Source organism: Sinohyriopsis cumingii, chromosome 5, assembly GCF_028554795.1.
Source record: "Sinohyriopsis cumingii isolate HCF-2022 chromosome 5, ASM2855479v2, whole genome shotgun sequence".
Taxonomy (NCBI): Eukaryota; Metazoa; Mollusca; class Bivalvia; order Unionida; family Unionidae; genus Sinohyriopsis; species Sinohyriopsis cumingii.
In genome coordinates this window covers 22,156,167-22,272,231 of record NC_142965.1, presented here as the reverse complement: position 1 = coordinate 22,272,231, position 116,065 = coordinate 22,156,167, and the positions used below count along the sequence as shown (strand labels likewise).

General features: G+C 37.2%; 1 protein-coding gene across 1 annotated transcript; it reads left to right on the top strand.

Annotated features, from left to right (window-relative positions):
- Nucleotides 1–32,223: 32,223 nt before the first annotated feature.
- On the top strand, nucleotides 32,224–96,449 carry LOC149798769 (apicoplast pyruvate carrier 1-like). The gene is made up of 7 exons (XM_089957291.1): nucleotides 32,224–32,346; nucleotides 35,876–36,015; nucleotides 37,459–37,587; nucleotides 83,591–83,882; nucleotides 85,934–86,056; nucleotides 86,322–86,531; nucleotides 96,378–96,449. The coding sequence occupies exons 1-7, from the start codon at nucleotides 32,224–32,226 to the stop codon at nucleotides 96,447–96,449; spliced, it is 1,089 nt and encodes a 362-aa protein (XP_089813417.1).
- The last annotated feature ends 19,616 nt before the right edge of the window (nucleotides 96,450–116,065 follow it).

Sequence of the window (116,065 nt, the reverse complement as noted above, 5' to 3'; positions counted from 1 at the left end):
GAACACTTTAGACATACCTAATCAGGTAGCAATATAGACCACTTTAGACATACCTACTCAGGTAGCAGTATAGAACACTTTAGACATACATACTCAGGTAGCAATATAGAGCACAATAGACATATCTACTCAGGTAGCAAAATAGAACACATTAGACGTACCTACTCACGTAGCAGTATAGAACACTTACGACATACCAACTCAGGTAGCAATATAGAACAATTTATATATACCTACCTCTGGTAGCAATATAGATTGACATACCTACTCAGGTAGCATTATAGAATACATTAGATATACTTACTCAGGTAGCAATATAGAACACTTTAGATATAACTACTCAGGTATCAATATAGAACACAATATACATATCTACTCAGGTAGCAATATAGAACACATTAGACATACCTACACACGTAGTAGTATAGAACACTTAAGACATACCTACTCAGGTAGCAATATAAAACACTTTATACATACATACTCAGGTAGCAATATATATTGACCTACTCAGGTAGCATTATAGAATACATTAGGCATACTTACTCAGGTAGCATTATAGAACATTTTAGACATACCTACTCAGGTAGAAATATAGAAGACATTTGACATACCTACTCAGGTAGCATTATAGAATACATTAGACATACTTACTCAGGTAGCAATATAGAACATTTTAGACATACCTACTCAGGTAGCAATATAGAACACTTTAGACATACATACTCAGGTAACAATAAAGAACACATATGACATGCCTGCTCAGGTAACAATATAGAACACTTTAGATATACCTACTCAGGTAGCAATATAGAACACAATAGACATATCTACTCAGGTAGCAATATAGAACACATTAGACATACCTACACACGTAGTAGTATAGAACACTTAAGACATATCTACTCAGGTAGCAATATAAAATACTTCAGACATACCTACTTAGGTAGCAATATAGAACACATTTGACATACCTACTCAGGTAACAATATAGAACACTTTAGACATACCTACTCAGGTAGCAATATAGAACACTTTAAACATGCCTCCTCAGGTAACAATATAGAACACATTAGACATGCCTACACACGTAGTAGTATAGAACACTTAAGACATACCTACTCAGGTAGCAATATAAAATACTTTAGACATACATACTCAGGTAGCAATATAGAACACATTTGACATGCCTACTCAGGTAACAATATAGAACACTGTTGACATACCTACTCAGGTAGCAATATAGAACACTTTAAACATGCCTCCTCAGGTAACAATATAGAACACATTAGACATAACTACACACGTAGTAGTATAGAACACATCTGACATACCTACTCAGGTAGCATTATATAATACATGAGACATAATTAGTCAGGTAGCAATATAGAACATTTTAGACATACCATCTCAGGTAGCAATATAAAACACTTTAGACATACCTACTCAGGTAGCAATATAGAACACTTTAGACATACCTACTCAGGTAGCAATATAGAACATTTTAGCCATACCTACTCAGGTAGCAATATAGAACACATTTGACATACCTACTCAGGTAGCATTATATAATACATTAGACATTTACTCAGGTAGCAATATAGAACATTTTAGACATGCCTACTCAGGTGGCAATATAGAACACATTTGACATACCTACTCAGGTAGCAATATAGAACACATTAGACATACCTACTCTGGTAGCATTACATAATACATTATACATACCTGCTCAGGTAGCCATATAGAACACTTCAGACATACCTACTCAGGTAGCAATATAGATTACTTTAGACATACTCAGGTAGCAATATAGAAAACTTTAGACATACCTACTCAGGTTGCAATATGGAACCCTTTAGACATACCTAATCAGGTAGCAATATAGACCACTTTAGACACACCTACTCAGGTAGCAATATAGAACACATTAGACATACCTACTCAGGTATCATTCTATAATACATTAGACATACCTACTCAGGTAGCAATATAGATCACTTTAGACATACATACTCAGGTAGCAATTTAGAACATTTTAGACATACCTACTCAGGTAGCAATATAGAACATTTTATATATACCTACTCAGGTAGCATTATATAATACATTAGACATACCTACTCAGGTAGCAATATAGAAAACTTTAGACATACCTACTCATGTTGTAATATAGAACACTTTAGATGTACCTACTCAGGTAGCAATATAGAACACTTTAGACACTAATGATAATACTTCGCCTACTTTTTAAGGTGTCGTGTGCAAAGGCTAGCATTCAGTCAATTAATGAACACACAGGATAATAAAAATAAATTTGCATATAATGTTTCTATGATACCTGTTATAAACCAAGTTAAAATTTCACCCTCTTGCAGAATGTTCCAAACCCTCTATTTTGGTCACAAAAAAATTAAAGTGCTATTTTTTAAATACTTTTGCGCTGTAATCTTTGGGCACGTTTCAAAGTTACTTTCTCAGATACAAACGTATGCGTAGTTGGAAGATTTGACAGGGCTCTAAAGATTAGAATGTAGAAGTATCTCACACAACATTACAACAGAAAATTGGCTGACGATTTACCAAAACTATATCGTAGAGTCAATAAATTTGTCATCGATTTGAAGTCATCAATGAGGAAAATATGGTAGAAGGTCCTGTGTAATCTATTCAGTTACCTGAGAATGGATGTATGTAATGCCTATTTCTAAAATGTGTCAACAGTCACAATTCAAAGAATAAAAGGTAATATTTTCAAGTGCCTAACCTTTAACGAGAAAATATTTAAAGTGATACAAATAATTGTAGGAAATACAGTCGTCTACAAACTGAAAGACTTGAAGGGAAATATGTAGAGGCTAGGAGTGAATAAAGACAGAAATATTACATATATATAGTTGATAATAGATACTGAAAAACAGAAGAATTAGGGTTGAAACTATGTGCTCATGAAACAGAAAGGATGTGATAATTTTTAACAGTTTGGAACTAAATGAAAATGGCATACCAATAATAGATGACAAAGAAAAACAAATTCATGGTAAACACACTCAAGGAACATACGTCCTTGGCATTTAAACAGATGTGAAGACGAAAAAACCAACCATACAAAAGGAAATAAATGAACTAAAGCTCATTCGATGTGTTAAATGCATGAATGGAAGAAAGAAAGTACATACCAAAACAGATTTCCACTAACATGCGGAACGCATGATACGGCGACTGCAATGTGCACACTGTCTCATGTTAATAGGTGATGAATGCAATATTCAATATTAATAATAAATAAAAGGCACTGAAATTCAAAATGAGACAATTATAAGGTCTGATAAACTTATCAACTCGAAGAAGATACAATAACCATTCTAAACGACACAATCAATTGCTCATTTTTCCTCAGATAAAACATCCAATGACAAACAATTGTCACACAATGAGTCAGAATTATTAATATAGCCGGTGTTTTACGCCACAAGGACAGAGCAAAATCCAGTAAACCGTTCAGAGTGAGCACATATACAGATTTTGAAGATACAATATTTTGTTCAGAATTTTCATTTGACATCCACAGTTTTAGACAAAACATCTGGCAGCATGTACCTCTGGGTTGAAGACTGTCTAGCATATAAAATACAGATGGTATGTGGTGTTACTACTCCTTGGTCACAAACTTAAGTAACAGAAAGGAAGCAAACGAACCTATTTTAAAAAGTAACAAACAATTTGATTATCAAAGCTGTTAGCGAAAACATGAGAGAAACTTACAGTGTTGTGAAGTGGATCCAAACTAGTCCTTATCAAGGCCTATGAAAGTCATAAAAGAATGAAAAGTTCCTTGCAAATTTCAAAACCGGAACTGTACTGGTCCTCCAGGAACCATGACGGTGTCAAGATGGCGTTGTCCAGAATTCCTTCGAATATTATAACCGTTCCAGAATAATATTATAGTCCAAGCAATGAACACTTTCTATTTCCACTGAACAGTCCAAACAAATGTTTTTCCTCTCAAATTATATCTTAGTACAACATAAACACGTCTGCAGACCTACAACAGAAACACATTTAGTGTTAATGACTCCAAATCTCGGAATGAATCGGAATGCCTGATTTTCTTCTTATATACAACATATATTGCGACTGTACTTCGCTTAAGATCCCACGTGACAGCATACATTACTCATTTTGCATTGAATCGGGCCTATTCACATGACCTAGCGCAACCCATGGGAATTTACAGAATTATTCTCGAAACGTCGAAATCCCATCAGTCACTGATAAATTATGCCATAGGCGCCATTTAAGCCTTATTATCAATATTAATATTAATAATTGTCAACATATACGTATGCATCTATTTATCTACCCTATGCAATATTATTTTCTTAACAGATTCAAGTCACGTAGGCCATCCTTATCTAAAGATATTTTGTACACACTGCAGCCACGAATAAGAATGAAAAAAATAGATAAAATCATGTACCAGGAATTAAAAAAATAGAGATATGCATAACTGTGGAGTGGAGTGGGGAGTAGGTAAATACATCCCAAAAATTACATTTAAACAAGAAAATGGTACACATGAAAAACATGACAACGCAAATACAAATTAGGCAGTGTCCTGAAGGGTAACATATACAAAATACAAGGTCCATTCCATTAACATCTACAAAAGGTTAAAAAGCAGATACAATGCAATTGACGAAAACCACGTTTATGAGATTTTAAACAAATTAATATTTACAAAAATTCCATTGACATCAATGCACTTATAAAGACATTTAAATTTCTTTCAAATGTTATACAAATGAGATGCAACAAACATGCAATCAACAAAGCATTTTCCCTGGATAATTGGTTTTCCATGTGCACCATGAACATAGTTTTAAATATTTTATTCACAAGTAATTAGCGCAACATTAAACATAACTGAATAACTTGCATTAACCAAATTGGCAATGCAGTTTAGCGAGATAGAAATGTAAGAAATGAAAATATCAGCAGGTGCTATTACTCATGCTAGCGAATACCTGTGCAGATATCTCACATGTTAGCAAGACCGTGGTAACTATTGAGAGAATTTCTGCTAATCAAGCAGGGGGATACCTAAACGGTAGATACACCCTTAATTTAGTCATCTCAATGTTTACAACTCATCTCCACTCTCCATTTGCTTTTCCAATAATCATCTACATGTCGCAAACTACATGAAATAATATCATTTAGACCTAGTCTTCCAAAGGCTAAAAAATTCGTTAAAATGACAGAGCATGCCAACAAAAGCTTGGTCAAAAGCAGTGGAAGGAACAGCCACAGACTTAACAGTAGTAACAAAAGCCCCAAGTGAAAACATCAGCAACAGCAACATCACACCGCAAGACTAATGCAGACACTAGTGGGCCACTTTCTAACGAGCCCTACTATTAGGGAAATTATTATTCGCCCGTTATGCTTGAATGCCAACATTCCACCATCGTTCCAATTGATGCCATCTTCCCCAGCCACCGGCGACCCGCACATCTCCTTTCTTGACCACACGAAAATACATGAATGTAAGGTTTAAGAAGAAACTATCAAAATCTCACACAGTATGATGGTGTCGCACGATGAAGGAAATATCTAATCCATAAATGGTTTTAAAGGAGACACTTCCACAGAAAAACAGGAGTACGAGACAACTAAAAATACCATTCATCACTACAGTATAGAACCAGACGAGGACAGTAGTCAGACAACGCCATCACCTAAGAAGAAGGGAAAGCAGACAACAATTGCAAATAAAGAAATAAATTTTCTTACCTCAACGGTTGCAAGGGAAACAAAGTTAATAGACAGCTTCAGACCAGCAATATTCAATCAAAGGGGCTCTTCTGAGGAAGACGATTCACAAAACACAAGTCCCCCGAAGGAACCAAACCAATACGAGAAGAATCACTGACATCCTGAAAGACGTTTCCCCCAACCCTGCCAGACCAAGACCTATCGGAATTAGTAACGAAGGAGGATGCAGACATTATACAAACCATAAAGAACACCAGAGACAGACCAACTGAAGGAAACACAATCATCGTAACCACCACAAGGAAGGCTACATCACTGAGTTATTCATTTGCAGCTGTCATAACATCAAGGAAAACACTCTAGACAACAACGGGTGTAACAATGACGTCATGTGTGTGCAAATTACGTCAGCTATACCAAATACGCCAACAATAGCAACGCCGTGAACAAGAACACCATTGACAACAGGACCACCTCAGAAAACCAAAGTAAACAACAACTAACACAAACAGTATCAAAATCGAAACCACAGAGGAAACATTGCAGCCAAAATACCAAGACCCTCCAAAACCACCTGTGTTAAAGTCGATGAATAACAGAAGGAAATACTCTAAATCCTTGAAAGACTGAGGCTCCCTATTGGAAATCCAACATACCACCACCAACGAATACACCCATTGAAGAATGTGTTGACAATGATAAGAAACCAATGAAAGGAGAACTCAAAATCAAATCCACGATAACAGCCACCAAACTGAATACTACTAACCCAACAACCAATACTACTAATAACCAGAAAAAGAAATACCATGGAAACATCAGTCATGTAAGAGCCAAACAGGGCGATCAAATCATAAGGAGAAACGAGGAACACAACAAAAGATACAGCTTGCACTAGACCAGGACAAACGTCAAGGAAATATGGAATATCCACATGCCAAAACATACCATCCAATAGAACATACCGTAGACATCACCAGTAAGAATCCCAAATAGCAAAACATTAGCAATCTCATTCTGGCATCAATACTTACGAAACAGCACGGAGAAGAATTTAAAAAAATTCGACCCAAATCAGGCTACTTCATAATTTGGTACAGGAGATCTAAAGAAGTAACCAAATAGATGGAAATATACAAAATTGGAGTTATGGCAGTAACGACATCAGTATATAAATCGTTTACCAATAACAATCGAGAAGACTCCCCCTTACTTTCATCGGCAAGATGAAAAACAAAAATATTGACATCAGGCACATCAAAGGAAAAGACAGTTTAAGAGCAGATGCACTTTCACGTGTATAAAAATATAGTTTCATGTATACTTTGTGTCATTCATCATATTTCATCGTATGTAAAAAATTTCCACATGTAAATTTAATTTTTAATAAAAAGAAAGCTTTATTGTGTACATCTTTCTTATTCTTTATGTGGGAATGTGTTATGCATATTTAATTTGCTTTGTTTGTTACTTAGTTTTATTTTTTTTAAATTTCATTACATGATACTTTAATGTAACATTGTATGTTGTACCTGACCTTGTCCAAAATTGAGTTCATTTCCGCTTGACCCAAATTGGCTCTTTTAATTTTATTCATTGTGAAACAACTAATACATAGCTAAATTATTCGCTATTTGTATGTGTTTAAAAATCATTATTTTGATTACTAGAAGAAGTAAATATGTTTGTTTGGGTCTAGGTTTTAGAATTTCCTATGTGAATTATACATAATCCAGGTTGTTTGTTAAACATCAGGATCATTATAGAAGGTTATATTCCATTAGGTAATGTGTAAAAAAAAATGCTAATTGTGACCTGAGGTCACGTAGAGAATTATATACAGTGTAACGGAGAGGGTTTTATAGGTTGCTTTAAGATCTAGCACCTTGAAATTGTATACTATATTGTGTTCAGTTGAATTTTATTTCTTCAAATTATTGAATTCAAGTGATTATTTTCTCTGGAAATACAAAAGTGCTCTGATAAAATTCTTGGATAATGACATTCACTGGAATTTATAGTGAATTCACTGTGATTCAACAAAAAGACTGTTGGCACATTAACACTCTAGGATCTATAACAGACACGTCCTCGCCTTCAGTGTTTGGATTTGTTCTGGATTTTTACTGAATTTTATTCAGGTCGTTAAATTATTAGGACTTGTGTCTGTAATTCTTGGATTATTTTGGGATTTAATTCGCAATACCGTAAGTTATTCTTTCTCATTTTCACTTTGTATTCAGGTGAAATAAATTATTTTTTAAATTTTGCAAATCCTGTTGTCTTTCACTCTTTTCTGAAAAGCATGTATGTATTTCGCTATTCGCTATGTATGATGGCTGATAACGAGATAAATATTAAGATGAATAATGACAGTGCGTGATAAATAACTTGAAAATGAACCATGTACCTGTTCTACAGATAAGTAAACTTTGTCACAGTGAAAGAACCTGACATCCGTAATGAGACCAACTATTGATTAGCAACAGAAGAACCATTGGTGGAGACAGGAAAATATGGCGTCCACATACAACATGAGAGAAGATAAAGCCCGCAAAATAGCTCCATGGATGAAGTTAAGAGCAGTTCTAACTACTGTTGGCGGTTTGTTAATTCATCTCGCCCTTGGTGGACAATATACATTCGGTAAGTTTTTCTTATTTACATATTGGAGATCAAAATCTCAAAATCATATCAAGGACTTTTTTTCTGTTATCAAGATAATACGTTATCAAAGAATTCAAACCTATTTTAAACAAGCTCCATCGTGATCAGAATTAAACATCCGTTTCACTTTAAAATGTTTCAGTTTAATTATAATGCAAACATTATAATCACCTCATTTGTAAAATTGTTGAACAATCTTTTTAGAAATCTTGATGAAAATTTTAAAGACGATATAGCTTTTCCTCAAAACGTTTAGGTACCTTTACGTTGGATAATACAAACATAACACTTGCCCAGCTTTTAAACCTAGAATGGTTTTTAATCCAATCTTTAGAGCTCCTGAGCCAATTTTTGCTGGTGAAACGGAAGGGAAGGTGTACCCTTCGTAGTCATCATTGAGATAAGAGCACTTATATTTATCTTCGTCACTACACATTGAAATAATAAGATAATTAGGTAGCTTGTGCAAAAAAAAAAAAAAAAAAAAAAAAGCAAAACTGCCTGCAAGAAAGGTACAAACCATACGACTTACACTTTAATATGTCGAATGATATTTAATGTAAACTTGGTTGGAATGACGTGTAACGATTTTAAATCTCATACAATTTGAAAAACAGAGTTTGTAATGTGTTTAAATGGATTTAATGCATTACAGGCAAGAAAATTGCTAAAAGCAAGGTAACGATATTGATAACTACAAAGTAGTTTAAAACTATTCATTTTGGCTAAAAAATATAGTTCAGAAGAAAAAAAGTATACACGTTTGACACACACAAGATGTACAAATAGTGCATTAATTGGTCTTTGAAAATAACCAGGCTTACTGAATGCCACGAATTCTTAGATAATATTTAAATCGTAAACATTCATCAAGAAATGAAGCCTCTAGAAAATAACTATTCAAAAACACCTCCTTTAGTGATTGCCTGTTTTTTTTATTATGACTGTAGCTATTCAGAAAACACCCCCTTTAATGAATGGCTGTTTTTTTATTATCGCTTCAGGCGGACAGAGAATGCCAAGGTTGCGAAACCTTTGACTCTTTACTTTACAAAAAAGTAATTTTTCATATTCTACAATGAAGAACACATACACACATTTTCAAAACTATAAGCTTCAACAATGTTCTGGACACATAGGAAGAACTTTTAACTGAATAGATTGCAACGACATATTCACAATACAGAAAGAGAACATTTAACTGAATACAATGGTAACGACATATTGTGGATACATCAAAAGAAAGCACCTACATGAATATATTAGTAACAATATATTCTGCAGCTGAGCGAAAGGTTTAAGCAGAAAGTTAGATGTACGATGAAAAATACGATAGGATCATTATGAAAAAGGTCGATGCAAAATACGATAGGATCTTTATGAAAAAGGCCGCAGAAAGAGACATGCTAGTTGAAAGAAAGTTGATATAACAGAAGTACTGTCTGACAAATACTGTACGACAACAGCATTCTATGGCATATAATATACAGCAACAGTATTATATGGCATGTAATATACAACAGCAGTAATCTATGGCATATAATATACAACAGCATTATTCTATGGCATATACTATATAACAGTAGTACTCTATGGCATATAATATACAACAGTAGTACTCAATGACATTTACTATACAACAGCAGTATTCTATGGCATATGCTACACAACAGCATCACTCTATGGCATATACTATACAAAAGCAGTAATCTATGGCATATACCATACAACAGCAGTACCCTATGGCATATACTATACAAAAGTAGTACTCTGTTGCATATATTAAATAACAGTAGTACTCTATGGCATATGCTATACAACAATAGTACTATATGGCATATATTAAATAACAGTAGCACTCTATGGCATATACTATACATCAGTAGTACTCAGAATCATATATGGCATATACTGCATAAAAGCAGTACTCTGTGACATATAATATACAATATCAGTACGCAATGACATATACTATACAACAGTAATACTCTATTGCATATATTAAAAACAGTAGTGCTCTATGGCATATACTATATAACAGTTGTATTATATGACACATACTATACAAAAACAGTACCCTAACAAATCTACTACATAACAGTAGTATTCTATGGCATATACTATACAAAAATAGTACTCTAAGACACATATTAAACAAAAGTAGTACTCTATGGTATATAATATATAACAGTACTACTCTATGTCATAAAATACCTAGCAATAGTACTATATGGCATATACTATACAACAGTAATACTCTATGGCATATACTACATAACAGTAGTATGCTATGGCATATAATGCAAAACAGTAGTAGTCTATGGCATATACTATACAACATTAATACCCTATGGAATATGCTATACAACAGTAGTACTCTATGACATATAATATACAACAGTAGTACTCTATGGAATATGCTATACAACAGTAGCATTCTATGATATACACTATACAACAGTAGTGCTCTATGGCATATACTACATAACAGTAGTACGCTATGGCATATACTATACAACAGTAATACCCTATTGAATATGCTATACAACAGTAGTACTCTATGACATATACTATACAACAATACCCTATTGAATATGCTATACAACAGTAGTACTCTATGACATATACTATACAACAGTAGTACTATATGGCATATACTATATAACAATAGTACTTTATGGCATATACTATAGAACAATAATTCTCTATGACTTATACTATACAACAGCAGTACTCTATGGCTTATACCATATAGAAGTAATTTACTTTGGCTTATATTATACAACATTAGTACTCTATGGCATATGCTACAAAATGGCAGTACTCTGTGGTATGAACTATACAACAGTAGTATTTTATGGCATATACTATATAACAGTAGTACTCTATGGCATTTAATATAGAATAGTAATTCTCTGTGGCATATACTATTCAACAGTAGTACTCTATAGCATATACTATACAACAGCTGTACTCTATGGTATATACTGTACAACAGTAGTACACTATGGAATATAAAATATAACAGTATTATTCTATTACATATATAGTATAAAAAAGTAGTACTCTATGGCATATATTATATAGCAGTAGTACTCTATGGCAGATACTATATAACAGCAGTACTCTATGAAATATGCTACATAACATTAGTACTCTATGGCATATACTATGCAACAGTAGTACTGTATGGCATCTCTTACATAACAGTAGTACCTTATATCATATACTACATAGCAGTAGTACTCTATGGTATATACTATACAACAGCAATACTCTATGGCACATACTATACAACACTAGTACTCAATGAAATATACTATTCAACAGTAGTACTCCATGGCATATACTATACAACAATACTACTCAATGACATATGCTATACAACAGTAGTAGTCTATGGTGTATACTATACAATAGCAGTACTCTATGGTACATACTATACAACAGTAGTACTCCATTGCATATATTAAATGACAGTAGTACTCTATGGCACATAATATATCACATTAGTACTGTATGGCATATACTAGACAACAGTAGTACTCTATGGTAAATACTATACAACATTAGTACTCCATTGTATATATAAAATAACAGCAGTACTCTATGGCATATATTATACAACAGAAATACTCAATGACACATACTATACAAACAGTAGCACTCTATGGCATATACCATATAACAGTAGTACTCTATGGCATATACTATATAACTGTAGTACTCTATGGCATATACAATACAACAGCAATACCCTATGGCATATAATATGCAACAGCAGTACTCAATGGCATATACTATACAACAGTAGTACCCTATTGCATATGTTAAAAAACAGGAATACTCTATGGCATATACTATGAAACAGTAGTATTTTATGGCATATACTATACAAAAGCATTGCCATAATGCATCTAATACATGAGATTAGTACTTTATGGCATATACTATACAACAGTAGTACTCTATGCCACAAACTATACAACAATAGTACTCTATTATATATACTATATAACAGTACTACTCTATGTCATACAATTATTCTATGGCATGTACTATAAAACAGCAACACTCTATGGCATCTACTGTAAAACAGCAGTACTCTATGACATATACTATACAACAATAGTACTGTATGGCATATCCTACATAACAGTAGTACCTTATAGCATATACTACATAGCAGTAGTACTCTATGGCATGTACTATAAAACAGCAATACTCTATGGCATCTACTGTAAAACAGTAGTACTCTATGACATATACTATACAACAGTAGGAGTGTATGACATATAATACACAATAGTATTATTCTATTGCATATATTAAATAACAGTAGTACCCCATGGCATATAGTATGCAAGAGTAGTAATCGATGGCATATACTACATAACAGTTGTATTCTGTGGTATATATTATACAACAGCAATACTCTATGGCATATACTATACAATAGTAGTATTCTATGACATATACTATACAACAGTAGTACTCTATCGCATGTACTATACAGCACCAGTTCTATATAGCATATACTATACAACAGTATTCCTCTATTGCATATATTAAATAACAGTATTACTCTATGGCATATACTATACAACAGCAGTACTCTATGGTATATACTACATAACAGTAATACTCTATGGCATATACTATATAGCAGTAGTACTCCATGGCATATACTATACAACAGTAATACCCTATGGCATATGCTATACAACAGTTAAGACTGGTCGGCCTAGTGTCATGATAATGTGACTGGGTGGGATATCATGCTGCATGTCTGCAGCATGATGCCCCAGTGCTAGACATCACTATAAACTGCCACACTGCAGACATCGTAGTGATATGACTGAAAAATTATTAAAAGCTACGTTAAAAATCCAAATCACACACACACACACACACTATGTCATATACTATAAAAAGTAGTAGTCTGAGGCATATACTATAGAACAGTAGTACTCTTTGGCATATACATTACAGCAGAAGTAACCTATACTATAAAACAACACCTCTCTATGGCATGTAATATACAACAGTAGAAGTCGATGCCATATACTATACAAAAGCAGTACTCTATGGCATATACTATACAACAGTAGTACTATCTGGCATATACTATCCAACAGCACTACCCTATGGTATATACCATACGAAAGCAGTACTTTATGGCATATAGTATAAAACAATAGTACTCTATGGCATATACTATTCAACAGTAATACTCTATGGTATGTACCATATAACAACAATACTCTGTGGCATATAATATACAACAGTAGTATTGTACGACATATACTGTACAACAGTAGTACTATATGGCCTGTACTACACAGCAGCACTCAATGGCATATTGTATACAACAGTAGTCCTCTATTGCACATATTAAATAACAGTAGCACTCTATGGCATATACTATACAACAGTACTACTCTATGGCATATACTACATAACAGTAATACTCTATGATTTGACTTTTTTAGTACTTTATGGCATATATTATAAAAGAGTAGTACTCTATGGCATATACTATTTAAATGTAGTACTCTATGGCATATACCATATAACAATAATACTCTATGGCATATAATGTACAACAGTAGTACTCTATGGCATATACTATACAACAGTAGTACTCTATTTTATATGCTATATAACATTAGTACTCTATGGCATATTCTATATATTAATCGTACTCTATGGCATATGCTATACAACAGTAGCACTCTATGGCATATGCTATACAAAAGCAGTACTCTATGACATATAGTATACAACAATAGTACTCTATTATATATACTATATTACATTAGTAGTCTATGGCATATACTATACAACAGCAGTACTCTATAGCTTATAAACAAATAAAGTAATTTACTTTTGCTTATGCTATACAACATTAGTACTCTATGACATGAACTATACAGCAGTACTATTTTATGGCATATACTATATAACAGTAGTACTCTGTGGCATATAATATTGAACATTAATTCTCTGTGGCTTATGCTATACAAGTAGTACTCTATGGCATATGGTACACAACATCAGTACTCTGTGGCATATACTAGATAACAGTAGTTCTATATGGCATATACTATGCAACAGCAGTACTCTATGGTATATGCTAAAGAACAGTAATTCACTGTGGCTTATACTATATAACAGTTGTACTCTATGGCATAAACTACACAACAGTAGTATTGTATGGCATCTACTATACAACAGTAGTATTCTATGGCATATACTATACAGCAGTAGTACTATATGGCATATACTATGCAACAGCAGTACTCTGTGGTATATGCTATAGAACAGTAATTCACTGTGGCTTATGCTATATAACAGTAGTACTCTATGGCATAAACTACACAACAGTAGTATTTTATGGCATCTACTATACAACAGTAGTACTCTATGGCATATACTATATAATAGTAGTACTATATGGCATATACTATACAACAACATTGCTCTATGGCCTATACTATTTTACAGTAGTACTCTATGGCATATACAAAACAACAGTCTTACTCTATGGCATATACTATACACCAGTAATAATCTATGGCATATACAATCGAAGACTAGTATTATATGGCAAATACTATAAAAGAGTAGTACTCTGTGGCATATACTATATAACAGTAGTACTCTATGGCATATAATATATAACAGTATTATTCTATGGCATATATAATAGAATAGTATTATATGGCATATGCAATAGAAGAGTAGCACTCTATGGCATATACTACAGAACAGTGGTAGTCTATGGGATATGCTATAGAACAGCAATACTATGTAATAAATGGAACAGTAAAGGTATTTGGGATAGAGTATATAACAGCAGGACTATTTGGAATATAATATGGAACAACAATACTATTTGACATCTGAGATAGAACAGCAGTACTATCTCACATATGATATCAAACAGCAGTACTGACATATAATATAAAACCTCATTACTATTTGGTATTTGATATAGAAAAGAAATACTATCTGAAATACAATATAGAACAACACTAATATTTGACATAAGTTGAATTTAATTACTCTTACCTAAAATTTCTTTAATAAAATTTTTTCTTACGTCTAAAACCATGATGGACAAAGCAAAGTCATTAACTTCTTTCAAAACTTGCCTTACTCTTTGTCATTCTTGACATTCTTTAACTTATTTTAAAGAAAGAATTGATTGTTAGAATTATATATGTAATTGATTGTTAGAATTATATATGTAGTTGATTGTTATAACTATATAAGTAATTGATTGTTAGAATTATATGTGTAATTGATTGTTAGAATTATATGTGTAATTGATTGTTAGAATTATATATGTAATTGATTGTTGTAATTATATATGTAATTGATTGTTAGAATTTTATGTCTAATTGATTGTTAGAATTATATATGTAATTGATTGTTAGAATTATATGTGTCATTGTTTGAATTATATGTGTAATTCTAAAAATAAACCAGTGGTGTCCAGTATATTTTAGAACGTCATAAAATGCTTGTGTTAATTATCTGCTATTCATTTGGATTTATATCTAACCCCTGTATATTTTTCTTTGGTATCACTTTTAGGCTTTTTTGTTTGATTTTGTTGACATATTATAAAGTTCCCTATATTTTCTCTTAGCCATAATCATATTTTTTAAATTTGCATAGTCTGTATCTTCTTGTAATTGCCCTCAATATAGCCTAATACATTAAATAACCATGAAATACAACTCTAATTGGTCTAATTGCCTATACCCTAATACATTAAATAACCATGAAGTGCAACTCTAATTGGTCTAATTGCCTATACCATAATACATTAAAAAACCATGAAGTACAACTCTAATTGGTTTAATTGCCTATACCCTAATACATTAAATAGCCATGAAGTACAACTCTAATTGGTCTAATTGCCTATACCCTAATACATTAAATAGCCATGAAGTACAACTTTAATTGGTATAATTGCCTATACCCTAATACAGTAAATAACCATGAAGTACAACTCTAAATGGTCAAATTGCCTATTCACTAATACATTAAAAAACCATGAAGTACAACTCTAATTGGTCTAATTGCATATCCCCATATACATTAAATAACCATGAAGTACGACTCTAATTGGTATAATTGCCTATATCCTAATACATGAAATAACCATAAAGTACAACTTTCATTGGTCTAATTGCCTGTACACTAATATATTAAATAACCATTAAGTGCAACTCTGATTGGTCTAATTGCCTATACCCTAATACATTAAAAAATCATCAAATGCAAGTGCCAGGCTGGTAACACATTCTTATATACATGCGGATAAATATTATGTGAAATCGAATAGCAACAAATGTTGATTTAAGTATGTGTCTATGATCCAATTAGACAAGTAATGCAGTTATAACAAGACTTATATTTTCATATGTCGAAACTCTGTTCACTAACCAGTACGCCCCTTATCATGAATCACGCTGAGAACGTTTAATGTTTTTGTTCCAGTGTGAAACGAAACGGATGTTCAAACACCCTTGTTTACATTGCCTGAATATATAGTGACATGATTATTATGTTTATCTCTAACCTGAGGGCAAAAGGGCTTAACATTTTTGTATTAACTGGGGTACTATCATACTCAAATACACTACAAGTGCCATTGTATCGCGGAGACACAAGATTAGGTTTTCGGAAGACGTACTGTTGGGAGTTTATCTATAAAGGGTCACACTGTGTCCCTGTTAGTACAACTATGTTAGGTCAACATATTCTGTAAGTACAACCATGTTAGGTCAACATATTCTATGTCTATCATAATCTAAAAGTCGCGTACTCTTACAAAACAACGACTTTTTTGTCATTTAATTCAATATTAGTGATGTGGCATCATCAACTAATCTACTAAACACTGCATCTTGCTATACCTCCCAATTTCCGCTTCCACTGTAAACACTGTTAGCAGGCATGTCATTGTCTGGTATTCAGGTTTTGATTGACATAACTCATCGGGTATAAGTTGTCCGTGTGTTGCGTTGTTACAACATATACTCTTATAAGCTTTTCGATTCAGAGGGACCCCAAGTGTCTCATGTGCCTTTTTGATTCAGAGGGACCCCAAGTGTCTCATGTGCCTTTTTGATTCAGAGCGACCCCAATTGTCTCGTGTGTCTTTTTGATTCAGAGGGACCCCAAGTGTCTCATGTACCTTTTTGATTCAGAGGAACTCCAAGTGTCTCGTGTGCCTTTTTGACTCAGAGGGACCCCAAGTGTCTCATATGCCTTTTTGATTCAGAGAGACCCCAAGTGTCTCGTGTGCCTTTTTGATTCAGAGGGACCCCAAGTGTCTCGTGTGCCTTTTGGATAATTTCTGATAGCTATAAAAGCTGATTATCCAACATAAAACTCCTTTTCTGCATAAGTTTAGCTTGAAAAAGCCACATTTTTGAAATATAATAAATGTATAGTCTTTTGCGTATGAAAGATAACGACACAAGGTCATCAAAAGGTTTAGTCGCATATTCCCTTTCTCTCTGTCTTTGACGGTTGTTCTGATACCATTGTCATCAGAACCTTATAGTATTTGCGCATTAATACATGAGTATGATATTAATACATGAGTATGACACAAATACATGAGTATGACACTAATACATGAGTATAACATTAATACATGAGTATGATATTAATACATGAGTACGACATTAATACATGAGTATGATATTAATACATGAGTATGACATGATACATGAGTATGACATTAATACATGAGTATAACATTAATACATGAGTATGATATTAATACATAAGTATGACATTAATACATGAGTATAATATGAAAGCATGACTATGACATTAATACATGAGTATGATATTAATACATGTGTATAACATTAATACATGAGTATGACATTAATACATGAGTATGACACTAATACATGGGTATAACATTAATACATGAGTATGACATTAATACATGAGTATGACATTAATACATGAGCATGACATTAATACATGAGTATGATATTAATACATGAGTTTGATATGAAAACATGAGCATGACATTAATACATGAGTATGTATTAATACATCAGTATGTCATTAATACATGAGTATGACATTAATACATGAGTATGACATTAATAGATGAGTATGACATTCATAGATGAGTATGACATTAAAACATGAGTATGACACTAATACATGAGTATGACACTAATATATGAGTATGACATTAAAACATCAGTATGACATTAATACATGGGTATGCCACTAATGCATGAGCATGACACTGATACATGAGCATGATATTAATACATGAGTATAACATTAATACATGGGTATGCCACTAATGCATGAGCATGACACTGATACATGAGTATGATATTAATACATGAGTATAACATTAATACATTAGTATGACATTAATACATGAGTATGACATTAATACATGAGTATGACATTAATAAATGAGTACGCTGACTGGTTCGTGTGTTTGGAGGCTTAGAGGTTCTTTCTTCATTGCGACGTCATTTTGTACAATGTGACATAAGCCGCATTATACATTATAACGTCATCAGCTTGATGTTCTATTACTGCAAGAATTCCTGGCATTATCCTCCAACACATTCTGTACTAAGGCTACTGTAGAGAAAGTATTGCACCAAAATGGAAACTAAATTTAGTGGGATGAAATTATCAAAGTGTACGGTTTTCTTCACGTGTCATTTTGTATCATCAGATCGGCAGTGGAATTATATTACCCAGGGAGGGAATCGACAGTGAGACGCATGTTCATAAATCTACTGAGACTCTTAACAAAAAAAAGGGGAAGCTACAGCACATTGTTTAATATTTACACAAAGCGGAAGACCATTCGTTTAGGTTTTTTGGAAAACTGACCCCTAGCATTGAGATGTTCAGAATGAATGCATGTCAACCAAGAGGGTAACAAGAAATAAGATTACTTAATCTGTCAGATTACATGCTTCTAAATTAGAACATTTAAAAACTGTCAGATTACATGCTTCTAAAACAGTTCAAAAACTGTCAGAGATTACTTACACTGCACAATTATGTCTCTGAAATATTTCGAGAATGCCTGATTACTTGGACAGTCAGATTATACACCTGAAATACTGTAATAACTCCGATGACTTAAACTGACAGATTACGTAAGCTGTCAGACTGTATGCCTCTGAAACATTTCAATAACTCTGCCTGTGTGCAGAAGTATCAACACAGCGATATGTCAACACAACTCTAAAGTCAATGAAGCAAGAAAAGTTTCTTTTGTTTTGCTTTCAAATGATTTTGTTCTCTCGCGCTCTTAGATAAAGTTTGAATATATTTGTAATTAAAATAGTGCCCAATATGTGACAACAAAAACTGATTATTACACTAGGCATAGAGTAAACAGCTGGCCACAGCGACAAAGTTCCATAGTGTGTGGACCTCTAGATGTATCCACGTTTCGGGTTTATCAGAATGGTGGCTTTAATGATACAAAGAGGATTAATCAGCCGTACACGGTTTTAAAAGTAATTTTAGCTAATTACTCTGATGCGAATTTCGCGATGAAAGATTATACACTTCAGTTCCAGACTGGCAGTCAAAATAAGTAAAATCTTCAGTAAGAAAACGTGTCATGTTTTTGATAGAGTATTAGATACAAATTAAATGTCCTCTTTTCCTATATATTTCCTCCAACCCAATTCGCGAAATTTATCGCTAAATCCAATGAATAGTCAGACGGTGCAAAATTACAGGCTGCACTCCCTCCCTTGATTTAAGATTGTCTTTCAGTCATTTTTTTGACGCAGTTCTAAATCAAGCCGATCATCCATTACGATCCAGCTTGCGAAACTACCGCAACCACACCTATCCAGCTAATTGTACGGCGGACTGACGCAATAATTTAGGAGCCAGTTGGATTTTTAGGTATATCGAGTACATTTTTATCTACAAATGGTATGTTTTATTACAATAAATTATTGAAGGGAAAGTGACAAATAAAATAACGGGAATTTTTTATGGTGAGCACTCGTGAATCTGGGGAGATGAATAACATGCATGTAGTCTGCATTCCATAAACGCTTTTGTCAATGCTGTTAAAATTATAAACAGAAAAGATTGAAAAACAGCAAGCTTTGTAAGATTCAATAAATAATTTATTTCCCTAGAACACAAAATGAAAATGTAAAAAGAACTTACGTTATTGCGAATTTAATCCCAAAATAATCCTAGATTTACCGACACAAGTCCTAATAATATAAGTTCTGAAAAATAAACATTAGTGGAAATCCAAATTAAGTCCAACGTTGAAGGTGTTGATGTGTCTGTGGTGGCCTGTATCGAGCTGCTGTAACAACAGTCTATAGTTGAAACACATTATAATATTTCCAGGTTTGAATTCATTATAAATCCCAGTGAATGTCACTTTCTTAGAATGTTAAATAGCAACAGAATTTAATAGAACAAATATTTAAGCAAACCATCTAACAATCAATGCAAATTAAATATACAAAACACTTCTCATAACGAAAAAGAAAGATTTATTCAATATATGAATGATACAGAACCCTTCGACATGAATTGTTCATATTTCTCCATTATAAAATCAGATCGGGGTTTGTTTAACCCAATAAATATATTGCTTTCAGTACACGACCATGACCTTGACCTCTTAGCAATATCAGGAATAAGGCCACAATTAATAGTTCCGCTTCAGTACTCACGAAAGTAGTCTAGTCTTTTTAGAACATTTCTTCCTCTCTCATTTTGGTGGTAATAGAAAAGTTAGATTTATGCATTTTTGGTAGGGATTTAAAGGTAATTGTTTATTCTTGAGAATATGAGCTCAGGGTGTGGCTGTCCTTGTGTATTTCGGCGACAGTGCTCAGTGAGTAATAATGCCTAGGTGATGATCCGGAAGTGAAATATGTGTTTTGTTACATGCTGCTCTGTTTACAGTGCAGCCTGTCAAAATAAATGTAGGTCAACCTTTGACAAGAACTTCACCCTGAAGTCATCTTTGAAGGTATTTTAGATTAGCATATGATTTGCATTGACTGTCACACAGTGGAAAGGTCAGTACTGAGAAACAAACGTAGTGAATATGTAGTAAAATTGATTGTGTTCTATATCCAGTAAGAGCATGTGCAATATGTATGTCTTAATTCTGTTGTTTATTTTTCAATTTGTAGCAATCAGAAATAATGTCCAAGAATATTATTATTTATTGTGCACTCTTTATATCAAGACTAACACTCATTGTATTGAATAATTTGAAGAAATAAATTCCAGCCCAAATGAAATTCTGGACACAATATTAATACGAAATTGTTTCTGCTTGATCATAAAGCTCGAATGAATTTTTTTTCCAATGACAAGATTATATAGTCCTCTACTTGACCTCAAGTCACAGTTTGCATTTTCTAAACAAAACTATTACCTAATAGAAAATAACCTTCTAGAAACTTCTTAATGTTAACAAAAAATGTAAAATAAAATTAGAAAGTCTGTTACTAAAATTATGATATATAACCAGAACTATGTCAGGTACTCCAGGGAAATCCCAAGAACCTAGACCCAGATCAAAATAAATACTTCTATTATTAATGATAATAATTTTAAACCCATACATATAGATAATATTTTAGCTATATATTAGTTGTGTACAGAATAAACACTCATTAATTCAGGTTAAGTATAAAATGAACTTTATTCTGGACAAGGTTAAGTCCATCATACAATGTTATATTACAATAGCACGTACTGTAATAATTTAAAAAAACAACCTTACAAACAATACAAATTAAATATACATACCACTTTATGCTCCAGTTAACTCCTTTGCTTCTATGTGATGTCTAAGGACACGTGCTACTTCCGATTCCAGGTAGCAGTAATTAAATTTATCTATGCTGCCAGAGGCGAGAACCAAACACAAGGAAGGATAACAGTAATATTCAAAAGGAAAATCCGATAAACCTAATAGATAGTTTTGTTATAGAATGTGCTTGGATTATAGAAATAGGGTGCACGTTTAAAACCATGATAATGCTGCTAACTGTTTAGCTGCAATCTGTTGATGTGGATACATTTGATCCAGTTCCAACAATCCACTGATGGAACTCCTCTTTCCACAAGCAGAATTGGATTGACGTCTGTACTTTGGATAACACAGACTGGTACTAATTCTGTCGCTAATGTAAAGTATGTTAAATCAAATCAGTGGATAAGAATCTTGATTCTGTTTAAGACTATGATTCAGACTGGCCGTCCATGGCGGTAACATATTCTGAGGAAAGGTCTTTACTTGAGTTTTGTTTGAATCTGGATCAGCTGGTCTGTAAGCATCCTTTTCCCATCCTGTAACCATGTTAGGCTTCATTTAATCAATCTGACAATTGATGTAATTTATTTTATTTTGTGCTATTCTTTATTTTCCATATTCCGTTATCTAAATTATCGCGCTACAGACTGTCGTTCATATCAGGCTACTTTTACCACTAAGTAACCGACTACATTTTGTCTTATTGCATGATGACATGTAGGACCGGTTGGTTATGGACAGAACCAGTAACATTTACAGGTTACTGATCCTGTGGATTTGCAAGATTTTTGACGAGTTTCATAAGCTCATTCCGCTAGAGGTATATTGATCAAAGGGTCATTTAAAATAAAAATAACTCCGTTTTTGTGTTATTACTTTAGATCAGAAACAGAAGAAGGGTTTTCTTCTTTATTTTTTTTTGGTGTTTGGTAGGGTTGGGGTGGGGTGCTCCCAATATATTATTAACATTACTATGGAAGTCCCACCCAGGCTCGATTTTGTAGGAAGTGAAATTAGTGATAGAGAGAGGTAAAGCTCCGAGCCCCCAGTCAGCAATGCCGACAGTTAAATTATTGAGAACACAAAGGTGAAATTCAAAGGAATAACAATTTAATACAATTCAATATTCAAATGATAATAATTTCCCAATCACTCTTCTTCCTCTCGACCAAGTGATAGCCTATTGCATCATCTGATTTATAGTTTGAGATCGCTTTTCCACCTGTCCTTGTTTTCTACTCATTTGTATCTCTCCTATCCCGCCAATTCCTTTTCTCCTTCCGACTTCTCTCCTAACTCCTTCTCCTTGACTGCTCTTTCTCCAATTTCTCCTCCTCGACTCCTTTTCCTCCTCCTCCTTGACTCTGCTCTCCGACTAGCATTCGATTCACAATCGACTTCTCCCCTAGTCTCTATTCCGGCTCTCTCCAAGAGACTCGGGACTAAACCACACCAGAAGTCTGTCCCCTAAAAACTTCCTTTACGAAGCTTTGTCTTTCCTTAGAATTTCCTAAGTTTTCCCGCCAATTCATAAGTGGCTTCCCGGAGTTATTGCTACAGTTTCTCAGCACGATGTTTCACAATGACTGGTGTTTCTAGTCTAAAGTACTCAGTTAAATTAGGGTTGAAATGGTGACCACACCCTCTCTCAATTCCGATTGGATATCGATTCTACCCGTTCTATTCAACTTAGCAGAAAATGCTCGGGCCCTGTCAACGTGGTGAGATTTACGACGCCAATAAGGGTCCTTTGTTCTTGAGCAAAGCTTTCAACGTCCACATGTGATTTTTGACACCTAACAAAGCGGGGCTCTCGTAACAACTACGAACAGGACCACTATAGCCGCGGGGTCTAACATATATACATGGCTACTAAACAATTCCTTTGTTCTTGACTTATGTAATCGCGGGCAGGCAACATGACAATTTTCTAAGTGAAAAATGGCGCGAAAATGTGGATCTACTCATTATAACACGCCCAATAAAAAAGTATCATAACAACTTCGCTAATTTGTATTTTTCTTCACATCACAAATTCTTATAAACATGGAGAAATAATTCGACATTCAATGATGGACATCATCGTTCAAAGAGAGAGAGAGAGAGAGAGAGAGAGAGACAGAGAGAGACAGAGAGACAGAGAGAGACAGAGACAGAGACAGAGACTGAGAGAGATTTAGGTTTTTCGTTTTGGCTTATATAATGTATTATTTGGTAGCCTCCCATCAGATGCATACCCTCACAATTCAACCCAACTCAAGAAAATAAGAAAAGTAAAGAAAAACAGAGATTGCTCAATTGCATTGAAATGCTCCGTATTGTGGTCATTAATTTCAACAATTAGAAGCCCGTATGGTTTTCTTGTTATCTCTTGCTCTATCCTTGACCATATTTACTGTAGATATTACGTTAAACGTTTCAAATAGATCACTGTTCATTTCATTTTCTAATTCAATTCCTTACATTGTAAGATCTGCTTTGTTTAAAAGACACATCACATACTCATACATATCTATTACATCACATCCTCATAAATATATATTACGTCACATCCTCATACATATCTATTAAGAATACTATACACGAAAACTCCTTGTTAAAAAATGAATTCGGGAACTAGGCATTGCACGTTTATACGAGCAGCCAAAAGGAAGATTTTAGGTCTGGAGGATTAAAACTAAGAACAGCCCAATTGAGGATCTCAGGTATAAATGATTAAAAACTAAATGACATAATCTTCGGTGTTTGTCATTTAATATGCAAAAGAATCTGTCAAACTGATCTACGAATATAAGTTTTTAACAATCGATATTGTATGAAACAAGTTCTACGTGATTAATTTGTCTTTACACTTAAAATGAATGCATACATCAATATTTAAAATCTTCGTGATTTTAACGTAATCAGATGCCATTGAAGCCATTGTCTCAAAACTGGCAAAAATCAACTAAAATATAAATAAATTCATTGAGCAGTCTAATAACAAGCTGATTCTCCAAATAGTCAAGTCATTATACTTAACTAAAAATAATCAAACGTAACGGTACATGCCACTATGATCTTAACAGAAGCCATTGCTAGACACGTTAACCCACAACCAGTCCCAAGCGGTCATGAGACTGGAGGATATCGCACCTCGCTGAGATGGTTATTACAACTATATATCAATTCACTAAAGAAAGAAAAGAAGCCTGCAGACCAATCAGAATGCATTCACATCGATGGTATAAAGCAAAAGCATGATAAGCTTCAACAGTTGCATAAAGAAAAGATTTTCAAAGCAGGTCATGTAACAGTATAGTCACAACCACAAACAATACAACATTTTGTTTTTACTATCAATAGTCGTATAAGAATTAATCTGGACAAGAGAAACAAAACCAGATGTTTCTGGTGAAATCTTGGTCAGATTATAAATATCAATAATCTAACTAGACGATCAGTGATAATTTCATATTTCAAAGAAAAGGGGCTGCATCAGACGGTGATTCGTATTTCTCATAGTAGAAATTGACGAAACATAATAATACTTGTAAATATATGGCATGACAGCTTCGACGTACACATCTCACGAAAACATACAGAGAGTTGTTATCCGCTTTTAATTATTGTATGTGTTTTGCTTACTGTATATAACATATATTTGTTTAGATATCACTGATAACTATTGCAAAATATATTTGCTTTTTGACCAATTCATAAAATTAGTCTCGACATCTTTACCATGACATTCAAAGGAATTGTATCCTCTGCATTACGTCAATTAGGATTTGATGTCACCATATGTAAATGCAAACTGACAAAATTGAAACTCAGTACGCTACATATACTATTGTTATGTATATTTAATTTGTATTGTGTTTGGCTTTGGTCCCTGATAATAGATTGTAGGGGCATTATGTAAACATCGTATTAAATTGCTGATTTTGTCCTCTGATTGTAGATTTTTTGTAGGATATGCACTACTTATAGGTAAGCATGTTTACCTAGATCCGAGTTTAGGACATTCGTTTTCCACTTGGGAATTCATAGTCTACCTGATGTTTGCCATGTTATTTACTCAGTTATTTGCACACAAAAAAACTGAACATGTTTACAACTTAAAATGTTCTTGAAATGAACTTTAGACCCTGTCCTAGACCTCATGTTGTGTATTAGTTTTTTATATTAAGGTTGGTTATAATATAATTATTAATTCATATCTTAACATCTGTAGTCTAATCAGTCTTAAAGTCCTGTTCGGTTAATATTGAGAAGATTTATTTATTTAAATAATTAATTAGAATTACAAAGTGCTCATTGGACCAAGTCAATTCTGTTGGTGTAATTGTGAATACGTTTGAGGACAGTATGGATTATATCATTGTCATATATCAAGATACATTCCAGGCTTTTGGTAGATCAGCACATTCAAGATTTGAATTCATTCGGAATATCACAATAATTAATTCGGAATACTCTTTGCTTTTGGACTTGTGATATAACTTGTGGGACTATTTGGGATTTAATTCACAATATTATACGTTCCTTTTAAGATTTCACTTTCTATTGTATTTTAAACTGTATTGTTTCTATGGATGTATACAATTATGAAATGCTGCAACGATACTACATGAAATCAGCCAACTGAATGTATGTAAGATCAAGAAGAAAAATAAATTATGTGACAAATATATTGCTGGCATAATGAAACTAAACGTGAGCTCAGTTTTGTTCTGTCGACTTTAGAAAGATTTCGAAGATCACCTGCATATAATTTGTAAAAGGAAGATATATTGGTGAAAATACAATGGCAGGAGATGTTACTAAAACAAGTCTATAGATGCACTTCCTTATGAGGGTGTTCAAGGTAGTAATTTTCTGTCTAAAACGGGTTGAATAAAACATAACCTATTTTTGACACGATTACAGATCAAAGAACTATAATTAATAGATTTAAAGCTCAATATTGTCTCAGCATGAATTATGAAGGTATAAATCAGTGTGTAAAGTTACTTACGTCAAAAGTGAGAGGTAGACATATTGACACCGGTCAGACATGTATCCCTTTCCTTTTAAATATTGTATTTTATAACAACGAAGGATGTAGAGAATATTACAAATAATTTTTGACAAAGGACGATACAAGTACTTATAAATGGAATTGAATTTTCAGTTTGAAGATAAAAGTACCTATAAATGGAATTGAATTTTCAATTTGAAGATAAAAGTGCCTATAAATGGAATTGAATTTTCAATTTGAATATGGATATAATCGTTGTTTAATACCATAATGTTGCAGTGTATAATGTGTTTGCAATATAAGTTAAAAGTAAAAATAGATTATATTTGGGTCTGATTTGATGATAAACAGGAACAAAAAAGGTCTATGTCATCAAGACGCTGCATATTTTCAGTTGTCGACCTATACTGTGCATCGAAAAGAAACTGAGTACTGTATGCACGTGTGCATGTATGCTTGTTTTAGTGTATGTTTTTTCTTCCTATACTAAATGTTTTATCTCAAAATTATGTTTGATTGTAAGATGACCTTGTGATGTTTTCTTGATCCAATGGTCAAGTTATTACGTGGTCAAAAGAAAAAGTATACATTTGGAACAAAATGGATTATGTTCTTTTGTAATTATGTTATCTTTTGATCTTGATTAAGGTAAAAGCGACTACTGAGATTTCCGTTGCTTGCACTTCTGCTCTAAAATTAAAAGTCTGTAACTCCATTATGGATGAGACTCCGCCAGGTGGGGCGATCCTGTGTGTGATCTTCCCAAGTTCAGGTCAGTCTGACGTGTTTCGCGTGTTATGTATATTTAGGTTGTATTGGGTGACTGCCATTTGACCATGATTGAGGGTAGGAGTTTGGGCATATGTGCCTAATATCAGGTAGTGTAAACATGTTTACCTGGTTTCCTAGTTCTAGATACAGCGTTGATTCTGACCCAAGAAGATTCCATCTACGAATTTTGTATACAGTTTGATGGAAATTACAATCAAGATGATTCTCATCCAGGTCCACCTATTGTGACTTTAGATTGTATGTCAGGGTTGTTTATATTAGACTTATTCACTCCTGTCTTAACATCCAACGTACAATCAGTATTATAGTTGATTCATATATAGTTTAAGAGGATTTAGTTATTTAAATTATTCATTGGATTACAAAGTGTTCTTTCACTTCAGGTCTAAATCCAGATTTTGAGATTATTATGAATTCATTGAGAGACATTTAGGATTATTTCAATTTGATACATCAAGAGTGTTAGTACATTACACTATTCCTGGCTATAGGTACAACAGAACATTCAAGCTTGGAATTCATATGAAACTCCACTCGAATTAATTTGGAATACTCTATACTTTTGGACATGTGATAGAATTTTTAAGGGTAATAGAAATTTAATTCACAATGATGTAAGCTCTTTTAAATTGTCACTTTGCATTCTAGGCAATTAAATTATTATTACACTTGTTGGTCTTCGCTCTTCCCTGTTACTTAGTTGAAGACGTTATAGTTATAACACAAGTATGATTTGAGGGAATATTTGAAGGGCTTTTTTTTGGATCACCCTGAGGTCGAGAATAGCGTGAATGCTTCAAAGGCCTGCCCGTGTGAGAACCACAGTGTCTCGGTCAATGTCTTGCCATTTTATCCTCATCAGTTTCCTCAAGCAGCCGATGTAAAAATGATTCAGCGTCGTGGCAACTCCACACTGCCCAGGTTGTGCATGCATACAGAAAGGTCAGTAACACACTGGGTTTTTGGACCTCAAGTTTTGTTTGTAGACTCATGCCTCTGCGCTCCCACACATTGCAACATAGTCTGCCAAAGGTCACATATGCTTTTGTAATTCTCGTGTTGGTTTCATCTTCGATGTGGGTTCCACGGGAACGTGTGTTGCTGAGGTATGTGAACTTGTCCTCTGAAGGATGGTTCCATTTCATGTGATGGTAGGCTTTAAGAAAGGCCCTCTGACTGCAGGTTGGTTCTTTATCTCTGTCCCCGTGATACTCTTATGACTCTAAATCTGTTTCAAGCTGAGAAGACATAGTCCATACTGTTTTGAATTTCAGACTCAGATTTGACACCCAGTCTTCAGGAAATAGAAAATCACGAATAATTAATAAATGTAATTTCTTCTTAGCCGGTAGTGTCCTCCTAATGATGAGCAGCTGGCCATCAGTCACGTATCTAATGTGAAACTGTTGAACCGTCATATTGAATTTCCCTCGGCAACCAAATTTGACCATGATTTTCCAAAGGCCTCCACGGCTGACTGTAAAAGGTTTGAGTCAGATCGATGAGTGTAATGCACAATTTGTTGTTCCGTACCTGGCATTTCTTCTGAAGCTGACGAGTTGCAAATAACATGTCTGTGGTTCCTCGTGCTTTCCTGAGGCCACACGTACTGTCTGGCAGGTGCCCTTGGTTATTTCGATGCATAAGAAAAATTCGGTCAAGCATTTCGCCTGTTATTGGCAGCAAGGAGGTGGCCCGATTTTTGTATTATTGTATATTGCCTTTCCGCTTGAACATGGGAACAATAGATATATCCTTGCACTCCTGGGGTATAATTTCCTAATCAACATTGACTGGTAGAGTTCAGTAAGTTTCTGTACCATGACCGAACCTCGAGCTTTGTAAACTTCTGCAAATAGAGGATCTGCTCCACGTGCTTTGCCAGCAGGTCAAATTATTTCACAGTTTCAGTCGGCGCTAGAGGATTAGAAAGTATTGATTTACACTTGTGGCCGTCGATCAATAGCAACTTTCCTGATACATTACTGTTGATTGGGGACGCTGTTGAAGTTTTATGCCCTTATTTAAAGCATCTTTTCTTTGTCAGCGAGCAGCGTGGAGCTACCAGAACTCAGTATTGATGGCGTTCCTGATGTGTGTGGTTGTATTTAAAGCATTAAAGAAGTTATTATCTCATTCTAGTCTGCATAGAAGTGATTGTCATCTGACTTATTGATCAGCCGCTAATCTTGCAATTCTCTGAGTTTGCACTTTATGTTGCTCAAAGCTGTCTTCTTAGATGATGAAGTGCTGTCTTCTAAACATGCCTTTTATAGCAGATGTTTCTCGTTCAGACGTCTCTTAGTATAGTAATGTATAGTAGAATCGTTCTCATCAAACGATCATGATGTTTACGTGTGGTGGGACTGCGTATTTTTGATGCATTTGAGCACACAGTCTCAGGTCGATGTCTAGTTTGCCTCGACATTCTCGTAGCTTTTATCAACTGTATTAAGTTGGCCGCAGAGTTCTTTGACAAATGCTTGTTTCCTATTCTCCAATTTCAATTTGGAGACATTATGCTTTGTGGAGACAATTTAGCCTGTGGTCGTCTGCTAGGCTGAATCCAGATGCCGCTCTTGAAGATTACGAGTCTGTGGTGCGCTTTGCAGTTATAATTGCCATCATCGCTCTGACTTATTGTCTCTTCCCCTGACGAAGGCATACAAGACGTCCTTGTTGCGGTTTGGCAGGCGGAAGACTGTGTTGGTGTTTAGAAATTCGTGTCATGTGCATTTCATCATTAGGTACAGTCCGTTGTTGTCGCATTTGCCAACACCACTTTGCTAATGACACAACTAAGTTTTCGTTAGCACCTATAGTGTTAGAAGAGGGAAAATATTCACGATATGTATGAGTTAAACCGATTTTGTTTCCCAAAAGCAAGACTTTATTACTATTATTATTATTATTATTATTATTATTATTATTATTATTATTAGCAGTAGTAGTATTAGTGTTAGTAGTAGTAGCAGTGGTAGTAGTAGCGGCAACCGCATTAGTAGTAGTAGTAGTAGAGTCAGCATTAGGAAAGTCGTTTCTAACTAATTCTATCATATTTTAGCAATCTTGGAGCAAAGTAAATGAGGCCACACAATTTTATTGACCACTAACTTGTTATTATGACCACTAAAAACACTACGAAAAACCTTGCTCATGCGATTATCCATAGCATTTTAAGGTACATTTCAAATTCAGAAAAGTACATGTTGTACGCAGCTGATAGTTTTTATTAAACTGATCAATACTACAGTCCTATAATGAAAAGATAAATCATTATTTTCAATTCTACCATACTTTTTTCATAATATTGATATCAGCAAAATACAAAATGGAAAAGAATAGAGTGACCAAAAACAAATATTTGTTTCACTTGCTAAAAATCAGGTATACGTTTGAACACCAAAGGTATCCCTGATTTTTGACAAGAGATGCATGTTTTATTAGTTATGTCCCGTTTTCTGTGGACAGCCTAAAAATTCTAACAAATTCAAGTCCTCTAACAAACTTCGATTCTCTAGTTGTACGTTTGCAATAATTCAGACGGCAGCTTACAAAAATGATGCATATAACAACAGGACAGAGATGGAAATAATGCAATGTAGATATTTAATCAACCAAATCATTAACATAACAATAATAAGAAATTGAATTAAGACTACTTACGGAGTAAATCTTATTACGAATGGTATAAAATGAATGCCAGTGAAAAAGGCGGGTAGCACCCATCTGATACGAGTTAAAAAAACTCAAATCAAAACAAATGTCGGCAACAGTTGTGATACTTGGCTATATCATGAATGCAACGTAACGTAACAAGGTGGTTTCTCTGTGTTGTATTCGATTTAGAGTGGGGGGCCTATGTAGGTCTGAAACACTTTGCAAATTTTAGAGAAAAATATATATGAAATCAATTTGTGCTGAATGGAGCCGTGAGGGAATTATATTTTATATGCAATTATTTACCATGAATTACGTCAAATATTACACGAACAGGAAAATAAGATTTAGAGAAGGATGTATGTGTGTATGCATGCATATATATATATATATATATATATATATATATATATATATATATATATATATATATATATATATATATATATATATATAATCACATTGTCTTCCAGGAAACATTATGCCCTATCTAATATCTTATCTGAAATACCGGGCCGGAGAGACAAATATCAGAAACGTGGATAGCCTTTGGAATACTGCCGCCACACCGTTATTAGATGTATTAGGGGAATTAGGGTTCCTGGTAGGCGGATTATGGTATTGCAGGTTTGGACCACGTATTACAGCCACCATAGGCGCTGTAATTTATAGGTATGCACCTTTTCATGTGAAAGGATATTCATTTGAAGCACTTTCTGTGACGTTAATCTGTGTTTTGTGCTTTTGGAAATGTTTTGTTCTAGTGTTTCATTTCGAGGCCGCCAGGTACTTGAATGCACACGCCTTTACAGATTCCACTCACACATCTCACCTGATCGTGTCAGTTTGAGTCTCGGCTCAACCAGCGTGGGTAAGAAAGAAAATATTTCATTAGCATTCCTTGGTCTGATGGTTCTTCCTGAGTTGAAAATGCATTTGAACTCATAAAACCGAATACAAAAATGTGTATTGGTATGCAGCAGTTTCACCATGAAAGATAACTTAGATTTTTTTAGTGATACCATTCTCATTAAAAAGATTTCTTTGCGCAGAAAAACAGGAAATTTGCATATCTGGAGAAGAAGTAATATCATATAAGTATATGACAAAAACACATTTAAATAGAAATGTCCACTGAAAAGACTAACAGTATGAAGGATTATCGGTAGTCCTTTATCATTTTGATAAAAATTGATACAGTTTAAGTTAATTGATGTATCTAAGATGTTGTAGAAATCGGTTTCTATTTTACAGCGACATCCTCGTGCTAAACCTGGTTTATCTTTTTTCAGCGCCTCTATATTCCTGACATATTTTGCTGTTTAGAAATCGTTTATTGCCCTGGCATTCAGGCAGTCCGTCGTGAATATTTTTGGAGCCACAGTTGCATATGGAGCGCGCATCGCAGTAGCAATGCAGGTTGGTACTTTTGTGTGTGTATGTATGGGCGTGTGTGTATATGTGTATCCGGTAGCTGCGTACGGTGTGAAGCTACAGTCAACAAACTGAAATTTAAAGAATCAAAAACTGATAGTTTACAGAGAAATGGGCAATATCGAAGTATTTTACGAAGCGATGAATAACATTATCAAACAAAAGTATGAATGTAGGATCGTGAGGACATAGAGGAAAGTGAGGAACATTTTAAATCAACACACATATATAATATCTGCAAGGGTAATGATTTCAGGTAGGACATCTTCTTTCTGATAGAAATTAGAATATGAGATGGATCTAACATGATGGCAGAGTGGATAAAACAGTGGTGGAACAATACGTGAAATTGGCATGATATCAGAATGGAATAAGAGGGCGGAATAGCATGATGGCATATATATATATATATATATATATATATATATATATATATATATATATATATATATATATATATATATATATCGTGAAGCAAATCTTTGCATTATACCTGGAATAAAGAGGGTATTACAATAAATAATGGCAAGTACGAAATGCCAGGTCATTCGTGATTAAAGTATGTAACGAAAACATTTTTGGGTGAAGCATGAGCCCCAAACTTCAAGGAACAATACAAGATGAGCGTCCAATTAACAAAATAGAGGGTGACGGAACCAGTTCAATGCATCATCTGAGAAAATATGTCGGAAATATCAGACGTATATGACCCTGTATTTTGTTTGCACATAGATTTGGTGTTTCCATTACACTTAAATGACAATTTCGGAGACTATATTTAATATCCAAAGAAACTAATTTCAGATTAAAATGATTAATTTCTTTTGTAAAGAAAAATGATTAATGATTCCAACTGTATAACACCGCCCATACCAAAACAATTATATACATTTAAAACTAAAGAGAAATGTGCTACAGTTCGGTTTAAAGGGGACAAATAAGCATACATTTTGTTTGATCAACGCTAATGGCTTCTATCTAACAAGTAACTAAATAAACATTTTGACAAAAATAAAAGCAGGGTTTGAAAAAAAAAACTTTTTCAAAATTGAAGGATAGTTCTGCAATTGGTAAATGTATGGAAAACAAAAAGATGCACACAAATTAAGATACGTGCAGATGAAAATGAATTTTCAAATATCACAAAGGAGAAAACTTATTGAAGTTGGTTTAGTGCAAGTACGTTTGAAAAGGAAGAAATTCAGCTTACCCAGTCCAGCTGATGGTTGTTTTACAATGGTAGAGACATTTAAACGGTTCATGTATGAGTTCCGATAGAAACCCTAATACTGGAATAGGCTGATGTAATGAAACTATTCATTACTGGTACGGATTCACTGAGTATCCATGTTGACACGTGAAACTACAGCAACATGAAAGATAAAAATCAATCTTCTACAGCAACTTGAAGGATAAATTAAAGTAAATCTTGACTGAGTATGCATGCTTGGGCAGAAACCTACAGTAACACAAAGGATACAATTCAGTCATGGTGACTATATGGACTGTCGCAAGGACAATGTATTTGGGTTACCATTGGTGAACAAGAAAGTTGTTGGATTAAAGATAGCATGTACGGTATTCGTATTCAAGTGTTTTTCTTGTGTTCATATACATAAGTTGATCATTTATAACAGTTATAGGCGAGAATAACGTAAAAAGGGAATAAAAATGTAAGACTACAGATATTTAAAATTCAAAATGTACAAATATGTACTATTTACTGGCAATGTATTTTACCAGGAAAATAATTTACCCGGATCACACTATCAGGAGATGTACTGCATCAAAATTAAATTTCCATGTAAGGCGACAAGATGTTTACAGTGTTTGATTTGTACTTATTCAAATTATTTCTGCTCCGGAAATGAGAAGGTGCTCTGATAATATTCTTGGAAATAGAGACTTGGATTTATAGTGAAATACAAACAAAAGGATATATTCGCGGTTTGTATTATTGTGATACAGCAAAACATTGTTGGCAAGCCAGCATTATACGGGTCATCGCAGACACATCAACACTTTTAGAATTGAACTAAATTTGAATTTCTATTAAACTTTATTCAGAATTATGTGTCTGTAATTCTAGGATTATATGGGGATTTAATTCAAAATATCGTAAGTTATTTTCTTGTTCATTTCTGCTTTGTATTCAAAGAAATAAATTATTTATTGAATTTTACGAAGCTTGTTACTTTTCACTCTTTACTATTAATGTTAAGAGCATAGACTCGTAACAATATATATATATATATATATATATATATATATATATATATATATATATATATATATATATATATATATATATATATATATATATATATATATTTGAAATAATTAGCGAGATCAGTTGAGGATAAGGTGATATGGTTCACTAATGAAGAAAATGGCCTAGATTGAATCGTATCCCTCCCTGGAAATTGAATATACATATACCAAATGGGTAAGCTGGAACAAAACTCGGAAATATTCATAATTCAGTGATGTTCTTCTTTTAAGACGCGTTGCTGACTTTTCCTTGATGTTGTTGAGAAAAGTAAATAGCTGTACTATATTAGCTGCCTTGTTATGATTATACACGTAAAAATAGATTTATTATAAATTGTGTACCGGTAATGTGCACAAAACCACAAGTGGAATCTGCAAAATGAGTCATCGACTGCAAGAGTCAAGTGTCCTTTACAATATGCTTACAGTGGTTTCCAGAACGTTCCGGACTGGCTGGCGGAATCATTCTTGCGGGTTCTGGGGCCTCAGCCTCTATTTTCAACCAGATCATAACGTTCTATATTAACCCGGATAACCTATCACCGAATGTTAAGGAAGGATCGGAAAGGTGAATATAATGAAATATATTGATGAACTAGATTGCTGTTTAAAAAAGCGATCTAAATACACAATGGGAAATTAAATTAAATTTGGGATTGAAATGTTTACATTAAGGTCAGAAAAACAAAAATAACAATACACATAATTTCCGTTCGTCTAATCATTGGTTATACAGCTTTGTCGATACGTTGTTGTAATCTCATCATTAAATAGCTAAACCGTTCAACTTGTGAATCTTGAATTTGTTAAGACATCCATTGATGTTGGTCATTGTTTTGAACACCTTTCAGAGACAAATTCAGCTCAAACTTTTTATTAGATTAACAGTGCCAGATAAATTCTCTTTTTCAAATCTTCCTCACTGGATATGGGCAGCCACCTGTCCAAAACAACAATTTTCTTAGGTCCCATTAAATAAGTTACTGAAGTGATGACCTGCTGTTGCAAACCCATTTCCCTTCATAGTCAAATATTCTAACTACCCGTAAGAGGCCGCTTGAGGCAAATGTGTAGAAGTCCAACAACGGAATGACCGAGACCTTCGTTAATTTCAATGCTCATTTCTGCGACTAAAGAACGCATATGGCCGACTTTGGAAGCTACTAAGGAACACCAATGGCCGGTATTGCAAGCAACTAAAGAATGCAAATTGTTGGCTTTGCAGGGAATTTGAATGGAGGCAACTGTTGTTTTTACAAGTGACATACATTTTATACTAAAAGACACTGTGCTGATTTTATCGACAACCTCAGGAATGCAATCATCTCTTCTTGTCCCTGTCTTTTTTTTATATCATTGGAACACTTTCCAAAAATATTACGATCACTCACGTGCTGTCTTTATTCACAATCTCAGGAATGGATTTATTTCTTCTTGTCCATGTTTTTTTTTCTTCTTTATATCCTTAAACACTCAATAAAATAATTATGACCACTCATGTGCTGTCTTTATCTACAGTCTCAGGAATGGGGTTATGTTTTCTAGTCCATGTTTCTTTAACCCTAAAACAGTCAGTAAAATAACTGTGTTCACTTATCAGCCCTTCCACTGGCTTCATACTGCAAGATAAGAATGGGTGAAAATCATGGCGCGAATGAAGACACTGACAGAGAAAGCTGTGCTGGCTAAAATCATAATATTGGTAATAAAATGGATCAGTGTGTTAAAGGATAAACAATTGATTGATGTTCATGGAGTAAAATTTGAATTTGTTTTTGTGAATAAATTCATACCTATCACTCACAAAGTTAAAATTAAATGTATACATCAAACGATAGTTTTAATTCTAGAATAAGGTGATTATTATCTTTGCATAAAGTTAAACAAAGGCAAATTTCCTGGACATTCCAGAATCCAAATCAAATATGGTTACAAATTATTAATTTTCAAACAAATTGAGCTCCAATAGTACAACACTTATCTGCAAAATCATAATCTGGTTTTGGATCAGGTACTTTTCAGACGTGGATTTGCTGAACCGTGTACCCAGGTGTTTTCTCATCTTGGGCGGGATTTACTCAGTCATGCAAATATTCGGAATCCTTCTACTCTGTTCCCATCATCGACGGACAAAAAGAAGGTATCAAATTATACTGATTTGTAACACTATGAATATGTTATGATTATGTTACCGAGGGTGATTCAAGTATGGAACTTGAATAATATTTAATCGACAAGTAGTTTATACATACATACATACATACATACATACACACGTATATATACATACATACATACATACATACGTATATATATATATATATATATATATATATATATATATATATATATATATATATATATATACATATATACATACATATACATATACATACATATACATATACATACATATACATATACATATATATAGATATACATATATATAGATATACATATATATATAGATATACATGTATATACATATACATGTATATATATATATATATATATATATATATATATATATATATATATATATATATATATATATATACGTATATATATATGTATATATATATACATATATATATACATGTATATATATATATATATATATATATATATATATATATATATATATATATATATATATATATATATATATATATATATATATATGATTTTCACTCAAGTTGTGATACTGAAGAATTTAACAACGGAACATGTCCAGTTGACTAGCACAGAGTGTCTTCGATCCCTCCGCTCTGTCGAATGCTCAAAAAGCCACCAAGCATGGCCCGTCCTTCCCATTCTGCCGAAGGATTCCTCAACAGCCCCTTATTAGCTGCAAACCCGTTGGTCCCAATGCTTTTGTCGCTCAGCCGAAGAAAACCAGTATCTTCCTCCAATCCAACCCTGAGCTCTATCATTGCATATCCCAAAATATCAGTTCTACGTCCACAATCTCAGCTCAAAAGAACATCTATAATCTTACCTCAATATTCTTCTCTATAGCTGAAGATTGCTCTCGTAAAGTGCACATCTACCTGACCAGATTTTGTGTTCTGTTGTGATATTACTGATCAACATGACTCTATAAGTACCATGCTGAGATGCAATCCACGGCCAGAGAACTGAACGTAATAGATTTTCTCGATGCAAGCACTTTCCTCGTGGAAATCTTTACCATGAATTTCGCAATAGCTCGTGACTGCAGTCGTGAGCTCATATACCACGGATTGACTGTGATCTCGTGCCTTTTTCATCGCTCCAAGGGCGAGTACATTGCCGCGGATGCGGCAGAGAGTGGCTTAAAAATGGATGAGGGTTGTGGTCGTCTCCATGAATTAAGACCTCATATGGATAATAAAGCATCTCTTGAATTTACTCCTGCTCAAGCTTAAGGTACTTTTTGAAAGTGCCGACAGCATCCTTGGCGCCATATAACACCAGTAGTGAATGGGGGCACCCTAGGGACAATGGGACTTACCATTAAAAACAGGGTCCCGGCACTCTGGGGACTATGTAAATTTAACATGGGGAAAACTGGCCCGGCACTCTGGGGACAATGGGAATTAACATGGGAATCTATTTTGGGTCAGTCTAGGGACAAGGGAAATTTAGCATGGGAGAAAAAAAACAATTCTAGGGACAAGGGGAATTTAACATGGGATTATTTTTTTGTTTTTTTAAAAAATATAAAAAATAAAAAAGGGTAGGCAATTGAAAGTCTATCTCTTTTCGAGAGATTGGAGTGGCCCTGAAAAGGGCCTTTGGGTTTCTTCTTCTTCTTCTTCTTCTTCTTCTAACACTTCCACTTCTTCTCACTTTTGTCACTATTCCTGTCTTCTTTTTCTCCTTTTCTGGCATCCAGTCAGGATGGCCTAGAGCTCTAAACTTTTCCTGAACTTTTATCCAATTCTGATTCAGCCTCTCAGACTCTGCCTGTTTCTTTTTGTTTTCCTCATCCTTTCTTTCTTTACTCCATGTCTCCTTTATCTTCTTTACTTTTTCCACCATTACTTTTCTTATTAATTCTTCAGCTTTCTTCAGCTTTTGCAGACCTCTTTTGACAAAGGGCCAATCTAACCATTTCACCATTCCTTCCAAAAGAACCTTACTTCTACAGCATTATCCAAGGCCTCTTTTAACATTCCAATTTTGACATATGCAGGATTAATAAACCCTCTCAACTTCTTCACTTCTTCTTCTATTAACTCCTCTATCTTCTCCCTGGCTACTTTTAGTGTTAGCAAAGTCCAGACTGTTTCTTATCCTCCATTCTCTTTCAATTCTTTCCACTACATATTCACTGTCTATCATCCAATAGTATGTTTCGTTTAAGTTGTTGAACAGGTCAGATACAGCTACCATTTTCTTTCCGTTATTCCGTAGAATGGTGCGAACGACGAACACTGTGGGTTCTTATAGTTAAAGCACGGACGTGATGGAAAACATCCCCTGAAACAAAATTTATATTACCTAGATCATCACTTAAAACGCCCGGACGTGAAGGAAAGCATCCCCTACTTTTCTCGTATTATCTGCTATTCACATACGTGAAGCAACAATAAACAAACCCAAAATCTACCATTTACACATGCAAAGCATTAAAATCAAACCCAAATCTACTATCCACACAAACCAACTTAAGCTCTTACAAAACCCAATAATCTACTATCCACACAAACGTACGTGAGCGCTTACAAACACAAACACATACACTCACACTAGGAAAAAAAGAGTCAGTGTTTATATTCACACTACTCTACATACACACATTGGCAAATAGATTACTATATCTTTTCTAAAGGTTTGGGTAGCTATGAAAAGGGCTTTTTTTAAGAACTCCAGGGCACCTGGTTAATGACGGCACCTTCCAGGCCTGGTACCACACACACATCTCCGACTCCAATCTCCTTTCACTCTTCTTTTGACTGGGAGCGCAGAGGGATGATGATTGGCGTCAGCGCCCCATTCCTCTGTCTCTGGAATATTGTACGACATCCTCTCTCCTATTTTCTTTTCCCCCTCTTCCCTCTGTCTTCTCTCCTCCTCTTCCTTCTTTATTCTTCCCTCTTCTACTATGGCCTCTGCTGCCAGTTCATTTAACAGGCGCCTGGCGTATTTCACATGCATCTGGAGTTCAAGAAGTATGCTTATTCTGCTATTCATTGTCTTGTTAATGAATGAACAGGGTAGCTAGACTGCCAAGCGATTTTCAATTTATACTAAAAGTGCGGACGTGAAGGAAAACATCCCCTAAAACAAAATTTATCTTACCTAGATTATAACCAAACAACGCGCGGACCTAAAAGAAACACTCACTCACTTTTTTATACTACCCATTACTATTCTAAAAAAATTTTATTAAACAAATCGTGAGTGCTTACAATGGCACAAACACACACTCACACACACTTTCTAAGCAAGATAAATAATTCATGTGCTTATACACGCACTTCTATTTTTTAACTTATTATAGGCAATCGATTGTTATTTCTTTTCTAGAGATTAGGGTAGCCCTGAAAAGGGCTGTTTTTTTGTGTGCGAATTTGAAGCTAGGGCGATCTTTTATATTCTAAGAATGCGACGTCCTCTGACGATAGACTTTCTGACGATAGGTCTGCTTCTTCGGAAAGAGAAGAAGAACTCTTTGGTGTCGATACGACAATCGACAAAGCCTCTGTCAGGTTCAGGTTGCTGCTGCTGCTGTTCTTGTTGCTGTTGCTGCTCTCTCTGTTGTTTCTGAAGTCTGTACTTCTCTGTCCATTCTTCTTTCTCCCTGTTCACTTCTTCTCTGAAGAGCTCTTCTATCAGGTCTTTAGTGACTTTTAACATTCTCACATTCTCTATTTCTTCTGGCTTCGGTATCGTCTGACCCTATGCAAATTCACGTAGGCTTCGTTTAGCTTAGCTAGTCTGGAGCACATCTTCGTAGGAGAATGAATTGACAATGGATGGTTAGACTGGAGGCTACCCCCGGCTTTAAAGTCAAAGCGCGGATGTGAAGGAAAACATCCCTCAGCGGTTTTCGAGCCGGAACGTTCAATGAGTGTCATGATAGTAAGAAGTCAAAGAGCATGAATCAAGATTCCTATAGCCAAACAAAAGACAAAGGCATTTCTTTTCTTCAAAACAACATTTTTTAATTCAAAATCACTTAACACTAACAAACAACTCTAACATTTTTAACAATAATCCAACAATATAACATCAAACATTTTTTTTCTTCAAATTACAAACATTTTTTTCAACTAACACATTATTTTGGACAGGGTTGACAACGTTGTGAATGAAATTGTGATTTCCACTGTTGGAAGTCATTAGGCCATTGATGGACACTACGTTTCCCAATTTTGAGACAAAAGATAAGCATAATGGTCACAAAACCATTGATCTACTTTCACATCGTTTCTAGAAGAAGAACCAGGATCAAAATGAGTCACTAAATGTTCTAAGGAATAGCCCAGGCTGCGATGATGCAGAAAATACACACAATATTGTCCACACACCAAGGAATCCGTGCCTTGTAATTTCACATTATTGAATCCGGTGGTCTGAGCATTTCTTCTCATAAAGTCAATGATATCGTCTTCCAAAGGGGGCAATCCATACGAATCGAAATATTCCACACATCCTTCTTGAGGAAAGTAGACGGCTACCCAGTGGGTTCCTGGGAGATGACTGTCGTCCGTGTTGATCACATAAGCTAGATGGTCTTGAGGTTTGCGATGAGGGAGTTCATCTTTAGCACAGACGACAGGATTCCAAGAAGCCGTGTACGAACTGTGGTTCAAAAGGTAATAAAGTTCCCAGGTATCCATTTATTTGTGTGGTTTTTTTCTTCACAGGTAATGATAAGTGATCAATTCGATCCTGACTTTTTGCTTGAAAATGTCTGACAAGTAAAAGGCGTTTAGCTCCGACTTCTTACTCTGGTCCAAGAGAGATTCGATGCGATGGCACTCCAGAAACGTTAATGGAGGAGAAGAATGTTTATCCAGGCCTTTATAAGACACGATCAACACGAATTCTATCTCGATGTGATCCCAAGCTTTGTCCAGATATTCGTCCAATTTTTCTTCTTGACTCAACATCAGACATTTGTCGTGTTGAATTTGACTGGGATGATCGTTTAGACATCCATAGCACTCTTCCTTGATCAGTTCTTTCAGTATATCTGCCAGGACTGTAGCAAAACAGGAGACTAAATGGGCTTCTTGTTCTGGCCATCTTGACTTCATCATGATAACTTCTTCGTCTTGTGATTCTTCTTCTTCTTCTTCTTCCACGGTCTCCTCACATTTCATCTTCAAAGTTTCTCCACTAGGTAAAGAGGGATAACAGTCTTCCATAGCTTCTAATAATCTAGAATGACTTCTCTCAAACTGTTGATTTCTATGGTATTGTCAAATTCTGCATACAGGATGACGTTCACTGTTCTCTGGGGGCAGTGCACTCGCAAACTGAATTTCCACACGAATCTGGCAGGAATTTATAGGGTGGAAATGTCCCTCGTCGCTGCCTTGGTCTGGAGTGAAATCAAAAGCCCACAAAGCGTAGCCTCCTACATAATCCTCGTACGTAATACCGTGACTGGTGTTGGTTCCTAACTGACCGGTAGCTTCGTACAGGGACAAGTACGATCTCAAATAATTCTTCGCGGCACCAAAGTTAGGCTCCAAGGGTCGGGTACACAAGGTCTTGCCATCGCGACTGACTTCAATCTTGGACACATTGTAATGTTGAAACTCAAAAGGATTTTCATGGTAGGCTCCGTTGAAGGCTGAATTCTTGACGATACCAAGGATTAAACATTTGGGTAACTGTCCTTGGAACAGATGATCTTCGATCATGGATCGCTGTCCAGCAGGAATGGTGAACGTTTTCACTTCCACTCTTCGTATCGGATACTTGGCGGTCGTTCTGCTCAACGTCTGACTGACGTCGTTTCCCAGTTTAGGTAACACTTCCACACGACGCACGTAGAGTCTGGCTTCTTCGATTTTGGTTTTGTAAGTGGAACCATCAGCAGCCATCAAATGGAAAGCGGCACTGCTGCGATTCAGTCTCAAGCGGATATCCACCCCGTTCAGAAAATACTTTTCTTGTAACCACATGTCTAGATGGAAGCCATCCATCAGTTCTAAACTACGACTTAGATGAATTTTCGTTCGTCGTTCTACAAATCCCGTTGTATTTTGAGCATCCCCAGCAACTGTAATGCTGTTGAACTTAGTCGCTTTGTCAGGTTTCCATACGACGCAAGCATCCAGATGAGTGTTCTTGGCTTCTTTTCCGTACGTCAAGAGATTTTCCAGGTAGGCACGGTAAGGGTAAGTATCCATGCTGCTGCTGACCAGTTTGTTATTCAAGTGCAAGTCCACTTCGCTAAACAAGGAATGCATGAAATTATTGACGGGAGCTACTACATCATCATTGTCTATGTTAGTGTTGGGTGGTTCGATCACTTTCACTTTCAAATGCAGGTAACTGCTATTCAGATCGATGTAATCTTCGGGTTGTCCTTTGATTTCAAACTCGATGGGAGCGGAATCCGTCAAAGAGGAGACGGGATGAAATTCCACCCACTGGGATTCTTGCATCGTCATCATAGTGGGTGGCATGGCAAACAATTCCAGTTCCGACTTGGAACAAGCGCAAGATTCTCGGTGCATCATTTTTTTTAATTTCTCAATAATCGAAAACGTCCAAGTCTCGAACGGTTCTTCTTTTCTTTGCCTTTCTAGCTTAAGACGTGTGAAGTCTGGTGAAAGGGTGTTTTCTTCGTCGTCTCTTTCTGCCTTGTCCTTGCTGAATGCCTGACTCGGTAGCGTGCAGGGCATTTATAGGTGTTACTCGTCGGCTCAAAAGGTCTTTACCCGTTTGCAGCAAGACATTTTTGCCTGCCCTCATGAAGGCTTCTTTGGGATTTTGTTTGTCGATGATGACATTTTGGAGAAATTCTTTGCCTTGTGTCAGTGCGACATCTTTCAAGGTATGCAATCCGCGTGTAACCATCGGTTTCAAGACTGGGGCCACCGAACGAAAGGCTGATTTTAATATATCTCCTAAACCGTGTCCTCGCTGTCGAGCAACCCCTCGGTACACTGGATACATAACTTACAACTCGTGAGAGAACCGTTTTCGAAAATGACTTTTCCTTTGGTGAATGGAATATTTTGTCCCAGATCTCCTTTTATAGCAATGTTGACCGTGTCCAAATAAGACTTACTGACAGGTAAATAGAGAGGATGTACAAATTCGCGGTGAACGTGGTAAGTGTTTCCACTTTCCTCTTCAGCATTCGTGGCAGAATCCACTTTGAAAGGAATGACACGCAGTAACGGCACAGAGGTGTGTCCCACCACGTTGCACTCAACCACATCAGAGTACACAAATATCAAATTCAGTCCTTGGTTCTGTTCTACCGGGGCACGAAATAACTTGCTAAAAGACTCGTTGTCGTAAATGATTGGTAATTCGTTTTTCTTGATCATGGCCATTCTCATGTCCATGTCTCCGCCCAACATGTCAAACAATTCAGGACAAAATAAAATCGACACGATTTTACTCCCGTCAAATTTCATCAAGAAGCGACGAGCTGCTTTGTGGTATTCCATGGTGACACTTTTTTTGAAATTTTCCAAAGCTTTCATAAACACGACATTAAACCTGGAGGCTATGGTGCTCACCAAATGTTGACCACTAAAATAATAGCCTGGGGGAATGAACAAGTCATAGGTGGTGTACTTTTGACTTTTTGTGCCAGAGGTTTTTATGTCATATTTGCCATGGGTATCCAAGCACTGTTGCATTTGCTCGTCATGAACTTCCACATCAAAAAAGCGTTTGATTTGATGAGGAAACTGAATGATCCCTTGTAGTAATTGACATGCTGTCACCGTGAACCATCGTAAGACTTCTCTGAGACTAGCTTCTAAGACATGAGCTCTTATTTGTGGATTTTTTTCTCGACTGATGCCATACAAGGCACGAATCAATTTGACGGGAAGATGCGACTGAAGAGACGTCATGTACAAACTGTGTGAGACGAAAAGTTTCTGAGGTTTTTATAGATGTTTTTGTTGAGTGAAATTAAGTCGAGGACGGAGACGTGTACACGACAGGCCCTCCGTCTTGGCATCAGTGGTGAAACAAGTGGGTACGAAATCGCAAATCATCGGGGGTTGTAGGTTTCAAATCGACGAGTAAATAAGCGTGTGGAGTTTGAGTGGCATCGTCGTACTCCTGAGTCAGCCAAGGCGTTCCTAAGTGTTTGGCTAAGACTTACACTTGCGATTTATCTCGAGGGCTTTTAAACAAGACCACGTCATGCGCATTGAGACTGATGGTGCGATGGGCTTTACTTTGTTGAAACAAATTTTGGGTGATGTAAACGACACTGGCATTACGGTGATGCCCTTTTCGCGTGAACCACAATTTAATTTCTTCTTCGTCTTCTCCTAACATGTCGTCAAAAATGACCAAATGGGTTTGACGGGAGTCAGAGACGATGCCGTCGTCTTCTTTAGGAATGCCTTCCACAAACACGATGGAATCGCCTTGACTTTCTCGCAAGAGGCTGTACGCCGATTGCCACTCTTTGTAACATCACACGATCCGCTGAGGTGGCCGATCGATCAAATGATGTTTGTGTTCGATCAAACGTTTGACAAATTCGGTTTTGCCTGAACCGCTAGGTCCGGCAATGAGCATGTTAAAGGGATGGCGAAGATACAAAGCCTCCCAACTGGCACGATCTAAGTGTTCGTCGATGACTTTGACAGTGGAGGAAGAGGGAGCAGAGACAGCAGAGGTAGCCATAGTGTTAGGAATGTCACTTGTGACACGAAAACAGACAAGACAAGAGTTTATATACTTTTTTCAGGACACGTTTATTGAATGTTTCAAATATGAACAACACGAAAGACAAAAATACATAAAAGCCAAATAGTTATGTACAGCAATAAAAAACACATCAAAACGATCAAAGTGGAATATAAACAAGTCTCTGTACAACATGTTTTGGGTAACCAAGATGTCCTAGGGACAGTGTGTAATGTTCTTACAGTCTCTACATGAGGTATTGTCACACAAGTGTCCTCCCGGAATGACCTTTCAGGAATGTCCATGACATTCCTGTCCTGAAGCGAGTGGTTGTTCTCGGTGACGGGTTCTTCAGGCACTGTCACTAACACAGGTTGAAAAGTAACTTTTTTCCTTGAACAACTCTTGTGCATACTGGGCCACTTCTTGGGTCCAAGCCTCAAAACCCCCCTTTTTCCAGTCACGAACATCTGTCCAATGGGGGTGTAAGTCACAAGCTACACAGACATCGTCATACACGTCTTCGGTAGCTAAAAGTTGACGAATCATTTCTTCTCGTAGAGGTCGAGAAGTATCCAGATTAAAATATAAGGCTTTGAACAAAAGGAGTCTTTCGTGACCATTTAAGGACATTTGGGTAGTAATTACTGTTCGTAAAGAGTCCACAAGGAATCGGCTGGTAAACGAAATCCCAGAAAACAAGTCACTAAGACACACACTATGCGTCGTCCCAAATTGATTGGATACAGTTCTTGTAATAATTGATGGTAATGATCCACGGTATGAATATGGTCATTGAGTTCCTGCCACGGAATCTGTTCAATCACATGTGATAAAAGTCATGGCATGGCAACCTGTTTTTATACTCTCTTTGTTTCGGAAACAATATACGTACTTTCTAGCCCGAGATCTTCTTTCTCCAGTGGGGAGTCTAAATGCTCCAAACTGCAACCTAAACTTCAAAGTTCGTTTAGAAGTTTCCTCTTCCTCTAAGTAGATTCCACGTAAAATATGTTGGTAATCCTTTAACTTGTCTTCCTCAATGCGTTGCACTATGTGAATCTCGAAGTAACCAAAATTATGAACACGTGGATCATCGGGGGCCTGGAAGTATTGAACAAGGTCTGACCACTTAAACAATTTCTGACGAATCTCTTCTCTTATACCATTCAGGTACCAGTGGTTAAAGATCTGATGACGTAACGGATGCAACTGTTCTTTACGTTTGACTTGTATTTTGACCAGCTCTCGGTAAATGCGTTCTCTCAACTCCACAGGCAAAGTACGAATGTTCTCTTGTAAAGTATCCATGAATAGGTCATACTAAATCCTCTTTCTGACACAAGAAATGTACCGTTTGCACAGAAAAGGTTTTACTTCAGTGTCGAATTTATATCGTTTAATCACTAATTTACACATTACAATTCGTTCAGAAGTTTCCTCTTTCACTAAGTTGACATTGCTTAAAAGATGTTGGTAATTCGTGAACTCTTCCTCTGGAATTCGATGCAGTAAGCTTACAATGTAGTAGATAGAATCATCAATAGCAAACCAATCCTTTTTAAAACCAGGGGATCGTTGATCAATGTCTGTCCAATGGAACACTTTCAACTGAATCAGTCCTTGTATAGCATTCAGGTACCAGTGGTTCAAACACCGGTGAAGTAACGGATGCAATTGTTCTTTACGTTTCACTTGTATTTTGACCAGTTCTCGGTAAATGCGTTCTTTCAACTCCACAGGCAAAGCACGAATGTTCTCTAGCAAAGCATCCATGAATAGGTCAGTCCGTTCAATTCACGATCTTCTCCTAGAGCAAAAGAAATCCACATAGTGAGTAATTTCTGACCACTGCCACTCAGGGTAACGTCCAAGAATCTCACTGAACTCTTTTAATGAAAACTGTCTAGAGTAATATAATAGGATGAATGCACCCTTGACCCAGAGAAATCTAACACACTGATTGACTATTTTCACTTTCCTCTTGTGAATTTCTTGACATAAAAGTTCTACAGTCACCCATTGAGATTTCACTCTGGCAAGCCCCTGCCAAACTTCCTTGTAATCTTCTCTTGCAGTTCTTTAGGTAATGATTCAATATCATTTTTGAAATGGAGTTTAAATACTTGCCTCGGTGATGTCCAACATTTGACTTCTAGCCAATCTGGTTTCATCTTTTTCAACGACATGGTAAGTTACTTTAATGTCTCGGTCCCACTAAGGGTAAGTAAAGACAATTCGGTGACCAACGAGCATGTTCTAGGTGGGCCGAATCTTGTGGTTCCCAGTGGTGGAGTGACACACCGCAACTGAAGCACTTGACTCTATCCCCTTCGCCCAAGTAGAAAAATCCGGCTCTGGCTAATTCTTCAATGGTCGGTCCTCCCAGATACTTAGGCCATTTTCCTTTGAACGATCTTAACGATTTTCAAAGTTGCAGTATTCCGACAAACGCACAGGAAACGAATATTCGTCTTTCACAGGCTCGTTTCGATGAGGGTTGGGTGACATGGACAGGAGTTTGCTCAGGGCTGGATGACATCCGTAGGGAGGTAGACGTGAAGGTGGACATCCACATTTAAAACGAAACCCAGTAAAGTGTACAAGAGGACGAGCGGCATCGCTTTCGCATCCCTCAGGTTTGACACGCACAGCATCACTTTCCATGATAGGGGTAGTGAGAACAAAGTTCCCATGATGCTTTACGGAATCGCTAAGGTCACAACGTACAGCATCGTTCCCATCGCAAGGCTTGCACTCGCATTCCACTTCAGAGACCCCAAACTTGAATTGTGCCCGTCTGAACTTGTTTTGTGTTTCTCTGAAAGTATTCATCTTGTTCGCTTGGTCTTGGTAGTCACAATGAACTATCGATCTTGACCATAGCCCTTTTTATACTAGTCGCAATGCAGTCTCAAGCTTGTACATCGTTCGTTTTTTATGTCTAGTTTTGGAAGGTACCGCCTCTAAGGTACCGTCATAATTGTACCGTAGTGTAATGGGTGGAAAGGCCATATAAAGGTAAGGGCAGTGCGGAGACTATCGAGTATGTTCCAAAATAGCTGAATCTTTATAGATACATAGATCCATTCATAACTTCAGTCCGCAAGCGAAACACTGTACTTCGCATCCCAATCCAGACTCAGGTCCCAAGTAGACAAATCCTGTTCTAGCTAAAACATTCGAAGAAGGTAATCCTTCCCTATCCGTAGGTCATGCTTGAAACGTTTCCAATCAACGGGAACAATCACAATAGTCAGGTAAGAAGACCGGAAAATGGTAGGGTTTGAACTTGGAGTTATCCCTGGATTTCTCACTCGATTCTTGCTGTGGCGAAGTCATACTTCTGGTGGGTGGCTATCCTCTTACAGCCAATGTTTTATACCGACATGTCCATACGGCAAAGTAAAGTGGTTGGGAAGCCGCACTCGCTTCTGGTACACGATTTGATAGACTTTTTCCAAGGGTCGACTGACGATGTGGTGAGTGGGTAAACGTACAATCTTGTTGGGCTGATAGGTGGTCACTTTAAAGTGTTCATCCTCTCTAGACTGCAAGGCTTCTTTCAATACCCCAAAGTTGACCACTCGACTGGTCAGATAATTCAGAGTCAATCCTTTCACTTTACACTTCGTGTGCACTTCTCCTTGTTTGTCCCGATATTCGTAGCCGTAATTTTTAGGACCACCACTGACGAAACTTAAAATGTTGTCGTCGGGGTGCTTGTCTGTCCAGGCTCCTAAACGGTCTCCTTCGATGTCAGGGTGCTGTTGACTCGGGTGATGGATGTAAATGCAACTGTCCGTGTCAAAGTACAGGACACGTTCCCCTAATAGTTCTAAAGCTTCGTACAATTTTAAGCGAGCATAAGCTGTCATGTAAGCCGCAATGATGACATTTCCAAAGGGATTGGCTTCTACAAAGTCCAGATCTTCTTCGTAATTGACTAAGATCAAATTTTCGCGAACGACGTCCACTTGTTTCATGAATTTGGTTTTGTCGTGAATCATCTGGAAGTAGCGGGAAGGTTCTGTCAAATACTCCGTCTTGGGTAAACACGGTCGTTGTGTCATTTTTCCCCACAAGCAATTTAACATCACTTTGGCAAACGATCGCTAGCCTTCGTTTTTCTCGATGTGATCTAAAGAGATGCCTTCTTGTGCCCAGTATTTCTCTTTGAGTTGTATTTGGTCTTCGGGAGTGTGACACCAGGACGGATAGCCGCTGGCTTCTTGCTTTAGTTTCAAAAAGGCATTCACGTAGTCTGCGAAAATGCCTTTCTGCGTGGGGTCACCCTTGTGGTATTGTTCTGTCTTGGGAAAGTGGCAAATTTCGTACACTTCTAACAGTTGGTATCCCATGTCCAGAGCTTTGAACAATTCTACGCACACCCACGTCCCCGTCAAAGCCCGTTCTTCCTGGGTGTGCTGACAATGTTGGTCCTGGTTGCAGGTTTCGGCACAAGTACGGCACAAGGAAACATCAGTTTGTCTTGGCAATGGTGAGCTAAGACGGGATGGTATAGGTTCGTGGGAGGCAAAACTTTGCACTTGATCAAGCCTTCGTATTGTCGAATGTTTTTCAAGTCGATGCTTGGTACAGCAAACAGGTGGCATTGGTCCTTCCTCCGTACAAACTATCCCTCGGGTTCAGCGGGTCCATGAACTGGTAGCTTTCCACGAGACGTTTAAACTCGGGATCGGTTTTCAAACGGTGATCGTACTCGTGTTTTCCACATTTCCACCACTTGGTATCCTTCCTGTTCTAACTTTAGGCGTCGCTGACAAGTGGCCTGGTACAAGTCTTCCATGGTTCGTTGTAAAAGCTGATTTTTAGTGCCACGGTCAGGGTAACAGACGGGGCATCCGTGAAATAAGCAACCGTTAAACTCGTTCACGATCTTGGGGTTTTCTAAGTCCCAGCCACCGACCGAATGCGTTCCGATGGTCTTTTCGCCCCCTCCGTTGCAGGCATGCTGAATCCACTTGTCTTCCTTGTCGCACAAGTAATGTAACCAGCGTAGGGCTTTGACCGAGTATTGACGTTTGACATAGTTGGTCGTTTGAGGACTGATGACAGCCACGATGTTTTCAGGCATGAATCGTTGGCGGTACACTAAGGAACACGCTTTGGCAATGGTGCAAGCTTCTTTCAAAGGATCGACCCCTCCGTGTTCCATGAACAGTTCTCGAAATTTTCCACAGCAACGCCGTAAAATGTCCACGTCGGAACGACAATACTTTAGCATTTCTTCCTGAAAGTCGAAAGGGTCCGAGGCGTGAGCCTGGTACCAAGCGTAGAAAGCTTCTCGTTGTTCGGTACGCATGTTGTCAGGGTCGTAATAGTGAGCCTCAGGCAAATGAGGTAGAACGGTGTGTTGATTGGCTTCCGTATTGAAAAAGTGTGGAAAGTACCCTTTAGCCATTCCTGTCATTTCAAGCGTTTTAGGCATTGGACTCAAAGGCATGGCCAAATTGCTCATCGAATCTTTAAACTGCACTTGTCCCACTTGCATGAAAATGATTTTGGCTCCGTTCAAAATCACTTTAGGACGGTCGGTGCCATGTTCTGTATAGTACCTCAAAAGAAACTGTCCATCGTATCCGGAGAAATTGTGAGCCATCACCGTGGCATGACGATGACAATCTCGGTAACGTTCGATGTCCTCTTGGCTCCACGTCTTGTCGATGGGGTCAAAGACCCATTGTGCGAAATCGGCTAGCGTGTTCGGTCCCCGAAAGATTTTTTCACGTCCTCCGGGAATCTTGCTGCTTCTTCTCCTTCTTGTTTTTTTCTTACCTCTTCTTCTTGCTGTTGTTGCTGTGGTAGAAAAGCTCGTTCCGCTTCCTTTTGCTGTTGTATAAATTTCTCCAATTCTTTCTATCTCTGTCTAAAATTCTCCACGTGCGGTAATGAAGGTGACGAAGGTTCCGGAACAAATTCTTGCGAGGTAAGAAAATCCACAAAATCCCAATTCACCTCTTCTGAAAGTAAGTCCGGGTTCCCTTGGGCGGTCTCCACTGCTGGTGCACCCCAATTGATCGTTTTCTGAGTTTCCGTCATGTTGAAAAACTGTCGCATGAATTGACTGCGCACAGGCGCTAGCGAATCTATATAGACCACGTGACGTCACAGACTGCTCTCTTCGGATTGGATGCGGGCTGACTGACTTATGTAACGCGTGTTTGGATTGGTCAACGAACTCAATCCGTTTCAATCCTTCCTCTTCCTATAAATAAGTGCAGTTCACTGCATTCCTTCACTTGTTCTCGGCGCCTCAACATGTGGACCGATGTGTAATCTTCTACGCTTGTGTCAACGATGTTGTTCAGGACGGACATACCGATGTATGTCCGATCCGAGTGGAAAGTTGTCCATAGGACCGCCACAAGCCTATGGATACGTAGGATTTACGAGGAGAGGCAAGGATGCCTCAAAAGAGTTTTAGTCTATGGACCTACCATTAGACGAAGCCTAAGACGAAGAAGATGTTGCAGATGTCCTTTATGTTAAGACCATATTAACATAAACCCAAAGGCCCTTTTCAGGGCCACTCCAATCTCTCGAAAAGAGATAGACTTTCAGTTGCCTACCCTTCTTTTTTTATTTTAAAAAAAAAACAAAAAAAAAATCCCACGTTAAATTCCCCTTGTCCCTAGAATTGCTTTTTTTCTCCCATGTTATATTTCCCTTGTCCCTAGACTGACCCAAAATAGATTCCCATGTTAATTCCCATTGTCACAAGACTGCCCGGCCAGTTTTCCCCATGTTAAATTTACATAGTCCCCAGAGTGCCGGGACCCTGTTTTTAATGGTAAGTCCCATTGTCCCTAGGGTGCCCCCATTCACTACTAACACCAGTTTACTGGAGACTCTGCCTCAGCTGACGACTTAGTAGCAGAGGCTTCACATGACCTGGCCATCGATTTTCAGCGTGCAACTTTAATCCGGATAGCCCAATTATTCATTCAGCAGCCCCACTGACACGTTATATTCATATAAATCGCCATATATGATATGCGGGACGCGCATCGGTCAGTGCAGATTCTAAAAATTGGATAATCGTTCCTGTCTCCCGTAAGGTTTATCGCCTATACCTACCAGTTATTGGAAAGGTCATCCATTTGGTCGGTCCGTGACACATTGGAAAGGTCTTCCATTTGGTCGGTCCGTGGCACATTGTTCTTTCTGTGAGGTCTGATCATCTGGCTAAGGCTTTTAATCGAGACATGGTGTCTCTTTTCCTAACTTATTATCCGTGTTTCACAAGTGCGCAATAACATACTTACCGAACGTTGCCTTCGTTTTGAGACTCATTAATGCATGGAGGTTAAGGACCATTGTTTTCAGTCAAAGAAAATAACCGCGATTTCCAATTCGTTTCGCTCAGACTTGTTAATGTCACTTATCTTCAAGGGAAAGTTGATACAGGCAAAGTCGGGCTTGGTTATTTTTTGTTGTAACTTTGATGGATGATCAGTTTCCGACCACGGAAAACAGTGGCTGTTCTTTTTCTTCTCATTAATGTTACAGCAATTATGGTATTCATTTTTGTCTTAGAATGCAGCTCCCACTCTCGCATGTAGCCTTCAATGTGACTTAAATGGTGGTATTAACTGGTGCAACGAGCTGCTCAATCTAATCATTACGCATGTAGCTGTGGAAGTATTCTGGAAAAGGCATTCAATTTAATGGTGTCTGGTTTTGTCACATACATTTTCCAGGACTGGTATAGCTTTCTCAGCTGTCTCATCAACACCAGGCTAAACCTCTACCCATCTAGGTAATTAAGTTCCTTATGGACGGTTATTCGTCGCTAGACTCCATAGTTTTAAGAAGTATTGAAGTGTCGGCTTTGATTGTCCGAAAAAACCTGCGCAATCCCCACTCACACTTGGTCAAGAAAAAAATTAAAATACTCCAAGGACCACCCTCTCCCCCCACCGGCAATGTTGTCCTAGGAAATTACCCCCAACCCACCCCGATTAAACCCCAGGAGAATAAATCACAGGATTAAATAGCCCTAGACAGCAATATTCCAGAGGTTATAGCAACTGTTCTAAAATGATATATTGTCTATTCAGTATACAAACAAAACGATATATTCGCACTATGTTAAACAAATGGACAATTATTCCAAAAAAATACAGTCTGCTGACGTTCAATATGAAAAGTTTAAATGTTTAAGGTAATCGAAAGTCTTCAAACATTTTAAATACGTGTGATTTCGTTCCGTACAGACACGATGAATACATTGTCAACATATTTGCTCCGACATAAAACATTTAGTAAGAAATGTGTGCGCTATTCCTGTTAAGTAATATAGAACCTGTTCGTATATTCTTGAACCAAAAAATACAACAACAAGAAAACCCCAACAATAATTGCATTGTAAACAGCAGAATGCTTTTTTCGAAGGCCCCTTTGGTTTCAGTTGTACAACGGAAAACCATTTCCAGAAACTGGAATACAATCATTTCTAAATATAGGAATGAGAGCAACTAACATTAGTTTGGAAATGCCTATGCAAGTCCTAAACAGCGTTATCGGTGCGTGGAAGATCAGAGATAGATCGAACAAGATTCGCTTTCATATAGCAGGAGTATTACTGTGATCATGAAGATATCCATAAATCTTTGACTTTTGATTTTACTTTAAATGCTAAGTATATTTGACAAGGCTGCTGACAGATCTTTTAAAGGAAAACCACGCAACACAATATTTATTCCATCTTTAGTTGATGAACGTCCTCCATGGCTGTATAAAAAGTGACCAGAAAATTTCACTGCTTGGTAATAGCGAGCGTTTCAATGTATCTATGGTAGTAAACCGTGCTCATTCAATTAATTAAATTAAATTCTGGTAAATGAAATGCTTATTTTCTATGAATGACGTCTGCAGTTGCTAGTATGACCAGTTAATCCATATCCCGTAACAGCAATTCATTTCTACTCTGGTAATCGGGTTTGACAAGTTAATTAACATTCTTAAGATATTTTTACATAATGGGGGGGGGGGGGGTGTCCAGGGGGTTATTGATGTAGGGAATTATTAACCTTGGGTATTATTGTTCGGAGAATTAAAGTCCTATGGGTGTATTGTCAGTATGCTTTTGTCGTTGTGAGAGTATTATCCTCTTACCGCTTTTCTGGCAGATTGGCGTGATAGAATAGCTGTGCTAGTGCCTAGGTTCACAAAGGCCGGTAACTCCCTACATTGCTTGGTTTCATGTTCTTTTGTCCAGCTGGATTTAAATTTATTATCTGCACATCATTAAAATGTTTTTCTAACAAATCGCCAAATGTGCCCTGTAGACCAGTATTCTCGACATCACTACTTCAGATGTGCCCTGTAAAACAGGCCTCTCCAGATTACGACTTGAGATGTGCCCTGTAGAACAGGCCTCTCGACATCACGACTTGAGATGTGCCTGTAGAACAGGCCTCTCCAGATTACGACTTGATGTTGGAATAGGCCACGCAGATGGAACTATTTATGGGGCTGATAAACAAAGTGGAGCAAGCCCATTTGCACTCTCTTGAAGTATTTCCTAGCACATCTGCTTCTTCTGACGTCATGTATTGCTATATTTCCCGCACATCGAATGCACAGAAGACCCTGAATAAAATCCCAGAAACACGACACGCTATTGACATAATGCTGACTTTCCTTAAAGGTGTCACATGCTTACTAAAACATTTGCAGCACATGGATGGCAGGACAGGTCTGTACTCAGTATCCAAACACACGTATTTTTCGCAACTAGCCTTTTTTGTACGTGTATGCAGCCCTGGAGCTATCAGATATAACAAAGCATAACTGTATCTCTAAATGAAAGAAATGGATACTTTCATAATTTGCGCTTATAATCTTGTATCAGTTTCATATCTGAGAGATTGGAAGGACTGCATCGTGAAAGACCTATTTGGCACCTGCCTCGAAGTGAGTGGGGTTGAGGGATTCGCCTTACACGCAGGCATTTTCCAATCGCCTTCGGACAAGGCTCTTAGCTAGCGCTAGCGCGGATAACCGATGGTCCAAGAAGCGGCTGACAGTTGGCCATCAAACCGAATCCCTCACAGGGTCACCGGGAGTAAGCAAACAACCACTTTTACTACTGCCGTTGGTGTCAACCTATTCTCCTCAATACAAGCACAAATAATGCAACTTGCCAATCCCATCCCAAGACAAAGATCCAAAAAGGTTTTCACCTTCTCGTACGCACAACCGAGATGTTCTGATTTTAAGTATTAGTCTCCAAGGAGGAGCAACTCATGTCACAAATCATGCTGATGAAATATTATCCACTTTGCTAAAGGCTATATTTCAATTAAAAAAATAGAAAACAAATTCTAAAAAAGCATCAATAAACAAACTAAAACAGATTTATTCTTCAAAAACTGGATGTAAAGTCGACACATAAAGATCGAAAGATGACCACAAAAGATCCATGTCTGTGTTATTATGATGCATATTTTATTTGCATTGTTTGTTAGTTATTCATATTATTTATGCATGATATGCTGTGGGTTATGTAAAACTGTATTTTAGTAGCTGACCTTGTCCAAAATCAGTGACAGTTTTGTAAACAACATTGTTTACCTTTTTCTGACTGAAGGATAAATATATGGATTATTATCTTGGTCTGAGTCAAGGACATTGTGTTTGCCATGCTTTTTATTCTAATGTTGGTAACAGACCTTATAACTAACATTTTATCTTGAAAACGTTTAGAACCTTCTAGAATGAACTTTTCCATTAGGTAATATTTTTGTCTGGAAATGCGAGATGTGACCTAGGTCAGGTAGAGAAGTACAAAATCGTATTTATTGGGAAAATGAATTATTCCTACAATAACATCAGAAGCTCAAATCAGTCTTGTTGTTGTGTCCAGTATTTCATTTGGGCTGGAACTTATTTATAAAATTTATTTTGTCACTGAATTAACAAAGTGCTCATCTAAACTAATATTCATGGAAATGGAGACTTGGATTGAAATTAAGATATATTCCTGGATATTACTGCAGATATTCAACAAAAGACGATCGGCACATCGTTGCTATTCAGGTCATTGGATTTATTTTAGAATACCACTAATTTTTATTCATGGAAATGGAGAATTGGATTGATAGTGAAATTCAAATTAAGATATATTCCTGGATATTACTGCAGTTTTTCAACAAACGACGATCGGCACATCGTTACTATTCAGGTCATCACAGATACATCAACCGCGTTGGATTTATTTTAGAATACCACTAATTTTTATTCAATAGGATTATTAATTTCTGGATTATTTGGAATTTAATTTGCAATTCTTAAGTTCTTTTTCTTTTTTAGTTTCACTTCATGTTTTACGGAAATAAGTTATTTATTGTAGTTTACAAAACTTATTGGTTTTCGATCTTTTATCTTACTTTGTTTAAGATCATATAGTTGTAATAGTTATATTTGCAACGATGAAGTGGGGATGGTTTGAAACTTGCAAGGTATGAAGCAAAATTACTTTTTGATCTGCATTTTGAAAACTTTGTACTGATAGTCAGATTTGCTGTCTCACTTCATGTTAGATAGATCTTAAAATAATATTCTTTCTTCTATTAAACAAACTGACACATGACACTTATTTTCAGCACGCCATGTCAAAAGAGCTGCAAAGTCAAATGAACTGGCATCCAGTCTAAGGCAGACTGTATATTATCTTAACATGTGTTCGATGAAAAAATTCGATGTTAATTTAGTTAAAAACAGTAATAGAAACTCCGTATGGACCATAAATGCTTGCTTTTTGTGTTGCATCAGTCCAAATGTTGAACCAATGTAGTAATTGTTTTCTATATTTAGCCCAAGGTCATTATCACACACAACAAGAGGAGCACCACCGACTTCAGTGAAGAAAGAAGAACCGAAAATAAAGACAGGGACTCATCCGTCAATGACAATACTATAAAAACCCAAGAAAAAAGAGAAGGAACGCCTGATATCAATAATGGCGAAACGTCAGTCAAGAACAGTAATATAGAAATCCTCGTAGACATGTCTCAGTCAAATTCTAATTTAGAAGTTGAAGAAGGAAACACTAAAAGTGAGAGGACATCGTCGGCAGGAAATGCTCAGAAAGATGGTACTGTTCTTCAACTGATTAAACAGCTGATGGTGTCTAGGAATTTCTATATTTTTTCCATCATCCTTGTTAGGTACATTATAATAGTTAGGTTATTATCACATAGTCGGTACACTTCCCTATAATGTATGCAGTTTCACATTTTTGATATTATAACATATGAACATATCACTTTATGTGATTCTGATTGGTCCAAAAAAGTCCATGATATTATTGTGCAATATTCTCTTTACCGATTGGCTGTGATCGTTGGAAAACTCTTTTAACCTCGCCTTCATAAATGTTTTGTTTTCAGTGAATATTTTGACGGCCATTTTTCAACTCGACTCGCGAAAGGAAATTGAGGAAAAATTATCTCAGCTGTCTGAGTATTGACAATTTATCCCAACAGGGATTTTTAATGTCATGTATAATAATATCATCTTAAGAGAAATGGCGTAAAAGTTTAAGAAAAGAACAACAACAAGAAGTAAAACTAAGAGTACTGCTCATTTCATAGCGGGTGTGTAGGGTGGGGTTCGAGTGGATCGGTACACCTGTAGCATGGAATCCACCATACATACAAGTGTGGTTCAAATGTTAACTTACGGAAGTAAATAAACTCACCTCTTTTCACAGAAAAATGTAGGCATAAACAGGTCTCCAAACTGACAGAAATGTGTTTACATATTCTGTAGTCTGTTTTTCCAAGTATTGCGAATATCCGGTCACAAATACATTACAGTAAATATAGAATTTCTGCATCCAGTAAACCTTCTTTTACGTGAATATTCTAACAATGTAATATTTAGTTGTGAGTGTGACATGTTACGTTAAGTAAACATGGATCGTCTACTGCACACTAACCGGATTCTGCATGAAACAATGCGACATCACGCGCATTGGACATTCTGTGTTGAAAAATTATTTTGTCTGTGTAAAATGTTCTCTCTATTAGGAAGGACGCTTGTTCTTTGACTTAACAGTTTGTAAGAAAAGTATAATCTACTTATAAATGTAAATACTAGTTCAGCTTTATTTAGGACTATTTTTTACGCACAACAAATGAAAGGTGCAGCGCGTGTCAGAATAAACGAAATGTTTCCTTCTTTTTTCTGTCTAAATAATTTCCACTCAGATAAAAATTATGTGATAAAAGAATCTGAAATGGGCAATGATTTAATATTAAATTTATGAAACCCGTTGAATAATGTCCAGCTTTTGCTCTCTAACTGTTGCTCAACTCGTTTAATAAATTCAATGTTAAATCATTACCATCTGAGATCATCTATATCTGATACAGCTGCCCTGTACTTGGCACGTTTTAATAGTTACGTTAATATTACGCTATCTACCCACTACAAGATACATTATAGCAGTTACGTTAATATTACGCTATCTACCCAATGCAATATGCATTATAGTAGTTACGTTAATATTACGCTATCTACCCACTACAAGATACATTATAGCAGTTACGTTAATATTACGCTATCTACCCAATACAAGATACATTATAGTAGTTACGTTAATATTACGTTATCTACCCAATACAAGATACATTATAATAGTTACGTTAATATTACGCTATCTACCCAATACAAGATACATTATAGTAGTTACGTTAATATTACACTATCTACCAATACAAGATACATTATAGTAGTTACGTTAATATTACACTATCTACCCAATACAAGATACATTATAGTAGTTACGTTAATATGAGTGTAAGTACTTTATGTTAAGCAAGTAGTGAATAGGGTCACCCTAGCGTCAATGGGAATTATCATTACAGACCCCCCCCCCCCGGGTCAATCTAGCGTCAAGGGAAAATTAACATGGAGAAAAATCGTGGGTCAATCTAGCGTCAAAGGGAATTTAACATGGAGAAAAATCGTGGGTCAATCTAGCGTCAAGGGGAATTTAACATGGAGAAAAAACCCTGGGTCACTCTAGCGTCAAGAGGAATTGAATATGGAGAAAAAATCGTGGGACTGTCTAGCGTCAAGGGAAATTGAATATGGGATTATTTTTTTTTAAAATAAAATTTTTTTTTTAAAAAAAAAGGGGTAAGCAATCGAAAGTCATTCTCTTTTCAAGAAATATGGGTGGCCCTGAAAAGGGCCTTTGGCTTTCTTCTATTTCCTCCATTTCCTCATCCAGCCCCTAATCTTTCCCCAAATTCCTTTGTTCTTCTTCTTTTCATTTTCCGGTATCCAGTCCGGGTGACCCATGGCTCGGAACTTCTGTTGGATTTTTATCCAGTTATTGTTCAGTCTCTCATATTCTTCTTTTTTCTTTCTATTCTCTTGTTCTTTTCTATCTTTTGCCCACCTGTCCTTAATTTTCTGCACTTCTTCCTCTATTATCTTTTTCATCTTTTCTTCCGCTTTCTTTAGTTGTTCACTGCCCCTTTTCACCAACTTCCACTCTGACCATTTCTCTAGCTCTTCTAAATAGCATCTCACTCCTTTTACCTTGTCCATAGACTCTTTTATAGTCCCCACTCTTACATACTCTGGTTGAATCAATCCTCTCAATCTCTTAACTTCTTCTTCTATCATCTCCTCTATCATCTTCCTCGCTAATTTTAGTTCATTGACATAGTCAAGACTTTTTCTCAACCTCCATTCTTTTTCTATCCTTTCAATAGTATATTCTCCATCTATCATCCAAAAGTAAACATTTCTTAAGTCATTAAACAACGCCGACACTTCCATCTTGTATCTGTTATTCCGTAGAATGGTTCGAACGACGAACGTGGTGAGTTCTTATACGAAAAGCGCGGGCGTGAAGGAAAACATCCCCCTAAGACATAAAATTGATCTTACCTAGATCATGACCAAGCAACGCGCGGACGTGAAGGAAAACATCCCCTACTTTTCTCATTTCATATAATCTACTATCCACATACGTTAACCATCAATGAACAATCCCCAAATCTAGTATTTACACACCCAAATCATTAAAACCTAATCCATAATCTACTATCCACACAATCCTACTTTAGCTTTTACAAAACCCAAACTATACTCTCTACATACGCTAAGAAACAATAAACCAACCCATAATCTACTATTCACACAAACTTACGTGAGCGCTTACAAACACAAACACACAAACACATACCCTCACACTATAAAAAAGAGTTAGTGTTTATATTCACACTACTCTACCTACACACATTGGCAAATTGATGGTTATTTCTTTTCTAGAGTATTGGGTAGCCCTGAAAAGGGCTGTTGTTTTTTTTTTAACTCCAGATGCACCTATCTAATGACGGCACCTTCCTGGCCTGGCGCCACACACGCATCTTCTTCCCCAGTCTCCTTTCACCTTTCTTCTTGGGAGTGCAGAGGCGGGATATGTGGCTTCAGAATCCCAATTTTCTGTCTCTGGGATTCTGAAATTTCCTCTCTCCTCTTCTTTGTTTCTTCTCTCCTCCTCTTCTTTTCTTCTTCTTTCCTCCTCGACCTCTTTCATTCTTGCTTCTTCTACAATGGCCTCCGCGGCCAGTTCATTTAGTATGCGCCTGGCATATTCCAGGTGCATCTGGAGTTCTAGGAGTTTCACAATTCTGGTATTCATTGTTTTGTCAACGAATGAACAGGGTAGCTAGACTGTCCAGCGAGTTTCAATTTATAGTGAAAGCGCGGACGTGAAGGAAAACATCCCTCTAAAAACATAAAATTGATCTTACCTAGATCATGACCAAACAACGCGCGGACCTAAAAGAAACACTCACTCACTTTTTTTATGCTACCCATCACTATTCTAAAAAAATTTATTAAACAAATAATATACTATTCACATACGCAAAGCAATCCAATCCAACCCCAAATCTACTCTCCCCACACCTCTAACACCAAAAAAAGACATGATCTTAATCTACTATCCACACCAACGTACGTGAGCACTTACTAACACACAGTCCTATACACAAACACATACCCTCACACTATAAAAAAGAGTTAGTGTTTATATTCACACTACTCTACCTGCACACATTGGCAAATTGACGGTTATTTCTTTTCTAGAGTATTGGGGTAGCCCTGAGAAGGGCTGTTTTTTTTGTTTGCTATGGCAATCTTTTAGTTTCTAAGAATGCGATGTCCTCTGAGGATGGACTTTCTGGCGATAGGTCTGCTTCTTCGGAAAGAGAAGAAGAACTCTTTGGTGTCGATACGACAATCGACAAAGCCTCTGTCAGGTTCAGGTTGCTGCTGCTGATGTTGTTGTTGTTGTTGTTGCTGCTCTTGCTGCTGCTGCTGTCTCTGAAGTCTGTACTTCTCTGTCCATTCTTCTTTCTCCCTGTTCACTTCTTCTCTGAAGAGGTCTTCTATCAGGTCTTCAGTGACTTTTAACATTCTCACATTCTCTGTCTCTTCTGGCTTCGGTATCAGACTGTGTCTGACCCTATGCAAATTCACGTAGGCTTCGTTTAGCTTAGCTAGTTTGGAGCACATCTTCGTAGGAGGATGAGTCGACAATGGATGGTAAGACTGGAAACTTGCTCGGTTCTTAAACTCAAAGCGCGGACGTGAAGGAAAACATCCCTCTACGGTTTTCGAGTCGCAACGTTCAATGAGTGTCATGAGAGGGATAGTAAGACGTCAAAGAGCATGAATCAAACATTCTTATAGCCAAACAAAAGACAAAGGCATTTTTTTTCAGAATACAACATTTTTTATTCAAAAAATCACTTAACACTAACCAACAACAACTCTAACATTTTTAACAATAATCCAACCCTATAACATCAAACATTTTTTTCTTCAAAACACAACATTTTTTCCAATTTACAGTCTACTTTAAACAGGGCTGACAACGTTGTGAATGAAATTGTGATTTCCACTGTTGGAAGTCATTAGGCCATTGATGGACACTACGTTTCCTAGCTTGAGACAAAAGATAAGCATAATGGTCACAAAACCATCGATCTACTTTCACATCATTTCTTGAAGAAGAACGAGGATCAAAATGAGTCACTAAATGTTCTAAGGAATAGCCCAGGCTGCGATGATGCAGAAAATACACACAATATTGTCCACACACCAAGGAATCTGTGCCTTGTAATTTCACATTATTGAATCGGGTGGTCTGAGCATTTCTTCTCATAAAGTCGATGATATCGTCTTCCAAAGGAGGCAATCCGTACGAATCGAAATATTCCACACATCCTTCTTGAGGAAAGTAAACGTCTAACCAGTGGGTTCCTGGGACATGACTGTCGTCCGTGTTGATCACGTAAGGTTTGCGATGAGGGAGTTCATCTTTAGCACAGACGACAGGATTCCAAGAAGCCGTATACGAACTGTGGTTCAAAAGGTAATAAAGTTCCCAGGTATCCATTGATTTGTGTGTGTTTTTTTTTCTTCTTCTTCACAGGTAATAATAAGTCATCAATTCGATCCTGACTTTTTGCTTGAAAATGTCTGACAAATAACCGTTTCTTCGTTTCGTCTCCTCACTCTGATTCAGGAGAGTTTCGATACGATGGATCTCTTGAGTGGTTAATGGTGGACAAGAATGTTCACGCAAGTCTTTATACCACTGGTGCAACACGTCTTCGTCCGAGATGAGACTCCAAGCCTCGTCCAGATACTCGTCCAATTTTTCTTCTTGACTCAACATCAGGCATTTATTGTGTTGAATTAGACTGAGATGATCGTTTTGACATCCATAGCAATCTTTCTTGATCAATTCCGTCATTTTTTCCACGAAGTGTTTGGCAAAACAGGAGACTAAATGGGCTTCTTGTTCTGGCCATCTCGACTTCATCATGACAACTTCTTCGTCTTTGTCTTGGGATTCTCCTTCCACGGTCTCCTTACATTCCATCTCCAAAGTTTCTCCACTAGGTAAAGAGGGATAACAGTCTTCCATGGCTTCTAATAATCTAGAATGACTTTTTTCAAAGTGTTGATTTCTATCGTATTATCGAATTCTGCATACAGGATGACGTTCAACGTTACATCAGGGTCTCGTTTTGCAAACTGAATTTCCACACGAATTTGGCCGGATTTTATAGGGTGGAAATGTCCCTCGTCGCTGCCTTGGTCTGGAGTGAAATCGAAAGCCCACAAAACATAGCCTCCTGCATAATCCTCGTACGTAATGCCGTGACTGGTGTTGGTCCCTAACTGTCCCGTGGCTTCGTACAGCGACAAGTACGATCTCAAGTAATTCATCTTTGTGGGATCAAAGTTAGGTTCGAAAGGTCGGGTACACAAGGTCTTTCCATCGCGACTGACTTCAATCTTGGACACGTTGAAGTGATGAAAGTTGAAAGGATTTTGAGTGAAGTCTCCGTTGAAGGCTGAATTCTTGACGATACCAAGGATTAAACGTTTGGGTAACTGTCCTTGGAACAGATGATCTTCCATCATGGATAGCTGTCCACTAGGAATGGTGAACGTTTTCACTTCCACGCGTCGTATGGGATACTTGGCGGTCGTTCTGCTCAACGTTTGACTGATGTTGTTTCCCACTTTAGGTAACACTTCCACGCGTCGTACGTAGAGTTTGGCCTCCTCGATTTTGCTTTTAGGATTGCCATTCTTAATAGCATCACCATCAGCCAACAAATGAAAAGCGGCACTGCTACGATTCAGTCTCAAGCGAACATTTACCCCGTTCAGCAAATATTTCTCTTGCAACCACATGTCCAAATGCAAACGATCCATCAGTTCTAAACTCTTTCCATCTAAGATTTTCTTTTCTCTTTCCACAAAGTCGTCATTGCTTCCATCTGTTTTGTCGAACTTGTCCGCTTCGTCAGGTTCCCATAGCACACAAGCATTGAGATGAGTATTCTTGGCATCTATTCCGTACGTCAAGAGATTTTCCAGGTAGGCACGGTAAGGGTAAGTATCCATGCTGCTGCTGACCAGTTTGTTATTCAAGTACAAGTCCACTGAGCTGAACAAGGAATGCATGAAATTGTTGACGGGAGCTATATTCTCACTGTCTTCTACTCTATTACCATCCTTATCTAGAACTTTGACTTTCAAGTACAAGTAACTGCTATTCAGATCGATGTAATCTTCGGGCTGTCCTTTGATGTCAAACTCGATGGGAGCGGAATCGGCCAATGAGGAGACGGGGTTAAATTCCACCCATTGGGATTCTTGCATGGTCATCATGGTGGGGGGCATGGCAAACAGATCCAGTTCCGACTTGGAACAGGCGCAAGACTCTCGGTGCATCATTTTTTTATTGCTGTGTCTCAATAATCGAAAACGTCTAAGTCTCGAACGGTTCTTCTTTTCTTGGTCTTTCTCGCTTTAGACGCGTGAAGTCTGGTGAAAGGGTGTTTTCTTCGTCGTCTCTTTCTGCCTTGTCCTTGCTGAATGCCTGACTCGGTAGCGTGCAGGGCATTTATAGGTGTGTCTGGTCGACCCAAAAGGTCTTTACCCGTATGCAGCAAGACATTTTTGCCTGCCCTCATGAAGGCTTCTTTGGGGTTTTGTTTGTCGATGATGACATTTTGGAGAAATTCTTTGCCTTGCGTCAGTGCCGCATCTTTCAAGGCGTGCAATCCGCGTGTCACCATCGGTTTCAACACCTGAGCCACCGAACGAAAGGCCGATTTTAACATATCTCCTAAACAGTGTCCTCGCTGTCGAGCAACCCCTCGGTACACTGGATACATGACTTACGAGCCGTGAGAGAACCGTTTTCGAAAATGGAGTTTCACCGTGACTTTTCCTTTGGTGAATGGAATATTTTGTCCCAGATCTCCTTTTATAGCAATGTTGACCGTGTCCAAATACGACTTGCTGACAGGCAAATAGTGAGGATGTACAAATTCGCGGTGGACGTGGTAAGTGTTTCCACCTTCCTCGTCAGTGACCGTGGCAAAATTTACTTTGAAAGGAATGACACGTAGCAATGGCACGGAAGTGTGTCCCACCACGTTGTACTCCACCACATCGGAGTACACAAAGATCAAATTGAGTCCCTGGTTCAGTTCTACCGGGAAACGAAAATACCTCGTAAAATGCATGTTGTTGTCAATTTCTGCGATGTGAATCGCTTTGGTCTGCTTATCCGTGACCAAATTGAGGTCTCCACCCAAAATGTCATACAATCCAGGGCAAAATTTAATACGTATACTTTTTTTCCTCATTTTCACAACTGATGACTAGACGGTGAGACAGTTTGTGGTACTCCATGGTGACACGTTTACCTACTTTGGTCAGAACTTTGTCAAGTGTTGCATAGAATTTGTCAGCGATGGCCTCCACCAGATGTTGACCACTAAAATAATGGCCTGAGTTAATTATAAAGTGATAAACGTAAAGAGGAGGAGAAGTGTCACTGCTGTTACCGGGTATTGGGTCCTTCGCAAGATGTGATTTATGTTGAGGACTGCCCGTCATCTGTTGCTGCACTGCTGGGTCCAGAATTTCGACGTCAAAAGTGTTTTGAGTTTCAGTGATGTTTTTGATTTGTGTTGGGTGAATCATTTCTACCAAAGCCACTTCCCAATGGGCTTCGTGATCTAAGGGGATAGCCTGAGGTAATTTGGCCGTGTAACAGCACAACATGTTGTGGGGAAACACCTCCATGGAACTGTCACTGGGTAAGGTTAAGTAAAATTGGTTTTGGTGACTCATAATTCCAGAGTTCTGTGGCTGTCCGAGGGGTTACTGGACGTCAGAGGCGTGTCTCCGCCCAAAATGGGGTTCTGGTTGTGGTTGTTGTTGGAGTTGTGACTGGCACTGAACACAAGGTTCCCGTGGTTTCCGTTCGAGGTGAATTTCAGGGAGGGATTGGGAAGCAGGTAACCGATGCAACTGCTCAATAAAATGGTCCACAATTGTTTGTCTCCTTGTTGCAAACTCAAATTGGCAATGGCTGCCCCGATGACACAATACACCACGAAGATTTGGCAGAAAAAGACGATCTGCGTTTTAGGCACACGTTCTCCACACCACACCCACAAGGGTTGTTTTTGTAAATCTTGCACAGAAGAACTAGGTGAAGGAGTGGTCGACGTAGCTGCGTCTGTGTGAAAGGGCATGATGGTCATTTCTTTTTATAGTCGATAACTTGCGAAGCCTCGATCCAAGAATCAAAACTGGGTGGATATCCTTTCCAACGTACTTTGACTTCTTTGACACGTCGTTTGCCCGCTTTACGGGTTCTGCGTTCGAGAATGCTTTCGATGTCGTACACGTCGTCTTCTTTTTTGGTGACACGTTGTAACTCGGGCAAATAAAACGTTCCTTTGAGCACTTCTCCGTTCATGTCTTTCAATTTATAGACGGCAGGATGACGGCCATGCACTCGTCCAGTGACACGAAACAATTCGGTCGTCCAGTTAGGTAAGTAACCTTTGTCGAAAGTGCGTTTGGTTTTGCCAATGCGCACCCAATCTCCTACGGCCAACTCTCCACTTTTCTTGGGGACAGCCCTCGTCGGGGACGTACCAAACAGGCGCTCAAACACCAGCACTTCGTTGTCGGGAGTCACTTCTTGCGGGGCACGTCCGATGCTTCGATGGTAAGATTGGTTGTACGCTTGCACCAGGTGCGGTAAGATGTAGATGTACTTCAGAGTGTGGTGATGCGTAAAATATTTCCACATGCGTTCTTTCAAAGTGCGTTGAAAACGTTCCACGATGCTGGCTTTGGTTTCGGGATTCTCGGTGGTAAAAAAATGAATGTCACGTTTCTTTAATTCTTTTTGGAAAGCTTGGTTCAGAAATTCGGTGCCTTTGTCCGTTTGCCATCGAAGAGGGTGACGACCGCTTTGCACTAACTCGCTGCTCGATTTGGAAGTCAAGGGCACGACCCAGGCAAATTTGGAAAAGACGTCGATGACACAAAACAAATATTTATAGCCACGATTGTAGCTGGCCAAATGAGAGACATCGGCTAAATCGGCTTGCCATTGATGATCGATGCCTTCCACTCGGGTGCGACTTCTGGCAAACTTGCGTCGAATGGGTTTGTGCAAAGTGTAGGTAGCTTGTTCTTGTAACCATCGTTGCACTTGAAGTAAACGGAGACTTTTCAATCGAGTTTTGGCAGCACGATACAATTTTTGAACTCCTGCGTAACCTGCAGGATGGGAGGGATCGTAGTAAATGCTGGCTAAGACTTTTTCCATTTTTTATTTTTTTTGTGTTGGTTGGTGTGTTAATAAGGCATCCACTCTTGGAGGATGCTGCTCTTTTTCTCTTGGGGTATTTTCTTGGATTGCAATGCTTTGCGTGTGCGATCGGCAATAGGTGTTGAAGAGGAGGATGTCACTACTGTCTTCACTTTCTTTTTCTCTTGTGATGAAGAAGGGGTGGCCATCATCTTTTTAATCCATCCAATTCTGGAGGTAGGTGGTGTTGTTAACTTGCGTACTTTTTCTGGTGGAGTTTGAAACCCTTCTTCTTCTTCTTCTTCTCCTTTTTCTGTCTTGGTCACTGGTAGTGGTGGTACTGGTACTGGTACTGGTACTGGTGATGGTGCTGGACTTTTCATCAAGGTCTTAAAATCTTTCAAAGTGGGTAGGGCTGTTTGGTCTAAAGCTTTCTGGTGAAAGAGTTGCAGTCGTTGCAAGAGTTGACCGTACTTTTGCGATTTTTCTGTTTCGGACAAATCTTGGCGATCCATCAAGGACTGCAATTCGTGTTGTAACTGGGACATCTCGCTCAAATTGGGATTGGGAGGTAAATGAGGGGTGCGTTGTTCTTGCCACCGATGGTATTCCATCCATCGTTTGTAAGGCACTAAAGCTGGTTTTCGTCCTTCCATGGGGTTGTCAGGGGTCGATTCTGAGATCTTGGGACTTCCGAGGGCCTTTTTATCTTGCTCCCACCAGTCCTCCCAACATGGTTCCCAAGACTCCTTTCAGTATGGGACCTAACAAGAGGGGTAAAATGCCTCCACGTTGGACCAACATCTTCTTTTTTTGACGAATGGGAATTTTCTTTTGAACCATTTGGCGAAGAACGTGACGATGTTTGCCTAAGCATTGTTTCTGGTGTTTGGACAAAGGGATCGTGCCTTTCAAGACTTTCAAACAACATTCACACACGGTATCGATGACCTCTTTGGAGGCCGATTGAATGAGTTTTTTTCGTAGAGGTGGAGAAGCTTTGGACAGGACAGATAACATGTCCCCATGTTTGACTAAACGTGGTGGCAGTCCTTTCCTTTTCTTTCCTTGGCGTTTTCTGGAGGGTGACATCTTTGAGTCTTCAGGAGCACCAAAAACACTGATACCCCTACTTGGTCACAGGCATTTTTTATACTGGAACGCGTCGCCACTGATTGTCTTTACGTCGTATTAGTTTGAGGACAGGCATGACACGTCGTGCAGGGGTACGCAACGGACAAAATCGAGCCAGTTCTTGCTTGGACAAATCCAGTAAACTTTGTAACATGCCCGATCTTTCTTGAACTTTGATTTTGGGAGAAGGTACTTTGTGAGCAGCAGCCACTGCCGCTAAATTGGAGGGTCCTGCCACTGGGGAAGTTCTTTTGGGGTCAATAACGGAGAAGTTCTTGGTGTGATCAACGTCTCCAAGTACTCTTCAGTTCTTGGTGTCATCAACGGAGAAGTGGATGAACGTGAGGATGCCGGAGACGCAGTCACTGCCGTGGCAGGTCGTGGTTTGCGAGTGTAAAGTTGCGTCCTGGCCGAAGTGCCTCTCTTGCGACTAGTTTTCTTCTGTGGACTTTTCTTTTTCTAGGGACTTTTTCTCTGTTTCTTTTTCTGGGGGCTTCTTTTCTTTTTCCGGGGTGGTGTCTGGTAAGAGGAGGGTCCCGCCACTGGAGAAGTTCTCCTTGGGGACCTGGTCTTTTTCTTTTTCTTCTTGGGGCTTCGTTGGACTTTCTTCTTGGGTATAACTTTGGGGGCATTAGGATCCCATCTTAAGAGAGAGCGAATGATGACCCCTCATAGAGTACCGCTCCCTCCAGGTTTCAAAATGATTTGTTTTTTGGTTTGAGTGTCGATGCGGGGATCGGCCAGTTGGACCAAATCGACTTTGTTTCGATCGAAAAAGCGTTTGTTTGATGAGGAATCTGAATGATTCCTTGGAGTAATTGACGTGCCGTCACCGTGAACCATCGTAAGACTTCTTTGAGACTAGCTTCTAAGACACGAGCTCGTATCTGTGGATTTTTTTCTCGACTGATGCCATACAAGGCACGAATCAATTTGACGGGAAGATGCGACTGAAGGGACGTCATGTTGGCGTTGTGTGAGACAGACGAAAAAGGGTCTGAGGTTTTTATAGATTTTTTTATGTGGAGTGAAATTAAGTCGAGGACGGAGACGTGTACAGGACAGGCCCTCCGTCTTGGCACCAGTGGTGAAACAAGTGGGTACGAAATCGCAAGTCCTCGGGGGTTGTAGGTTTCAAATCGACGAGTAAATAGGCGTGTGGCGTTTGAGTGGCATCGTCGTACGCCTGAGTCAGCCAAGGCGTTCCTAACTGTTTGGCTAAGACTTGCACTTGCGATTTTTCTCAAGGGCTTTTAAACAAGACCACGTAATGCGCATTGAGACTGATGGTGCGATGGGCTTTACTTTGTTGAAACAAATTTTGGGTGATGTAAACGACACTGGCATTACGGTGATGCCCTTTGCGCGTGAACCACAATTTAATTTCTTCTTCGTCTTCTCCTAACATGTCGTCAAAAATGACCAAATGGGTTTGACGGGAGTCAGAGACGATGCCGTCGTCTTCTTTAGGAATGCCTTCCACAAACACGATGGAATCGCCTTGACTTTCTCGCAAGAGGCTGTACGCCGATTGCCACTCTTTGTAACACCACACGATCCGCTGAGGTGGCCGATCGATCAAATGATGTTTATGTTCGATCAAACGTTTGACGAATTCGGTTTTGCCTGAACCGCTAGGTCCGGCAATGAGCATGTTAAAGGGATGGCGAAGATACAAAGCCTCCCAACTGGCACGATCTAAGTGTTCGTCGATGACTTTGACAGTAGAGGAAGAGGGAGCAGAGACAGCAGAGGTAGCCATAGTGTGAGAAATGTCACTTGTGACACGAAAACAAACAAGACAAGAGTTTATATACTTTTTTTCAGAACACGTTTATTGAATGTTTCAAACATGAATACGAAAGACAAAAATACATAAAAGCCAAAGGCTTAAGTACAAGGATAAAAGGCACATGATAACCATTAACGTGGAATAAACACAGTGTCTGTACAACATGTTTTGGGTAATGTTCTAACCAGTTCTATAGTAGGGGGTAAGGTCACACAAGTGTCCTCCCGAAAGGGTCTTTCAGGCCTGTCCACGACAGTACCGTCCTGGGTGACGGGTTCTTCTGGCACCGTCACTAACACGGGTTGAAAAGTAACTTTTTTCCTTGAACAACTCTCGTGCATACTGGGCTACTTCTTGGGTCCAAGCCTCAAAACCCCTTTTTTTCCAGGCACGGACATCTGTCCAGTGGGGATGTAAGTCACAAGCTACACACACATCGTCATACACGTCTTGGGTAGCTAAAAGTTGACGAATCTTTTTTTCCTGTTGAGGTCGAGAAGTATCCAGATGAAAACTCAAGGCTTTGAGCAAAAGGAGTTTTTCGTGACCATTTAAGGCCATTGAGGTGGTAAGTACTGATCGTAAAGAGTCCACAAAGAATCGGCTGGTAAACGAAATCCCAGAAAACAAGTCACTAAGACACACACCACTTGTCGACCCAAATTTAATGGATACAGTTCTTGTAATAATCGATGGCAATGATCCACGGTTTGAATATGGTCATTGAGTTCCTTCCACGGAATCTATTCAATGACATGTGACATAAGTCGTGGCATGGCAGCCTGTTTTTATATTCTCTTTTCGGATGCAATTGTTCTTTACGTTTGACTTGTATTTTCACCAGCTCTCGGTAAATCCTTTCTCTCAACTCCTCAGGCAAGCCCAAAATGTTCTCTTGTAAAGTATCCATAAGTATATACACTGTTTTTGGAATCCTTGGGTGGTGGCCAATAGCCTCGTTTACCTTTGTGCCTGATGTAATATCCACTCATAATCAGTCTTCTTATACTTTGGAACAGAGCATAATTTAAAAACGGTTCAATAACTTTGCGTTTGCGTTTCACTTGTATTTTGATCAGTTCTCGGTAAATGCGTTCTCTCAACTCCACAAGCAAAGCACGAATGTTCTCTAGCAAAGTATCCATGAATAGGTCATACTAAATCCTCTTTTGTCTGACACAAGACATGTACTGTTTTCACAGACATGGTTTTAATTCATTGTCGAATCTAAATCGTTTAGTTACTAATTTACACGTTACAATTCGTTCAGAAGTTTCCTCTTTCACTAAGTCGACATTGCGTAAAAGATGTTGGTAATTCGTTAACTCTTCCTCTGGAATTCGATGCAGTACGTTTACAATGTAGTAGATAGAATCATCCAGAGCAAACCATTCCTTTTTAAAACCAGGGGGTCGTTGATCAATGTCTGTCCAATGGAACACTTTCAACTCAATCAGTCCTTGTATAGCCTTCAGGTACCAGTGGTTCAAACACCGGTGACGTAACGGATGCAATTGTTCTTTACGTTTCACTTGTATTTTCACCAGTTCTCGGTAAATGCGTTCTCTCAACTCCACAGGCAAAGCACGAATGTTCTCCTGTAAAGTATCCATGAACAGATTATGGTAAGTTACTTCAATGTCTCTGTCCCACTAAGGGTAAGTAATGACAATTCGGTGACCATCGAGCATGTTCTACGTAGGCCGAATCTTGCGGTTCCCAGTGGTGAAGTGACACACCGCAACTGAAGCACTTGAGTTTATCTCCTTCGCCCAAGTAGAAAAATCCGGCTCTGGCTAATTCTTCGGGGGTCGGTCCTCCCAGATACTTAGGCCATTTTCCTTTGAACAATTGAAGACGATTTTCAAAGTCGCAGTATTCCGACAAACGCACATGAAACGAATATTCGTCTTTCACAGGTTCGTTTCGATGAGGGTTGGGTGACATGAACAGGAGTTTGCTCAGGGCTGGATGACATCCGTAGGGGGGTAGACGTAAAGGTGAACATTCCCCTTTAAAACGAAACCCAGTAAAATGTCCAAGAGGACGAGCGGCATCACTTTCGCATCCCTCAGGTTTGACACGCACAGCATCACTTTCCATGATAGTGGTAATGACACTAAAGTTCCCATGATGCTTTACGCCATCGCTAAGGTCACAAGGTACAGCATCGTACCCATCGCAAGGCTCACAATCGCATTCCACTTCAGAAGCCTCACACTTGAATTGTGCCTTTCTAAACAACTTGGTTCGTGTTCCTCTGAAAGTATTCATCTTGTTCGCTCGGTCTTGGTAGTCACAATGAACTATCGATCTTGCCTGGGGTTCCTTTTTATATACAGACCAATACCAACGTGTCCATACGGTAAGGTGAAATGACTGGGAAGTCGCACTCGCTTCTGGTACACGATTTGATAGACTTTTTCCAAGGGTCGACTGACGATGTGATGAGTGGGTAAAAGTACAATCTTGTTCGGTTGATAGGTGGTTACTTTAAAGTTTCCATCCTCTCCGGATTGCAAGGCTTCTTTCAATACCCCAAAGTTGACCACACGACTGGTACGATAATTCAGAGTCAGTCCTTTCACTTTGCACGTCGTGTGCACTTCTCCTTGTTTGTCTCGGTATTCGTAGCCGTAATTTTTAGGACCGCCACTGACGAAACTTAGAATCTTGTCGTCGGGATGCTCGTCTGTCCAGGCTCCTAAACGGTCTCCTTCGATGTCAGGGTGCTGTTGACTCGGGTGATGAATGTAAATGCAACTGTCCGTGTCAAAGTATAGAACGCGTTCCCCTAACAGTTCTAAAGCTTCGTACAATTTTAAGCGAGCATGGGCTGTCACGTAAGCCGCAATGATGACATTTCCAAAAGGGTCGTCTTGTACAAAGTCCAGATCTTCTTCGTAATTGACTAAGATCAAATCCTCGCGAACGACGTCCACGTGTTTCATGTATTTGGTTTTGTCGTGAATCATCTGGAAGTAGCGGGAAGGTTCTGTCAAATATTCCGTCTTGGGTAAACATGGTCGTTGTGCCATTTTACCCCACAAGCAATTTAACATCACTTTGACAAACGATCGCCTGCCTTCGTTTTTCTCGATCTGGTCTAAAGTGATGCCTTCTTGTTCATAGTATTTTTCTTTGAATTGTATTTGGTCTTCGGGAGTGTGACACCAGGAAGTATAGCCGCTGGCTTCTTGTTTCAGTTTCAAAAAGGCATCCACGTAGTCAGCGAAAATGCCTTTCTGACTGGGATCACCCTCGTGGTATTGTTGTGTCTCGGGAAAGTGGCAAATTTCGTACACTTCTAACAGTTGGTATCCCATGTCCAGAGCTTTGAACAATTCTACGCTGACCCAGGTTCCCGTCAAGGCACGTTCTTCCTGGGTGTGCTGACAAGGTTGGTCTTGGTTGCACGTTTCGGCACAAGTACGGCACAATGGAAACATCAGTTTGCCTTGACAATGGTGAGGTAAGACGGGATGGTATAGGTTCGTGGGAGGCAAAACTTTACACTTGATCAAGCCTTCGTATTGTCAAATGTTTTTCAGGTCGATGTGTTCCGTCAACAATTGCGGGTGCCCTACAGGAAAGCGACAATATTTGCACACGTAGGGATACAGCGAACACACGTCCAAGTATTTGATTTCTTCTCCTTTCTCTTCGTCGGCTTGGTACAGCAAACAGGTGGCATTGGTCCTTCCTCCGTACAAACTATCCCTCGGGTTCAGCGGGTCCATGAACTGGTAACTTTCCACGAGGCGTTTAAACTCGGGATCGGTTTTCATACGGTGATCGTACTCGTGTTCCCACATTTCCACCACTTGGTATCCTTCTTGTTCCAACTTTAGGCGCCGCTGACAAGTGTCCTGGTACAAGTCTTCCATGGTTCGTTGTAAAAACTGATTTTTAGTGCTACGATCAGGGTAACAAACGGGACATCCGTGAAATAAGCAACCGTTAAACTCGTACACGATCTTGGGGTTTTCTAAGTCCCAGCCATCGACCGAATACGTTCCGATGGTCTTTTCACCCCCTCCGTTGCGAGCATGCTGAATCCACTTGTCTTCCTTGTCGCACAAGTAATGTAACCAACGTAGGGCTTTGACCGAGTATTGACGTTTGACATAGTGGGTCGTTTGAGGGCTGATGACAGCCACGGTGTTTTCAGGCATGAATCGTTGCCGGTACACTAAGGAACACGCTTTGGCAATGGTGCAAGCTTCTTTCAAAGGATCGACCCCTCCGTCTTCCATGAACAGTTCTCGAAATTTTCCACAGCAACGCCATAAAATGTCCACGTCGGAACGACAATACTTTAGCATTTCTTCCTGAAAGTCGAAAGGGTCCGAGGCGTGAGCCTGGTACCAAGCGTAGAAAGCTTCTCGTTGTTCGGTACGCATGTTGTCGGGGTCGTAGTAGTGAGCCTCAGGTAAATGGGGTAGAACGGCGTGTTGATTGGCTTCCGAATTGAAAAAGTGTGGAAAGTACCCTTTAGCCATTTCTGTCATTCCAAACGTTTTAGGCATTCGGCTCAAAGGCATGGCCAAATAGCTCATCGAATCTTTAAACTGTACTTGTCCCACTTGCATGAAAATGATCTTGGCTCCGTTCAAAGTCACTTTAGGACGCTCGGTGCCTTGTTCCGTATAGTATCTCAAAAGAAACTGTCCATCGTATCCGGAAAAATTGTGAGCCATCACCGTGGCATGACGATGACAATCTCCCTAACGTTCGATGTCCTCTTGGCTCCACATCTTGTCGATGGGGTCTAAGACCCATTGGGCAAAATCGGCTAACGTGTTCGGTCCCCGAAAGATTTTTTCACGCCCTCCAGGAATCTTGCTGCAGTGAGGGCAATGACTGAAAATAGGTTCTTGAATGCACTTCTCGCACGCTCAATGAGCCACGCAGAAATTAGGAATGTGAATGCCGGTCTCTTGCATGCATTCGAAATCGAAAAAGATGAAATTGCCTTTCTTCTTGTGACCGTCCTCTTTCTCTGGTGGGGGTTGGTATTTTTGCACGTAGCATTGGTGTTCCAAGTCCACGATGTGGTGACAAATGTGACATTTTTTCTTTCCTCGACATACGTGTGCCTTGGCAGTATTGGTACATATGCCTTGTCCACACGTAGGGCACAATCTCAGGAGTTGACAAGCACATTTCTTCTGTGAACCATGCGTCTTCAAATGCTGTTGGTGACAGGTAGGGCTGACAAACGTGCGCAGACAAGTTGAACAAGGCACTGGTCTTTCGCTCAGACAGGGTGGAGAGGCCAAACATCCTGGGCATTTCGATCCACAATGTTTGTGTTGCTCTCGATTATTATAACCACGGTCACATTTCTCACAATAATAAACATATCCCAGGAATCCGGTGATGGTGGTAATGGTATCGAAATGGTCATCGTGATAATAAACATGAATGTATTTTCCATCCTTAAAATCTTGGCCTCGAAACAACAGAGGCCCACGCATTTCTTGAGGGTGCACTTTCAAGGTGTAGCGAGGAGCTAGGACATCTTGCAATTTTTGCATCTCAGGAATGCCACAGGGTGTGTTTTTGGATAGTCCGGCTTGTTGTAACAGGAGTTCTGCTTCGTTTCGTTGTTTGGCTCGGTCGGATTGTTGAATAGTTCTCCGGGTTCTTTTCCATTCTACCGTGTCGTTCTTGTTGGCATAGGTTCGTCCCACCACGATGGCACGGGCTAAACACATCTGGTCATGAGGGTTGTGAATTCGGACGAGACTTGTTTTGGTGTTGCGAAGATCGTCCACCAATAACATCTTTTTGCGTCCAGTCCCTTGAGGAGGAGAGACATGGGTCATGTCCAGTGTGGCTTTACCATCGGTGATGTCAAACTGATCATTAGATTGTTGTACGTGTTGAATCTTGTCCATGACTTTGGAAGCGGTCAATTCTGCAGGGGTGCTAAACTCCATCCAAACAGGGGATTTCAAACCGTCGTGTTGTATGGAAAGTCTCAAGCGATCGTCTTCTTTGGGTTGACATTGTCGCTTGAGTGTGGTGAGCAAAGAATCCCACACCCCAGTGATAAACACTTCTGCTTTCTCTAACGGCACTTCAGCCTTGAAATCTTTAAACTTCACCGTGTATTTGTAAGTCGTGGTTCTAAATTTTCTAGAGGAGCGCTTTTCCGTCTCTCGAATGGAATAGTATTTTTCAGGGTTGACTAAGGGTGGTGAACTTGGTTTAGAGGGTTCGGATTCTGGTTCACTCGTGTCCTCTTCAAAATCACTGGCATGAATTTGTGCCAAGATTTCAGCCCTGGTACGAGGCGATAGATCACGTTTCTGCCTCTTACTTTCTTCTTCTTCTTCTTCTTTCTTCTCGAATGAATAAGATCGTTTCATCTTGAGTGAAAAACGTCAAATGACTCAAGTTTAAACACCATGGACTAATTTATAGTCCTGGCAGACCAGCGTATATAAAAGGGTGTGTGTCTTGACCTTTCACTATTCATTTCACTCTCAAGCCGAGCACAACGATGGAAGAGACTAGCCAAATCGAACGTTTCGTCAGAGCTTTGCGAGGGGTCATTAGAAAATTCTCTTCAGACCAGCCCACGGACTACTCTCCTTCCTTTCGAGATAAAAGTCAAGATACTTGCTATATCTGTCAGAAGAAAGGGCATTGGTCTTCAGAGTGTCCAGACCGTCAAAAAAGAAAAAAAAAGGGCTAAAAAAGACAAAAGTCAAGATACCTGTTATTATTGTCAAGAAAAAGGACATTGGTCTCCAGATTGCCCAAAAAAGAAACAAGAGGAGTCAGAAGAAAAGAGGAATTCTTCAGAAGAAGAGAGGGATTCTTCAGAGGAAGAAGAGGAAGAAAGAAAACAATTATATTTAGAAGAGGCAAAGAAACAGGAGAAGAAAAGAAGAAGGGAAGAAAGTGAGGAGGAAGAAGAGGAAAAGACGGTGAAGAAATTTAAAAAACAGAAACTAAACAAGGAGACAGAAGAAGTAAATGAACTTTTAATTAAAGTGTTCTGTTGTGAATTCTGAATTGGATTGTAACAATGGATAAAAGAATAAATTAATGATATAAGGTAAGTGTCTTTGAGTTATGATTTTAAAATAAGAACGTACACTCACGCACTCATACACAGACACGTACTATAGGGGTAAAATGGGTTGGGTTTTTTTTTTTTTGAGTTATTGGCAAATTGAAAGGCTATCTCTTTTCGAGAAATGTGGGTGGCCCTGAAAAGGGCCTTTTTTGGTGTAGGGGTGAGTTTAAGCAATCAACTTTAACTGCCTTAAGCCTTTGCCACGGCCAAGGCCTACTTCTGGACTGCGTAATGATGATGATGATTGGGTTGAATCACTAAGGGTGGTACGGTAGGCTTAGTCACAGGGTTAACGTGTTTAGCTCGGAAAGGTTGTATTCTCTTCGGTCGTAATAAAGAAGTCTGATACATTTGTTTCAGACTTCTTAACTCCGCTAAAATGTCCAACAGTACCGTGACCGTTTGATTTTCACCCTCTTGTTTCTTTGCTGCTACTTCTTCTTGCTGTTGTTGCTGTTGTTTTTTTCTTACCTCTTCTTCTTGCTGCTGTTGTAGGAGAAAAGCTTGTTCCGCTTCCTTTTGTCGTTGTATAAATTTCTCCAATTCTTCTTTCTGTCTCTGTCTAAAATTCTCCACTTGCAGTAATGAAGAAGGTAACGAAGGTTCCGGAACAAATTCTTGCGAGGTAAGAAAATCCACAAAATGCCAATTCACCTCTTCTGAAAGTAAGTCCGGGTTCCCTTGGGCAGTCTCCCCTCCTGGTGCACCCCAATGGATCGTTTTCTGAGTTTCCGTCATGTTGAATCACTGTCGCATAGATTGACTGTACACAAGCGCTAGCGAATCTATATAGACCACGTGACGTCACAGACTGCTCTCTTCGGATTGGATGCGGGCTGACTGAATTTTGTAACGCGTGTTCGGATTGGTCAATGAACTCAATCCGTTTCAATCCTTCCTCTACTTATAAATAAGCGCAGTTCACTGCATTGATTCACCTGTTCTCGTCGCTTCAAGATGTGGACCACAGTCGAATCATCCACCCTTGTGTCTTCCATGATGTTTAGGACGGACATGCTCATGTATGTCCGGTCCAAGTGGACCGTTGTCGACAAGTCAGACACCAGTCTGTGGATACGAAGAGTGTACGTAGAAAGACAAGGTTGCCTCAAGAGGACACTGATTTATGGCCCTCGAGTAAGACGCAGCTTGAGGACAAGAAGATGCCGCAGATGCCCTTTATGTTAATGCATACATTAACATAAACCCAAAGGCCCTTTTCAGGGCCACCCATATTTCTAGAAAATAGAATGACTTTCGATTGCCTACCCCTTTTTTACAAAAAAACTTTTTTATTTTTAAAAAAAAAAAATCCCATATTCAATTTCCCTTGACGCTAGACAGTCCCGCGATTTTTTCTCCATATTCAATTCCTCTTGACGCTAGAGTGACTCCATGTTAAATTCCCCTTGACGCTAGATTGACCCACGATTTTTCTCCATGTTAAATTCCCCTTGACGCTAGATTGACCCACGAATTTTCTCCATGTTAATTTTCCCTTGACGCTAGATTGACCCGGGGGGGGGGGTCTGTAATGCTAATTCCCATTGACGCTAGGGTGACCCTATTCACTACTTAAGCATGCTATAATAGTTACAGTAATCTGACCTTAGCTATCATATACAATGTACGTTAAAAAGGTCAAGGCCACATGACAATATCTACCCTGCACAAGTTCAGCCACAATAGTTACGTTAATATGTCGCTGACTCCCCCGTTATAATAGTTACAACAATTTGGCATTATCAATCCCATACAAGTGCTTTATAATAGTTACGGTAATTTGGCATTATCAATCCTATACAATTAATTTATAAAAGTTACAGTAATATGACCTTATATAACCTAAACAATACGCGTTCTAAGAGTAAAACTATACAGGTTAAGCTTTTAACATGACAAGTTGTACTAAAGGATACAAAGTTCACATTACCTTTCCTCGCACATGACGTGATTAAGAGAGTGAGGCCGGAGTTCTCAAACAAAATATAAATCAATTATCCCTGTTACCAGTTTAACGACTCATGAACAACATTATAGATGCAATTGCATCGTGTTTAAATTGCTTTCCAAAGTCTGTAAAATGTCAACTTAAAACAATTATGATGACCTGATTGATCTACCTTTTGGACGAAATAGCAACATAAACATTATGTGATCGTCATAACATTCATTTTACCTTCTTACCCATCCCTCTCCTCCTCATTCACATTTGTTCTTCTCTTCATAACGATCGTTAAAAATTGGAATTGAAAGAAGACATGCCTTATATGAATGACCTCACCTTACATAAAGCAGCAAAGGCATCCCAAAATAGCTATGACCTCACCTTACATGAAAACTGAAAATGTATTCCATATATGAATGACATCACACCTTATAGGAAGCTGCAAAGGTATCCCAAACATGTATAACCTTACACTTATAGGATTGCTACCGCAAGTAAATAATATGGAAAGTCTGGACGAGCAAACAATATTGAACATCAACATTCAACAAATAATTTATTTCAATAGAAAGCAAAGTGAAAATTTAAAAGGAACTTTATAGTATTGTAAATTAAATCCCAAATGGTCCTAAAAGTTCTATCACAATTCCCCAAAGTATAGAATAATCCGAATGAATTTAATTGGTGTTTCGAATGAATTACAGTCTTAAAAGTGTTGAAGTACCAATGGCCAATAGTATTGATGTACTATTTATGTATCACAATGATATAATACACAATATCTCTAAATGGATTCACAATAAGCCCGAAATAGTGCTTTTGTCCGAAAGTATTACTGATCGTTTTGTAATTCCAGTGAATAATTAAAATAAATAAATCCTCTCAAATTAAAACTGAATACATCTAAAGTCTGATTCGATTAGTTAGATGTTAAGGTAGAAATGTATCATTACACATGTTGTTTACACAGCAATACTGACTAGTAGTGTGAATCGACTGCTCATGACTTCTAAGGTAATGATATCTCACCATGCTATAGAAAGTTATGTATCACTTGTCTGAGTGGGGTATATTTGAATAACGTCTAAGAAAATGTAATAAACTTCAGGACGTTCACTGCATTCCTTGCAAAGATGGAACTTTTTAAGTTAACATTTTTATGGTAAAAACATGTAACAGAAAACACCTGGGACAAATACGATTTCAGCATCTTGAAATTATGTCAGGTTGTCTGCGTTCGAATTGTTAGTTTTGGATCATCAACTAAAAATACAGGTTGGAAATATTCGGAACTAGCAAAATGTTTTATAATTAATTCAAGACATTAATGGTGGAAAAGGGCCAAATTGGAAATGAAACTTTTATGTAGCATATGTTACTTACAAGGATACCCTGTAGAATGGTAAGTAATTAAAATGTGTGTGTGTGTGTGTGTGTGTGTATTGAACTATTAGTGTTTCTTTTGTTTCATCCTTGTAGTTAATCAAGATACCTGAATTTTATATGTACGTATCAATGTATGTACCGCATTTAGAATGTACGTGGATAATAAGAACGAATTATAGTATATATATATATATATATATATATATATATATATATATATATATATATATATATATAGAGAGAGAGAGAGAGAGAGAGAGAGAGAGAGAGAGAGAGAGAGAGAGAGTGTATGTTTGTGTATCGTTTAATCGTTTTGTGCAAATTACTTTTGCAACAAAATGTCTTGACTTGCTGTTAAACGTCGTTGCCAAATAAAAGCATAACATAATCAATATTAATATGTATCAATGACATTCTCTGAAATGCTAATTTCTTGTGAAACAGTCTGCGTTCATAAAGCTTATTTCACTCCTTATTAAACAGTCTGCATTCAAAAAGCTCATTTACTGCAATACTATAAAAACAGTCTGCAATCATAAAGCCCATTTCACACATTATTAAACAATCTGCATTCAGTAAGTTAATTTCTGTTCTTATTAAATATATATATAGTCAATAGTCTCCCATGTATGCCTTATTAAACAGTCTGCCTTCAAAAATCCCATTTTTAAAAGGAAAATGTCTTGTCTGATGTGGAAGTTCGTTACAAAATAAAAATACATTAGAATCAAGATCAATGTTTATCAATGATAGCCTCTGAAAAGCTCATTTCTTGTGTTATTAAGCAGTCTGCATTCAAAACTCTCATTTCTTGTGTTATTAAGCAGTCTGCATTAGAAACTCTCATTTCTTGTGTTATTAAGCAGCCTGCATTCAAAACTTTCATTTCTTGTGTTATTAAGCAGTCTGCATTCGAAACTCTCATTTCTTGTGTTATTAAGCAGCCTGCATTCAAAACTTTCATTTCTTGTGTTATTTAGCAGACTCCATTCGAAACTCTCATGTCTTGTGTTAGCAAGCTGTCTGCATTCGAAACTCTCATTTCTTGGGTTACTAAGCAGTCTGTATTCAAAACTCTCATTTCTTGTGCTATTAAGCAGTCTGCATTCGAAACTCTCATTTCTTGTGTTATTAAGCAGCCTGCATTCAAAACTTTCATTTCTTGTGTTATTAAGCAGTCTGCATTCAAAACTCTCATTTCTTGTGCTATTAAGCAGTCTGCATTAAAAACTCTCATGTCTTGTGTTATTAAGCAGTCTGCATTCAAAACATTCATTTCTTGTGCTATTAAGCAGACTCCATTCAAAACTCTCATTTTTTGTGCTATTAAGCAGTCTGCATTCAAAACTCTCATTTCTTGTGTTTTTAAACAGTCTGTATTAAAAAGTTAGTTTTTTGTGTTATTAAACAAACTGCGTCTAAAGAAATGATGGCGAAAAAATTTGCAAGAACTGGACTGATCAACGATAAAATTATATCTAAAATGATGATATCTGAGAGAACTGCTTTCTTGTTTCATTTGGCTTTAGCGGCACACAATCTTGTCTGTTAGCAAGTGCTAGATAGCTGGAAGTAGACATGTGACGCTCGTTAAAAGCATTTTTGAAGGTTAGTATAGATGAGCAGTTTTTTAAGGTTAATATAGATGAGCAGTTTTTGAAGGCTAGTATAGAGGAGCAGTTTTTGAAGGCTAGTATAGAGGAGCAGTTTTTGAAGGCTAGTATAGAGGAGCAGTTTTGAAGGCTAGTATAGAGGAGCAGTTTTTGAAGGCTAGTATAGAGGAGCAGTTTTTGAAGGCTAGTATAGAGGAGCAGTTTTTGAAGGCTAGTATAGAGGAGCAGTTTTTGAAGGCTAGTATAGAGGAGCAGTTTTTGAAGGCTAGTATAGAGGAGCAGTTTTTGAAGGCTAGTATAGAGGAGCAGTTTTTGAAGGCTAGTATAGAGGAGCAGTTTTTGAAGGTTAGTATAGAGGAGCAGTTTTTGAAGGCTAGTATAGAGGAGCAGTTTTTGAAGGTTACTATAGATGAGCAGTTTTTGAAGGTTAGTATACATAAGCTGTTTTTAAAGGTTAGTATAGATGAACAGATTTTGAAGGTTAGTATACAGGATGAGCAGTTTCTGTTAGATTGTAGCAGATTGTTCCATGTGTCGATAAGTCATGGTATAAATGACTTTTTTAACTGAGTGGTGCTACGTCGATACAGAAATTTGGCAATCATTGGTTACAACAGGAATACCATGCTTCATACGCATATTCCAAAATTGGTCGAATGTCCGTTATTTACTAAGGTCATGTTTTAAAACGCCTGTTTTTGTTTCTTTAGCCGTCCAATATGCATAAATATTGCATGAATTATACAATCAATTCGGTTGTTCCAAGAACAATTTGATAAATAAATAATTTCCAGATGTCGATGTGATAAAAGTTTGCAGACGTCTCGTCGTTTTGTTTTTGACGCATATATTTTTCGTCTTATCTGTCATATTGATTTCTGACGCACGTAATTTTCTTGTTTTGGAAATGTACTTTGCTGTTAAGATAATATCAGCGATTGTACTTATGAAATTCTGATGATAGATAGATTACTTGTGATGCATTTTACACAAATGTATTCACTATTTTCATTTAATTTGTATTTAAATACATGCATTTTAATTTTCCAGTAATATAATCCGGTCCTAAGTGTATAGTAAAACTGTATTTATTTATTTATTTATTTTTTAGTTATAATGGAAAAGCTGGACATTTTTCAATGTGATATGCTACTTGTTTTTAACTGATGGCCGATTTATTCATACAAGTCTTCTGGTTGATTAAAAATAACTGAATGAAATAATTAATTTATTTGTTCTTTACTTGTGTCTTTTCTTTCTTTCTTTCTTTGCAAATTAGTTAAGGACATATTTATCTTCCTTTATCATCTATTGTAAGCACGATCTAAAAGGGATCCATCTCCAAATGTCTTGAACCTTTAAAAAATGCCGTTTAGATGAACTATAAAAGATGCCTTTTAACCCGTTATTGAAATCATTAAGTGCATACATTCGGATAAATGACCAAATCGGCGGGATGAATATAATATTCCGGGAAGAATAAATATCTTAAAGATAGGAACTTGTATTTCTTTAATTTTTAAAAAGCCTTGAATTAGTAAGAAACAATTAATAAGGCAGTCTGATTACACCCTGTGGTTGAATGCAACACTATGAGCTTGGAGGGAATGTTAGGTTTTATAATGCAAAATATGTATCAAATATTTTCGACGCAATTTTAAATCGTTTAGATTTTATAATGTAAAATATGTATTAAATATTTGAGATCAAATTTTAAATCGTTTAGATGGTGAAATTTCGGTTTAGATAACAGCAAATAGGTGTACTTAAATCTCTTTCTAAGTGAAAATCCAGGATTTTTTTGTTTTTGTTTTGTCAGAACAGGGACATAGTAATACTGAATGTATGCTATTTATAATATATTTGTCCTAGATCATAAACCGGATTTAAGCAGATCTGGAAGAGTTCCTACTTAACAATATGATAACACCATCAGCGGAACCGTCAGATCTACTGATATCGCATACAATCTCGACATAAAACACGCCCACCTCCACCTGCCACACACTGACCCGCTAAGTAAATATGCGTGTGAGTAAATAGTAATTCCTCCTAATAAATACACAGTCGCAACCATCTTAGTGATTGGTGATCGAAATTCAATAGATAATACTAGCTGCGTCATAATCTTATATTCTAATAGTAGAAAAGTAATAACTGGCTTATTTATATTCTAGTGGTAGAAAAGTAATAACTGGCTTATCCTATATTCTACTGGTAGAAAAGTAATAACTGGCTTATCCGATATTCTCGTGGTAGAAAAGTAATAACTGGCTTATCATATATTCTACTGGTAGAAAAGTAATAACTGGCTTATCCGATATTCTAGTGGTACAAAAGTAATAACTGGCTTATCCTATATTCTAGTGGCAGAAAAGAAAAATCATAAAAGTAATAACTGGCCTTCAAAAAGAATGAATTACCTGTTCACTGTTGTGTTTCTGTTTCTCTACATTTTGCTGCTTCTTTTTGGTCAGGCATACGGTCAGACATTCATCCTCGATGATCATTTTCTCGCCCTGGTTGGGTCACTCTCTTCTGTGTTTAATTTTGTTGGAAGACTGTTTTGGGGAGCCATTATGGACCGTTTCCGATTCAAAGTGGGTAAATTTCCTGACCGTACTTCCTTTTGTGTATTTGTACCTGATAATCGATTTGTTGCTCTCTGACCATGTATCTATTGATCGTCCCTCTGTCTGTCTGTGTGGCTGTCCGTACACTGTCTATTTCTCTTGAAGTTTATGAAACATGTTAACGTGATGTATCAAGATCTTTGAAGCAGTAAAACTAGCGCGATCTTCAGAAATGTTTTTAAAAAGGAGACTACCCTGTGTTTTATTTAATATCTTTTGATCGTTTCACTAGGTTGCCATTCAATGCATCACAGCAGGGTCGGCATGTCTACTGATGACAATTTTGGCCTCGGAGTGGGAGGGGAAGAACCTTTTTGCAATCTGGGTATGCGCCGTATACTTCTGTGTGTGCGGGACTTACAGCACTGTTCCAGCCACTCTTTCTAAACTCTACGGGGCTTCTTACCTTGGTATCGCCTACGGTATTGTAAGAATACATTCGGTAAGATTTAGAAATGTTCATGACTTTTCCTGGAAAAAATAATCTCTGTAGCGTCTATGGATATTTTCTTAGTGTTCTACGTTTAGCTATAGGTCCTCATAGTATTGACTTAGGACGTAGAATCAGGAGAGTAGCTTTAGCTACGACTTTAAAATAAATAACAAGACAGAGCAAAACCAACGAATTTTGTATAATTGACAATATTAAATTATTTCTCTAAAATATAACTGAAAGAATTGAAAATAACTTACAGGATGGTAAATGAAAACCTAAAATCCTAATTGTTCTATCAATTCAAGTAGTTCATAGAGACCAGAATGAGTTCCAAAGGTGTTCCGAATAATAGTAATGTACGGGCGTGTCAAAAGCACAGAAGAAATCACTATGATATAATCCCAAATGTCTTTAAATGAATTCACAGTAATTTCTTAAAATTATAAATCCAAAATTCCGTACAGCTGTTATATATGCAGCTCATCTTTAAATGAATGTTAGAACACTACAATTCCAACTAATGATTAAATTAAATTAAAAAATTGTCTCAGTGAATAGCTCTTCCAGGACTAATAGTACTAATAAGAATAATTCTAAGCATTAATTCTCTTATGCAGAATGCTAACACGCAGTACAAAAAAAAATGCAGTATGAGTCAATGAATGAATAATTTTGACATTTCGAAATACTTCTTCAGTAAAAAGATCAGCTGTACTAATTCTGACTAATCAGAAATTAGGTGAACTTGGCATTTTACCAGAGTTCATGCCCTTGTCGGATCACGTGATATTTACTTGTACTTGTGGTGCTAATTAACCCAGGAACTTTTAGAAATGAATCAATTTACGCATTATACATGACTTATCTTACAAGTGGGAACTACAATCATAGGATATTAGTATTAAAAACGTCATTTCTTAAAAATCCCTTACTAAAAGTATTATTATGAAGATAATACACATAATGTAGATATATATATCACTATATTAATGCCCCTATTGACTTCAGAATTTTTTATATAATGGACCGCGGAGAGGAACACAAGAAGAATACCACAAAACGTCATGGAAATGTTTTGCATCCTGCCACGTCCACGTTTCCTAGCATGTAATACAAATGGAAATTTACTTGAATTGCTTGGAATTGCTTGGAATAACATTTTTCCCATACACTTCAACATCATACTGCATATTTGATTTCTTTTAGTAACATAAATTATTCATTTTTGACGTTTTTATATATTCTATATTCTTTTGTCCTGAACGTTGTATTCTCTACCTAAGTAACATTAGCTGTAAATCATAAAGTTTCTTAATCGGATCACAGTATAGATACTACACGTTATAATTACGGCTCGATATGATTAAACTAGTTGTGCGTGCATGTGTGAATGCATACATGTATATCATACATATATATATATATATATATAATCATGTGTCTTATTTACGTTTCACTTAAGAGCTAATTATAGCATTGACTTGATGTTTTAGCTTGAAATATAACCTAAATACCAACGAAACATTTCTTCCGATATTTGTTTTTTTTCTTCTGAAATGCATTAGTGTACCTTCTCGGGGGAGGGGTTACTGTCATTGGTACTCTATCTGTCTGTCTGTATGTCTGTATCAATGTATGTATGTATGTGTGTGTGATTTGGAATTTTATCGTACCTTTAACAATTTCTCAGTCGTATCGCTACAATTTCTGCAGTGTGGCAGTTTATAGTGATGCCTAGCAGTGGGACATCATGCTGCAGATATGTAGCATGATGTCCCACCCAGACACATTATCTTGGCACCAGGCCGTGCAGTCCTAACACTAACCTGTTGATGCTGAGCGACTAGCCAGGCAGCTGTTAGTACCATTTTTACAAGTCTTTGGTATGACTCGGTCGGAGATCGAACTCACGACCTCCCGCATCCGAGGTGGACGCTCTAACCACTAGGCCGTCGGAGCGGTCATGTATGTATGTATGTATGTATGCATGTATGCATGTATGTATGTATGTATGTATGTATGTATGTATGTGTGTGTGTGTGTGTGTGTGTGTGTGTGTGTGTGTGCGTGCGTGCGTGCGTGCGTGCGTGCATGCATCCATGCATCCATGCAGGTATGTATGAATGCATGTATGTATGTATGTATGTATGTATGTGTATCTCAGCACAGTTTGGCTGTATAAGTACGAAGCTGAGAGCCCCGAGACATACACATAGATGGACGATCTCACAGAAATATATATCTGATTAAACTCATTAAAAGTAGTTAACAAAAGAAATGTGTGCATATTTAGGTACCGTAATATAATGTAATACAATATAATATAATATAATATAATATAATATAATATAATATAATATAATATAATATAATATAATATAATATAATATAATATAATATAATATAACGGAATGTCATAAAATATAATATAATATAATATAATATAATATAATATAATATAATATAATATAATATAACATAATATAACATAACATAATACAATATAATATAATATCATATCATATCATATCATATCATCTCATCTCATCTCATATCATATCATATCATATCATATCATATCATATCATATCATATCATATAACGGAATGTCATGTAATATAATGTAACCTGCAATGGGTCTCATGAACGAGCAAATCAATACGACATGCATAAGCCCTTCCAGGAAAAAGAATGGAAATTCGCAACCAAGCTAAACATCTAAGTATAAAGAATTATTCCTATGTGAAATTAATAAGCACTTATACATCAAAATATCGCAAAAATTTATGTTTAGAAATTAGTGACTGCCATTTTACTAAACCAATCCATGGTACCAAATAGTGCGTGCGTGCGTGCTTATATTACTGTATGTATGTATGTATGTATGTATGTACGTATGTATGTGTATCTCAGCACAGTTTGGCTGTATAAGTACGAAGCTGAGAGCCCCGAGACATACACATAGATGGACGATCTCACAGAAATATATATCTGAATAAACTCATTAAAAGTAGTTAACAAAAGAACTGTGTGCATATTTAGGTACCGTAATATAATATAATACAATACAATATAATATAATATAATATAATATAACGGAATGTGATGTAATATAATATAATATAATATAATATAATATAATATAATATAATATAATATAATATAATATAATATAATATAATATAATATAATATAATATAATATAATATAATATAACACAGTATAATATAATATAATACAATATAATATAATATAATATCATATCATATCATATCATATCATATCATATAACGGAATGTCATGTAATATAATGTAACCTGCAATGGGTCTCATGAACGAGCAAATCAATACGACATGCATAAGCCCTTCCGGGAAAAAGAATGGAAGTTCGCAACCAAGCTAAACATCTAAGTATAAAGAATTATTCCTATGTGAAATTAATAAGCACTTATACATCAAAATATCGCAAAAATTTATGTTTAGAAATTAGTGACTGCCATTTTACTAAACCAATCCATGGTACCAAATAGTCTCGTGAATGCTATGCATTAGGATGTCTGCAGAAAAATAATTGGCAAACTAGTCGGTTTGACAAATATATTCCAAACAGCGACTCCGTGCCAACAAAAATAATAACTAAAACTTGAAAATACTTTAAAATGAGACATAAATACCAATAGCACTGACCAACTCTTATTACAGTAATATAAGCACGCGGCTTATTACAATAATATAAGCACCCCGGCTTATTACAATAATATAAGCATCCAGGTTTATTACAATAATATAAGCACCCAGGCTTATGACAATAATAAAGCACCAGTTCTTATTACAATAATAAAAGCACCCAGGCTTATTACACTAATAACATCACCCTGGCTTATTACAATAATAAAAGCAACCATGATTATTACAATAATTAAAGCACCGTGGCTTATTACAATAATGCATGCACCCATGTTTATTACAATAATATAAGCACCCAAGGTTATTGCAACAATAAAAAGAAACACACAGGCTTATATCAATAATATAGGCAACCAGGCTTAATACAATGATATTAACATCCAGGCTTATTGCAATAATATAAGCACTCTGGTGTATTACAATAATATAACATGCGAAAATATTGCAAAGTTGTAACAGCTCCTTCAAATATATCAGAATACTGTACAACTGAAATACTTTTGTTTTAAAAAGAATTGTTCTTTATTGTCGAGTTAAGTTAAATTTTCAAACGTGTATGTGTGCAATTTTAATTGTATCATTTACATCTCTTTCGGGATTTGTGGCCTCTTTCTTCTTCATGGACGAAGACAGTGAACAAAATTGAAAATCCTAGAAAGTTTTCGAATTGTTTATTTCACATCTCTACAAATATCATGCAAGAGTGTGTAAAAGTCGTTTTGAACAGAGTGTGTGAAAGTCGTTTTGAACAGAGTGTGTGAAAGTCGTTTTGAACAGAGTGTGTGAAAATTGTTTTGAACAGAGTGTGCGAAAGTCGTTTTGAACAGAGTGTGTGAGAGTCGTTTTGAACAGAGTGTGAAAGTCGGTTTCATCAGAGTGTGTGAAATTTATTTTGAACAGAGTGTGTGAAAGTTGTTTTGAACAGAATTTCAAGCACACATGTATTCACGAATAAATAAACAATATCGTTGTACTTGTTTAAAGAGTTTTGTGAATAGTTAATTTTGTAGCTTATTTTTAGAAACTAAAATGACATAATGCCTTGAATAAGCTTATATTTGATGGTGTATTCTTGACTCTTTTCTTTTGTATTTAAATGTGTCATGTATATTCCAGAGCTTCAGAATAAATTAAATGTGTGATGTATAATTCAGGGCTTTGAAACAATTATTTGCTTTAATATTTCTTTGTGTCAATGGGTCATAAAGTAATTCTGGAGTTTGGCAATATAGTCTACATTTTTATATTCTCATTTATCCCTTGAAGACTGCAAAAGATATCCTATTTAAAAAAATATTTAATTGTGTGATTTGTGCATTTATTGAATCATATTTATATTTGTGTAGGAAAATGCATGGTCCTTTATGGTAGTGTAATAATACAAAATTAACAGAAGATGTGTACGTTGTATAAAGTGAAATGAAATTAGATGATTTGTTGTATGCACACACACACGCGCATGAAGTGATATATAACACTTTGGACACGAATGACAACACCACACTTACTATTTAAAGTGCCGTGTGTAACGACTAAAATTCAGTCACTTACTCGTCACATAAGCCTGGATGTAAAGTGCCGTGTGCAACGACTAAAATTCGTTCACTTACTCGTCACATAAGCCTGGATGCAACAGAAGGTATAAATAGAAATATCTTCCATATGACGCCTTCATGATCCAATTTATAAATAAAGCTAAAATCTCAACCTCCTCCATAATGGCCGTACACTCTCTTTTCTTTAATACAAAACAAACGTGTTTTTTTTTAAATAAATATTCCAACGCTGTAAAATTAGGCGTGTGTCAGATTTACGTCTAAAAGCCTGTCACGTTGCACTTTTAACTGGCAATAACGTGTTCCATAAGACGACATTGTTACAGTTCCCTACTATGGTCTGACTCCAGCTGGCAATGACGTGTTCCATAAGATGACAATGTTACAGTTCCCTACTATCACTTGACTCCAGTTTAAAGGTTAAATATTAAACTGTAACATTATTTGTTTGCGTTTTGAAGCTGACAAAACACTTGTCACGTAGTCTTTGTATACTCGGTCATATATATATATATATATATATATATAGAGAGAGAGAGAGAGAGAGAGAGAGAGAGAGAGAGCAATATTATTTGGCATTTTTTATATTCAAACTAGTGAATTTCGTTTTTGTACAGCCCTTAACAGCCTTGACGGTAGTTCCTAAAAAAGGGTTGGAAGGAATGTATCGATTATAAGTAGCGTATTTTGATGAAGACAACAACTCAATTCTCCATGACCTTTGATAAAAACAACAATGACAAAATATTTAGTCCCAAATATTTGATCCTTGAAATGAACAGATTGGAATATTTTCATAGTTTCTGCTCAGCTGTCTTTTGTACATGCTGTTCATGTGTCCATCTATTCTAACACAATTGGTAATTTAGTTTTTTTTAATATTTTATTAATTAATGAATCTTGAGTTTAAATCTTTAACTACTTTGTTGAAATCCTAGTAATGGGATCAATACAAAATGGATAAAATGCTAGACTTTAGTATAGTAATTCCCTTTTATGTTGACCATTAACTACATGAATCTAGCTCCTTGTATCCTGATTTCTAAACGACCACGTATATTTGCAAATAACTACACTGTAAGCACGATAAAAGTCTGATTTACCCAGTTTTCAAATGTCATACACAAAACACTATAATAGCTATTGATCACAAGTACAGAGATATGTGACTAAATCATCACTAATCGGTATATATCTAATTCCACAAGATGGTGTTAACATTTTCTCTCTAAAGAGCTATTCAACACACTGTAGAATCCAGTGTATTGAAATACAACGCTCTTTGCAACTATCTCACATAAAATAAAATATCAAATTGCCTATTTTTAGCTCTTATAAATATATTTTACGCCAAAAATTGTCGTTAAACGTTTAAATTACAGTTTATAAGCTAATAATTTATAAAAGTTTACTTACTGCATATTATACGTTATATTTGGCTATAGCACACCAACCTATCATGTTTAACCTATTTGCATTAGAACTACCCCCAAGTTAAGCGTGGAACGAAGCGGTTTTTGTATTATATATCTGCTACTGTCTGAAAGCAAATGAGGATCATTTTCCATTGTTACATTGTTTGAGGTATTTATCGTTTGGCTCTACATTCAAAGCAAGCAGTGGAAAATACTGTGTATCGCCAAGGAAAAGATTTATTGTAAACTAACGTGTGAAAGTACAGATGTTCTGCGAGGCAGTAAAAACCGAATGTCAATTTTTTTTCATTCTATATCGCAGTGACAAAATATGAAAACCCATGCCCATTGTGCAGTTTCTCCCCCACACCCCCAACCCGGATTATGACTTGCATCCACTGCTGTAATCTACCCGCGAAGAATTCCAATTACCGTGCCTAAGGTAATGTTATAACTTATTCACTCCCTTGAAAGGAGACAATAACGCTTCAAAATTTCCTGAAAATAAAATTACCTGCTATTTAATATATGACATTGGAAACTAAATTCTAATATTATTTAATATATAACATTAGAAACCAAATTCTAATGCTATTTAATATATGACATTGGAAACTAAATTCTAATATTATTTAATATATGACATTGGAAACCAAAATATAATGCTATTTAATATATGACATTGGAAAACAAATTCTAGTGCTTTTTAATATATAACATTGGAAACCAAATTCTTGAAAAACAGTTTAAGGAGCATAAACTTTCGAAGATAATGAGACCCTATTACGTCACAAATATTAAAAGTCCGTGCAATAAAAAAGAAAGGAATTAAAGTTAATCTGATATGTTAAATGCCTGAAAAAATAAGGTGTATCCGAAAACATCAAACATGTGGAAAATGCGTTAGAGCGACTACAGTAGTGATGGGGGGGGGGGGCCAAATAGGAACTATGGGACTTCCATGTAAAAAAGTGCCGCGGACGTATAGGGTCAAGATTTATAAAGACAATGGGAATTAGCATTACAGACAGGGTCCCGGCGCTAAAGGGACAAAAGGCATTTTAACATGGGTGACGTCATGGTACAGACACTGGGGAAACAATGGCAACACTGTTGTAAGTGGATGACCTCAATCGGGTGGAACAGTGTGGCAAGGGGCTGACCTCAGTCGGGACAAATAGAGACATAGACATAGGGACCTGGTTAGAGACAGGGTTAGAGACAGAGAGACATAGACATACATATATTTATGCACATAAATCTATCAAACAAACAACTATACAACCAACTAAAAAATGTTGTAGGCAAGAGAGAATATGCATCTTTTCGGAGAAATGGAGTGGCCCTGTAAAGGTCCTTTTGTTTTCTTCTTCTTCTTCTTCTTCTGCTGCTGCTGCTTCTTCTTCTTCTTCTTCTTCTCCAACGTTTCATCTTCTCTATTACATTTGTCTTCTTCTGTCATCCATTTTCTTGCTTCGTCTCCTCCTTCTCCTCTTCCTCATTTTTTTCTTCTTTTAATTTTCTCCTTTTTCAAGCTTATCATTCTATCTTCTAAATTGCTCTTTTTCGTGCTGGTCTTTCTTTCATTCTTTGTCCTCCTTGATAAACTCGCTCAATACTTCCTTCCCTCTCCTTAAGTTATTGATTTCCATTTTCAATCGATGGGGGCTATAGAAACCATACTCAGCCCTGACATGCATCTCTTCCACTATCCCTATGGAGTCCACTGCCACTTGTGGCTTCTCCATCTTGTCAACGTAGTTCCATGCCATTTTTAATTATTCAATGTTGCATGGTGCGAATGATGAACGCTACACTTTATACGTCTCAAGCACGGACGTGCAGGAAAACAACCACTTTTACCAACTACCCATATCACATACCAAACAGCCCATAGTGATTTGATTGCTAACCTAAACTAAATTTGTATACAAAGCAACACACTAATAATAACAAAAAGCACTATACTTTCTTTCAATACATAGTGGAAAAGGGCTTTTTTATTTACAAAACACATCATCACCTCCTCACCTATAATCGCATCAGAAAAGGAGTTAGTGTTTATAGTTACACTACTTCACTTTGACAAATATTCTTTAGTGCAGGGACAAGGGTTTTGTTAAGGGAAAGGCACACATACACAGAAGTGTGCGCACGCAAACAAATACAAACACAAGCAAAAATATATACACATACATACACACACGTACGCGCGCGCACTCACGCACTCACACACACACACTATACCAACAAGTACTAATATTTTTGGCAACTTTCGGTGGGGACTATAAGACCCATACTCCAGCCTGCTAACTAATCAAATCAAATGAAATAACGTTTACAAACAGACACGTATTATTATAAATAAATCGTTGTATTGACTTTCGGTGGGGACTATAAGACCCATACTCCAGCCTGCTAACTAATCAAATCAAATCAAATAACGTTTACAAACAGACACGTATTATTATAAATAAATCTTTGTATTGATTTTCGTCAGAGCAGGACTTTACCATAGTGTAGTATATTTTCTATAGCATGTCATGATTTTGGACTGACAAAATTGAAAAGTAGAGTTGCTTTGTGAATAGTTCACATTAAAGAAATGCCTGTGGTGATTTATTATACAAAAGTAATGCAGCCGAACACTTGATTCACAAAGTATAATGAAGGAATTTATAGAAATTTGCAATAGTGGCGTAAACCTGAAAAAAAGACTGGAATGTCAAAATGTGATCGATACAATCTCGTTGTATTGCTTGATTGCATCATATAGGTTTATCAAAGAGGCACAAAAGGTGTTGTGTGATTCTATGAAAAAATTCATAACACTTTGATAATTTGATGAATTTGATAGTTACCTTTGAAAAAGAACGAAGTAAAATAGGAAAATAACAGGAAAAGGAAATTGCTTTCGATATCTTTTCGATAATGTCAAAAACATTTGGGAGATTTATCTGAGAATATCAATTTCAAAACCTCGATTTACTATATATTCGTGGGATGATAATATGATGTTTTCTTTCAGACCAGTCTTAAAGACATTGCAAAGGAGGAGATAGTAAAGCGGCGACAGACAAATCTGCGCAATGAGCAAGTTTATGGCAAAGTACAAAACAAAGTAATTCACATAATTTCTCAGTGAGAAAGACGCTTCATCCTCCTTTGTTATGAGTATGCCTACTCTGTTACAGCTAAAACAGATCGCACGGCATAATGGAATATACCTGCCAAGTAGTACCAAGAAAACAGACATACTGGAATAATTGAGACCCATATTGGTACTGAATCCACATGTATGACCTCCACCAAATGTTGTCTTTACAGCAGTAACAGCAACAATTACCGACAAAAAGAACCAACGGTAACACAACTAAGAAAATTTGCACCGGAGCATAACATCCGAATACCCAATGGTACAAGAGAAGCCGACACCCTTGCAGTAATAGACGAGTGTGAACGAAACCGTCTGCGTATTGAGGATGAACAACAACGTCATGCCCCTGCTACCACTACTGAAGCAGCTGAGTATGTTCGTGAAAACAAAATCAATCACATGTATCGGAATTAAAATTTCAAAAACATAGTGGTGAGTTGTAAATTATTCCACCTACATAGACACCGGGCAAAGAAACTTGACAACTATTGACAATTATAATTTCTGGAATCGTAACGGTGGTACAAAACTTTGTTCACGCTCTAGTCAAATCAGACATTCTTTAAAATGCCGCTAAGTCGTGGCAAGACTAGATTAAACCAACCACTACTTCTCAGTGGATTTACAATGGTGCATGCGTAATCCTGAACCGCAAAGACAACAGGGTCTTCAATGATGATATTGGCAGAAGAATTATAAAGATTTTCGAAACGCTGGAGAAATACACGAATGCAGGGAAGCGATGGGCTCCAAGAAGTTCGCATGTGGAGATTCATCTCTCACAGTATCTGCCGTTTCGTGGATCCAGGTGCATACCAACACAAGACTCGCTGCCCCTAAGGTTGGTTATCTACGTACATATCTTTGATAATCATTGTTTTGAATTGGCAAATTTGTCAGCGTTATATTCAGTCAATGACAATCAAGACTTAGCCCGAAAATATCAGCGTCACAATGGGTAAACTCAGCTTTAGTGACATGGAATTTCCTGTGCAGGTTACCAAAGCCACAATGAACAAATTTGAAACACTTAAATCAAGTACAGCTGTTAATGTGTTCCGTAGCGACAAAGACTATTAACCGCTGACACTATCTCCAAATAGACAGAACGGCCGAACCCAGATTTATTTGTTTTTGCTGAGTGAAATGAAAAAATCAGAATCGATATCGCAGTATGTATGGATAAATAATCTTGCTAGACTGCATGACAGGCACAGTAAAATCATCGCAAGAAATATCAATGCAAACGTTGCAGGCATATATATACTAATCAGGGACTGCTCACCAGTCATGAATTGTAATGCGATGGTATCAGTTAAAAACCACAAAGCACAATAATGCATGAGTCTTTTTAAAACACTAAATGTACTGCAGTACAATGATATAATAAACGTCCCATACATCATCTACGCGGACGTTGAATCGTTCAATGTTTCAGTAGAAAATTAATGCTTTTACAGACACTAACAAAGATACTCCTGAGAGTCATCAGACAGCGCAAATTGCCGAACTAATTCCATATTGGTTTCTGTTACTTAGTAGTTCGATATGATCGAAAAACAGAGTCGCCTGTTCGTTATCGTGCCAAGAATGCACGCTCGTTAAGCACAATTATGGTATTTCTCATATAGATCGAAGTCGCAGCGAATGGATTGTTCGCGATCAAAATTATGACGGATGATGACATTCGTTAGTTCCTTGCAACCACTCATTGCTGGATTTACTTCCAGCAATGCCATAGTTTATGATCACATCCATATTACAGGTGCGTACAAGAGGAGCCACACAACGCGTGTAATTTGAAACTACGAATGTACTCCAGCAAAACAAAATATCCCTGTGGTGTTTCATAACTTGCGTGGGTATGATGACCACTTAATAATGCAAGCAGTAGACAAGGCATCAAACTGCCAGATAAGGGATACCCACCTGCATGGAAAAATACAGGTCGCTTCGACTTGGACAACTGCATTCTTCCTTAGAAAAGTTAGTAAATAATCTGATGGCAAAAAATTTCAAAATTACTGTCGATACTGTCCACGGGGTGCAAGCACTCCAAGTACAGACCTGCTGACGAAAAATGGCGTGTATCATTCCGAGTACATGAACTACTGGAATAAATTTGCTGAAATACAGTTGCAAAGATGGTTTGGTCAGCATTCGAGTGCGAAAACCTGGGTGACTATCACGATTTGTATATGCTTACTGACGTGTTGTTGATAGCTGGTGTTACATTTTGTGATAATGCCATTCACGTTTAAAAACTCAATCTCGCCCATTATTTCTCATCACCAGGTATGAATTGGGATGTATTGTTGTCCAAGACCAAAGCTGAGTTGAAATTGCTCAGTGACATTGATCAGCATTTTTGTTCGAGCGATCACTTCGTGGTGGTGACATATCCATGTCAAGTTACATATACGCTCTATGGCCTCTATGACCCCAACAGTTAAATTACATATAGAGATATACCTTTAAGATTCGACTATGACAAACACACTTCCGGTTGGTGGACTTCATTGGATGAATCCTGCTCAAACTGATCTATAAAAACATTGAGCTCAAACATCCACGGTTTTCACGGATATTTCATTGAAGTTCATCTGGAATATTCTGAAACACTTACACGATGCACACAACATGTTGTTCCTTTGTCAGTGACCGATCATCGATGAGTCAGGACGCAAATACATCGAATATACTAAACTTGTGCAAAGTACTTGGACCGAACACAGCTATGTACTGCATGTGCGAAATTTGTGATTAGGTATGCTTGTACTCAAGAGTCATTGAGTACCTGAATTTCGTCAGCGCGCTTCAATTACCCCGAAGCTACAGACGAATACAAACCAAAACGCAAAAGCCCCTAATGATTTAGAGAAGGTCTTTTTTAAGCTCATGATGAATGTCGTGTTTTTGTAAATCATGGAGAATCTTCGCAAGTGAATTCGAGTCGACCGTGCCAATGATTATCAGCATAACAAACCTCGAACGATCATTGCGGATCCGGCCTTTGAATCCAGAAAAATCTTTGACGGTGGGTTTTTTGCTGCTCACAGTAAAACAAATCAAAACACAAAATAACAAAGCCATATTGGGTTGTCCGTGCTGGACGTGTCAAAGTTGCTCATGTACGAGTTTTACTATGCCAAGATCAAACCATTTTATCAGTAACGAGTCAAGATGTTCGACACCGAGTCGATGAATATCACAACTGATTATAAGTAAGAGGACATGGCAAAATCAAGTTTGATCAACAAATGTAATACCAACGAGTGTCCGAAAGAACATCTGTTGATATGATACAAGAAACAAGATGGCCGCTATCGCTTAACCGGCTTGAAGCAGCCGTTCCGTTTTTTAGTGCCGTTTTCATGATATTTGTGCTTGTTACCTGCTATCATTTTCGTTATTGTGTTTATTATGTATTGGCTGTTAAATTCGTATGTGTTTCTTCATCTCCTTGTTTCGGAAATGAGAACAATTAGACTTTTTCTCAGCTGTCTTGCTCCACTGCCTTTGAACAAACCGCCATCACGTGATACTCGCCATACAACCCGTTTATGCTACGATGGACCCTCATTAATTGCTTTAAATGATCACTCCTTGGCTCTCCACACTACATTGTGCTCTAGACTAAACGAAATGGGACTACATTCATCATTACCTAAATGTAAACAGAAGCGAAAAAAGAAACGTTTCAAAGCTGGCCGGCGTAGAACAGGAAGAATTCCAGTTATCTCCCTTATTTCGGCTCAACAATTTAAAAAAAAGAAATTCGACCGTTAATTTAGATAACCTAATTCGAATCCCTATTAATTCGTCAACCTTTGTGTCAAATATCCAAGAAATACCTCTGCGCATTGCATTATTTAATGCCCAGTCAGTAGGACTACCGGAGAAGCGCACAGAAATAGTTAATTTTATCAACGACCAGAATATTGACTTATTTTTCCTGACAGAAACATGGCTAAAACATCAGGCGATGAGCCCAAGTGTGCGGATCTAACACCCACAGGTTATTCCATCAAGCCGTTCCCCCGTAATTCTTGCGGAGGTGAAATTGCTGTCATTACAAAGAACTCCATGATAAAACGTCTTAACCACACCATAACATTCAATTTCCACCACACATCGTTTGAACTAGTCCAAACCACACTCATACTGGAGGAAAGGTCAGTCCATTTTTTCTACCGATACCGCCCTCCTCCTAGTAGAAAAAAACAAGCTGTCTGACTCTCTCTTTTTGGAGCAGTTTCCGAATCTCCTGCACTATGGAAATTCGGTTGGTGGTAACCTGATTATTCTTGGAGATTTCATCTTTCACTTTGACTGTCCCTGAAACTCAAATACATCAAAACTCATAGATTTCATTAATGTATTCAACCTCAAACAGTCAGTTAACCAACCCACCCATAAACATGGTCACATTTTAGACTGGATTCTTCATAGACCTGATGATAACATTCTACGGTCCTCCCTGGTATCCCATGAACTTGCATCAGATCACCTCTGCATTATATGCCATCTTGACGTATCAGTCCCTAACCCTCCACCTTTATCTGCTACTAAGAGAAACCTCCGTATGATAAATAGAACCAAACTAATACACGACATCCAAGCTAACATAACAACTTGCTTATCTCCTACTGCAGAACAACTCGATAACTGCCTGCATTCATTGCTTGACAAACATGCCCCAGCTACCAAGTGCAGAGTATCAATTCAAAAGTGTTCTCCATGGTAAAGCAGTGTTAGGGACCAACTTCGCACTGCTAAAAGAGACCGCCGTAAAGCTGAGAGGCTCTGCCCTTCCACCAGACTCACTATTCATACGCAAATCTATGAAGCCGCTAAGAAGAATGTCACAAATATAGTCCATGCAGCGAAATCAGCCCACTACACTACTAAGATCATGGAAAGTTTCAGCTGCAAAGAGCTCTTCGAGATTACTAACAAGCTAATGTCAAGGAACAAATCTACACCACTTCCAATTACCTTCTCTCCAGTCGACCTTCCGGACATGTTTGCAAATTTCTTCCGTGACAAAGTACAAACCATTAGAGATAAGCTTGACACCACAATTTCAACTGACTCGTCGTTACCATACTGTTGGAATACAGAATTTGAACGGCAGCCATTAGCAGCATTTGAACCTGTCTCTATGGATTTCGTACGTACAATCCTGATGAAGAGTGCACCAAAGTCATGTGAACTTGATCCAATTCCAACATCATTGCTGCTTGAGTGCTTAGATCCAGTATTGCCTTCACTAACTGATGTTATTAATACCTCTCTCTCATCAGGGGAATTCCCATCATTTTTCAAAACTGCCATTATAAAGCCTCTGCTGAAGAAACCAACACTAGACCATAACGATTTAAAGAACTATCGCCCAGTGTATAATCTCCCATTCATATAAAAAATCTTAGAAAAGGTTGTTCTATCCCAGCTTGTATCTCATCTAAATTCAAACAGTCTTTATAGCAATGTACAATCTGCATATCGCCCTTGCCACAGTACTGAAACTACTCTTCTAAAAGTAGTTAATGACATTCTCTCTGCGTTGGATAGCGGAAAGCTTACAGTCCTCACCCTCCTTGATTTGTCTGCAGCATTTGACACAATAGATCATGATATATTACTTCACCGTCCCCAGCATGTATTTGGCATTCATGATACAGTCTTACTGTGGTTCAAGTCCTGCTTGGTCAACAGGACATAAATCGTATCTGCAAATGGAATACACTCCAGCCCAGTTGATCTATGTTGTGGTGTTCCACAGGGGTCTGTTTTTGGACCTGCTCTCTTCATTCTGTACACTCGGTCGCTCTCAAGTGTCATAGATCATCATCCAGTGTCTCACCCATAGTACGCTGATGATACCCATATATACAAATCTAGCCACCAAACTGAAGTTGATGCTACCATTCAAGGTGTAGAGAGGTGCATTTCTGATGTGAAATCATGGATGACATGTAACAAGCTGATGATGAATGATGATAAAACTGAGGCCATTCTGATCACAACACAAAGACTTTCTCATTCACATCCTTTACCTCAAACAATAAGCATCAGCAACACCAACGTTAAATTCACACAGTCAGTACGAAACCTATGTGTTACTCTGGACAGTACTCTCACATTGCACCAACATGTCATGAACATATGCAAGGCTGCATATCTTGAGCTGAGACGCATCAGCTCAATTTGCAAATATCTTTCAGTTGATGCCACTAAAACACTTGTGTGTTCATTAGTACTTTCAAGACTGGACTATTGTAACTTAATTCTGTCTAGTTCATCTCAATATCTGCTCCAGAAACTTCAAAAAGTTCAAAACACAGCTGCTCGGATCATGCTTAGAGTACCACGATCAGAGCACACCTCTTCGCTGTTCTGTACCCTATACTGGCTATCCATTCGATCCAGAATCAAACACAAAATTTGTTCTCTGTGCTACGTTTCACTGTCGGACTCTAGTCCAACATACCTATCCGACCTCACCCATGTGTACACACCAGCAAGATACTTATGCTCCTCGTCTGACAATCGTATAATCATTATTCCCACTATGAAAACAAAGTCATATGGACAGCGTTCTTTTGCATACCAGGGCCCAGCAACGTGGAATGAATTGCCCACTGAACTTAGACACAAAGACACAGTGATTACATTCAAGAGGTCTCTCAAAACTCACTTATTTCGACTGCAAGAACAAACTTAAAGACCTCATAATGTTTCCTACCTTAAATATTCTCAGCAAGTTTTTTTTTTTTTTTTTTTTAATGTTTTCTAATTTCATGGTGTTTGTTTTTGTAATCATATCATTATATGATTTTTATCTTATAGGTGTTGTCTAATGTTGTAAAGCGGTTAGAGCTTCTAAAGATTAGGCGCTATAGAAAGTCCTCATTATTAATGTTATTATTATTATTATTATTATTATTATTATTATTATTATTAACGGGAACGAATACATGGTTGATATGTTCAAAAATGAATGCTAGGGTAAACTTATCGAAAAATGTTCTAAGTTGTGGAAGGACCGCACAGCTGTGGCAAGAACATAAAAAGGCCAAAGGTGTTCAATATTTTCAATAGGTTATTGTAAAGAAAGATCTCAAACATAAACAGTACCTAGGATGTCTTCGATACCGAAGTGAATTAGCGCACACGACAAATATGTTCCGATCCAAGAAACATTGTATTCATGTGTACCAACGCACCAAAGTGAGTTTTTTCGCGCTCGATACCAAACGATGCATAATCACAATGGATCACCACTTACGCGCTTTGTGAACCAACTTACAATTTAAACTGGTTAGTCCATCAACTTATCAAAACAAGTCCTGGTGGGAGTTCCGTATTTGATGTAAAGACTTGCAATTCCTCTCGCACAAATGCATGGCTGGGAGGTTTTATCCCACCAGGTGATCATGGCTCCAATCGGTAACGTGTTGGTTGTATTAGAGTATCAATCAGTTCCGAAATCGTGGATTCGTCTACGGACCACCTTCCAACTCTCCAGGTGCATATAAATATCGAACAAAGCTTGTTTCCGAGTGGTTGTAGCGATCAAATCATTTTCTGGAGGGGGGGGGGGAGCTTTCGTAGCAGTCTGTTGTAAATATGCATTGGCAGTTTTTAATCCATTCGTGTGCGTGACTTCATTTTTAACCGTGCTATCACTAATGGAAGTTGTGCAACCTATTCCTGAGACCGCTCTGGCCTCATCAACAATTTGTGTGTGTACTGATGACCAAAGAACTAGTCTGCAAGATTACGATTGAGTCGTTCCTCAATAGCTTGGTCAGGATGTACACTGATATGTCCGACAGTACTCGCACATGGTTTTTGGCCAGCATCACAGTCACATATCCGAAAAATTCTTTGCCAGGATCCACTTGTAATAATCGTCCCATGTGAGCGGTCCTCGTGCATAAATACGTTCGGGTACGTTTGCCCCACTCTCGGCATCTTTTGATGTCAACGTTGCAGGTTCTTTGTATGTGCTAATCACATCGACAAAGATTAGAGCGTATTTATAGCTGCGCAATCGGCTTTGTCGATCGCGGAAACGATTATGTGGAAGGAATAATCTGCTTGATAAACCACATGACATTCGGACATCCAACCAACTACATGAAATCTTTTTGGATAACGGTCAATATATTTGCCAGACGGATTGTTTGACCACCGTGCTCATGCAGTTCCGTGAGTAACATTGGCTACACTGGGTAAGTATTCCACGGCAGATTCACCTCTACAATACCAACACGGGCTGTAGTATATTTTGGATAATGTCGGGCTCTTTGTCTCTGTTCAATTTAAAAATAATCATATGTGCCAGACCCGATCAAAAGCTTTTGATAGATGACAAAATACAATGGGAAAATGTTGTTTGTTCCAGAGACTTGCATGTATTACGGTACATTTCAAGACGTTGTAAAACAGTGGAGTGACCCGGAAGGAATCCTGATGTATAACTTTGAAAAGAGAGATTTTATGAGAATATTTATACATTTGTTTAAAAATGTATCTTTAAACTTTTTGGCGACACACCTAAGCCGAGATGTCGGTCTATAATTAGCTACCGTGTGTCAAACACCATTTTTAGGAATGGGAATAATATGCGCAGGTTTCCACTTATGTGGAAATTTGTTTTCCTTCAACGATCGATTAAAAGAATGTTTAGTGGTGATCCTGTTGTTTGAATTACGCCTTTGTGCATTATGTGACTTAGGCCATCATGCCTACCACAAATGAAGGCAAATTTGCTTGCTTCGCCCCTTTTTCGTATCATTTGTTTTTAATTGGGCAAATTGTAAGTTTTACAAGGAATATACAGAGTTGAGAATTCTGATATAATTTGGTTGTGAATATATCAGATGCAACATCGTGTTAGCAAAAGATCTGCCCTGTTAGCTCCTGTTATCAGAGGGTTGAATTTATTAAAACCAGTGTTGCTGTAAATCCAGACAGGGCCCTAATGGCATTAACTGTAATTTCTATATTAGGAGAATCATGGTCACTAAAGTTTCTGTCAATGTTTAAAATGTATGTCGGAAGCATAGCTATACCAATACTAACAAAGACTGGATCAAGCAAGGTCTTGGTAGTAGAAGTACCTCGTGTAGGATTTGTTATCACATTTAGTAGACAATATCGTGCCATTCAATTTGCAGAAATAGAAGGTATAAGTAAATCAGTACTATAGTAGCCCATAATAATAATCTTTTATACGTGTCACTACGATATTAATTAAAGTTTTACAACTTTACCAGAAATTGGTAGGTGAGTCGCTTGATCTGTCCCATACCCCGAAGGCTACTTTATGTGACGATTACTTAATCTGAACCCACATTAGTTCAATGTCATAACAGCCAGTTCGAATCATTCAGACGTTTGCAAATTAGCTTATCAGAAATGTATACTATGATGCCGTCTACGTGACGGGCTCTGTCTTTTCTGAAAGGTTACTTAAAACCATCGCGTTTTAAGCTAGCCATATGGCTGCTACAATTAAAATGTGTTTCAATAAAGCATACAATTCAAAAATCCTCAACTATGATTTCCAAGGAAATCAAGCTTTTGAAGCGCTAATTGACTTTAGATTAAAACATTCCTAGGGATTTTTGTGAATTCGTTCGAGGTCTTTCCGGTTTACATCATTGGTACATCAGGACATTTAAGACTATTGTCAAATCAGTATATTCAAGACTACTGGAATGGCAGGACATTCAGGATACTGAAATTAATTCGGAACATTCTAAATTCTTGTTCATTGTAATATGACATTTATGATTATTTGGATTTCAATTCACAATATTGTAGGTATCGTTTGAATTTTCATTCCGCCTCCACCGGAAAAAAATTCCTGCGAACGCATAAATCCAGGCTAATATTTCCGACATAAACAAATCCAAGCCAAACTCTAGATTTCATAGGATCATTGAAATTTACCAAAACAGGAAAAACGGTTCTACACATTTGCTTGGTGTGCAGTTTTATTTTCTGAAAATGACAAAGCTCAAGAAACATAACCTTTTATATAATGTAACATATTATAGAGATTAATTATCAGAATTATTATCTCGTGATGAGAAAGACAAGTACACAAGGGAATGAGACGACAAAAATAGGGCCTTATTTTATCTCTGCCTATGTTTGCAAATGTCATCACGACTTCTTGTGTATCAATTTTCCCAAGTCGAAATTAATACGTGAAATAGTAAGCCAAGTGACTTTAATTCTGAAACTTGCATAAAGTTTCAACTTTACTTGTGTCAGGGGAAAATTTGTATCTCCAATGTTTACCGTTTTCAAAAAAATGACCTATGTTAGTGTATGTAAGATACTCTAACGTTAGATTGCCATTAAAAACAAAAAACAAGCATAGAGAAAATATTACCGTACATCCAAACTAAACACTGGTATTAATAGTCATATGTTATACTTTTGTTTTAAATCACGAGTTCAGGATTTGAAAACGAATTGTAACACCTTTGCAATTTAACGGCCACAGTTCTTTTCCAACAGAGAAAGAGAAATAAATATTGTTAGTTCCGTGGTTTATTAAACTGGAGGTTCTCTCTCTCTCTCTCTCTCTCTCTCTCTCGTATCATTTTACGTCAAGATAACCGTCTCTCCGTTACAAAGAACAACATACGCATACCCATATTCAAAGACAGACACACATCCAAATGGGTTCATTAGAATGATTTATATTTAAATCATAATTGAATATGTTCCATTTTAAGATGTCCGTCTAAAACATGCCGTAGCTGAAACGATAACGCCAAATACAATGCTATGCTACATTAGTTTCAAATTACCGGCCAACAAATTTTACAATCTGTCTTTAGTTTGGCTAGAAGAAAAGTCTATTCGAGGTGTACTGTTTCCAAAACGTGCACAAACTAAAAACTTTACAGTAGAAGTAAATCTTAACTTGATTCCAAATTTTTAAGTTAGAAAACAAGTCCGTCTCAATGACGCAGTCTAAAAGAACCAGATTATGGGTATTGTTTTGTCACTGTATGGACTGAAACAAGAGCAAAATGCCCTGGTATTGTAAATGATTTCATTGATTTATTTGTATTATCATACTTCCTCATCTGCATTCAGACGGAGAGAGAGAGTTAGACCTCTTAACTTTATGCTGGGTTAGAATCAGCTCATAGTGGGCAAGTTCAGCTTAGTTATCTTTGATAGCTGAGAGAATAAACAATAGTCAGAGAGAATTATAAGCTAAAGTTTGGGACCTGTGTTCACTCGATAATATTTCAAACTCTAACGCTGGTGTCAGATAGCAACGAAAGGTTGTTTTGTCTGATATCCTGGCTGCGTGTAGAAATTAAATTCTTAAGACTCTATGGTGATGAATTAAGTAACATAAAGAAGCAAACCAAACAAGTTTTGTAAAACGTAACAAATAATTTAGTTATAAAAGTTACAAAACGAAAAGTTAAGAGGAACTCACAGTATTATGAACTGAATCCATAATAATCCTTAAAAGCAAATAGTGACATGTTCCATTATGACATGTTCCATATAAATTTCAGATCCACTAGCATATTAGTTCTCCAACAGTTCCTACGTGTCAAAATGACGTTGTCTAGAACCCTTTGAATGTATGACAATATTCCTAGAATGATAGTATAATCCAATGAGCACTTTGTAATTCCAACCAATATTGACAATAAATGTTTCCTCTTAAATAATCTTTAAATACGGCATCAAATAGGTCTGATAACTTCATTTAACAACAAGAACAAAAGAAATAACAATGATACAATTGTCCAACGACATGTACTTATATATAGGCATAAAAGGCAAAACATGTATTTTGTCCCTCCTTGTTACATGACAAATTGCAAATTTCCAACATTGTCAAACAACTCACATGGTCTAACCCATCCAATGGGAAATAATTTTTTTAAGAACGCACCTGACCGACCTGCCCAATGGGATACAACACGAAACTTGTCAACATATTTATTAATATTTTTATCATTAGAAACTGTAAACACGTACGTATTGATCATATGAAATTATTATTTTCTTAACTTCTTACAATTCAACCTATGCAGGTACGAAATTTCAGTTAAAGATAATCGTTACACGATACAGTCATAAATACAATTTACCAAAATTATATATATATATATATATATATATATATATATATATATATATATATATATATATATACTCAACACCTTATCTATAAATTAAATCTTTCTTTTTCCATAGTATTCAAACACACGAATTATAATAATAATTACATTTCAGAGGACCATATATAATGGATCTACAATTATGAACACAGAATAAAGCAGTATAGAACTTGTATACACGAAAAAGTGCATCTGCTATACAATTTTCTTGTCCCTTGATGTACCTAATGTCGACGTTGTATTCTTGCAACATCTCAACTAATTCTGACTTTAATTTTTAATTTTACTGATGAAAGTTCTACAGATTTAACTTATCAATTTTTCTATCTCATCAGTTTCAATGATCCTCGGACAGCATGTTCAAATCCTGGTTTAAAAGGTGTACAACATGTAAATTGACAAGACTTACAAGATCTACAATACTTGGAAACATTATTTTTAATTTCAGGAAAAAAAGAAAAGTAAGATCTCTTGATAAGTCTTACTAAATCCTAAATGACAAGCCAATGGTATTTCATGGGCGAAGTTAGGAATGTTCTCTTGATACGACTTACGAACAACAATTGTATAGCTCACCGACCGCTTGTCTCCAACGGGTACCTCGGGTGTTCGCCATTTTCTCATAAAGACTCCATTTTCACAAAATAGCACATTGTTACATATGCTGCTTCAGATTTGCTAATAGCTCTCTGAAACAAACAGGAGATTTCCTTAACTTTCCCTTGTTTGGCGACAACTGAACATTGTTTGTTAAATTCATTATAAATAAGATAATGCGTGGTTAAAAGAGGATCACAATCATGAATACCTTTTGATTGATCGATTTCAGGAATAGAAGTAACCTCATCAAAAGCCTGATCAAGAAATGCGTCAGCCAAATAGCATTCGTCATTCATAGATTTCATACTTGCGAAACAGATAACCAACAATTATTTAGAATTATTGCAGATTTACAGTTTTACAAGAATGACTATACCCTCATGATGAACAATGATAGCAACATAATTCGAACTTTGCAACATAAGGAGGGAATACATAGCAAATTTAATATAGATAAACACTTGAACGTGTCGGAAAGTTCACAAAATCTATATGCAATGAGTCAGCAAAAAGAAGAGCTATAATCATGAGGATCAAGGTTATGTTTAAACAATACATAGTCTAGCAGTATATGAAGTTCGTTGTTTTAGAATCAGCTGTAAGAATTATAAAATTTGAAACAGAAATCATTCACTCGCTTGAAATGATCAAAGAAGGCTTCAAATTGCTGAAAATAAAAATAGATGTTTCAGTCTTTCCTTGTTTTGGCTTAACAACCAGAAACAATATAACAAGCACACACATTATAATCAGGACGATTTTTGTCGTTTCTGTTTTATAAAAATGAACATTATTTAAAGAATATTTACTACGGTCATGGACAAATCTTGTTACATGTACACATTTCAGTCAACTGATGAAACATAATAAACTGGAGAAAAAAAAATCTGAGTTAACTAAACATCGCGCTAGCAGCGAGAAACAACATTCTCCTTTAAAGTGCGTATGTCATTTAATGGATCAATGGCATGCAGACGAATATGACATTGACACATTTTGACCTTTACAAATGTCTTTCAAACTTTAAGTGGGCATAAAAATCTGAAATGGAAAAGGAAAATGCTTTTGGGGCATATCATGAGAGGACGATAAGTGAAAAAACTACAATTTAATGATGGAATATGGCTGAAGATTATAAAAACTATTTTGTAACTAAAATAACACTCATTATAGATCATTATACATGATTCCATTTTAAGCAATTAAAGGTGAAAACAGTAGAACGTACAGAGCAATCTATTCCATTACCTGAGAATGTATGCATTTGGAATGTCTATTCTTTGGATGAAACAATTATAATTCTAAAAATACAAAACAATATTTTCAGGTGGCTAACTTCCTACCTTTAACAAGGAAATATTTAAAGTCATACGATCAGTATTAACACAATCATGAAAACTGCTACACTTCTCTCGAATTTCATTCGAAGAAGACACAGCAACCGTTCCAAAGTATACAATCGAGTATACCCAGGCAAAACCTTAATTACAGGTGAATCATATGGATAAAGTTTTCACTGACAAACAATTGCCACACAATTAATCAAAATCGGTTAATAAAAAAGTTTGTTACGCCACATGGACGGAATAAAATCCAGTAAACCTTTCAGAGTGTGGACAGGTAAAGAATTTGAAGATACAAGCTTTCCAGAACTCTCATTAAACATTCACAGTCTGCTCACACGGCAACTTGTACTACCCTTCCAATGTTTAAAACAAAAGGCATCAAGAATACAAAGCTTATTTGTTTCATTTATTGAATTATAATTTCAAACTGGATTGTCACTAGACGGTCTCTGACCTAGTCGTCTTTGAGTTTCTAAGCAAACTGAAATTTTCTATGCAATTTTCCTTATTCTGGAAGAGTCTTTTTTAAATGTAATTTTCCGAATTCTGGAAGAGACTATTTTCAATGATGGGATAGATATAATGCCTACACGTAAGTAGAAGGTAACTAGTTAGCAGCCTGACAAGTTTAAAATCTAAATTTACATAAAACAGCATTTCAGTTTTCACACCTTATATTGACTTTCTTTTTAAAAAAAAATATCCATTTAATGATTTGATACATAACTCTCCACTGAGGACGATTATACTAGGTGATGCTTGTTCTACTTTCCCAACAGTCATAGAGAAGAATGTTTTAATTCTTTTGGATTACCTCCTGAGGAAGAATAGATGCTGCATCGACTCAGTTAAATAACATGAGATTACACGGATTAGATTCCATTGTGTGTGGAAAGTACTGTGTGTATTTTCTTTATCAACACATTCATTTGACGAACTATTTAGCAGAATAATGGTAGACTATCCTGTCCCTATCCTATGCCATGTCATTCAGTCGATACGTGTTGACCAGTGCGTTCATTCAGTCGATACGTGCTGACCAGTGCGTTCATTCAGTCGATACGTGTTGACCAGTGCGTTCATTCAGTCGATACGTGTTGACCAGTGCGTTCATTCAGTCGATACGTGCTGACCAGTGCGTTCATTCAGTCGATACGTGTTGACCAGTGCGATCATTCAGTCGATACCTGTTTACCAGTGAGTTCACAAGATTTCCAGAGGTTTTTTCCTATGAGAAATATTGAAACTAAAGCATTGTAAAATCTTTGGTAAAATTTTATTTTTACGCTTATTGGCCTTGCCAGATCTGTCCAGCCTGATCAAGGATCACATTTTATGCCTGGAATTTATTGAAGAAGCCATGTATGAATAAGGCATCCAACTGGTTAAATCTTTTGCCCACCACCATGAAAGTTAAATGGCTTTGGAAAGATTTCCTCAAACTTTGAAGAATGTGATTTGGTCATTTTATTTTATTCAGGAAAGAACTAGGACGAGGAAATTCATTTGTTTTTGTTTGCTGTTAAGGAATCATTTCAGGACGCTTAAAAGGTTGGTCCTTTGAACTTATTTTGGACACACTGTCCGTGGTCTATTAAAGTTATTGAAAGACACGATTCCTTCAAATAAGGATTTAATAATCAGTCTTCTTGACTATGCCTCTGATTTCTAACATGAGTTGTCAAAGGCTTGTGAAGTAGGAAGAGCTGATCTTTACTTAATCAAACACAAAATTAAGGTTTGACAGAAATATGCAAGAAAACAGTTTTCACCCTGGTGATAAAGTGCTTGGTTTCTTGCCCATCCCTGAAAATCCTCTTCGGGCTAGGTATTATGGTCTCTGTACAACTGGTATGAAAGTAAATTACTTAATGTCATTAACAATCCTAAGAGGAGGAAACAGAAGCATAGTTCTGACATAAACATGTTAAAGGAGTATTTTGATAGACATAGCTCAGTTAATTACTATGTCAATTAAGCTGTGCATGTCTCAGATAGTGAGATTCATTTAATGTACCTTTCTCAAATAGTGAGAATTTAAACCACGAATTGCAGATTGTAGTGACTCTGGTTTAACCAAACTTCGAAATTCAGACCTTTTAAACAATCTGAACCAAAACATTCAAAACGACAATAACAGCAAGTAAATGAGCTAAAACGGCTATTACATGAAAAAGAGCATTTGTTTCTAAATGTTCTAACGCAACAATAATCTACCATAACTTTGATGCTGTCGATTCTACAACTGTGAAACATCATTCGTACAAGATGAATCCTCTCAAGCAGGAATATGTGCGAAAGGAAATTCAATATTTACTGGAGAATTCTTTCATAGAAGCAAGTAAAGTTACCTGGAGTACACAATGTATTTATGTGTCTAAATCATACAATACTTATCCTATGTGTACTGACTATACCAAGATCAACAGTGTCAATAAAACTGATTCATTTCAAATAATAATGACAACAATAATAATAATAATAATAATAATAATAATAATAATAATAATAGGGACTTTGTATAGCGCCTAATCTTTAGAAGCTCTAAGTGCTTTACAACATTAGACAACACCTATAAGATAAAAAATATATAAGGATATCATTACAAACACAAACACAAACACTATGAAATTAGAAAACATTAAAAAAACATAATGAGAATATTTAAGGTAGGAAACATTATTAGGTCTTTAAGTTTGTTCTTGCAGTCGAAATAAGTGAGTTTTGAGAGCATACTAGAATGTGATCACTGTGTCTTTGTGTCTAAATTCAGTGGGCAATTCATTCCACGTTGCTGGGCCCTGGTATGCAAAAGAACGCTGTCCATATGACTTTGTTTTCATAGTGGGAATAATGAGTATACGATTTTCAGAAGAGGAGCGTAAGTATCTTGCTGGTGTATACACATGGGTGAGGTCGGATAGGTATGTTGGACTGGAGTCCGTCAGTGAAACGTAGCACAGAGAACACATTATGTCTTTGATTCTGGATCGAATGGATAGCCAGTATAGGGTACAGAGCAGCGGGGAGGTGTGCTCTGATCGTGGTACTCTAAGTATGATCCGAGCAGCTGTGTTTTGAACTTTTTGATGTTTTTGGAGTAGATATTGAGATGAACCAGACAGAATTGAGTTACAATTGGCCAGTCTTGAAAGTACTAATGAACACACAAGTGTTTTAGTGGCATCAACTGAAAGATATTTGCGAACTGAGCTGATGCGTCTCAGCTCAAGATATGCAGCCATGCATATGTTCATGACATGTTGGTGCAATGTGAGGGAACGGTCCAGAGTAACACATAGGTTTCGTACTGACTGTGTGAATTTAATGTTGGTGTTGCTGATATTTATTGTTTGAGGTTAAGGATGTGAATGAGAAAGTCTTTGTGTTGTAATCAGAATGGCCTCAGTTTTATCATCATTCATCATCAGCTTGTTACATGTCATCCATGACTTCATATCAGAAATGCACCTCTCTACACCTTGGATGGTAGCATCAACGTCAGTTGGGTGGCTAGATTTGTATATTTGGGGTGTCATCAGCGTACAATTGGTGAGACACTGGATGATGATCTATGACACTTGAGAGCAACTGAGTGTATAGAATGAAGAGAACAGGTCCAAGAACAGACCCCTGTGGAACACCACAACATAGATTAGCTGGGCTGGAGTGTATTCCATTTGCAGACACAATTTGTGTCCTGTTGACCAAGTAGGACTTGGACCACAGTAAGACTGTATCATGAATGCCTAATAAATGCTGGAAACGGTGAAGTAATATATCATGGTCTGTTGTGTCAAATGCTGCAGATAACTCAAGGAGGGTGAGGTCTGTAATCTTTCCACTATCGAAGGCAGAGAGAATGTCATTAACTACCTTTAGAAGAGTAGTTTCAGTACTGTGGCAAGGGCGAGATGCAGATTGTACATTGCTAAAAAGACTGTTTGAATTCAGATGAGATACAAGCTGGGATAGAACAATCTTTTCTAAGATTTTTGATATGAATGGGAGATTATACACTGGGCGATAGTTCTTTAAATCGTTATGGTCTAGTGTTGGTTTCTTCAGCAGAGGCTTTACAATGGCAGTTTTGAAAAATGATGAGAATTCCCCTGATGAGAGAGAGGTATTAATAACATCAGTTAGTGAAGACTGGATCTAAGCACTCAAGCAGCAGTGATGTTGGAATTGGATCTAGTTCACATGACTTTGGTGCACTCTTCATCAGGATTGTACGTACGAAATCCATAGAGACAGGTTCAAATGCTGCTAATAGTTGCTGCTGAAATTCTGTATCCCAACTGTATGGTGACGACGAGTCAATTGAAATTGTGGTGTCAAGCTTATCTCTAATGGTTTGTACTTTGTCACGGAAGAAATTTGCAAACATGTCCGGAAGGTCGACTGGAGTGAAGGTAGTTGGAAGTGGTGTAGATTTGTTCCTTGACATTAGCTTGTTAGTAATCTCGAAGAGCTCTTTGCAGCTGAAACTTTCCATGATCTTAGTAGTGTAGTGGGCTGATTTCGCTGCATGGACTATATTTGTGACATTCTTCTTAGCTGCTTCATAGATTTGTTTATGAATAGTGAGTCTGGTGGAAAGGAAATTCCTTTCAGCTTTACGGCGGTCTGTTTTAGCAGTGCGAAGTTGGTCCCTAACACTGCTTTACCATGGAGAACACTTTTGAATTGATACGCTGCACTTGGCAGCTGGGTAACGGATTGCATCGACAAAATTGGAACTGCATAAATTGACACCAGATTTGACCTTTCAAAAGATTCTGGCAAACTCCAGTCTCGAAACGATGAAATAAAATAGTTGAATTTGCAATTCCAGGTTGTCTTAATCGTATAAACTGTTGCTATCTGGTACAGCACCATTCCAACATCTAACGAACATGTTAACATCCGGTCTAGATAAATGTGACGTGTACATCGATGACGCCATCACCTACAACGGCCGCTTGGCAGATAACTTGGAAACGATTCGGATTTTCTTCGATCGACCCATGGATATAGATATGACTATCAATTTATGTAAAGTGAGTTTCGCCATGCTTGAGTCACACTTTTAGAACATATAGTGGAACAAGGTCAAGTTAAACTGAAGAACTTAAGGTCAAGGGTATTTCTGATTTCTCAGTACCTGCTAGTATAATGCAACTGATGGCGATTTTCGGGTATGGCTCGATATTATCGGAAATTTTGATGGAATTTATCCATAATCGCCGAGCCTCTCACAAATTAGGTGGGTAAGAAATTCAAGTTTCTTTGGTCTGGCAAATGTTAGGAATCATTTCTCAAATTAAAGGACATGTATAAAAGTGCACCAGCTCTTTCAGCACCAAATTTAAAGCAATTTGTTAAATTGTCGTTTGATGCAAGTAATGTAGGGTTGGTTGGGTAATGATTCAATAAGATTAAAATGACCATGATCATCAAATATGCTTTTTTCTAAAACAATTAAACATGTACCAGAAAAATTATTTCACATATCAGAAGGAATGTTTACCATCGATATTGGCTTTCCAACTTTTTGAAGTGTGTTATGTATATCTATATTATATGTATTAATTTCATAATAATAATTTCTAAAT

Coding starts and splice junctions, on each gene's coding strand:
- LOC149798769 (XM_089957291.1), top strand. CDS start 32,224: ATGCCCTATCTAATATCTTATCTGAAATACCGGGCCGGAGAGACAAAT. Junction 32,347..35,875: donor TAGGGGAATTAGGGTTCCTG/GTAGGCGGATTA, acceptor ATATGCTTACAG/TGGTTTCCAGAACGTTCCGG. Junction 36,016..37,458: donor GTTAAGGAAGGATCGGAAAG/GTGAATATAATG, acceptor GTTTTGGATCAG/GTACTTTTCAGACGTGGATT.